Here is a 114854-nt window from a genome sequence, read left to right as displayed (position 1 = left end):
CAGTAATGAACACATCTCACTCTGTCAAAACGCTTATACCGATATGTTGTAATTTTGCCTAATTACCTTATTGTATCTATATAGAATAATTAAATTATCTGTAACTGCTTATCCAGTTCAGGCTTGAGAGCCTACCCAAAATACATTGAATAATGATAAAACATAATATATATATATATATATATATATATATATATATATATATTTAATGAGGACTAAAATGTAAAGGCACCCTTTTAACCTGAATGATTTCATAATGTTTTTTAGCTGAAAAGAAGTTGATTAGCGCTCGTGACTCATTTAGCTAGCACACCCATACTGTTAGCCTCTAACAATACAAACTCCAAACCCTAACACAATTTGCTGAATTAGACAGAAAGAGCAGACAAAGATGGTTTTTCATCTAATAGGCTGAATAAAAGCTCCTGAACCCAGTTTTCAGAGTCTATCGCAGGTCAATTTGCGACACACAGGCCATGCTAGTCCTTTGTTGTGCTAAGTAGCTTTGGGCAGTGCGATTAATTACTAATAGGTGATGAACATGCCGTTATTGTGCTTTTATTTTTCCCTGGCCTTCTTTATATTCTCTGTCTATTGTGCATGTGTTGAATTCATGAAAGAAAAAGGTTCTAGCGGGGCAGAGAAACATGATGAATCTGTGTGTGAATCTGACTGCACTTGTAACATAAAATCTGAACTCTTCAGAGGTCTTTTTTTAATATCAAACTTGCCTTAAGGTTTTAATGGTAAACCACTCTATATTACTTGGATATTCTAACAGAAGATTTACAATAACAATTTATGGTAACTCCTAATTTGATATTTGTAGGATCAATTACTGAACAGTTTTTGTCTTGAATCCAGTTTCTTAAGAAAGTTCAAGTAAAATGTATTATTAGTTAATGCCATAAGTAAACAATAAACTTCTAACATTAAAATTAATAGGCATTATGTTTCAGCATGTAGTTTTTCAGATGATGTTTCTGAGGCAGGCAATTATTACATTACACAAACATTTGGTCTTAAATTATAGGATAATTGAACAGACAAATGTCAATTTAGTTTTCAGATTGTTTTTAAGTCTGGATTTTACAGCAAAATGCCCCGTATGTGAATTGTAAATCATGTTCGACAGGTTTGGTCAGAGAGCGGCTGCTATTCTAATGAGCTCCTCTGTGGAAGATCCTGTACATCTGCCCAGAGAGTACAGTACTGACCAGAGTCAGGAGGTGGAGTTCAGGTCAGTCTCAATCCAGCGTTGCATAAAACTACACTTCAGCCTCTATGGATCTGGTTTTGAATCAAAGAGAAATATATTATAGAGTAAATGCTTACGAAAGAAACATCTACAAGTTGGTCCATCATTCTGGACACATCTATAATTTCACTTTTTGAAACAAAACTTTATTTGAATATTCCAAGAAAATTAAATGTGATTTCAGTCTTAAAAAAATGACTGTAGTTCCTGAAAATGTATTCATTTTTGTGTTTAGATCTGGGAGACATGCTGATGCCATCTTTACAAACAGCTATCGGAAAGTTCTTGGCCAAATATCTGCCAGAAAATTCCTCCAAACAATCATGGGCAAAAGACTAGAGTAAGTGCTACTGGTACAAGTTTATAATCTGAAAGTTTAAAAGAGTATATTTGATGTTCTTTTTTAACTATGAAACTTGTTTTTGTTCAACAACAGGCCTCCATCTGAACAATATGTAAAACGTCAATCTGGAATTTTTGAGGACACATTCAAACAGGACCTGACCTCCATCGAAAGTGAAGAAAGTTACAGAGCAAAGAGGATCACAGAGTCTTAAACAACTACAGATCACTAATACAGCTGTTACGTGTAAGATTTTATTTTTGTGCCATTACATATTTTCCTTCTCCAATGGAAAATTAAATACTACTTATTGTCCTTTAACCCTCCAGTGCATCAGTGTTCTTGTGATATATGTAGAGGGTCAACAAAATAGCAATGGCAATTCATCTGCTGGAAGAATCAATTTGTAGTGCCTGAATGATATAAAAACTGGTCATGGAAGCCTGTATTGATTCTAAAGAACTAAAAACTGATATCCATCAGCACTCTCTGAGTAACCCCCCTGGGTTAATGTAGCAGTCACACTAAGTGTTCCATATGTAATACACTCAACTGCTCCAAACACTGTCAAGGCACTCATAGAACTGAATCGTAATTTCACATGGTCCATAAAATTCCTGACATGGCATATTGGTATGGGACAAGATTTACTGTGTAACACCAGGAATAATTAAATTCTCCCAACTGCCTATGAAAAAAAAAAGTCTGCTGTCAACTGTTGTCTCAAAATGTCCTAAATAATACAAAGCTTGCAGATGGATTTTTATCCTTTATATTCTCTTTCACTTATTTACTACATGTTTAAATTCATACTAAACATTAGTTGTATGCCTCTTAACCATGTTTTAGAGTGTTGAAGTGTTCAATAAGGGAACTTTCAAACGAACATAAACCCCCTTTTAGTATTATGTGCATATCTAGAACAATCCATTTACATATAAAAGGTTATATTAGCAATATCTGAACCTAAACACAATAAATATTGGCAATTTTATCAATTCAATATATCAGCTGGGCTCTACACTAATATATGTATGTGGCCATGCAATGTGAAGTGAATCATTCATAAGATTTACAAGCTTTTTAAATAACCTCAGACCAAACTATACATTTACTGATTATGTTTTAAGACTGGTGTATTGGTTATTGTTTAAATTACTTTAGTGCACCCAGTATAGAAAAAAAAATGGACCAAGAACAGTGGTTTTTGTTTTTAATTAGTTTTCATTACAAAAAGGTCTGCTGATTTGAATGTTCAGTGTGATAGTGTGTAAAACTGGCACAAAATGGGGCGGGGGGGTGTTTAAATCTAATAAAATCAACAAACAAGGGGCATGGCCAACAAATCCCTTATGTCACAAACAACCAACAATCATTTCAAGTTATAAATTTTGTAAAACAACTGAACAAAAACCTTCCTCGCCCCACAAAAAGAAAAAAAAAGTCAAAATATTCTATGAATTTTTACAGCTTTCTGAGAACCCAATAGTAATACACCTGAACAGAATCAGCAATAACCAACCTCCCCAATGTATCAATCTTACAGTGCATTCAGTTTTCCATAAAAAAAAAAAAAAAAAGTAATGAAAATGTCAAACTGCATTCTTGTTTATTTTTCCCCCCCAGATCAGGACACCATATTCCCCACAGAACAGTCTTTTCAAAATGAACTGTCCTGAGCTGCCACTGCCACAGCAGTTAGCTTTCACCAATCGTATGCTTTACTTGCCAGATTTTTACTTAAATAAAGACATGAACAAAAAATGAAGCGCCGATCTTCACAAGATTGTTGTTATGGATCATTTACGCTCATGTCTGAAAGAGAGAAAAAGAAAAAAAAAATTAGAAGTCTCATCTGATGTCATAAAACTGCTATACTAATTCATGATAATGTAAAAATAGGCAAATGTGCTTTAACATTTACCTATAAAACAAATTAGTCAAACAACAATGACTTAAACTTGGTAGCTGCATTTCGTTTTACCAAGCAACAAAGGTTTTTCAGTTGCAAATCATTCATTGTGACACAAAACACCACATGAACCTCAAACTAAATCTTGGTGCCCCAATCAAGGCTCTAAACTACTGCATAGTAACAGGACTCATCAGGAACAAACATAAAATAATGGTAATGTCAAGAACACTGCAACACCACTGATCAATGAGGATGAGTAATATGCTGAAGCTGCAAATGAAAACGTATTGACAAATGCGCATAAATGACATCTTGTGCAGTCAACACGGTGCAAACAGACTGCCATGCATTTACAATGCAATGGTGAAAGGGATGCCGCTCTTTTATGGATGCGGAGGACGCAAAAGCAAGCCTTACTTCAGCCTGGAAGACCGGGCTTTGTTACTATCAAAAGGTCTTTTACCGCAGACTCCTATATTTAGCCAATCTACTACTCTGCTCAGCAGCGATCCTGAAAGAGGAGGAAAAGAGACAGGAGACAAGCAGCAGACAGGAGGGTAAAGAGATTAATTTCCACAGGTGTTCCCCTTCCCCCAAATATAGCAGCAAAGATGACTTGGAGTTTCAAGTTTAAAACTTTAGGTTGGACTGAAGCAAGCTAATAAGTGACAGATGATTGTGGATAAATTTATAACAGCACAAAATAATAGTGGTGACGATACTGTAACACAGATGTTTAGCCAACATTTCATCGTAGTAAAAGAATGTAAATAACGTAATTTTTACATCGAATGAAACTATTAAAACCACTTTAAATTAATAGTATCAATTTAGATTTGAATTACGTAGAGCCCTATTTTTAGGAACTTCTGTCCTCAATCTTTATGTAATCAGGCCCTGATGATGAAAAACACTTCTCTACCTAAACTGACAGAACCATGCTGAAAGTACAGTATGTCTTCATGTCTAAATCTTGACCATTTTTGACCATTTTGAAAAAACAGCTGTGTCAATGTCATAAACCACATAAGCAACTCGATTTAACAACATTATATGCTTTGAGTCAAATTTGTAATGACGTAGAAATACAGGTTAACCAACACTAATTTGGCTTCCATCACTTAGCTATCCAACTTATTTCGAAATGGGGAAGTAATGCTTTCTATTTACGTTCTTGTGTGAGACATCCTGTGAATGCTGCACAGCTACCAGAGCATAGAGGCTCCTCAGCCTCTCCACAAATGTGCGTAATAAGATTAATATAATATTGAGCTTTCGTCATATTATTATAAATGTAATTAGTAAATACACTGTTTATTTTTAATATTGATGATCATTAATGCCTTCTATAGGTTAATATAACTATATTAATACAGATCCATGTGTTCAGATACTTCAGCAGTTTCTTTACATTCAGAGCTTTTAACCATAGCAGGAACAGAGGGCGATTTAAAAACAAAGCATTTTAGCCATTGTCCGGTTACCAATCAGAAACAAAAAAAAAAAAAAAATACATATACATACAAACATATATGAGGTAATTTGCTCTGTAATTTTCTCAAGAAAGTATGGAGAAACATGAATCTGTATGATAGGACCCATGGACATTTTCTTCTGTCTGAATAAACTCACAGACTTGAAAAAGTGAACAGGAAGTTTTTTACAAAAATCTCTCAAGCAGACCGAGCCAGTCAGAGTACAGTCAAATTGTCAAAATAACCTGGATACTGTTAGGAACCGGTACCAATGACCAGAACCTCTGGTTCCATCTCCTCTAGTACATATAATTACATTTGAGGCAAATGGGAAAAACTGTCCACATTGAATATGTTACAGAGCGAAGGAAATAAAGACTGACTGGCTTAAGGCAAGGACAGAAGACAAATGGTTTCCATAAAATCATTCAATTAAGCAAATGATACTAGCAATTATCAGCAACAAAGGTGGCTGGAAAGTAGATTAAAGCATTAAAGTACTCCAAGCGTTTAGCTCCATCAATAAGCCTTCCCTATGGAGGTGTCTGAGGACACTACAAAGTAATAGGGTGAAGGATCACTATCCAAGCCCTTCTCCCTATGGACATGAGCCAAATAGTACAAGAGTACCTCTTTACGAAGCCAGCACATCACAATCCAAGCTGAAAATGAAACATAATAACCTTAAAACGGAATCACCTTCTGTGTTCCACCTAATACAAGTCTAGATATGTACCTTACATCATCTTTGTTCAATCTTTGAAACCTTAAAAATCAGTTGTTGGACAAACAATATGATGGTTGGGCACTAAAATAAAGACCTATCGATTTCTTTGTGAAGGTGAGCTGAATGCACAGGTTACCTTTTAACTGCTTTCTGGGCCAGCATGCGGTTCCCAGCCAGGAACGTAAGGCTGCCAATAATGGCCAGATACTTAAGAGTCTGGAACATGTTCAGGTGTGTCCAATACACATACATCAGGCCCAGCATGGCTAAAATAGACAAACGGGTGGGGGTGGAATATAAGGGTTCATTAACCAACATCTTAACAACACAACCAAGCTATAGAACCCAACATTAAAATTCTAATCTAATTTTGGTTGATTTTCACCTGTCACTGAAATTAAAGTGGTAAAATTTAAGGTGCTGAAAGTAAGAATTTAGCATATTGTCACTGTCCAATTAAAAACATGCATCTACCAAAATTTCAGTCAAAATAAACAGGAGAAGGAAAAAAACCTTTCTAAGTTTCAATTGAAGAGAATGTAAAAAGATTTTATTCCAATTAAATTTAGAGCATTTCTTAAGGCCCATCATCATGAAATTTTCACCCAGTGTGAAGAAACGCTGCTGTGTTAAAATCCATCCATCCATCCATTATCTGTAACCGCTTATCCAATTTAGGGTCGCGGGGGTCCAGAGCCTATCTGGAATCATTGGGCGCAAGGCGGGAATACACCCTGGAGGGGACGCCAGTCCTTCACAGGGCAACACAGACACACACACATTCACTCACACCTACGGACACTTTTTGAGTCGCCAATCCACCTGCAACGTGTGTTTTTGGACTGTGGGAGGAAACCGGAGCACCCGGAGGAAACCCACGCGGACACAGGGAGAACACACCAACTCCTCACAGACAGTCACCCGGAGCGGGAATCGAACCCACAACCTCCAGGCCCCTGGAGCTGTGTGACTGCGACACTACCTGCTGCGCCACCGTGCCGCCCTGTGTTAAAATAATGTAGTAAATAAACAAAAAAAGATTAAATTGGACAGTGACAATATGTCAAACATTACTTGCATAATACAGTGGAACCTCTCTACTTATGAACTTGATCCGTTCCGTGACCCGGTTCGTAAGTGGAAAATTTCATTTCTCGAGTCAATTGTCCCAATTTAAAATAATGGAAAAGCAATTAATGCATTCCAGCCCCCACCCCGAAAGGCAACCTTTTGCAATGATACATGTTTACAACACTCTCAAATTAGTAAAAAAAATACATGTAGCATTACTATAAATAAAAGAGGAATACAATATTAACAGTAATAAAAAAGAAATAAAAGTTTTAAGTGGTTACACATCGCTACCTTGAAGACGTGACGACTGGCTGGAGGAGTAACACAGGCACTGGCTGTATGACGGGAGGTGGGGGGTGGGTGGAATAACGGAGAGTAGGCGGGTGAATGTGGGGAGACGAAGCGTAGATATGGTTGAACTTAGCACGAATTTCGATGTCTGCTATTTACGCTAATGCTAAATTGCTAAAACTACAATTTGCTAATCTTAAAAGCTCACTCAAGTCTGGGCGCGCTGGGAGACTCGCCTATTGGGGTCAGTGGGCATTTCCAGCCGCCGGCTCGGCGGAGGCTCAGGTTTGTTTCTAGAGTCGTGGTTCGTTGGTGGAGGCAAAAAATATTCAAATGCCCAGTTCGTATCTTGGAAAGTTCGTTAGTATAGGCGTTCATTAGTAGAGGTTCCACTGTATATACATATCTTTAATATAAAAATAAAAACAACTCAATTTTATTCTTTCTTTGCATAGGTCACAATTAATACAAGTCACAAGCTGTACGGCATTTAATTCATAACATAACTCAATAACTCACCTGCATGGCCGATGTGGAAGAGCACAGAACTTGGTGAAAAACTGAAGTTTGAAATGTTGGCACCCAGCTTAAACCACTGTACATTAAAAGAGGGGCAGATTAAAACCTAAGTCCTGCTCAGGAGTTAGTCATTTATACACAAACATGCTTTCTAAATATTAACAAATTAATTCAGCAGTGTCAAATCAGAGAACGGCATTTGATGCCAATAATGTGAGGCTCGTACCAGAATGAGCAGCAGGAGAAAAGGGGAGAGAACAAGGGCAGTGAAGGTGTTGGACAGGACGGTGGGTGGCCTCTTCTCAGGTTCACGGAACAGATGCTATAGGCACAGAACAGCTTTATTAATACTGCAGTAATGTCAAAGTTACCTGAATGAATGGGCAATCTGATACCACACAATTAAGATATTGTCAATGTCAGTTAAACATGTTTCCTCAAATTAAATCTATTCTTGGCTATTCTTTCACATATAAATAAATCCCAATACAGAAGTGTAATTACACAATTTAGTGTATCACATAATTAATTTCATACCATATAAATGTACCACATTTATTTTCAAACAGCATTGTCGTGGTTATGATGAGACCACCTACCTGAATCTCTTGTTTGGGAACATATAAATTCTTGGATTGAACAGTTGTTGGAATCTCTTCATCAGGAAACTTGAGAACAACATCCGCCTTTAACGAAAGCCATATTGGAATATTTAATAACAAAATTTCTCATGATAAGTGTCTTAAGACACCCATGGACACTGTACATTAGATATAAAAATGGATACAATAAACATGCAGACATGCAAACTAACACATCTATGAAAGATCTCAGTTCTGGCTCCCCCTATATCCGGTTGGAAGAGATGCGTTTAAAATTAGTTTATACAACGTTATTCATTCATTCATTATCTGTAACCGCTTATCCAATTCAGGGTCGCGGTGGGTCCAGAGCCTACCTGGAATCATTGGGCGCAAGTCAGTACAACGTTACACACAACGGTACACACGTTACATACAACGTTATGCCTCAACCTAAATGCCCTATCATCAACATTACAAAGCCTAGAGGGAGGACCTTTGAGCAAATGCAAGTAGGGTGTATTGGATAGTACTAATAATATAATAATATGCTTCAATCCTTTGAGAACACTGCAGTACTTCCATACCATGTTCCATAAAACTGGATTTTCCAGCGTAGCATCTCCCACCATTAGATAGAGCGCATAGGTGCCAGAGATGGAGTCAAACTCAGTCTTCCTCTCAGCTGTGTCCAGCTCAAATTTGTACAGTTTCTTGTTGTCTGGCTCAGCCACAAACACTACCTCCTGACCAGTCTTCTGGTTATGCAGCCTCACAAAGGTCTGTGAAAAGCAAAGGGTTCAGTTCACTGAAGATGCACAGAGAAGTCTGAAAAAAATGCTCATAGGAAAACTTTAGTCTACATAAATATTTCTCATGATATATACAATAGTTTAGCTCAGGCATCTGGGCTTATTTTCCCCATGTTGTTAAAAGTGATATGCGCATGAAATTTTCATTTAGCAAAAGAAATCAGAATTATTTTTTAAGGTTTATGATCAACACGTCTATGTGTAAATCATTACTACATAACTCTTCCAGTTCCAATAACATTCTAGTTTTTGTAGAACATACTTGATGAGGAGTCAGCTCCTCTCCAGTGGTCTCATCTACAAGCTGGAAGGTCATAGCAAAGTTCTGGTGACTGTCAGCTATGAAGGAGGCCTTGGCCTTGGTGGGGTAATCAACTCTAAGAACAAAAAAAACAAAATATAATAAAACATTTCCTCTTTAAAACAAGACCGTTATTATTTTCATACAATGAATCTCACCTAGTGGTCTTGGTGCCAATGCTTTGGTCCTTGTCCACCACAGACAGGTCCATGTTCTTGATGGAGACTTTAGTGGATACTTTCACCTTGAGCTAAAGACATGGAAAAAGGCAGAAATCTAATTATTTCCAAAACTTCAGGCCATACCTGCAAAACAGCATGTGTTTTACAAGATTAAAGAAATAAGGCCTTGTGTCATGCACTGAAAGACATGACAGCCTTTTGTTCCTGGACAGAGATCTACACAAAAATTAGAGCCTGACCCCTTTGACTGCCGCACACACACTGTTGTCTGACCTCAGAGAAAGCCTTTTTGAGGAAAAGTGACATCCACTTGACCTTACAATTGGACAGTACACAGACAAAATAACTGCCCTTTCAAAGCTGCACTAATTTGACTAAATTAGAGAATGACTCACTAGCCCCTTGAACAATTAAGAGGTGACCTGGGAACAACTTTCTGACCTTAATACAATACTTCGTAGTAGCTTCTGTTATTATTTAGAGCTGTATATTCACATCAAATTTGCACTCGTAAAGCAGGAAAGGAAAAAGGGTTATCATTATGTCTTATGAAATGTCCTCTTACCTCAACTTTGTTGGCGACAAAACGGCTGTCCCCGGAAACAGCTACGGAGAACTGATAGTAACCACTGGCAGGCTTAGGGCTGGTGGCCATGAAGTTCAGCTCAAATATCCCACTAAATGAAGAAATTATTTAAGGCTGGAGTCAGTTTTCCAACAGCAAATGCTATGATTATTAGGACAAAACTAGTACATTTATCCAGTTAAAATGTGTCAGACTGTAAATAAATCTTTATAAGTCATTCCACAGGAGTAGGAGTAGTATAATTTCATAAGCTTTATATTCTTATGTTGTGCAGGTAGGCCAGTCTCAATTTTTATACAATCACCTGACTGCAAGTACTTGAAATATATATTAAAAACCTGCCTTATCATGTCGGCAAAAGTCCTATCATCTGACTAGTGCTATAGCACCTTTAGAGGGCAGCAGTGAGCAATATTTATTTATTTGTGCTTGAGCTGTTTGTATCATCTTTTAGGAGCTCATTTAGGAGGACTGACAGCTAGGTAGTAAGACAGATCTTTAAACCAATCAGGCCATAAACAATATGAAAGGATTATGATCGTTTGCATATATTGTATTTATATTGTCACATTAGAGCAAATCTGAAATTTTACTGTTATTTGGTTATTCAGAATTATTGAGTACTTAACACAAAAATATTACTATTCAAATAGTAGAGGAATACAAACACGTCAAAGAAAGCATTTTAAATGCTATTACATACTCTTTCAGGGTGAATGGTGTCTTGCCGAGAAATTGAGTCTTAGCAACTGTGGTAACAGTTTCCACCTCAACAACAGCTGTGTTCAGGGGCTGGCAGAGAACATCGGTCACCTGGAGCTGTGGAGAAATACCAATGATATATGCTGCTCAACTTAATGATATATATTGGTTATGTTCAAAAAACATATTGATCAACAAACCAAGGTGATCTGCGATTGATCAATTCTAACGCAATGTCAAAGCAGCCTCACAGTTTTTGAGAGACTTAGGCTAAAGATATACTTGCTGTATGGCCTTGCATTCGCGTAGACAACCATCTGCGTCGTGAACATAACTGTTCTTATACTTGCCTGGGTGCTACAATTGTTACTTGAGGCTTCCACAAGAGCAGACCAGAGAAAGGCCCAGAAATTGTGGACTTGGATCTGACACAGACTTATTCAAAACTTTCCACCATTGTGATGCTGTTGATCGCCTGCACTGCCCCCTACTGATCACACGCATATTGCACCTTGCATATCTGTAGCATTTATTTTCTGAGGACATGCACAAATGTCACACCAAACAGACGGAGGATACACAAGGCAGCTATGATAAGTACGTGAACGTGAAGTTAATAGTAAGTATATCGCTACATTTAAGGCGGATGTATACTTTCGTTTTAACTCAACACAGAGCCTGCGCAAGAGCCCTACGCTGCTGTGAGTGTTTATACGTCTGCGTGAATTACACTGCCAAACCACAAGGGTTGAATCTCAAAGATCTTCCTCTAAACTATGGAGTACACACTGTAGTGGTGTATACATCTTTAAAGTGCACTATTTAGCGAGTAGGTCTTTGTTTGGGACAGAGCATAGTTTACATGATTCCAGGAAAGAAACAAATACAAAGCCGGCACATTTTTGCCCTGCGTCGTCCCATATTTCTTTCGGAGATGTCCATATTTTTCCTGTGTTCAACCTAATTATTAATCTCTGACGTCTACACCGTGTATGAGGAAATCTTTCGCCTTGAATTTGCTGCTGTCTGCAGTCTCTGTGTGTGGAGGCGTTCATGTTTCTGCATTTCAGTTCAACGTTCGTCTGACTACTGACCAATCACAATCGTTGCTGTCTGCATCAACACAACACAGTTACATTTCTGGAGAGGTGCGCATCAGGCTATCGCAGAAGTATAGTGCATACCCCAAGGATAGGTTGGCTGTGAGACACAGTTGGAGGGCCCACAGTGCTGACAATGACTGGCTTATGGAAGCGGTTGTTGGCGAGGGCAGCAGCAGCACTGGCCACACTGAAGGCTTCAGACAAGGAATCCCATGATTTCTTACTAAAGATTGAGTTCACAAGCTGGATCACTTGATCCTGTAAGGGCAAGATGACACAAATTCAGGTAGTGTTAACATGAAATGATAGCATCAGTTATAATACAGTAGTCTTGGGCAAATAAACGATTCTCATGTTCAAGACAGCACAAACTATTTTCCATATACAAATCAGATTTTATCTCATACTTCAACTACAATATAGTGCCCATTCTTACTTTCAGTGGGGGCTCTATATCCACATGATCAGATAGAGCATAAGCTGCAGAAACAAAGAGTGCTGTGGCTTCTAGACCATCTTCAAACTGCAGGTATACTCCACCTAGATCATCCAGTCGATTAGCCAGATCCTGAGTTGAAAAAAGCAACAGGGTTTACGTTAATTAACAGCTCAGTAGAGTAACATTTAACTGAAATTTTCCTCAGTTAATCTGCTAATTATTGAGTTGTACAGTGGTAAATTCTAAAATTGTGCCGCAACACCATCTACAGGCTGATTACATTTTCTCACCTCAATATCCTCAAGGATATCTCCCAATTCAGCCTGCTGAGAGAGACGGGAGGCAGTCTGCAAAGCCAGCGTAGTTCTGTACACAAAGGATAGAATGTCACTTGCACTTAAAGGAGTAATCCAACTTTTTCAACATTTTATGTCTACATACTCATTGGCTTGAAATAAATGTATAGTAGAAGGACAGTTGTTGAATTCAGTCATTAAACATTCTACCAAAAAAAATGCTCCTATAAAATACATAAATAAAATAAAACAAATAAGAGATGGTTCTAATGCTTTGTGTTTACCATTTTAAAGTCATACTTTCCGAAAAACGGGATGGAAATTCACAAATAAATAAGTACTTAATTTCACATAAGCCTTTAATTCTGACACTTTAGTTAAAGGGAAGTTGACTTACCCCATGACGCTGTCCTCTTTGGAGATACGTGCTTTCAGAGCACTGACAACTTCCTGTGAGGCCAGGGGGAGTCCGAGAGAGCTGAGGGCACTCACAGCCTGATGGATCTGAGAAACCGTGGAGTCCTCACTTACAGCAGCATGGAGCAAATCTCGCGTTTCATTTGACACATGGATCTGAGGAGGAAAAACTTTAGTAATCCAGTGGGACTGAATAGTCTGCTTAATAAAACAACCTCCAACAGTTATTTTGCATTCATACCTCACAAGAAGATAATGCTTGGCTGGCCTCTGCAGCATAAAAAAGCGATTCAACACTTGAGGGTTCCAGGTTGGCTTTAATAAAACGGCATGCGTCCTAGAGAAAAGTGAACACATTAAAAAAAAATGCATAGCAGACATGTAAAAAAAAAAACAAAAAAAAAAACAAAAAAAAAACTACAAAACACCAAGTAAAATAGGGTTATTGATCAAAAAATATACTTGTCCTTACTTCAGAGTCAGCAACAGACACTCCCAACTTGCTCAGGCCCACAATGGACAAATATGCGGATTTTAAGTCTGTGAAAGGCTGGCTTAAAACAGCTTGAAGTCTGTCTACATCAGAGGACACCAGATGATGGGTTGGTGTCAGTGCTTGTGCCCCAAGAGCTAGCGCAAAGACCAGTATGCTGACCAAACCTGCAAACACATACAAAGGTTAAAAGTGCAAAAACAACAAACTAAAGCTAATTATCCATGCCCTAAACAGTGGGAATATCTATGTTTCCTAATTTAATGGCTAGAGAGTATTGCAATAATATTCATAAAGTTACTTTCCTAATTCTGGGAGATTTTTTCAATGATCATAGTTTATTTCTGCAAAAATTACCTCTACAAAATTTTCATGTAATAAGTTCCTTTAACACCATTGTGTAGAAGGTATTATTATTATTAAAATAATGCACTTTACAACTCAATAATCAGAGGGATGTGATGTTTTTATATGTGACGAATTTATATTTGTTTGCAGCATTTGTAATGTGCTCCTAATTTGTTCTGTGTCCCACAGAAGTCTGTATATAGACATTTTTTTCTTAGTAAATAAGCAAACAAATTCACAAAAGGGTGAATTACAGGTTTAATCCCTGAAAGATGTAGATGACACAAACTCTTCTTTTATTTTTCTTATTTACTTTATTAACGTTACTGAGTAAAGCTGCCATTCAGTGACGTTCAATGAATGAAGCACCATGTACAGCCCAGGAAACATCTCACTTAACCTGTATGGACTTTATACAACATAGGATTATTTTGCAGTAAACAATGCACACATAAATATCTTGATTAAATGCAAGTTATTTAAACTCAGTATGAGGCTGCTATACGATTTAAGGTGGAACGGTGAATTTGAAGTCAATATCAGTTCACTGCAGCTAGCCATTAGCATCGTATAAATAACAAATAACTCTCATTTTAATAAAAATGGGCAAGACAAAAATCCACTTCATTACAAACTATCACATACACTTCCATATGAGGCACAAACGAGCACAAGAAGATTTAATAAATGAATCAAAATCAGAGACAGATGACTTACGGAGCAGCGCCATGTCGCCGAGTGCAGCGTCACCACAAGAGGAAAGGGAGAAACCTTTTCAACAAGGGGGGAATTAAATTTACAGTCTCGACCGAAAATAAACTACCCTCCGAATCTTAAATTATAAACATCACAGTCATACGAATTTAAACGTTCCAATATTGCTTTTCTATTAGTAAGGCACCAAAACTAAACAAGCAACCCACCACATTTCAGTCAAATAATAGAAGTGCCACCCCCACTGACACTGAATGGTATGAACCAACCGCAGCTTAGGAATGAACTAAAAGAAAAATGAAAAGTATCCGTATTAAATAGAAATTATAAATAAGTGCTGAACATGCAACGAATTTTTAAATTATAATTATTATTTCTAAAGGTAAATAAATTGTATCGTGTGAGACATTATAACTGTCTTTTATTAAAAGGGCGGGAGGCGGTTTTGGGGCATTGTGTCTATTTCTCATTGGCTTATTCCCCTCTCTCTGACCAATCAGAGCAATGAGAAAGAATCTGAGGTCACGTCAAGGTTTATGAGGTAAGAAATCCTGGCTCTCTGAATGCACCCATTTGAAACCTCTTTGGAAAGCTAGGGTTCAGGTGGAAATGCTCAGACTATGCTTTTCCTACTCATTTTGCTTATGATATATCTAGCAAATGATATCACATATACATGCTAATAAGGTTAAAAATTTAACTTTCAGCTGTCTAACAATTTAACTTTTTTTAATAAAAATGTAATGATTTAATATTGCATTCAAAATACCTGCATAGTTTAATGATTAAAATAAGCCAATTTTAAATAATTTAATATTTTGATAAATTACTTGTTTAATCAAACTTTTTTTTTTTTACCTGAGATGTTGACAGTGAACATTTTAGATCAGAAATTTTCTTTTTATTTTAATTACTTTTCAATATTACATACAGAGCAACAATCAACCCTTTTAGACATTCAAAGCAGAAAATGGCTTAACCCACATTACAAAGAAATGCACTATGTATAAAAATATATAATTACAAAATTGTGGACAGTCACAATTACCCAGTTTGGAAAATCAGTAAAGACAAATGTCTAACTATTATTCAGATGTTCCTTACTATCAGCTGGTTCTAGCAGATGTTACTGCTTCTATTTTACAATTATTTAAAAAAAATGCATGCAGGAGTTGAAAAAGCCCTGAATGATCTTAATTCTACAGATCTTGTCAAGTGTTAAGGAATGTGGTGCCAAGTTAAAGGCAAAGATACATACTTTTCTTCATTTCTGACAAGTTCGACAAAGTGTTTAAGAAGTTCAATAAATTACAAATACATAGATTCAAACAGAATGTATTTTGAATCTGTGGCACATACTGTGATTAAGTCACAGAAACACAACCTGAGACAAATGACTAATAGCACCATCACTGATTGACCATGACTGTTTGTTAGAAAATTGTAATTATGTTATCTACAACACTTTCACAAGCATTCCTTCTATTAAACATTATTAACAAAACATTACTTAACAACTTAATTTGCAATATGAGACTGCCCCATATTGTAAGAACACAGTAGGATGGAAGAAAGTGGCAGCTGTTCTCAGTAGATTTGGTGCAGCCTCAGGAGAGGATAAGCGCTCGGCTGTGTGTGCTAGTCTTCAGGGATCGAAGATAACGCCTGGCCTTCTCTGTCATGATGAGCTGATCCTTTGTCCGACCACATGCAACTGTTTCCCACGCTGCGGTCATCTAGTGGTAAAACCAAAAGCAAATTGGAGTTATTTGGGATTTAAACTGCCGTTAAAAAAATTAATAAATAAAAACCATTCAATTGTACACACATAAAGCTTGTATAATCTCCCTAGGAATTAATTGACAAATAGAAAGTGACAGTATGACATAGCCTTACATAGCTACACAATGCCATTCATCACTTGGACAGGTATAAAGCTTGCCAGCATTGGACTGTAGAGCAGTCGAGCTGCAGAGACATGTAATACCATCCTATATCTTTAAAGACCCGTGCTTTTCTTTAACTCTGGGCATGAGTTCTATGACTTACAGGAGCAGGTGGGACAACTCTGGAGTTGGTCTGCACTTGTTTGGTGATTATTCCACTTTCATTTGGGCCAAGGATGAAACCTTGGTCAAGGACATTCTCCTCCTTCTTCACAATAGATGAGTTGAGGGAATGTGCCAGTGACCGGTCCAACTGTAAGACAATAACACATTTTACTCACACCCTTCATAGTGGACGATAAAAGCTATGTCTCAGTATTGTTCCGAATGATTTCAAACCTTTCTGTTGGGTTTGAGGGCTGGTTTAGTTTGCTGGCGTCGAGCAGGGCCAGGATCATTACAGTCCAACACATCCAGGGCTAGAGATTTGCGGACTTTCTTCATGGGAGGTCGATGCTAATGAACAAAACAAACACATGGCAATTGGAGGTTTGAAGTTTGCTTTTTCATTTTTATCTATTTATATATATTGTATAAAAACATAGCTAAAACTGTAGCCATACATTAAATAACCATCAGAATTTTGCCTATATTTGGCCATTACTATAGATAACAGTATGCCATAGTGTAAAAACAAACAAGCCTATGTGAGGTTACCTAATATTGTGGGGATTGAGATGTGATTTTATATCATTTACATAAGCTGTCATTGCTTGGAAGTTACATTAGTTTTGCCCTGAAGCTGCATGAGTAAAGAAGCAACATGTCTGGATAAAGAGATATTTGCGCAAATTAGAATTTCAAACTATTTCATTATGCCTTTTTATCTCACCACTTGTTTTTGTCTTCTTTCAGGTGGACTCTCGTCCTTTACAATGAGATCAAGCCCTGCTTCACTGCGCAGGACTGCTTTCAGGTCCTCTTCTAGATTTGGCGTTGGGGGCTGCAGAGAATAAACATATTTATACATGTAGCTATCAATCATTACATGGAGTCAATCTGTAGTATGAACCTTTATGGTTAATAAAGCCCCACTGGAAGCTTTTTTCTTTTGGTTAACTTCCATAATCTTTAGATAAGGTGTGCAAACCATTACATACCAGAGGTCGTATGGGGCCATACTTTTCCAGGGCATTTTTAAATGGGGTTGGAGTGCGAGGAGTGTTGTCCAGATCAGCCTTGTGGTTCGGTGTAATGAATCTAAAAAGGGACACATTTTTCATTTAGAGGTTGTGCATGTCAGTTATATGCTGTAGTTAAGAAAAACAAGCACTAGATCTCAATAAACATACATAGAGTTTTCTTTCTGAGTGAGGGGAGTTTTGTCACGGTGCAGTGGGGTGGTGACAATAGCCTTTTGACTACACACAGGTGTCGATGTGAGAGAGGGATTCTCCAAATCCAGTTGGTCTTGTTTGGTCCATAAATTAAGGAACTAAAGAAAGAACAATATATGGGATTAGTTTAACTAGGATTATGGTCATGTTTCTGTAGCACAGTTCACTGATTTCCCTGCGTATACACATGCACATCTCGATTTCAAAATCTTAAATTTGTCTTATAGTTGCAAGTTTTGAACAAATCACCCCTGTGACAGTCTTATAAATATTCCAGTTACACGTCAGAATTCGATGATTATTACCTGTGAGGGAGAAAAGGGAAGGATTTTAACTGGAGTGCTTTTGGGGGTCATAGAGTCATTGGGGTCTGGAGACAGGGCAATGTGGCGACGAGTTCGGTGGCTCAAGATGGAGGGGGGTGTAGCTCCACCAGGAGAGATAGGTATGAGTTCTCCTTTGCTGCCTTTACTGAGCTCCTGCAGAGCACTGCCCTCCAAGCGGAACTGTAAAACATCTGGACTCTGATTTTCCTCTGGCAGATCAAAATCAGCCAGACTACACCAACCCTCGATGTCCTGGAAGAAGAAAGGAGTAGAGAGAACAGAGAGGATACATTTTAATATATTCTGTATTATACGTTTAACAAACAAATAGAAATGTTCAAATCTTCAAGAAGTGCAATATTTTGTGTTCCCTGAATATGTGTTAACATACTTTCATGAATTAATATATTAAGCAATATTAAACGACACGTGAACTCACCCTATCCATCAACTCCATAACCTCCTTCAGAGCAGGTGCTGCTGAAGGTGAGAGAAATCCTGAGCTGTCCACAACCCAGGCGGAATTCCCTCCACTGTCAGTTTCACTTTTAGGGGTTTCTGGAGCACGAGGACATTTGGGGGATGCAGAGCTTACAGGAGGTGTTTCTGTTTTCTGAGGTGCAGCTTCAAATGACTCCTAGAACCAAAAGAATTCAAGAGATTAATTTTCTCTAAATCATTTAATAACCATGTGAGCTTTTCTTTTTCCACCTTTGAATTTCCCTCTTTCCTTAAGCACAAAGACTAGCTTGTACCTAATCTCCTATTAAACTAAATTATTCCATATATATGGAACATATATACAACAATAATGCTTTAAAAACTTTTTTTTGTCAAGGGAAATTATTTACCTGTGTCTCCATCTTTATAGGTACAGCCTCACCGGTTTCATTATAGCCAAGTTCCTCCTACATAGATATCATGCAATCACATATCAACATTCAGATTGCACAAATATTTTAAGCAAATAAATGTAGTTGATGAGAAAACAAGCAGGTGCCGTGCATATCTTGTAGGGTGTCACAACACATTATAATGTATGAATTGTAATAAAACTCATGAGACTGTATTGTGGTTAATAACTAAGTGCTAGCTCATTATATTAGGGTATTGTATAGCAGAGCTTTTGATTTTGTGTGCTATATAAAGCCCTATTGTGCTATTTGTAGTTAATGATAAATGTTTATATTATATATATTATATTTTATAAACCAGTACACTCATACAATATGTTGAGGACTTATAACCGTACCTGCTGATCCATGTGCTGAACTACAATCTCTTCTGGCTCAGAGTGGTGAATGATATGGAGAGTTGTGCTATTCCCTTCATAATAACCAGTCTCGGCCTTGCGCTTGATGGTGGAGTTCCAGTGATTTTTCACTGCATTGTCCGTCCTAAAAGAAGCACAAGGGTGGAAAAACATTAATAAATTGGCTCCCAGAAGCACTTCTCCCACAACACTATACTGAGTCGAACACAATACGGAAGTCATTTACAAATTATATATTGTAGGAGGCTAACTTGGTTGTGGCAAAATTTGTAGCAAGGGAAAAATTGTGCAGGTTGATATATTTTTTCTCACCTTCCTGGAAGCAGCTTAGCAATCTCTGCCCAGCGGTTGCCAAGCACACAGTGGGCTTTGTAGATGACCAGATCCTCCTCTGCAGTCCAGGAGCATTTCTTCACATCTGGATTTAGATGATTGTGCCAGCGCTCACGACACTGCTTCCCCAGACGACCCTTCAGGTGTTTAGCAACCAAGGCCCATTGCTTGTTACCATATTTATGCACCAACTCTATTACCTAAAAACAAATCAATCAGAATGTTAGCCTGTTGGTTCCAGTACTGATGATACACTTGTGTAAAATATCAAATAAATCTGTGATGCTGAACAGGTTAAACTGTACATTTTAGTATGTTAAATAATCTTATATTTATGACCTGTACTGACTACACTTACCATTTAGAGGTCATTAACACATTTAAAATATGAATATATTAGCAAATAAACCGATAGATACAAAAGGATTTTGTTAATTTTACATGAATACAAATACTTTCTCACCTTTTCATCTTCTTCTCTAGTCCAAGGGCCTTTGACGAGGTCTGGATCCAAAACTTTGTACCAGCGGTGCTGACACTGATGTTCTGTTCGATTCTAATAAATAATACACAAGTTAAATTTCACAACTAGCACAAAAGCACTAGAGTTAAACTTGCTCTATACAATGAATGTAGGATATATCAATTTGATCCTGTTTCATTAATAACTCACAGCTTTCATGCACAACACGAACAATACATACTGGCAAAAGGCTGGCGATAACTTTCCAGTCGTTAGTTCCTAAGTTCTGAACCAGTGTTCGCAGACTATCATCCTGAAAAACAAAGAAAAATTGCATTAAACACAGGCTTCTTTAAACTGAGTTCTGGGAAAGAAAACTATTTGGTTGGCCTTCTCCTTCATACCCGTTTGTTCTAAGTTTACTAGGCAAGGACTTCAACAGCAAGCTTCCAGAAGTGTTTGTTTACCCCTTCTAACCATTGAACCGAGACATGATGGCTCATCTGTGCATGCAGAGCTTTTATAATCTCCAGAGAAAAGTGCAGCAGTGAGTCACATAAGTCACATAAACCCCTCATCATTGGTTACTGGGGTATGGAACTGGATGATAAGAGACTGATGATAAGAGTGCTCCAACCAACACTTGGGTTGGAATGATGTTTATGATGCTAAAAAACCTGAATGCTATTAAATCCTACAAAAATATTCCAAAGACTAAAGAAAGCATTCTGAAAAGAGTAGAGGCTGTTAATGCTGCAACAGGAGGCCGAAGCTCCTGCTGAGACCCTCTTGCTGATATAGAGTCGCTCACCTCTTCCTGTGTCCACTTCACTTTTACTTTGCCATAATCCTTTTGGTCTGCAACATCAGAATCTGTGTCCTGACCATCCGCATCCTCCCTACACACACACATACACACACACACACACACAGTAAATTCTTGTTAGGAGATCAGTGAACATGAGGTCAAACACTGCCATGTGGTCAACATGTAATGGCAGCTATGTGCTGAGCTGTGTACTGACACCATTTGGCTTTGCAGTGTTTTCAGAATCACCACCTCTTTCACACAATGTTAACATCTGTTGATGAGTATTAAGTGGTCAAACTGTAAAAAGGATCAAGACAGATGGTGGTGCGCTAGTCGCTATAGACTGGAGTTATATAAATCTTATATTATTCTCACAATATTGGGGTTTGTCTGTGGTTTTCAAATTAAAATACACCATGCAAATAATTTACATTTTAATAATTAAATGAGCCAGATAAAAGAGACTTCAGCTACAATGACATTACTACAAAGGCCATGGAGTGGGGGTTGGCTTTTTTTGTTTGTGTGGGAGTGTTTCTTGTTTTCTTCCTTGGACTTTTTTAAAAATTATTTTAGCTCACCTCAAACTTTGTTGATTGTTAGGAATTAATAAGACAGTGAAAATACCAGATTCCATATTTCTGTTGACCTAGTTTTCAAATGAAAGCTCCCTGGCAATAACTTATTTTAGACATTTTTTTCCACCAATTTTTTAACTAACAAGTCTAACAGTTATAAACAACAGTCAGTCGTTTATAAGTCTGAAACATTTAAAAGACAGGCTACGTTAATACATTAATGTCAGACATTTGTTTGTTGTTTATTAGAACAACTTGTTGGCTACAGGCTACGTAACTTAGCCATGTCCCTTGAACAAATAAACCCAAAACAAAACAAAAAGAAGCTAAAAACGTTGAAAATAAACAGGACAAACCGCTGAAATATGCATTTCTAGACTCATTAACGTTGCATAGGCGATAACAACACCTTAAACATGTTGGTTTCATAACAAATATATACTGTCCTAGCAATATGAGCTAAACTGGCTATTCTTATTCATTAGGCGGGTCCTTAGTTTAGAAATACACAAAGGTACAAGAGTCTTAATATCAGAGGCAGAGTAATGTATATTTACTTTTTCCACCGCAGCAGAGATTGTCATTATGTGAAACAGACGTTCACAGAAGAATAAATATTAAAAGTGTATATTGTTACTCACCCTCGCGCCCAAGAAAAAGCCATTTCCATATTTACTCGAGTTTATCCGAAGTCTCCGGTCAGAATGAAATACTTTTTGTGCATAAACTACATTAAGACCCGGCCATTTGCATCATGAAATCTACTTTAATTTCACATATATCTACAAAACTCCACCAGCGCTTCTGTCTCTGAACACAGCTGCTGAAATCTGAAAACTGCGCGCTTTTTTCGCAGGGCTTTCCCGGGAGGTACGTCACGCGCATGCGCACTAAACGCCAACTTGTGTTATAATAGAACCCAGGCAAGCCTATTTACACGGTTGGAAGTGACTGCTTGCGTTATCTATCACATTTTAAGCATAGTTTGGATTACACCTAAATGTTGCTTCTATAATAAGTTCAGCGAACACAATGTAAATGAAAAAATCAAGCAGGGAAGATACATCAAAACAGGATTTTTTCAGTTAACCAGATAACCTAGGCCTGTAGTTATTGTCCAATAGGAATGTCCCTCAGCTCTTTTCCTATTGGACAGTCATGAATTACTTTGGGTTTGTTATTTGGCTGAGAGAGAGACTACTTTGTAGTATAGTTTTCTGGTCTATAAATACAAGCTGATGCTAATTAAGCTCAAGTCTAAGAGTCTGGAACCATGGAGGAAGGGACAAACAGAGCTGGTAAATATGACAAGAGTTTTAAATTTTCGTTTTTCTCCCTTCATTTGTAGTGTTGGACCCTAAATTTCTGGCCAACTGGGCTGCTATTATGTGTCTTTTTCTCTACAAATGTAAAGGTAGTGCAAAGATAAATGTTACTCCAGCAAAATCTATGTTTGAAAACAAATTTTATCCTGCAACACTCACACTTGGGAATGATCTAGAATAGTCCACAAAATCCAGCCATTCTACAGGAGCTTCCTGTAGGGTATATTAGGAAGGAAGGTAGATGTACAACTCATGGCAAAACATCAGCCCTGTTATGTAAATGATGGAAAGAATTAAAATAACAATAATTAGAACATTGCATGGATTCTACTTAACCACATTGTGTATTTGCTAATTTGTTGCTCAACGAACGAATTCCTGATGAGTTTAAACACAAGTCCCAGGTGTTAAATGGCATTACTATGGTTGGATCACCCATTTTACTTTCTTTTACTTTTTAGATGATGTCAAGAACTATGAGGCACCTTCTTTGTCAGAATTGGACAGAGGCTTTCTCACAGACTGCAACTGTTCTTCTTTGTCTGCTGAAGGAATCCATTTGAAGCCACCTAAAGGCATTGTTTTGGAGTATTCAGAAACCTATCCTGCCCTACCAGCTTCTTTTAATCGTTCTTATGGAGTTTTGTCACCTATGAATGCCCCAAGTAAGATCTCCTTACTGTCTCCAGGCAGCACCCTGACTACAGGCCTTTCCAGTCTAGTTGAGGGCCAGTCTTCCACACCTTATGAACGAGTTACAATCCAAAAGCCCATTCTGGTTAGCTCACTGGATCTGTCCTGTGTAGATCTGACAACCTCCCATCCTCCATGGGAAATCTCACTCATCAAGCCCTCTGTGGAGAGCCCAAAACAGAGCCTGAACGCTAGCAAGTTGGAGTCCACATGGAGCCCCAGTTATCGCTCAGTTCCAACACTGGCAGAGATCTCCTCACTGATATGGTCAGGGACACCACCAGGTAAATTTACCACGGAGGAGCATCAAAAGTCAAGTCGGAACTCCACCTTCCAAGATTCAAACCTGCAACATGCTGTTTTGGAGCTTACAGAAGAACAACAGAAGAGGCTGGGAAAAAACCTAGCAATATAAGGAAGCAAAGGGTTTTTTTTTTCCCCTAAGGAAGCATCACTTTTGCCTTATTGTGTTCCAACACCTTGGAGAGTGTTTAAATGTGGTTGTATTTTCTGGGTTTCTTAGGAGCCATATGGGAACTAGTCCCAAAATTAAATAAAAATATATTTTGTATGGTGCTTTTGTATTTTGAAATAAAGTGACATTTATGCAATGATCTAGCTGAGACTCATGTGTCAGTATAAAATATTTATTGAATATCAAAATACACACTTATAAACAAACTGCTGTTATGATATACTCCTTGAATACTGGAGAGAATAAGTGTAACTTTTACTCTCTGTACTCATGTGCAGAATATTATATTTAAAAACTGTTTGATTATGCACATATTACAGCTATGTTTGAAAAAAAATATTTAAAATGTCCATGTAGTGAAATTCACTGGTAACCAGGCGTTTACAAAAATCAACTGCCAAAAGCAAAGGTACATTCAGGACTGCCATAACTGTACTTTACAGTGAGCATGGATATAGAATGTCTTTGTTCAAAATTTCTGCATATTTCCATTAAGTCAAGTCATTAGGAGTAAGTTGATGTGAAATGCTCTGTTCCAAATTACCTGTCCAGTCAGAGCAGCTTAATGATTCTAAAAGCTACACCACAAGTAGCTTTCACAATAAAGCCTTAAGAAATTGCTGTAAAAGAGAGACATGTGGTTTTAGTTTAAAACTTTTATAATCCGCAACATTCCTGCCAAACAGTTTTCTCTCCTGTCCACACTGACTACAATTTCATTATTAGTACTCATTTAGACCAAAAATAATGAGTTAATTTTTTTGGGCAGTAAAGTTCATATATATTTTCATTGCAAACATTTACTGTCATCACAATTGGAAATAAATTCTTTTTACAATGAACCATTCCACACCAACCACTCAATGATTGTCTAAACAACATGAAAATTAAGAACTTTTGTCAAAACTGTTTGCTTGTAGCACTTGATTCATGTTATTAAAGAAGTAACAAATCCTAGGTTGACATTCTGACTCCTAAAACTTCAAGATCTGAAGCTAGAGACTGTAGATACATCCATTAAATCTCTTGCACGCAGCCCCCTGTTGTCTGTAGTCCCGTAACCTCTGGGTTCCTTATGGGGAAAATCTTGTCTGTGTTGTGTCAATATCATGCTCCTAAAGGAATGAATAGACAGACATTGATTTTAACAAATATGCTTATATATAGGCTTCTAAACAGTGGGTATTTAAAATAATAAATTGTTGCAGAGGCACCTGGTTCAGCTTTTTGAACTCCACCACCTGAAAGAAGATATGCTCCAGAATGTGTTTGGCATCTCTCTTTTCTTTGTCTAGTTTGCCAGTAACCCCTAAAATGTCTCCACATTTCCGCACGTAAAATTCAAGGTCATCATCTGTGCCTAGAAGAAGACAAACATTTCTACATTGCAGCTACAAAACTATTTTAGTTAAGAATTCATGGAAGTTTATATTCTTATAATTGGCTTAGTGCAAAGTATACATCTCAATAAATTACTGATTAGTTTCTGACCCTGTATCACATACTATTTTCTGTAGAAACTGACAAAAAAAAAATGCAGACAAAATTCAGGCATTACTTGCCAACAGAAGAAGCAAACTTCTGACACCAAACAGGGTACCTGAAGGACTACTTTCAAGGAAAAGTTAAAAAGTCTACATTTGTTTTCCGAGTGTAAGCAGTCATGTCCATTCAGAATGTTGCACCTGAAACTTACATTTGTTTGAGAGTTGAGCTAGTCGTACTTTCTCTGATGAGAATGTTTCATCAAGGTCAAAAAGGTCAAGCATGGGTGGCGGCAGGTCTCTAAAGGCAGGCTGGAAGACCTGAGCAGAAAAGTCAAATGCTGTGTATGTTCATAAATATTTTATATAAATATAAAAAGTAAAGGCTGAATTTTCAAACAATAATATTATGTAAAACAAAATAAAAAAAGAGCCACACTGCAGGAAAATTCATGACAAAAACAGAATGCAGAAAAGTCACTTACAGCTGGCTGCAGAGGTGCCAGTGGTGTTTCAAACTGAGGTGTGATCAACTGAAGAGGTTCATGTTTGACATTCAACTGTTTGTAGGCCCTGGGAATCACAACACCATTTTCAAATAATGTTACAAGGTAAACTTCTCTGATCTCCAAAGGGAAATTCAGCTGTTCTTAACAATGTCTGGTACAGTATTCACACACAATGTGTGCAATGAACCAACAACTAAAATGAGTCGGATAACTTACCTAATAACTGAGGGCAAGGTGTTTGTGGACAGTTTGAACAGAGACATGTCAAAAAGTGAAGTGAAGTCTCGTGGGTTTTCATCCCCCTCCTGAAGGCACACCCTGAGTCTTTCAGACAGACATCCTGTGTCTGGTAACATGGTATAGTCTGTAATCTGGGGAAAAAAAGAACATTATCTTCCGGAGGTCTACTTTATAAGACACTTTACTCTGGTGCCGTTTGAGTACATGATAATTTTATAGAGCATGTGTGAAAGAATGGAAGTATAAGCCCTCACCTCCGGGTCTTCTGCATCTATTTGATTGAGGTGAATATTATCAGTCATAAGCCACTGGAATACAACATCCTGCAACACAGTCAGAACAGCAACAGAACTAAGCACATTCTCTCCAACTTCCTGTAAGTTATTGTAATTAGTAAAAAAGAATAGCACATGTTCACCATTATTTTACTGTTCTCCTCCTTGTCCAGATACTGGTCACTAAACATGTGGCATGAACCAAGCACTGCAAGCTTCCCTGCATTCTTTATTCAAACAGAAAAATGAACATAAATTCTGTCAGAAAGAAAAGTAAAATGTGCTAATCGCTTGAAGATAAATATTTTCTGAATGAAAGAACTTGAAAGTTTACGAACTGCAGTTTGGTAGAAGGCCAGCACAGGCCGGTTGAGAGGGAAACACACAGAGCCAGTTGAGAGCACAGCAACAGCAGGCTTCATGATATTCAGCGTGGCTCCATATGGATACACAAATGTAAGGGCCCTGTTTAAAGTACAGACTTCTATAAGACCACTGGCTTAAATGGAATTCTACTTATTTTTCAAAATCATATCATCATTAATAACATTTCACAGTTGAATCATGCCAAAACAGGACTGGGCTTTCCTCTCTAATACAATGTGCATAAACACAAATTAAATGAGGACTTACTGTGAATTGTTTCCAACACTTTCATCGTCAATGATCCCAGTTACCACTTTCCCAGCCGCACGACTGATCTCCCTGTCAAAGACAATGATTCATTAGCATAACAACTGATTCCTGTTCTGTGGAAAAGTAGTAATAGGTGAGTTACTTCAAACTAATTGTATGACTTTTAAAACTGAATGAAGACCTGTTGAGAACACCATTTGACACAAGTGCTTCTTTGGGATGAAAATATTTATAATACACATTTCGCACCACTGCATCTGAAATAGGAAACAACAGTATCAGATGGGTTCCACCTAATCATGGCACATCTATGGACTTCTGATTCAGTAAATAACTGAACTGCACTTTCAACTGTCCGCATTTAATTTTACTCACCACTGTTGACCATTATTCCAAACTCTTCCAAGAGGAAATTGATGTTGGTATCATATTTAACTTCTCCTCCTTCTCCAAGCATCACAAGAACAGTTCCACCACCATTCAGATACAGCTTCAAAACCTCCAACTATAAAAATCACATTTGAAATATTTCAAAACAAAATATACATTGTAATGCTGGGCTAACTTTATCTCTATACTATCAAAATGCACCTGCACATCTTGATATATATCACGAATTAATTTAAGTGTTTAAGTCACATGAAAAGTTTTTAGAGGCTGTATATTAGACTGCCTAGCCTGGTTGTTATTAGCCTTCAATGACATATCCACCCGATCACTGTCAAAGTTAATAAACAACATTACAAAAGGTTTCATGACTTGACGTGCACTGACTGTGTCAAATGGGTTCAAAACTTTCATGACTTTGTGGCCTCCATCTCCTTTTTGAATCCATTATATTATAACAGTAACCAGGGCCTCACCTCAGCAGCTGTGAACTTCTCTCGAGGACCTGCTGTGATCCATAGTTTCACACCATGCAATTTCTCATTCGTCAGCTCTTCTTTAATGCTAAGGAAGGTCAATGACAGAACAGTTCAGCAGTTAACACCACACAGCTAAAGCTATTGTATAGGGCTATTAAATCTGTCTGTTCTGTCGTTGGGGTAAAAAAGAAGGTGTCTGGCATACTTTGAAAAGACAGGCTGACTTTATGCAACAAGGTTTACCTTTGAATCTTCCATTGTGCCCTCAATCTTTTTTGAAGAGATTTGTACCCATTGTTGGCAGTAAACAGCTCTCTTTTGGAGGAGTTGAAAATAACAGTGTTTCGTTGTTCCTTGTCCATTATTTGAGAGCTGTCTATGCTATCGGAAGACAAATATCTGCGTGGAGAGAAAATGTTCCAGAGAAGCTGATCACAATATACTCAAAAGTCATTGTCACAGTTGTGCTTAGAATCATCCACAACCAAAATAGCACCTGCTCTGTGGCGTTCCTGTAGGGTCCTGATTATTGAAGAGCAGGGCGAAAGATAAAACTGACTATATTCTGTAATTGAACAACTTCAAATTGCACCTATATACAATTGGAGTTAATAAAATTGACCAAAATCATATAAACAATAAGGTGGCTTTAATGTATAAGCAAACATCCATTCATTGTCTGTAACCGCTTATGCATTTCAGGGTCACGGTGGGTCCAGAACACACTCTGGAGGGGGCACCAGTCCTTCGCAGGGCAACACTCACTCACACATATGGACACTTTTGAGAAGCCAATCTACCTACCAACGTGTTTTAGACCGTGGGAGGAAAAAAGGCAGACACGGGGAGACCACTATATGCAAACACGTTGGTTGTTTTAATTTCATACACACACAAAAATAATAAATTTTATATATATATATATATAATGTGTGTGTGTAAATCACTTTGCATATATGCTGTATGGACTGGAAGTAAATAAGTGAATAGTATGTGACCAAAAAAGTTAACCAATAATACGACATGACATATGGATATTTGAACCTCGTTTACTCTACAAAATGTTGTATTATGAATTCAGCGATAGACCCTTTAGTTTATCTAAGAAAATAGCCCATTATAATAATGAAAATGAGAAAAAATACTTTCTTCCGTTGCGCTTTCTGAGGTATGTGACAGCAGAAGCCAGTATTTATTAACAAATATCAGGTTGCTTTTTTATTCGACTTTTTTGTTCCACCTTAAATGCCGTAAATTAGCATTACAATTTAATGTGGAATTCAAAATTCTAATTCAAAAGAGTCCATTCCCTCGTGCTTTCTGGCTTATCGAGAGCAAAATGCTTGAAAAATAAAGAAATATAAGGTAACGTCATCTAGCGCAGCACAATGTAACCGTTAGCTCTTACCTTAGTGAATTAGCTATCGCTAGCTCATACAGATAGCCACAGATTAAAAACAAGGGAACAGTGCGCGAATCATCAAGGTAAGCGGTATCACACATTAAACACGGAACACTGGATATAACATTTGAGTTCTGGATCAGTTATAACAGCACGGTGTGTTTAGCAAGGAAGCAAAATTAATATAATTTTACCTCAAAATTCAGCATTTTCTTTCTGAGCCCTAGTTGCCAGATGCATTGTGGGTAACTGCTGAACACAACAGTAACCAGGGACGCGTCACCAGTAGCAACCAGTATTTAAGCCAGACATTAATAAATTAATATAGCCCTTTGTAAACGTGTATATAAGATATTTATCTCAACTGTTTATCAGATATTAAATGTGTTGCGAAATCCAGTCTTCTGCTATCACACCATGTACCTAACATCTAGGCAGACCAGCCCGTAGTCAAACTTTTCCCCCTTCACTGAAAATCAAGATACTGGCCTTGTAAGCAAGTAATTTATTATTATAAATACGTGTACACCTATCATACATAAACTCAGTGAAAATAATGGCAGAGTAATCAGACAAGTTGTTTATTTCATAAATAACCAGTTGGCTAATTGCAGGACGAAACCTTTGATCTAGAATTGCATATTCCTAGATACTCTCAAGGAAAAATTAGGACTTGCATTTAAACCACTTAAGATTAGTATGGTTCATTTACTTAAACATTCTGGGGCTTTAGTTGATTATTATTTTTTTTTTCCTAGAATACCTTTCAAATGTACATCGGGACATTAAAACTAACAGTAACCGATTGCAACGAGTATTTCCCTTCATTACCTACCTGTTTGGAACAGCAGTAACAGAAGTATTCCATGTTCACTATAAAAAACCCTAAATATATGATACTTGTATTGTTTTAACAGCTAACTCAAACAAAATACACCTTTCATTGACTGTAACCATCCTCTAGTTCATGGTTACAGTGGATCCAAGGTCTACCCAGAATTAGGAAAACAAAACTGAGAATTACTACTTGGTATTCTAGGGCCTGCATGTTTTGGTTTAAAAAAAAAAATAATAATAAAAATAAAAAAAAACACGTGAAAATGGGATATATAAGCAGAACAGTATGTGACACCATTTACTAATACCCAAACAAGCATGGCACGCTCATACAAATGAGAAGTGTATTTGCACCCCTCACATTCATGAGCATTTCCCTAAGATGAACAGCAGGGCAGAAAGACACTTAACAGAACAACTCTACATTAATAAACAATTGAAAACAATGTTTATTTTAACTAAAACATTGCAGAGTACTGACATGGGTTTAAAAATAAAGCTGGACAAACAGTACAAAAGGTTTGTGACTCCTACAGTTTAAGCATCAAAGACACTTCCCCAAAAAAAAAAAAAAAAAAAGTGGTGAAAGGAAGGGGGGAACAATACAAAAACACGTACTGTACAGTGGAAAAGCTCAACTAATTCAATACAAGCCACTTTCCATGTTTTCATTATGAATATATTTTGGCTGTATAAAAGAGCTTATATCAAGACAGATCAGGTTCTCACACTTCAGCCTAAAAATACAAGTCTTCTATTTTACCACTACACATAGGAAAATCTTTCATGTCAAAAACAGCTAAAGCATCAAGTTGGGGGGGGGGTGTTCTGATAATCAATTAAAAAAAAAAAAAAAAAAAAAAAAAAAAAAAAAAAGTGGCGGATGGTGTTCAAGGGGTGCATTTTGTACTCCTGACTTTATAGATCATCCACTACGCATCTTTATTTTGTTACTATTTACAACAAACGCTCTTTGTTCTCATGCACTGCTGAAAACACTTTGAAGCACCCATACAGTGCTTCACTGAATGGCCAAAGCCTCAAAAACAGTGAAGTTACACATCAAAGTAAGCTTGATTTCCTACAAGCTTTTGACCCTCAGTCCTGTGAGGCAGATCTGGAACGTGAGCGGGACTTTGAACGAGACTTTGACCGGGAATGGGAGCGGGACACTGAACGTTTGGCAGGTGATTTGGAACGGTCACGATCCTCCTGCGGAGAAGCAGAGCGCGAGACTGACTTTGGCCGCTCTTCATTTCCATTCTCCATTGGCGAGGCCGAGCGGCTGCGGGATTTCTTGCTCACAGACTTTTCATTGGAGCGACTCCGAGAACCTCGCTCAGATTTGGGCTTAGAGCGACTCTTGGAACGTGATTTGCGGGCATCTGAACGGGAGCGAGATTTGCGGCTTGCAGAGCGACTGCGAGACTTCCGGGAATGAGACCTAGAACGAGATTTCTTAGAGCGCGATTTGGCAGGAGACTTTGAGTGGGACTTTCTCCTGGACCTGGAGTGAGACTTGCGCCCAGACTTTGAGCGAGAGCGGTTCTTGCTGCGAGACCGAGAGCTGTTTGGCAGAGGAGGAAAAAAAAAAAAAAAAAAAAGAAAAGTCAAAGTTATACATGTACACAACAAATAATCTGATTACCTTCAAATAAATATAAAAACAAAAATATTACCGAGAACGAGACCTTGACCGGCTTCTTGAGCTCCTGCTCCTGCTGCGAGAGCGGCGCCTGCTACGAGACCTGTTAAGCAGGATGTTTAACTTGATTAAACATTCAGTTTATAAAAGGCAAACAACTATTATTCATTATGCTCCACAGTCTTAAAGCTGTTAAACTGCATGAAACAAACAGGATTGGCAGAAATTCCATTTACAAAATAGGTTATAAGCTTAAATGGCACAAACCTGGATCTGCTACCAGAATAAGAACGGTTGCGCTTGGGTTTATCCTCAATGAGACGAATTTTTCTGCCGTTGATATCAGTACCATCCAACTTCTCCACTGCTCTCTTCATATCAGAGTAGGAGCGGAACTCAATTACACCCTCGTTTGTCCGTTCTTTATGAGCATCTGCATAAGTCACCTCACCAGCCTGCCGCATAAAGTCCTAAAAACAGAAAACCCATAAGCAAAAACAATGATGCCAGTAATGTACCTGCTCAAGGCTTTACAAAGGCTTTGGTTTACCTTGAGGTCCTGCCAGCTGCAGCGACTGGACAAGTTCTCCACAATCAGTCTATACTCTGTGCGTACAGGCGGTCCATACTTGTCTCTGCCAGAGCGGCTTCTGCTGCTGCTGCTGCTGCTATAACCACTACTGCCTTCAGACAAAAGTGAGAAACAGTCAGACAGGGTCATCCAGAAAATATACTAATGTTGCACTGAGCTCAGGATTACACTATATATATATATATGAATACAAATCTGAGAGTTCTGCTTTATGTTCCATTGAGGCATCCAAAACACTTCGTTGCAGGTTACTTCAGCAGAGTCTGGAGGATCACTTAATGTGACTTTCTTAAAATAAATTTTAAAAATTAAAGACGAAAGCCCTTGGCAATTCCTAAATATGCTCAGCCACACCCATTTAGGTTGGCTCTATTGGTTTTATTCAAAAATCTAACCTAGATTTTCTTTTTGGTATGAAACCCATTAAGTGACCCATGTAACATGCACATACTGATGTTGCACACAATTTACGCATGGTCAATACATGAGCTTATTTAAAGTATATTACGAACAGACTCAACTAAATGAAACATGCCTAAGTAGTGTGCACAGTTTAGGCAAATCTTAAACACTCTTGAGAACTCATGGATCTCTTCCTGGGTTCCACAATCCAAAATACGAGTAGCTTGATTTAAAAAATAAATAAATAATAATAATAAAAAAATTATATTTAAAAAAAAAAAAAAAGAATATAGAAGACAGAAAAAGAAAGAAAAAAGGCACAACTTAGACCACTTTCCAAATAGGCAATAAATAAATAAAAAGAAATGAGATAAAACAATAATAACCAGTACAAAATGTTTAATTCTGGCAAATATTACCTTTCTAATGACAGCACATGACAAAGCAACGGAAGCCCATTGCTCTTTTGTTAAGACTAGATGACCGCTACATCTTTCACATTAACCTCTCCAATATTTCGTTCAACATAAAAACCAATGGGTTTCCTCACCATCACCCTGGTCTATTGGCAAAAGGCTGCTGTCATCATGGCTTCCGGTTAGGTCAGCCAAGGGTCAAAGGGCAAAGGTCACACACACATTGTAAGGCGAAAGCCAAGGCCAAACGGGACAGGCAGTCATCTTAGCCTCAATGGACTCGGACTCAGCCCGCACTGGACTCTTTCAAATTGAAACATCAAGGACTTTTGTTAATGTTGATTTCAGATGTATACACATAGCATGATCACACGTCATTGTTTACATGTTAGTGAGGCTGGAACTAAAAAAAAGTTAAAAGAAAGTCGTTTATGGTACAGCCATCACTTGACATGCAAACACTCAATTTCCCAAGCCAAATTATTCAATATAAGCCTTTTTATACTAACACATCTGCCCTCTGGTACATACTCGTCTTGTGTGATCCAACCCACATGATTTAAAAGGAATCACATTTAAGTTGATTGTAGGAGCCTTATTAGGATAAGAATGCATGTTTGTCAGCACAGTAAACTAAACTGCTGGAGAATCCACGTCATGGACAGAAAATTTAATTCCAGATAAAGGAAACATGGCGCTGTGGTCGGACTGGTCTTCCGTGAACCTGGGGTGGTGGGGGAGAGCGTTAAAGTTGTAGCTTATATTATAAAAGTGAACTTACTGCGCCCACCGCCCCCATAACCCCAGCCATATCCATCCCGGTCCCGTCGAGGTCCTCTGGCATGTTCGACCAAAACTCGTTCGCCACAAAGCTCTTTGCCATTCAGTTCGTACACGGCATCATCTGCATCACGTGTGTCCTCAAATTCCACAAAGCCATAACTGAAAAAGAAACAAAGGAATAATCAAATGCCTGTTGGCAAACACAGTTTGGGTGAATTTAAAACCCACAGTGCTGAGTTACATTTGATTTAGGGCAAACAAGGCACAAAAAGAACCGTTAATATGGTCTTGAAAAATAATCAGACTTCGCTATTTAACACTACTTTAACAATCCAATTAGGACATTAACGTTTACATGTATATTTGCTTAGGCGTACTTTTGATACTCAAAGTATTTTAAAACGCTTAGTTTGATGAGAAGCTGGAAAACACGAAGATGCTCAGGTCAAGGGAAACCTACGTCCAGGCAAAGTAAACACTCGTTCACACCAAGTGCACATTGAGCTACGTGCTCCGTTACCGCTAAAACTAAATATTCAGGCCTAACAGCGAGCTCGTGTAATCGGAGCCTAATACCAAACAAATGTGTGTTTGTAATTTTACGTGTAAAATTTGGGTAGGCGAGTTAATGACGTTAAATTACATACGTCGGAAGATATTAAAATATTAATCACGCGTCCATGTGTACTATCCGCCGCCGTTAGCTTTCTGAAGCCAGCGGTTCTCTTTCACGTCCGCCATTTTGAGCACGCATCCAAATTTAAAAATTTTCAAAAACGGTCAGCAAATTCAGGTAGCTAGGTTTTTTTAACGGAGGCATTGTTGCAATATTAACATTAATATGTTTAACTTATATCTGCGAAGCCGTGTAATACACGAAAGTCATCTCGTGGCTGCCAGTAATGGCTGAACGTGCATGACTGCAGTCAACCTTTTATCCACACTCACCCATTCTTCAAATCAATCTCCAATAGCTTTCCATAGCCGCTGAAAAACCGTTGAATGTCCCTCTCTCTGACATGGTAACTCAGTCTGCCTACGTATACACGCGGCATTTTGCTAAATCTGCCTTCTTTACCTCGCCGATAAACCGATTTATTAACGAAGAATTGCTCCTCTTTCTGATGTTCCCCGCCTTAAACGCATGAGGAGCAGCGTGCGCTAGCGCTTCAACTTATACCAGTGACGACACCAGGCTCTGTGACCTCACAGCCGGTATGTAAATCACATGAAACAGTATTGGAGCTATAGCTACAAATCATTAAGTATGCGCAGAAGTGTTCACAAAAGGCTCATTCAATGCATAATTCAATCTTTAAAACTTTATACTATGCTTCATACTAAAAAAGTCAGAATTTGTTTGCAGTGACTGTGGTTAACATGTGTTTTATGCTTGTAGAAGCTGCATCTCAAAGGTAATAACCTGATGCTTTAAAGGAATGCTACATAATATTTTCAAAGTGGACATTCACTGAAATAATGCAGAGGACACATCAATCCAATATTAAATAATTTATTAATCTACAAAATGTTACACATTGCCTAATTTTCCTATACTGGACAATTATATAAAATGTATTTAATATAAGATTGCTCATATTTCACATCTGTACATGTAGCAAACTTTACCCACCTTCAATCATATCAGTAGATGAAAGACAATGGCAAGTTGATACGCCACAAATATGTTACAGCTGAATTACAGTACAAGAGTGTCAGTGTAATATATAATGGTACAATTATTGATCAAATAAATATTTGTAAATATCAGTGACATGACAGTTAGACAATTTGAGCAATGACCTAATCAATACAGGCACAAAGCATTTCTTGTGAAATATCTTTAAAGACTGAAATTTAAATTCCCAGTGAATGTGCTAAGAACACAATGAGTAGTTTGAGATATTTGAGTGTTTTGTGAATGGTCCATCACAGGCAGCTCTGCAGAGTTTTGTGGCCGTATATATGTAAACGCCTGTTAACACCCATTAATATTTGTATATCATGAATGATTACACCCAAAAAATAAATAAATAAATAAATCAGAAATGGAATTCCAGGAGCCCTGCTAAATTTGTGACTAGATAGATTTTTCCAAACTTATCTACAGATTACTCCGAGCCACTGATTTGACTCTAAGCACTCCTTCTTGTGCACAAGATACTGCAAGAACACCATCCTGCCTCCACAAACGGCCTTGAACCAATCCCCTGCTTCCTCCTGCAAGAGGCATGAAAGACACTTTTTAAGTGGAAAATGTCTGCTGTTTCTGGTGTTCTTTATATTGTTAAAGAATAAAGGCTACACACTAGAAACATCAGCTGAACAATATAGAGCATCCAAGTATTTCAAACTGTCCTTTTCAGTGAAGGCGTACAATCCCCTGCAGATATTTAAAGTTGAAAAATACTGCCACTGACTTGAAACAAAGTTCAATGTCACTGAGCACCACTCATTGTTTTGCTATTATCATATTATTTAGAACTCACAGAAAGAACACACATTTCCAGTATATTTGTATTTTTACATTTTAAATTATTAAAGTTTAAAGAAAACAATTGATGTTTTCTTAGCTGTTGTTGCCGTCCTTGGTGCAGTGTAACTTTAGCTTGTATGTATTTTTAGTGTAAGTCAAGGAACATCTTAGAAGTGAGTTTGTAATGACAGACACTAGCTCCTCAGATGAGCGAAATCAGAGCAAAGCCGGATTAACAGAAAGGGCCACTGTGCTCTCAGTTCACATGTTTTGGGTATTTCTTAGTTTACTAGGTGATTCCCATGGAGTGTTACTTACCTGCCCAAGAGCTCTCACATTCATACAGCATCCACTGGTCTGTCCTGAATGTGCTGTGGAACCACATCGCATGATCAAGAGAGGCTATAAACTTTACCCTATACTTGGGATAAGGCAGCAGTGCAGTGGGGAGGAAAGAGTAGTCTGACACATAAGCAGCCACACAACAGTGGAGTTTCATGTCCTCCTCCCCTGTATAAGAAAAGTATGCACATAAATATATACAAACGTCAACTACAAAACAAGAGCAAATAAGTTTGTTATTATTTAAGCAACTGAACACTGGGGGTAAAACAATACTCATTTACACCAGCACAATATATACTGCACAAAATATTGAAAGATATCACACTTTTATTCAAATTAAAAATTCATTTCTGTACACAAACCTATATGCCCCCTGGCTCGCACCCAGAAAAGTTGTTTGGGTTCCATGACAACACGGCTATGGAAATCAGGTGGATTCACTGGCTTGATCTCGATGGGAACCTCATCTGCTAATATTTTATTCAACCCCTGTTTGGTATTATCAGCCACTTTCGGATCACTGTAACATCAAAGGAAAACTTTCATCAGAACTGTGCAATTTGCCAGTTTCCAACTACCCTGCTTAATAGGTCTATTAGTGTCTAGTAGTTATACCTGAGGTAATTCTGGATAAGCTCCTCTACCGTAAGCAGGGTTTCAGGTGGGGGAACTGTAGGCATGGTGAACTGATGTTCCAGGGGACTGGGCTGCAACATGTGGAAGGATGCCTGACAGATCAGTATTGGCTGACCGTGCTGGATGGCCTTCACCGATCGAACACAGAAACTGCGGCCATCTCGTGTCCTTTCTACCTGGTAAAGTACTGGAACCTTGGGGTCTCCTGTAAGATGAGAGGTTTATGTATACACACTTATTTATGTATCCTCACTAAGTTGATAAGTAGTTGTTAAACTACACACACACGCAAGTTTATACAAGGGATGCCAAATTGTATTTGAAAATGTTTTACCTATAACATATCTAGTGTAATATATTTTCTCAAGCTCAAAAAACATTGCTACAATAATGATCTATTAAAGCCCACTCTCTATCTTTCCCAGTAAACAAGGAACGTCCCTGGACGTTCAAAATAGGTCTAAAAGTAGTCTGTACGTCAAGGACATATTTTAAACGTCAATGGATGTCCAAAATCCATCTTAATAAGTTAGTTAAGTGGTGACCAATCGATAACGTCAGTGGACGTCCAAAATGCGTTTTATACAAGTAATTTATTTCGGAACCAATTAATAACGTCACGGGACGTCCAAAATACGTCTAAAAGTCGTCTTTCCAATGTCTGTGTTTGGACGTCTTCTCAACTTTCATTTTCAACCTTAAGAGAACGTTGATTAGACGGCAGTCATTATTTCAACGTTGAATCAACGGCTAAATGTTTACTGTGTTCCTTTTTCTCCTTGTCGATAGATGCTGACTCATGGTTCACCTGCTCGGACGAAGTAACAGTGTAGTGAATGAGCGTGGAAATGGTCAGTGACAGATTTGGCGGCGGCCACCAGAGCCTGGCCCACGATCTGACCACCGAACAGCCTTTGAGTCCGAGGAACCCAGTGGTGCTTCCCTCTATCAGAAATATTAATAACAAAGATGGGGGGCCGTTCAAATATCAGTCAAATTATAGTTAATAAATAGATCAAGCAGAGCTGCACGAAAACCTACAGCCTGTCGTTACGTAGTATAGGTCTTACCTGTACAAGTCAATGTCAAGTTTCTCCAGGTTTAAAACACTGGTAACTAAAACACTTCTGAGATCCGGATTGTCTGTAAACTTCGCCGCAGCGTCCATCACCTCAAGCTTTAACTCCGCTCTGCATTCAGCCATGTTAGAACTGCCCTCCGTCAAGCCCCACCCACCACGGCGGGGCGGACTTACAGCTGATTTATTTCCCAGAAAGATCGGTAAAAAAGGGGGAAATAGCCTATTTCTGAGGACAAATTCACACAACGTATTCACACATAATTAAAGGATGTGCTTGTGAGAACAGGATCAAATGCTACAGCAACATTGAGCATATAAATGAATGAACGACCAAATGAATGAATGATAATGGGAGATGTGCATAATACAATTAATGTTTATATTAAATATATTGCAGACGTTTTCTTTATGCAAAATTGATTATTTGGCTGTGGGCAGTTGGAACCGAATCGTGAAACCTGTTAATAACAGCGAAAGAAAATATTCCGAGAAGCGTGTAGCCAATCACGACACAGGAGGCGTGACCCAATGACGAAGAACGAGGCGGGGTTTGTTGTAAGAAACGCGGTTATTATCTCTACCGCTAGAGGGCAGCGTCGCTCTGCGCACGTTCCTTCTTTAAACAACAATCTCGCTTTCAGTGTTTAGATCATTTACTTTCACGTTAAATTAAAAATTGTTGCGACATATAAGAAGCATATTTATATAAAAAAAAAAAAAGAACGAACGAAAGAAAAAAAATACACAGTGCATTTACATCTTTCAACCTTCGTGGTGAACGTATCCAATAAATAAACCATGCTCTCTGATGCCTTGAAAACAAATTAACATCAATCAATCACATGAAATGCGGCTGATTTGAGGATGAGTTGGGTGCTCCCATCACGGAACAAGCTTGTGCAGGCGCAAACACATGCGCACGCGCGCGCACACACGCACCCTCGGATTTTCCCCTTCGTCAGAGGCTCTCAGATGCACGAGCCTTGCAGCTGTCAGCCCGGATCGTGTCCACGCTGCTGGACCGCGCGCTGCTGCCCTTTCCATCTTGTATTGTTTCTGCGTTCTCGCGCGCCTGCATGGCGACAGCGACCGGACTAGAGGAGTGCGTGCAGCGGGCGAGATCTCACAGTGACCCGAGCATCCTCACTGAAGCTCGGATAGTCTACAATAACAACAGCGCAGGTAAGAGAGAAGCCCTGTCATCATCCAGCCTCATCCATTCAGCCGAGCTCCAAGATGCTGCAGCGTTCAAATGGCACCATGTTCTGGAGCGCAGTCTCTCTGAAAACGAATATCAGTTGCACTGTAAATTAGAGCCGTTAATATTCAGTGGCCCAAAGGTGGGTGAACTGCACTGATTCCATGTTGCATTGATCTTGGAACCAGGAATTTCATGTAGCCCCAGTTCTGGTATCAACAATTTCTGCGAGGATGGAGGCAGTTAAACAGATTTATTTTAAAAACACAAATGGAACACTTTCAAAAAAGGTCTTTCTCTCTTTTTTTGTCCCATTAAATACATTGCTGGACTTGTGATTTATTCATACATTAAATATATATATATTTTTTAAGTTAATGCTACCTTTTCTGGAGAAATCTAAATGTCTTTCATTATGTCAGCATGTATACATTTCAGGAATTTGCTGTATCCTACAAAATGGTATGACAACCTTCCAACGTTTCTGATACATTTAATCAAACCCTTACAGACTCTACATCTGTTTTGAACTGATGCTGTTATGACGTGGTGGGCTTCCCCATGACTAATGCAGGTCTAGGACTGCACATTTGGTAATACATGCGGCCAAACATTTAGTCAACCCTGCTTTATGAAAACAGACCATGCTGTATCAATAATGTGGCGTTTTGCATGCTAGCACTATCCATTCGAGCTTCCTGTGTTGTTATTTACTGCAGTCATGTTCGTCTTCACTCATATATCTCCCATGCCATGAGCTGCAGATGTGTAGCATTGCACATTTCGTAATGACCCCCCCACCCCAGCCGCTGAACAGAATGTACAAAGCATAGGAATCAGCTGCCCATTTTATTGCCTTACATCACTGCAACCTGTGAGGAGGCGATTGATGGGGAATGCCCCATTAAAGTGCATGATGGTGCACCTGAGGATGTGCATGCCAAAAACGAAAAACTGTCCAATACAAGAGATCATTAAGAACATTTGGGCCTAATCGGTAACAAGAACCCCTCCATCAGGGAAAATGTATAGTGCAGCTGAAGGGGAAGATGATGTTCTTGTGTATTGTGCTGTTGCCATGGCGACAAGGCATAACTGTAAAGCACAAGTTATCAGCCTTGAGGTGTTGAGAGACAGATTTGCCTCAAGTTTTTCAACAAGTGAGGATCCTGGTGTGAATATGTTAGTATAATTTAACATATTAAAGAGGGAAATCCTCTCAATGTCTGTCAAATTCAGTCAGTGAGATGTAAACAAAGTTTGATGTTAAATTTGCTTTAATGTTGTAGGGAAACTACGTTTTATTTTTTAAAGTTGCAGTGACAGGAACAGGGCTCAGAATCGCTGCAGTTGTTTTTATATTGCAACAAGGAACCATTTAATATTTTGTTTGATGTAACCAAATGTGTGATGTCATATATTTAAAATAAATTAGTCACTAAAGCATTTCCTCTGTTTTCTAGGCCGCATTTTGTTTCTTTTTGTGCTACGACTGGACTGCTAAGACTTAAGCAAGTAGTGATACTAAAAGTGCAATGGCTATGGAACTGGATGATAGGGTTTTTCATTGGAAAGGCTCATCTACTGATCATACATGAGTCTACTGTGTTTTTACTTGGAATGTTACTATGGTGAAATGCACATAAATGTAATGAGAAATAAGTTTTCTGTGGAATATTTTGGATTACAATACCTTGCATATACCTTTCTGCCATGAATGACTTTTTAAAATGTATTTTCCCCCTCGGAATGATCATAAAACAATGCTTTAAACATCCAGCAACATATTTATATACGATTTTATAAAATGTCTGGTTCCTATCACCCCTATATTGAACAAATCTGATTTGTTAAGTTTCTTAAGAATTGCAATTTTTATAACACATCACTCTCAGTGACTTTGTTAAGATTCAATTTTTGACATTTTGTTATACAAAAGCAAAATATATTTTTAAAACATCAACTTTGTGGAAGTTCTCTGATTCCTCATAAATTGTAAGAATCTGTAATAAGAAATTGTAGTGTCTAGAACACAGTTGGGGTACCTGCGGCCTGTGGGCCACATGTGGCCCTGGATTATTACTGGCCAAGCATTTCAGTTTTATACAACTGCTATTGGTTGCTATGCCAATAAAATAAGCACCCTTCAAATGATCCAATCAGCTGCAAGAAACTTGATTGCAGTTTCATCCAATAGCTACATCCACAACACCAATAAGGCCTTGTTTGGCAAAGGAAAGTCATATGTTTTAAGAAAAAAATATGTTTGTTTGAAGTGCAAGAAAAGCCAATGTGCTTAACACAAGGAGAAATCCTTGTCATCCTGAGGAAAGCAATACTGAAAGATATCATATCATCAAACACACATTTTTAAAGCCACTCTATGAAGAATGGTATTAGCAGAGATATTTAAGGTGTTCAAGGCGATTTTGACCTGAGAGGAAGCTTCTTTCTAGTGCTCTAAAACAAAGCTCGGCAGCATGACAGAAGCGAGTTTTATGGTGAGTGAAATTATCACAAAAAGACTGAAGGTGAGTTTGTAAAGGAATATTATGTCTATAATAGCTGGCTAATATTTGCCTCAGTTTCCACTGCTCATATCCTGAGGCCATTGAATCAGATTGGAGATGTGTGTGTAGGTGTGTGGGTGTGTGTGTGTGTGTGTGTGTGTCCAATGTGCTGTTTCCAGCCAATAAAAAAGCTGGAGAATTATGGCAGTAACTATTTCACTGATCAAAATCTGTAACCCTTACAGATTGCCTGTGGACACATACCTTATAGACATGATATTCCCCCACAGCCACCTGTGGTCTGCAGCCAGATATCTATGTATATTAATTTGCCTCAGCCCTGGTCTACAATGATGTATAAAGGTGTAGATGATGACTGAAGTCTGTGTAGCATTAAGAATCATGCACAACATGTTTTTTTTTTCTGGCAAATCCTCTATTCAGGTCTGGAAAGCTAAAATGGAATTAGTGATTGAATTCTGTTAAAAGCTCTTTGTTTGTATATGGACAGCTGGTGAATATCCATCTTTGTATTTGCAGCTAATCACTTGATGCTATTCCAATACTGTTGTACCTCTGTGACATCTGTTGACACACTTAGCTACTTGCTCATTTAGGTCTAGGACTTTTAGTAAAAGCTAAACTCTCACACAAACCTCTTCCTCTACCTCTTGCTGTAGTTTGCAGCTGCCTGTGTCATGCTAGCATACGATTACTTGCACATACGTGTTAGCATTGATTTTATAAAATCAACCGATTGTTGCAAACTTACTTTTGGAAAAGTAGAAAGCCTTAGCCAGTGTTCTGTTCACTACAGTTACTCAGTAATTGCAATTCTAATTGCTCCAGTCTGGGTGGTCAAGACATGCCAAGCCAAATTCATGCTACCCTGGTTTTACGGGTTGTTACCTTGACGACAGGGCAGTGGTTTCAGTCTTTGTGTCCTCAGGCTATTTTGAATGCCACCATTTTTTGACACAGCCATTGTTAATAGGTTTGGAACATGGTGGGAGAACAAGTATAAATAAGACTGTGGGATGTCACATTCTTGTGCTCTGTGAAAAGGGGGTTAAATATGTATTAAATATGTATTTCCATGGCATTGTTTTAGAAAGTGTCTTTAGAACTATAAAGGGGTCCACCATGTGTATGTTCTTAACACACAGAAAATAAGTGGCAAAAATAGCGACTGCAACAACATTGAATGAACACTTGGTAATGTAGTGACACAGAGAAGTCTAGTAAATATGGAAAAAATCAGAAAGCCTGACTATGCTAAGTTTACTAGTGTTGATGTTCTATTCATTAGGATATTAAAAACTCAATGTAAATGTTTACTACAAAGGTGGAGAAACATTGCTTTAGAGATTGCCATTCCAATGCTCCACAGGCCAGTGTTGGAGGCCCACGCTTGGCATTGAGCATGATGACATGAAGCTGATTCATAGTATCCAATTTGAGCCCATAATTTGCACCTTAAGTTGATGAACTCACTATTTATCAAGTGTAGTTCTACAAGCCTTTTAACCTGTTTATCTGTAGGCTTCTTACTCAGTCACTGTTTCGTAAGCTCAGTAAGAGTAAAAAACTGAAGTATGAGCCTTTGCAAATTTCAAGGGCTAACATCTTGAGATGTGGAAATTAATGTTAATATTTTCTTTTTTTTCCCTCAGTCCTTAAGAGCACACAAGCCAATACTGTTGATTCAGATTCCGATTACTGCATGGCATTAGCAGATGAGATGCCGCGATGATACACCGTTGGCCAGCCCCTTCTCTCCTCGCTCTCCATTTCTGCTCCAAAACGCAGCCTTTCATCCCTGCAGCACACCCACTGCGGCTTTGATCTTGCCTCTTCAACATGCACTTGAGGAACAGAGCAAAAGCCCTCATTCTGAAAGGAAGGACTAAATAGACTAAGGACTGAAGGAGGAGGGAGAGAGCGAGAGAGATAGAGGGAGAGAGAGAGAGAGTAGGGACAGATCACGAATATCAGAATTGCTAGTGTCAGGAAGCATCATCTGAACAATAGAAGTGACTCAGGATGTATATGTATAAATCTTTCTTTGAAAGAAATAATAATTACAAATGATAGTACTATTGAACTGGGTACATGGTTTTATCAGTCCCTCAATCATTATTTATTGCTATAGCAACTAACACTGAGCTGTCGCTTTTATGTGAAATATCTGGCAGTTTTTTATGATCTGTCAAAGTTTTAGGACATGGGAATAAATTAGTGGTTCTTAATTCGTTCTGCATCTTACGTAGGTAGCTAGCACTTCAGTGCTGTCCCACTTCCTCGCCTGAGCCTCTCCAATCACAGCGCCATATATCACAGTGTAAAGACAAGGTTAAATTTAGCAAAACAAACACAACAGGCACAGAGAATAAGTATACATCCAGCCATACACTAGGCTTCCAAAGATTTGTAGACACCAGTTATTAGTGGAAGTAGCTGCTTTAAGATGTACCCTTTGCTGACACAGCATGGGAGCACTTCACAGGCTCTGGAGCACCTCCCTCACTAATATTTGTGTGGTGGCAAACTAATTCACACAGTGATTTTTCAGCATTTGGTCACTATACACTTCAGACATCTGGGCATCTTTTGTTTGTGTGGCGGACAGGAGGGAGTAGGGCTTAGAACTTAAGTGCAAGCAATGGACTGGAGTCTTAAATTTGTACTTTTTGTAAACCAGCGTCGTAGGTTTTTCTGATGAAATGTGTGTGTAAACACTGGCATCTGTGTAAGATGGCAGAGATTTTAGTAAAACAACTAGGGTTTTCCAAAGTCTATACGATAGTGAAGTGAACATAAAGTGCCACTGACACAAGAAATTCAAGTCATAGCGTCCAAGAAGCTAATAATAACCAACCACTGACATTCAGTCACATATTCTCTCTATCTTAATGTGGAGCGTATCTTTCACAGTCTGGACATTTGTGCCAGTGACAGATCCACACAGTAGGACTCACATTGTTCCAGTGTGCTGCTCGCTGGACTGGAGGAAGCAGTGACTCATGCCTTTCTCTCGTAGGTCAGTGAAGCAGCACCTTCTCTGGACTGAACAGCCAATCTTCCTGACTTTCACATGGCCTCTACGACAGCACATTCAGATGCTAGTCATTATGTTTTAGCATCCGGAATAGTCCTGGTGTTCACCGCTGCTACCTGGTATATTGGTTTTATTCACAATGATTTCTTTATCTTTTTTTAGTATTTTATACAAGACGGGGCACTGTATTTAAGTCGAAGGTAGTTATGACTGCTGTTAGCATACTTGTTCTGTTTCAGCTATAGCCTTTGAAGCTAATTGCTCTCTCAACTAGTAATGATGTTGCTTTTGTATTCACAGATTGCATATTTACGAGTAGCGCCTTACGGTTAGTAATTGCTCCACAAGGGGCGCTATTAGGGGCTGATTTAAACCATTATTGTGCTAAGAATCAGGGACAATTTCTATCAAAGTTATTCATATCAGGGGTTTTAATCCATATATATATATATATATATATATATATATATATATATATATATATATATATATATATATGTGTGTGTGTGTGTTTGTATATATATATATATATATATATATATATATATATACACATTTTCTTGTAGTCCCAAATCCACAGACATTTCAAATAAACAAACTACGAGAGAAAGAGAGATACACAGAAGCTGATATTACAGCCTATGAAGCACACACAGTAGATTCTTCACTGTGCCTAGCATTAGAGACTAGCCATGCTACCGGGGTGGGTGTTGGGAATTTTCCATTTATAAGCTGGTCTGAGAGAGGCTTGGCAGTTTTCTGCATATTGTCAAGCAAAGACATTTGGGGAGCAGAAACTGATCCTAGATCCGTGTAAAAATGAGGCCTCGCAACTTCCAGTTCAGCTCCAGGCGATTCTTTACCCGGATTACTCACTTCCCCATTTTCCAGCTGATCCTATTGAAATAAGCTGATGTGCTCACACATCAAAAGCACCCCCACTTTTCACATTTCAGGCTTTGCTTTCTTATTCAGTGCCTAGGAATCTGACGTACGCTGCTGAAATCAAATACAGGAACCCCGAGCTGGACAATTTCAGCTTAATTATATGACTCACTTAGACCCATATTCTAATAGCTCAGACTTTTTTTTTTCACCAGGCCCCTATATTTAACCATATGAATATTCATTGTGGTGATTAATCCTTAGCATTCTAAGGAGAGCACAGAATAAAGTGAAATAGGGCTTCAAGTCACCTTGCATGAAAAAATCCAGTTATGGCTTCAATGTAAAAGCCTTATTCCCCCACGACCCAGAAAAATATTCTTTTGATTATACAGGTCCTTTTGTGAAGATGGTTAACCTTAAAAAAAGCATGTTTTTTAGGTACTATAATGTAGAAAGTGTTACCTGATGTATTCAGTATCAGTTATATAAGTAATATATGCAGGCTGTGAAGATGGCTTCCTCAAATAGAACTCCAACTCTGTGTCGTTAGTATAAATCAGAGTAAGCATCTCATACATTTATAAAATGATTGCATTTTATTTGTTCTATCAAATTCTTGTATTGTAATTATTTTTCTAACAGGGTCCATATACTACACACGTAAAATGATGGTTCTACAAAGGTTCTTTAGTAAACAAATATGGTTCTAGTACTTTGAACAGGTGAAGAACCTTTTGCATGGGTAAAGGGATCTATGCATTGTGAGAAGGTGCTATAGAACCTTTTAGAGAAGGGTTCTGTATGGCACCAAAAACAGTTCTACTATTGTAGCATGTTGGACATCAAAACAATAGGAGAACCCTTTTTGGTGCCATATAAAATCCTTTTTGGAAAGGTGCTATATAGAACCATAGCACATTCCCAATCAATCTGAAGAACCTCTTCATAAGGCAAAGAACCCTTTAATCATGCAAAATGTTCTTCATGTGTTCAGGGTTCTATATAGAACTGTTTCCTTTAATAAAAGACCCGTTTAGAACCATCATTTTTAAGAGTGTAGTTTTACCCCAAAATAGAGGCCCATTTTTTGAACTCCATTTGAATTGTAGGGCATTTCTGAATCATAACTGCTTATTCAACACCAGTGTGAAACCTCTATAGTTTCTTGTGGCTTAACGTAAGCAAATCTTGATAGATACATTTCAACATCTTGGGTAAAGCCTTCCCTGAAAAATAGAAGCTGTTACTGCAGAAAATGGAGGAATAATGCACTTGATTTCAGAAGAAATGTGGGATGAGTACAAACTTTTGACAAACTAAGAGGCATGTTTGCATATTCAAGAAAACATGAAGTCATTTGCATACTGGAATCACACTTGCCAGATTCTTGCACATGTATTGCAAGCCTTATTAGCTGCAAATACTTGGAGATGTTTGTGGGCTGTGAATCAGAATTTTGTTTTTATTCCACCAGTAAAATTTGGCCAGCCCTAGTGAGATTCCTCCAGTCAAATCAGTAGCCTGAATGCTGTGTGTCAGGGTGTGTGTCTCAGCAGCAAATATCTAGGCCTCGTCATTGCTGATTGCTTCTAATGCATGAGCAGGCATGCTGTCGTAGCTGCCATCATTTCAGAGTCTCTGCGAGGCCCAGAAGCCAATATAAATCAGGTCACGTATACAGTACATTTCATATGCAGCAGCAGTCTCCATTTTACAGTGTTGATTGTGGGAAAATTACCCCTGATCCTAAAAGCCCAGTCATAGTGGGCCAACACTGCTGGTTCAAAAAACGTATTTCAATAATATATAATTTATTAATTCATTCAATATCTGTAAGCACTTAATCATGTTCAGGGCTGTAGTGGGAATCATAGGTGCAAGGTAGGAACAAACCCATTCCATCACAGGGCATCCTACCAACATGTTTTTAGATGGTGCAAGTAAACTGGAGCACCAAGAGGTAACCCACCATGTAGACACAGGCAGAACACATCAAACTCCTCACAGACAGAGACCCAAGGCAGGGTTTGAACCCACAACCCCAGGGCACTGTAGCGGTGTGGCAGCGACACCACCTTTTATGCTACCGTGTTGTATTAAAACTGATTTAATAACAGATAACTCTGTCATATATGATAGTATAAGACCTTTCCATTAAACATTCTCCTAAAGTGCATATCATAGAGATTGTAGCGAAAATACAATAATCAAACGGTATCCAGACTTTCCCAACTGGCTGTCACTGAACAATACACTGTATTACACCATATTGTTTATCCTGACTTAAAGGGAACATCTGTGATTGTAACCACCTTTTGCTATCCCTCCTAGTCTGTTTTTGCACTGGAAATCTGTCTAATGTGTTTACAAAGACCCAGTGTCAATAAAGAAGAAGGAAAAACAAAACAAGTGGCCTGGTCAGACATGCTATGTTTCCTTTCTCTCTGCTCATGGCAGAGAAATGGCAAAGAGACCTCCAAACATTGAAAGCCAAGAAAACGGATAATGCCTATTTTTGCTGTTTTAGATTATTTAGGTAGGAAACCACTCAAAATTAGGAAGGCTGCTAATTGCATGACAGTAAACACAGAGCGTTTGTGCTTCAAAACTAAACAACACAAGAATAAAAATGTACAGAAGATTTACGTTTCAGGCACGCTCAAACATACCATTCAAGCTTAAAAGGCACAGAGCTTCTGAACGTAAATGAACCAGAAAGAACTGTAGTTTTCCACAGTCTCAGACATTAATGTTTCTTCTGTCAAATATTGAACGAAAATCCTAAAAGATCAGGCAGTATCAACACATGTATAAGCAGTATAGTATATAAAGGGTCCTGAGTAGTATCACTTTGTAACTGAGGATACAAGGCTTACAACTGTAAGGTTTGTACAGGATCTGTGCTTCGTCAGGGGACTGACGAATGCTCTGTTCTAAAAAAAAGTCTTGCCCTGAGCTGAAAGCTGGGCCACCTGCCTGCTCCACAGACGACTGGGAAAACAGAGTTAAAGACTGAGGTTAAAAAGCAAGCTCTGCTAAATGTTTCTTTTTTGGGCTTGAAAAATGTCCTTGCAACAGCAAGTAGAGCATAACTAATAGAAACATTGGAATACCTCAGAAAAGTAATGATCCACGTGAAATCTGAGTGAGGGGGAGTTTGCAGTATTGTCATTTAAAGGTAATGGACACCTCTAATTTCACAGTGATTCAGTGATTATTCAGGAAATGATTTAGTGCATCTTCAATATGTTTGAATTCTCACACACTGGGGTTCCCCCACACAGTTTACTGCCATGCCTTTTCTGAGACATGCAGCTAGGCATCTTTTCAAATTGCAAAACTATGTCCCTGGAGCTCAGCACACTTGGAGGAGAACACTAACTGAGTGTAAAAGTGATACAGTTAAATCATCACTTTCAGATCAATGTTTCAAGGAGCATTGCTACACTTTTACTTTACTGATGAAGGTTGTTTGAAACCTGTCATTGTTGACAGGCACTGATGAAAGCTCTCTCAGGCAGCAGCAGTTACCTAGCCACCTGTCTGTCGGCAGCGGGGTGGGAGTGTACCACATTTAGTCATGGCCAAGGTCAACTGCAATACACACAGTCTGTCTTTGTGTCCTTATACTGCATCTACACTTTGGCACCAGGACAGAAACTTCCCAGAATCCGCAAAGAGAGACTTGTGGTCATTTATTATTAGAGCTATTACAAACAGACCTTCAGGCTAATCACATACTTAAACAGATCCTGAAAGAAATCAAAAAGCTACTTGGCTAACAATTGCTGGACCCTTCTGTTCGAAACCAGTTCCATCTGAAAAGCTGATATAATATCGATTATGAGATGCACAAACCAGACATCATCTGGCATCCCTAACAAAATAACAAAAGCCAAATATAATATGACCTAGAGTGAGAGAAATGGGAGTCTGCATAGCTGAGATGTTCTGAGAGGGGTGGGCATTTTGTGAGGGAAACAAAGCTTAGATTTGAGTTGAAAGGAAAGAAAACAACCAAGAGCAATTTAAAAAAAAATCTCCCAAAATAGGTCAAGGCTGTGCAATATTTACTTGAGGAAGACCAGAACTGTTGGATCCAACATGCTTGAATTGTGGCTTTTCATGTAGATTGTCAGAGTTTGGATTGAAAAAGAACTATTTCTGCCTGTGCATTGGGATTAAACTGGGGCAATTTAAAATTCAATTGCTTGCTTTATAGGCTTGGTATTTCAAATTTATGTCAAATATCTGTTGAAGGTTTAACTGTAGGCTGTGTTACAGCTGAACGTTTTGCTATATCTGTTCATGTCCTCATTGCGGTCTCCTCTGTGTGCTGGGTTAACAATGGCACTTTTCTCTGGAATAGCTGTACTTTGTCATGCTGACAAGGCAGTTTGTAGACCTGAGTACGCAGCCTTGTAGTGAGCCTGCAGTCTTTCCCTCTCCCAGTTCCACTTAGAGATGTCCCTGACTTTTCTCTACTTCAGCACCATGGACAGTGACTCTCTAATAATGATGATATTACTGTAGTGCGATCATATCCTAGGAAACTGTAACTCTGCCTATCATTGGATAGATTATACTCTGCTAAAGGCTAGGGTGAGCTATAAGTTTAGAGCTGCCAGTGGCTAGGTTTGTGTTGTTAACAACGTCAAAATCTAGGGAGCTAGCCATAATTTTAGCTCTGCCAGTCACTAGATTTAGCTAAATGTTTTGTCTGCTATTAGCTAGGGGTAGCTAGGTTTGGCACTGCCATTGGCTATAAGGTTAGCTCTGTCACGTAGAATGTAGTTTAGCTAGAGCACCATAATGAATATTGGCTAGGGTTAGTGTCGAGATTAAATCAAGAGTTATATTTCTGCTATTGTTTTGATTTAGGACTAAATTTATAGATATACCATTGTCTAGGATTATTTCTAGAGTTAGCAATTGGTTAGTCTGTGGTATATGATTAACTACAGGTTTTAGGAATTGAGTAGATTTAGCTGTAGGGTTAACTATGGGTTTAGCTTGCCTTTGGCTAGAGTCCTGCCATTGTATAGAGATTGATATATAATTAGGCTTATCTACAATATTACCTTTAGGCTAACTTTGCCACTAAATGTGTTGGCTGGCTGGAAGAGAGATACCACAGACTATGCTTCGGTGCTAATTGACACTGGCTATGAATAGTTAGGGAGGGAGTGAGGCTGACCAGTTTGCAAACCCAGGCTTGAGAGAGCAAGGGGATTACATATTGAAGATGTCACTCAAAGCTGTCCCTAGTTCATTAATTTGCCAGTCTTTGCACATCTCTGGGAGCAGATTAGATGCAAACAGTCTCGAATAAGAGGAGCCCAGGGAATGACACCATGATTTAAGAGGAACTCCGGTTCACAGCATCAACAGTTTAATGAAGCAAGACATGTAATTCTGTTTGTTACAAATAGCCAATATTAGAATAGAGGATGCTAATATTGGAATAGCCTTTTATCCCTCATGAAAAGGGGTTTAATGGCTTTGAAAAAAATTCTCTACATGGTGGATATGATCAGTAAAATGATGCATACACATATTTAAAAAATTCTTTAAAGTGGATAAAAACATGGTAGCCTTCTAATTGAGTTAATATTGATTATATGTATTTACACCAATTTAACATCTTAACATAGTACACCTATGATTCTAGGAGTACAATGTAGATTAAGACCCTCCTGGTTTTTTCTTAACTTTGTTTGGTTCTTTTGAGCAATCTATTTGAAGTTCTTATGTCTTGCACAGGGAGGTAGCAACAGGTAATGTCGCAGTCACAAAGCTTCAGGGTCCTGGAGTTGTGGGTTCGAGTCCCGCTCCGGGTGACCGTCGGTGAGGAGTTTGGTGTATTTTCCGTATGAGTTTCCTCATGGATCTTCCCACAGTCGAAAAACACATGCTAGTAGGTGAATTGGCTGCTCAAAAGTGTCCATAGATGATAATTTGTGAGAGTAATCTGCAATATTGTAAAATAATCTATCCTATTTTCATTTTACACAGTGGCAGGTTTTGCCCCTTGATAATGGAACATGCATTTTGTCTTGTGTCATTCCATTCAGTTTGTTTTCTTCTGCAGTCAAACCTATTGAGAACAGAATTGTTGTAGTGAACCACAAAGAATATGTACTAGGGCTGTAGTCTTACTTACTGTATAAATGTCAAGATAGAATCAATAAAAATTGTGTGTGTGTGTGGCGGGGTGGGGAGCAGGTGGATGGATGACTGCCTACATGCACACACACACACACACACACACACACACACACACATGGCCTACAGAACACTGCACCAAGTAGACATACTTGAATGAGAGCAGGCATTACCCATGCAAACTCTATCCTAGCGTATATTCTCTATGAATGTTTTAGGCTCTGACCTAAATGCTTGCAGAGCTGAAGCACATCAAAACACTGCACATGAGAACACACCCACCTGATCCTCCCTGTTTGTATTTCTTATATTATTTGAAAATTCGCAGTTAGTTTTGAAAAATTCATTACAATTGGAAAATACAAATCCATTACTACTTGAAAAAGAATTGCATAATTACAGTAAATATTACTACATTAGATTCAGTAACAGATCAGGCTTGAAACCTCACCAAATTGCTTGTACCATAAAATAACATGTAGTGAACCTAGTAAGCCACATGATCATTTACCAGAGGTTAAAGCTTCTTTTCAGGCCATAAATATTTTAATGGTAAGGGATAAGACCTCGTGATGATTCTACGACAAAAAACGGAATGGAAAACTATATTTCTTTAGATGCCTGAAACAGCCAATATTCAAATGTTCATTATTGGAATCAAAAAAATTCCCTTATCTCTGATCCAAAGGCAGATTTATTTACAGAAAAGTACAGATTCCGCTTTGAGACATCAACAGATTTGTACTAAGACGTCTGCGGTCACCCGCAGAGAACAAGGTGGAAAGCTAAGAGCTTAAAATGGAGGATTTTTTTTTTTAACAGTGAAGGAAGATGTTCTTCTTCCCTTTTTCCGACTGTAATTAGGCCAGAAGGCTGCCACCCATGCACAGCTGCTTCTGAGCACTGGGTAAAGCTCATTCTAACATGAAAGAGAGTGAGAAAGCAGGAATTGGGAAAGAAAGAAAGTGGGAAATAGGTAAAGAAAGCTAGAGATTTGAACTTAAAGCTCATCCTCAGACACCAATCCCCTGTCTCCTAAGGCACTGAAGAGAAGATTGTCATTCTGTCAGAAAGTATGCTTCCACTTTTAGCAGAATAGATACCTAGACCTTAGACCAGAATGTCATGCACTGATTAATATTAGGGCCTGGGTATGAAAGGCTGAAACTGGATTCTTAATCACCATCTCCTCCATTGAATTCTCAAGGATATTCATATTTATTGATATTTTTTTTTATTTCAGTATGGGATTTGTGAGACATTCACTATGAATCTAATACTGTTTGATTTGATGCTATAAAAATGTAATCTCAGACTGCAGCACATTGTTCAATTGTACTTTTGCTTATTAATTAAGCAGCAGCTTTGGAACAATATCAATATGTATCAGTATATACTTTAATAAAATATAGATCTACATCTATCTGCATTAGAATTGCAGAGAAATGTTACATTTATTTAAGAACCTTCCGCTCTTGTAGGTCACAGTTAATGTTTAAAATGTCATTCAGACATATGTTTCAGGCCACACTCCTATTAAGATTAGATTACACTAGTTATACATCATTTCAGATATGGCCTCTGTCTCTGTCTTAAAACATTATCCTTATTTATGACCCAGCAGTTTGAACACATGCCTGTCATATAGTGCACTTTTTGTAGACTACACTGTAGCGTTTTCTTTATTGGGCTGCAAAAAGGTTGAACTAATCCACAAGTAGAAGACATGAGGTTTCTAACATGCACAGATGTTCTGTCAAGTTAACATCTGGATCTAGCAACACTGGCAAGGACAGGCTTTTTCTTATCAGATTAGATGTCCTGTGTGTGTGTGTTTGTGTGTGTGTGTGTCTGGGAGTGTTTTTAGGATCTGTGGGTATAAAGCCTTGAGACCAGTCTCTAGATCATAAAAATAAAATAATAATATTATATCACACTTTACTAGCCTTCACTGAAAATAAAAATGTAAATTATACGTTGTAAAAAAAGAGTGCATTTTTTAAGTGAAAATGTATTAACTTTGGCTCAGTTAGTTATGTTTTTGGCACACAGCAGATGCCCAGAAACCTGTCTGCATTTGTCAATTGGCACAGTGGAGCCAAAGGAAGTGTCATAGTCACACAGCTCCTGGGGTTGGGGGTTCGAACCCCATTCTGGGGGACTGTCTGTTAGGAGTTTGGTGTATTCTCCCAGTGTCTGTGAGGGTTTCTTGTAGGATACAGACTATGAATGAATGTTCTGCCACAGTAATTTTTGGTCATTTGGTAACAGACTGCCTGCTACTGATGAAGCCTGCTGAGATTTGGATGAAAAACATTGCAGTATTCCTTTAAAGAGCATAGAAAATTATGTTTTTGGCTGTAAATCATGATTTATGATGTAGACAAAAAAAATTGGCATTGTAAACGCTAGTCAGCATGAAAATGTTTGACTTCAAATTACTTTATTGACTAAAGCACCTTGCTTGGAACAAGGTATATTTTGTTACATGAATCAATTCCAATCCTCTGAGGGGATGTAGCTTTGAAGCTGTGCCAGAATACTTCCACAGTGTATGTGTGTGTGTGTGTGTGTGTGTGTGTGTGTCTGCGTGTGTGTGTGTGTGTGTGTGTGTTTGTTTGTGTTAGCTCATGGCTTTGCAGTAGTGCAGCACTGCTTTTTTCAGTTGTCTTCCAGGCTCCAGATTTAATAACTAATGTTATTCTGCTTCTGTGAAAAACAGAGGCTAGTGACTAGCATTGCGTTTACCTCAGGGGAGTACATTAACAGCACAAGACTCAGGCTATGCTAACCGGCTAGCGTACCTTTATACTGATCATGATTAGTTCTCACTTTTATTAGTACCAGTGTCTTTGTGGACATGCTGCAGCATCTCACTTCTTCCACTTTAACCCTCATTGCTCATTAGTAGCTTAATATAAAATCACTTATTTCATGAAGATCTTACTGTAAATTCTGACTGATGTGAATTATTTAAAATAGAATTAAATTAAAATTTTAAAGAAACTTTCATTCTACTGGTTAATAATGTCAAAACGTATTGAGATGTTGGCTGCACGCTCAACCTCTGTGATCAGTTTCACATCATTATCCACATAATTCAAGGGCAAGGTACTTTAAATGCATTATGTGTATGTCTAAAGAACCCAGGACCATCATGTCTATGAGTCAGCAGCACTTTGCTGTTGTTAGGGACTATATGAATATGGATGACTCAACTGATTTAGGAGTGGGTAATGTGATAGAGGACCTGAGGGACCTTAGGGGAATTAGTTTCTGTCTAGATGTTAAGTTGCCATGAAAAGTCTGACCATTTGTGTGTACCCTCTGTAATTTACATGTATGATAATTACACACTGAAAATGGGTTACATGGACGTGACTCAAAGGTTGAGGTCATGTTTTAAAAAGCTACAACGGTTACTCTGCCCATTGTGACAGAGAAATTTCACTATAGTCTGCCATCCTGTTGTGTATGTTACTTTCGCTCTGTCTGTTACTGCTAGGTAGATTCATTCATTTTCTCAAACCGCTTCATCCTGTTCTGATTTGCAGTCTGTCGTTAGCCTACTCAGAATCCCTGGGAGCAAGGCAGCAACACAGTATCACAGGGCATCAAACATATACACAGTCACTCACACTCACACATATGGGCAAATACCACCTACCAAAATGTGTTTTTGAACTCAGGAAGGAAACCAGAGCATTTGGAGGAATCCCATGCAGACACTGAGAGAACACACCAAACACCTCACAGGCCTCACAGTTAATAATTTATACTTTGCAGCTCTGTAGAATCGGGTTTAGCTGAAGTATTTCTTTAAATGTGATTGTCAAGACTTTATTGTGTCTGGCTGGAGACACCTCAGGGATGTAAACAGCAACAGAAAGAAATCCAAAACTCAGCGACCCTAAATATTTAATGCTAAATGTAAACAAGATTGTCTTTGTCCTCTGCGTACTCTTGGCCTATCAATACTTCGCTTCTTATTCAGTTAAGGTTTGCAGGAAAATCAATTGTAAAGCACTTAGCTGGTATAGTTCTGTAACTACAGAGGTCTCTTTGAGGCTTTGATTTGTGCTGCACAGCTGCTAATGTTGTGGCTAGTGCTGCGCTTAACTTGCATTCTCTTGGGGCTGACCTCAGGACTATCCGCTGCCCGGTGTCTTGTCTTCTGTTTAACCGCAATCATTTCACTATATGTGATTATACTCAATGGTGTTATACTGTCTCTCTTCAATCCAGTTCCCCACCACTCTTCTATCCCTAGAGGCATATTCAGCCTTTCAGTTCCTTTTGATGGATCGTATTTGAGGCCTGTCCTCCACTGTCTGTAATGTCTCCCAATGTCTCTCTGTAAAAGCTGTCTAAAAAACCGCAGAGGATTCTATTTCCAGAGGCACATTAATTGCTGTCACAATAAACATTCAGTTAAGGCGCTCTTCAGCTTGAAGAGAAGCCAAGTTAAGGAAGCTCCTGTTACAAAGCACACATTAAGGGAAGCAGTGTGAATGAGATAAAAAATGGAGAGACGTGCAAAGATTGGACCACGACTAATCAATTTTACAACATGGCCTAGTTAGCACTGGCTTCGTTAACAAGCCTGTGAATGCTTGTGTGGAAGTGGAGGCATATGGCGACAAAACAAACCTCTTGACATTTTGCCATGCATCACCAGCCCCTTTGATATCCGTGCTCTTGGTTGTGTTCGGTTGTGGCAATGCTAGCTATATTAGTTAAAGGTCTATAGTGTTTTTTCTATAGTTTTAGTGTTTGTCTATAGTGAGTTAAAATATTGTTCCGAATAAAAAGTATAGTCCACTGTTTTTTGTTTGTTTTTCTAACTATTATCTGATACACATCTGCATCGCACAGATTGTGCAAGTGAGGTTGCTATGGGAATACAAAGATGACAGTGTGTTCCACTTTTTCTTAATGTCTGTTTGATATAAAGTTAAATCAAAAGTATCAGTAGTAGTAGCATTGTTTCTTTGCACATGTGATTAAAGAACTATAAAGGCACCCTATTAGTCTGGGTACAAGAGATGGCCACGGCCCAGTCAGCCTCAGGTTCTGTCCCTTGCTGTTTAGAGTAAATCAGTGACTCATATGACATGTGCCTTGAGCTGCAGTCTCTATGGCGTCACTATGAAGTAAACAAGTGATGCTAGTTAAGAGGCCGGAGGAGTGAAAATCAGGGACTTGATATAATATCAGTAGCACTAATATCACAGGCCTTATGTGTGCTCTTATAATGGACACTCTTTTGTACAGCCCAGATTTGTGATGAATGGCAAACATTATATAAAATGACTAAAATCATTCTCAGTGAAATAAAGGAGACGCTGTAGGCTATTTGCAATTAGGTGGTGGATGAAAAGGAACTAAGCTATTGTATGACTGTACACAGGAGCTTGCGTTGATGTGCTGGAATATTTAGGGACAACTGGGGGCCTTTAAAAAAGGTTGTTATCTAAGTTAGCGTGGGTGTAATAAAAAAGGAACTGTTCAGATTTAAAGAGGCGTTCCAGTCTTAAACTAGATCTAAACCTTTAATTTGTTCTGGTCATGTTGCACTGTTGTTTTTTTAAACAGATCATTGCTTCCTTTAGCATGATTTAACGATGTTCACACTTTACAAATTTCAGTCTGTTTGCATCCACCAGTAGATTACAGCAAAAAAACTACAATTCCCAGCATTCATTGCAAAAATGCCATATGGATATCCTCCAAAAAGAACAATAAAGGAATCCTCTGATTTACAGCTAATGCAGAATGTGATAAACACATGTAAAAATTCAGGTTTGTAGCAGTAATATTTGCAGTAGCCAACAGGACAAATCAGAAACCCAGCTTTATTCATTTCAGCACACATGTAATTTTACAAGTGTTTCCTTTCTTCTAGACACAGCAGAATATCATCAGAAGGATAATGGATGATTGGTCTCTGAATTTTTGAACATTCAAGATGTAGCTATAGATGTTACAGCTAGATTTGTTAAAACATAAACACATTACATTAACAGATACACTGCTGGTGGGCCTCGGGGCTTGAACCCCTTGCACAGTGTCTGGTTATAGCTGACAAGACCCTGGCAAAACCCTGGCAGCTTGGGGGATGGTTTGGCAACAGCAAGGTATCAGTGGAAAGCTGGCATGGAAACTTTTTCAGTCAGTGCTGTGGTCTTGCCATGTTCTAACATGGTCTTCCACAGCAATCAAGAAGAGAACACAGCTGGTGGGCACCCAGTAACCTGCTGATTTTGATGCTTCCATCATTATGAGCTGCTCATCTGCCAGACATGAAGAACTCGTCAAATCAAGATGGAGGTTCAGAGGATTTTATACAAATATGGCATGGCTTCAGTTGACTTGTTTGCCCGAGCAGTCATGACCCTAGCCATCTGTTGAGTCCAATGTACCCACTAGTTAAACTGACTGCTTCATGACATTTTCTGTAATCCTGGAAACACCACTACCAGACTGGCACTCTAGATGATCTCAAAGAATTTTTAAGCAGATTCCTAAAACATCTCAGGCATGTTATTTCAATGACAGTCACCATTACTGTATACAAGGAGTCTACAATTTAAACATAGTCAGAATGTACATATATATACATTATAAATAAGAACATGTTCTTAATGACATACCTGGTTTAAAGGAGTCCCATCCATTTGAGTCTCTGTCTCTACTCCTCTAGTAAAGGATATATCTTCTCCTTTTTGTTTTATGCTTGGCAAACTGCTGTGAAAATGTAATAACATTCAGTCACAGGAACTTTAGTGTGGCTAGTTACTATTTAAAACCATTCAGTTCCCAGTGCTTTAAATTACTTTCACCTTCACTGTCCATTCATATTCACAAATGTAACATCAGTGGGATACAAATGGCCCTGATAGTAAAATCAACCAAAACTTTATCAATAGCTTACAATAAGCCACAGCTCCTGTAGCACAACTTAACAGGGAGCACATGTCTGTAAAAGGACTCACTCATGTGTGCTCACTAGCCCTGCAGCCTTGGAGTAACCCATGTCAGCAGGCGACCTAGCTTTTAAGACAACACGCATGTTGTTTCCTGTGTAGCCAAGCAAGAAATATGCTACTGCAGCATTGAAAAAAAAAAAAAAAATATATATATATATATATATATATATATATATATATAGCTCCGGTTTCCTCCCACAGTCCAGAATCACACATTGTTAGGTGGATTAGCAAGGTGTCCATAGGTGTGAATGAATATGTGTGTGTGCCCGGTGAAGGACTGGCACCCCCTCCAGGGTGTGTTTCTGCATTGCGCTCAGGGTAGGGATGCCAGGTAGGCTTCAGACCCACGGTGATCCCGAACTGGATAAGCGTTACAGACCATGAATGAATGAATGAGTATATAAATATAGCCAAAATACCCATAACTTTCCTATTTAGTAAATTGCTATTCTGTACAATTGCCCACAGCTTGAAAAATAATGAAATGCATTGCCAAAAAAAAAAATGCAAACAGCTGCACATAAGCCAAGGCCACTTAGATCAAGAATCAAGCTCAGGAATCAGCTAGATGAAGTGTCTGAAGTGTTGGAACAAAAGTACTAGTGACTAACATTGATTATTTTTGTACTTCAGGTTAAAGGTACATCCCATTAAATCGTTCACATACCGTATTATATTTCTTAGTGAATATTATTTTTCTTAAATTAATTTTTTTAGATTCCAAATATACAAATTTGCAGATGAACAGTTTTGTCAGAGTTACATGGGTTAAATAGCACTACACTCAATAATGGAATGTGATATTTTTTTTCTGCCTACAGTTTTCGCTTTTTGTTGTCATCTTTGGCCTTGGGGAAACGACAGGGTGTGTGTGTGTGTGTGTGTGTGAGAGAGAGAGAGAGAGAGAGAGAGAGAGAGAGAGACAGAATATGACGGAGAGAGACAGTGAGTGTGAGGGGTGTGTCCAAACATTCAGCGCCTAAAGATGAACTGAGGTAAACGCGGCGGTTAAAGACGGAGGTCAAAGAGCTTTCTGCCGAAAATCAGCTTTTGAAACCTGGCCGTTATCACGTGGAAATGACACGTAAGTGCGTTGTTTTGCGCTGGGTGTGGTTGTGTGTGTTGGGGGTTTTTATGACTGCAGTGACTTCTTCTTTAATGTGAAAATTACATTAAAATAGTTGAAAAAGTCTGAGTTCTTCGCTGGCGCGTGATTACAAATAACCGCCCAAAGATTTAAAGTAACGAACCCACTCTGTCACTGCTTAACCCTTCGTTTTCTGGTGTGGAAGCACATTTCCCGCCATGGAGAGGAGCAAAAAGTACCCGTATATATAATGTATTTACTATAATATATATTTACTATAATATTCACAATAAAAAATAACTTTAAATAATAATAATAACTTTAAACAGCGACCTGATTCATTAACTTAAAATCTGCAGAAAGAGAGTAACCAGCTTTAGATATAAAATCTTTTGATTTCTAGTGTTTAAGATGTTTGTTTATTTTTCTAGAATGCAAGTAAATATTTAGATAATAAGTCAATATTTTGGACGAAGTAGTCATTTTAATATTTGAATAGAAATTAGATGTCGTTATTTCATAACATGTTTTCAAAGAGAATATTTTATAAATACATTTTTAATATCTGCTCAGTAAATATTTTGAAATTAAATCATTATCCTAATATAGTAAATATAAATAAGTGTTGTGAAAAACTGGAAATAATAATAATATATATATATTTTATCTTCTACCTGAATGAAAATGAGCTTCCATAAGAATAAATTTGCCAGGGCAGAATCATTAATTTGATGCAGGCTGAAGAGGTTTAGAGTTGCAGAAGGTTAGTGAATGATATTTAGATTCAGTGCACTGCATTAATAGTACATTGCATCAATAAAAAGGTCAGTGATAAGAGCCTGGAGCATGCATGTGTTAGTTCTGTGCTGTTCTTTTGTATTTGTTGGGCAGAAAAAAAAATTTGATCCTGCTGTGAGCACATGCTGTGCATCATGTCAGGCTCAGAGCACAGATTTGTTGTGCATATGTCTGTTTCTGCTGCCCAAAAATTGTTTGCATTGCATTTTTGGGGGCTATACGCTAAGGCAAATGTACCAAAATCTAATGATTTCATGTCTTCTCCAGCTTTTCCCCAGCGCACTGTGATCAATTTTTCACCACAACATACCCTGGACCACACTCGGATTAAAAATAGAGGGATGCCTGACTTGCATTATGCATTGCTGCCTTCTGATTGGCTGCAGTGGGCTTCCTTGTCACTCTGCATGGCAACAGACTCCCTGTCCGCCCAGCAACCCCCTGTATTTTTTTTTCTTCTCATGCTTTCGTGCTTCTCTGCCTCCAAGGGGCTTTTCTGCAGCATCCAGAGCAGTAACCATAGCAACGGGAGCCTGACCCAGGGTGCGCACACTCTCTGCAGCATCTAAAAGGCTTGACCTGGATTCTGCATTGCTGGTTTAGTCGGGCGGACCAGACTTGAGCCGCTTGACCTGCTTCTCTATGTTTAAGGCCAAACGGGTGCAGCCCCCATTATCCGTCAGAGAAAAGAGAAGCAAAAACCCTACAAACCTCAGCGTGCCCAGGCTCTATAATACGCCACTGTAGACTGCATAGTTTCATAATACCTTTTAAATAGCATGCTGGGTAATATGACTGCATTTGTATTCAAGTGTACTTCATGGGATTTGTGCTCATTACCTCAGTGAGGTGATTAGCAGGGGTGATGCTGTTGATCCTTGCTCAGTGTAGCATGTTATTCTTATTATAGCTAAAGTGTAGACAAACCTGAGCAAGCCAGGATTATTTAACAGTATTAGTAACTGGCTTAACCATTGTCAAACAGATGTGGGGGTCATAGAGAGTAGAGGGAGTAGCATGCTAGCAACGTGAGCACTGCTTCTGCTGCCGTTTCCACTGCCTGTCCTCCAGTGGTTGCATGAGAGTGATGTTACAAGTAGTGCTTAATGATATAGACAACATAATGTCGCAGATATATTGTCACTTGTCACTGCGCTATGCCTCACAAATAAAATAGATTTGTGAACGAATCATGATTTGTAAAGTAGGCTTTTCTGAGCATATTATGGATATCACCAGTAACAAAATATTGGACCGTTGGACAAAAAGTTTCACTGCAGAGACCACAGTGATAAGATAGGGCTGGTTTAGTGGTCTGGATTTAGAGGAGTCCACTCTGAAACTATGGATGAGCATTTTAAATCTAAGTTGGAATTCAAATTTGGATTAAAAAAATGGCACACTGTCAAATTTTAAATTTTATGGAAGCTTGTTTCTGCCACATAAAATAATGCAAAAAAGGCATCATTTTTTATTTTTCATTAATATGCAATTTGCTGACTGAATATTTTGAGATATAATCTCATTATTTTGAGATACTAAGTCAATATATTGTGGTACTATCTCATTATTTTGAGAAAAAAAGTCAATATATTGAGATATACTATCTCAATATATTGACTTATTATCTAAAATAATGAGATACTATCTCAATAGTATTGCATCTGGAAATATTGAGATAGCAACTTTTTTAAACTATGCAGCACTACAGATCTAATATCAGCAAATGTGAGCATGTCAATCATCTTTCATAAAAATATAGGGTCAGATTTCTTTTTTCTGTTGATTTCAGCTCAGTACAGTTACCTGGTCTTGGATAGGTGTCATCAACATCCATTTTAGGTTTGTAAACTCAGAGGATCTTGTTAAGTACATAACTGTGACATAAACATTAGACCAACTGGTTGTTTTTGTCACTAGAAGATTCTCTAATGTGAAGTTTTTTGAGTACAAAACAATTTGGAAAGTGAATTAAGCAGAATACCTGGTGGAATTGCTCTTCAGAAAACGTCCAACACAGTTGTTTAGGTGTCCACTGATTGTCTTCCTACTTTACAATGCCGAGTCAGTCAGCTGGTTTTGACATCGGAACCAAATGGATTAATCTTTAGGAGACATTGAGCATAAATGGTTGATGGAGGAGCATCCTGGGTGTTGATTTGCACATTTCAGCATGTGGGTAATTTCAGGAGTGTCACGCCTTTACGTAAAGTATATGTCACAATTTAAAGATCATATTAAACATTCGGGATTAAAACTGGATTTGTATTATATCATCAGTGGACCAATCATCTGTTGTGCAGCTGTGACTGTAATCTTGCTGCAGATTGACTGCATTGATTCAAAGTGGAATAAACAGAAATCTAAAGTTTGTGAAATAATTGCATACAAACGTAGACACGCTTCATGACACATTGCTTACTTAATACTGCAGAAATAGCTGTGATGAGGTTAAAACAAATGTACATGATCCAAACTGATATGTCGCTATTTATATGGTATGATATGCTTTATCTGTCTTATGTTTTCATCTTCCTATCCATCATCAGGTTTGAGCAGGTGTTGTTTTTTTGAGCCAGTAAGTGTGACATTAATGCAAAGCCAGAGACAGAGATAGAACCCAGTGCTGGCGGCGCAGCCCACGGCTCATCTGTGCCTTCCCTGAAGTGTCAGAGCTCTGTCTCCGTCAGACTGTGTGGGAGAGCCTATTTCTGTCTGTGCTGCCTTCTAGGCCTCCTTGTGCAGCGGTACTCTAGAGCACCAGACACCGTGCTGGGTCCTGTGGTGCCTCAGTCTCAGAAACACCCAAGAGTCAAGAGCTGCCTGTCATTCGATTGTGATCAAGCCAGAGTCTGTCTGTCTTCTAGACTGACACATAAGGCTGCTGTGGATTAGGATGATAATCTCTGGGCGAGGCTTGGGGAGTGATGTATGGGAAGACGTCAGAGCCAAATTACAACGGACTTGTTTTCATGAATAATTTAAAAGTGATGTTTTGAAAGGAAAAATCTTTACTCCACATCTTGTTAATCAATGAAAAACATGTTTGGTGCTGTGCTAACTGCATGTCAATACGCGGACCGTAAAACATGTCTAGTTGCTAAAAGTGCAAACAAGGTCAAGAGAGGTTTGATGTTAAAGAGTTCTTTTTTTTTTGCCTCAAGAAAATCTGCACATATTTTGAGGCTTTTATTAGTAAAGTTAATAACTGTAAAACCGAACACCTACAGGTACCTCTTGAGATATTTCTCAAAATCATTGTAAACAATGTAACAGGTTTAAAACTATGGATTTTTTATATATTTTACTATATATATATTTTTTTGCAGCCTCTCCACATAATACTCATCTTTGTGAGTATTTCTGATTAAAAAAAGTTTTTTAATGAGACATTCCTCATCCAACCCCTCAGTGACAATGCAATTTACTTCTTAATTTTAACTGTACTCTTGCCTTTAAAGTGGCTTAAAAATCCATGACCAGCAAGTTCTGCTTCTTAGGTTTATGAGGTAACAAACCCATGGTTTCTAAATCTGCATATTTAATACTGTCTTTGGAACACTGCGGTTTAAAAGTAGAAAAGATCAACCTTGTGGTTGACACAAGTCTCAACACACAATGCGGCTTCTTGATTTTCCCTTGAGTGGGTCTTTTAAGAAGAAAACGAGAAGTCTAGACTGATGGACTTTGTAGTTGATGGACTGTGGACCCTAAAGTGATTGGTTTGTTTGTACAGATGTGTTGAAGAACTGAGTCTGGATCATTGTGAGGCAGACACAATGTCTTCCTTCTGCATCAGGCAGTGAACGGCACTTTTCTCTGATGGAACGGAGGAAAAAGAGCAATGTTTACTTTTGTGCAATAATGAGCATGCAGGGCTGTGAGAGATAATAAGAGTCATTCACTGCAGCCTAATGCTGATTACACGTTCCTCATGCTCTTCTCTCAGGTTCTTCTTGCACAGCGTGTGTTCCCTGAAGCTTGAAAAGACACTAGATTCTGAATAACTATTTCACTCCAATGGGTTAATTACAACAAAAGCGTAGCCGCAGGGAGATGACCTAGATGTGATTCCTCCTGTGCAAGAGAATCCTGGGGGTAGAGTACTTTTGACTCAAATATCCTGAGATTCAATTAATTACTTTTTTTAATGACTTTTTAATATTTAGTTATTTATTTATTCATTTATTTATTTGGAGGGTACTTGACATTCACTAGCCTGGTGTCACTGTCTTCAAAATGAGAAGAAATCATGGTGCCTTTTTGCTGTTTCTGCCTTTAAGTGAATCCAACTCTGGTTCTCCTTTTGTTTTTTTTGTAGATGTTATGGAGCAGCAGAGAACCCTTCACTCTGGTTGCCTAGTGACAGGGGTTCGCACACCCCCCATCCGCCGCAACAGCAAGCTGGCCAGCCTGGGACGCATCTTCAAGCCCTGGAAGTGGAGAAAAAAGAAAAATGAGAAGTTAAGGCAAGGCTCTACAGGTGAGAGAGCTCCAGACGTACAGACACAAGTGGTGTGCACAGCTGTGGCCTGATGTGTTGGTGAAGTGGGCTTGGGACCTAAAGTTTGCTGATTCTGATCCCACTTGACAGGCAGTAAAAATTGGGGGTGAAGGGAGTGAAGGATCAGTGCTGTCTCCTGCAATATCCACAACTGATTAGCTCTGTGTGTGTGTGTGTGTGTGTGTGTGTGTGTGTGTGTGTGTGTGTGTGTGTGTGTGTGTGTGTGTGTGTGTGTGTGTGTGTGTGTGTGTGTGTGTGTGTGTGTGTGTGTGTGTGTGTGTGTGTGTGTGTGTGTGTGTGTGTGTGTGTGTGTGTGTGTGTGTGTGTGTGTGTGTGTGTGTGTGTGTGTGTGTGTGTGTGTGTGTGTGTGTGTGTGTGTGTGTGTGTGTGTGTGTGTGTTCACTGCCAAGGATTGGTTAAATACAGAGGCAAACATTTGTTGCACTCCAATGCCAGTAAGAGCATATTCCTTTTTTGCGTTTTTTGATTTGACATTAAATATGAAGATAATTGATTATTTATTGATTCTAACATCAACATTAAAATCCCTTAAATGTGAATCCCCAGTCCATTTTCAGCATGTCACTATACATTGAATATATAGTGCACGCAGTGTGCAAGTATTCACCAAGTGAACATTGGGGCTGGACCGAATTTCAGCTTCATTGGCTGTTGTTTATTTGTGCAGAGGGGGGTCCTTATTGAATAGTAAAGTAATCAGATGGATTTCTGGGTGCCAGACATTTTTATAACTTCTTGTGCAGTTTTAGCAACTCCATAAAATGATTTCTCTCAGTCACAAAGAACACACACACACACACACACACACAATGAGTAAATGTAGACTAATAAAAGGAACAAATTCAACTTTTATTGTAAAAGGGTCTGTATTTGCTGAATTTGTTCTCTTTAAACAGAGGTGCAAGGTATGTTTAATCCATGCCTTATTTTTTTAATAGCACTGCAAATAGACCATAAATAATCGGTAACATCCTGCATAGGTGTATCTTTAGTATCTTTATTCATGTAGCAAAAGCTATCGGAGTTGGTGTAGAGCTACATTCTTGCCCAATACACAGAAGCCAGTATATAGTTCTGAAAGAAACGAATGAAGGCCATACACTGTGACAAACCATTGATTGACTGACCACTGTGTGAGACTAGGGGCTCCTCGACTTATGACGTTGATCCGTTCCTACGTCGCGTCGTAAACCGATTTTCGGTGTAAGCCGGAACATGCGTACATACTGTACGTAAATAACATACTGTAAGCACTTATCATACTTAAGTGTATAAGTGGCTAAAATATTATCTGAGCAAGGAGTGTGCTAGTTATGGCTTGCATATATAAGACTCTATTGATCCCAGAGGAAATTACAACATCACAGTACTATATTACACAAGAGCAGAATTGCATCTATAAATACAGTACAGAATAAAAGGCTGGGTGTTACAAGTACAGTTAAAAAAATGTGACGAATGAGATACATATATGAACTGTGTCCATGACATTTAGAAGAGTAGCATCAGTATGTCTTGCACTAATGAAGGTCTGAGGTAGTAAAACTGTCTATAAATTATTACTAAGAGCTAAAGTGGTTGGTCTGGAGAGCAGAAAATGAAAGTGTTATAAGAGTCGCGGGTACTGTAAACATGCAACACTGCAAATGAGTTTATATTAATATACTGTACTCATGGGAGTGTATGGTGTAGTCCAGACAGCAGGATACCATTAGTGTCCCTAAAGAGGCTTCTTGTGGAGTCTTTCTGCAATAGGGAGAAAAGATCTCACAGTGCACTTTTAGCACTGTACAGCTGTACTGTCTTCCACTGAAAGAGCTTCTCTGTTTTTCCACTGTGTTCAGGGGGTGTGATGCATTGTTTGTAATAACGAGCAGCTAATTGAGAGTCCCTTTTTCTGCCACAGCCTCCAGTGTGTTCAGTTTCATTCGTAAAACAGAGACAGACTTCTTTTTCAATTTGTCCAGAGGCACTTTTGTTGATGTTGCCACTGCACACAACAGCACAGAATATAACACTAACAATAACAGGCTGGTAGAATAGTAGAAACACACTTATGTTCTTAAAAAGTCTAGGTTAAATTCAGGTCACAGTGCTGCAGCCCTTTGTTATTTGAATTCACAGTGTGGAGTATTAACTATTAAACTAGTCTAAAGATTCGTACTTGCTTTTTGACTTAAGTCAGAAGGCTAGACATGATTAGTCAAAGGCTAGGCTCTGATTGGTCAGAACCTTGACCCTGATTGGTCTGAAACATGGTCAGCATTGGATCAAGAGTTATAATCATCATGAGATCACATCAGAATAAACCTAGTTATTTGGCAATACCCAGTTTAAGGGGATAAAATAAAACCGTATTGTTTTTAATCATCTAATACTGTGTAATGCCCCCTGCAGGTGTGGAGAGGAAAGTGGTGTTGCGGCAGCCCCATGATGAGCTGGTGAGGAAAGGCCTGGCAGAGACAAGCATAGGTGAGAAAGAGCTACAAAAAAAAAATACAAACTCACTCCTCCTCGCTGAGCTCAGAGAGGCCATTACTTTCAGCTCTACTCACTCTTCTGACTCTAAGCATAAAAGAGCCAGCTCATTTTCACACTCTAAGACCACCAGGGGAGCTGTTAGGCTTTTATGAGGGAGTGATGACAGCAACAGTGTTCAGCTGCCTCCCTCCAGAGAGAATGCAGACAGTGCTTTCTAAATCAGTTGTCAACAACATGTGATGTTGAAGGGTCAGTTTAGAGAATTCATGGTAAAATAGATAGTTAATAGGAGCTATTATAATTAGTCTTTTGGCTTTGTTCGTACTGCATCTCATGCCTAGTTATATTTTTAAAACTACTTTTTTTTCCATATATATATATATATATATATATATATATATAGGACAAACTTTCAATTTAACCCTATTGATTTCAAAACAATTGTCTGCATGAAAAATCCGGGATACACTCCTCTGTTCCTGTGCGCAGGTTCTGGTCTGGCATGTGGTGGAAACTCAGAGGAGCCAGGCACCCCCACACAAGAGTACTCAGACGGGGAGGAGAGGGAGGACGAGCCCATGGCACCGCTAGCCAACGCCTTAGAGGAGCTGGAACCTGATGATGACAATCTTTCTACAGGCAGAACTTTTTTTTTATTAGCCCTTTTTTGTCATATACCTATCATGGCCAAGAAGTCAGTTAATATACCATATGTTTAAAATATCTAAATAAACACTCTCATAATTAAAACCTTATATTACGTTGTATCCATAGCCCCTTTTAAAAAATTGTAATTTAGTTTCTTGCTAAGTTTGCCATATTAGAAAATTGATATATTAAAAAAACTGTTAATATTGTGTGCTGTTTTAAAAACCACCCAATATTTATTTAATTTCCAGTCAAAACAGCCATTAAGTTTTTGATTATACATTAACAAACAAATTATTTTCAAAAGTGACAGGGTTTGAAGTCTGGTTTCTGTTTCTTCAATCATGTATATAATATCTGCTATGATTTCTCCATTTTCATTTAGCAAGGGCTGTGTAAATAATTGTACTCAGTAGAGTTGGCTCTCTCTGGAGTAGAGTACTCATTGAGAGCTGTGATTACTTCTAGTCAGATCCATGTTTCTGTGAGATGCTTTTTCATTTTATGGATTAGTCTGATAATGATTACATTTCTGGAACAGATTTTCTGATGTTTTAGGCACAAATTAATCCCACAGTGTGCTGTTATGAAATGGACCATATTTATGGCTGTTTACATGTGAATATGTATTGCAGTGTAGTGGCCACTAGGTGGTGACAAAGATCACAGAATCCTCCAAAACACTGGTTCTCACTCCTCCTCCTGGAGAATCTCTGCCATGCAGTTTCAAAACATCTCCAATTTTCAGTTTAATTTTTTCTAAATAATTTGAACAGAGGTGTCCTTTGAACTGTAAATCTTCATGGAGAATAAACCAACAGAAGCATAGACATACAGTAGTTTCACTGCTCTAATACACCCTCTTCAGCTCTGCAAAGACTTCTTAATTAGTTTGTTACCACAGGAGGGAGAACATTACTCTTATCTGTCCTTGTCCCTGTGTTTATAGAGCAAGATGCCCCAGAGAACCCTGAGCCCACAGGGGAGACAAGTCACCATGAGGAAGAGCAAAATGAAGAGACGACATTCTCTGACCCCACCAGCAAGGACAGCAGTGCTCCACCTACTGAAGCTGTGGAAAGTCATGAAGAAATAAAGACAGAGCCAACACCACGCAGAGAAACCCACACTCCTCCCCCAAAACTGCCCACAAAGCTATTGCCCAGACTCGGCAGCCTGGACAGTACGTACCAAATCGCTATTAAAAGGATAACTACAGCGGACACTGTCATTTACAAATGTACCCCAAAAGTGCTCCATCAGCAAAGACATGTTTGAAGTTTCTGATATTCCTTTAAAACATTAAATCCTGCACTTTTCTCAACACAGGTTCTCACCCAAATCAGATGTGTCCTGCTCCAGCCACTCTCCCACGGAACTTCACTCTCCCCAAAGATGCTTTGAGGGGTCGCATGTCCACTCCCACAGGCTCTCCACACCTCGGAAACATGCATCCGCCACTGCCTCCCAGCTGCATCATTGAGGAACTGCACCGTGCACTGGCTACCAAGCATCGCCAGGACAGGTGATTAAGAAAATTATACTTAAATTAAAAACCGTGTGCTGTTTGTAAGTCATTTATTTCTGATGAGGCTTGTATCTAATGGATTGTCTGTGTCTCACAAGGACCTTTTGTGGTTCATGTCGCTTATTCGTCTGTCTGTTTGCATGTTTAATTATACCTCCACAGTTTTCATAGTAAAGAGGTCCGTGGGTCCCCTAGAAGGCGCTCTGATGGACGGCTGTCCCGCACCTCAAGCACAGAGGGAGAGAAGCAGAGCGGAGAAGTGGAGGAGAACAAAGAGAACATGCGGCTGGACGAGTATTACAATGACCAGGACAGCTGGAACGAGTCTGTCATCTCTGGTATAGTTCACTGCTACAGTGCTACTGCCTACATTTATAGCACCATGTCATCAGTAAACACTTAAACCTTTTCAGTGTTGTCATTAGTTTAACACAGTTTGGGTCAGGCCATAAAAGCCTAGAATATTTATGATGATGTTTGCTCATGGATTGCAGCTTTCAATCACTCTTGTGTAAATTTCTTTGTATGAGGAACCTCTTACTTGTTCTGAAGAAAGTTTGTGCAGCTCTCTACTGTTAGCTATAATTACATATGGGTTTTGGGTTCTAGAGAAAGAGAGAGAATTATTTCTCTTTAAATAGCTCACCTGATTAGTTTGTTATTCAGTAATTATTCTTTGTCTGTTTATTGTTATCCACAAAAACTAATAGACAGCTTGTTTGTAATATGTTAGAAACTGAAAGCTACTTATTCCCTCTCCATATAATTTACATGCAAAGACAAACCCAGATGAAAGAAAAACCATCATTTCACTCAACAGCTGTTTTATTATTTAATCTAGTCAAGCTAAAGTTAGTAGGAGTAGTTTGGCCAGAGCTTGTTTTTATAGAGAGATATGATACAGGGCAGCCATTCAAAACAGTAATTTACAGCTTGTTAAAGGCATAGTGTGAAGAGAGGTTGGAAAGTGATCATGTAAAATGCATCATGACCATTTACTGCAAAGGACAACACAGATGTCATCTGTGGGCTTGAATACCACTGGAAAAAATAAAGTACAGGGAAAATATAGCTTAGGGGCCCTTAACATTCATGGGTTTCCACTCCTCACTCTTATACGTTTATGATAAATCATTTTGAGATTGTTTCCCTGTTGGTGTTGAATAAGCCTTAGAATGGAGACAAAGAAGCTTAAAGGGCTAATCCACTTAATCAACAGGAGCTGTTTCCATCCACTGCTCTTTAATTTGCAAAATGGAAAATTAGACATTGTTCTATTGTGGGCTATAGGGTTTCTGGTGGTCAGTTATTTGATACCATCAGTGAATGTGTGTCTGTGTGTTGCAGGGACACTGCCGCGCCGTATTAGGAAGGAGCTGCTGGCGGTGAAGCTGCGCAACAGGCCCAGCAAACAGGAGCTGGAGGATAGGAACATCTTCCCGGTCCGCAGTGATCAGGAGCGCCAGGAGATCCGCCAACAGATAGAGATGAAACTGGCAAAGTGAGTGACCCTTATCCATTATTCCATTAATGCCACTTAACCCTGTTTTGGGAAACGCTGGATTAGCCAGTGCACTACTAATCATGAAAATGCTGTTGGTGTCAGAAATTAGGAATTGTGAAAGAATTCCACCCACTAACTAAGTCTCCATCAATCATATTAATGCTGTAAAGCTGGGAGGACTAGGACCAACACCTGAATCCAAGGGTTGTGTAGTTGTTGTAAAGCAAATAACCGCATCATACAGCTCAAAACACTTGGAGGAGAATGCTGACAGGGCAATTCTTTGACTGTTGCTCTGCTGTGGAGCCCAGTATAAATTCTGATGTGTTTAAATCAGGTGTATTTAGTGCCTTTGAGACTAAAGATTGAAGCCTCTGATTAACTTCCAAATCATTGTCACTGCCAAATCATTTGGTCTCTACGTGACGCATATCTAATGGCATCCATATGGTAGTGGCTTGGAATGACACAAGCAGCATGTTGTTGTTTGCTTATTTCTTGAGTTTATTTTATTTTATAGTCTGACTGGTGCCCTCATTAGAATAGTTTCTGTCTGTTAGAGAATATAAATATTTCAGCTGCAGCATCTTGCGCAGTGTGACATGCAGTAGTCTGTATGTAAGAACTTTTATTGCACGTTGTATAACATGCTTTAAGCTAACTGAAATCAGAGAAGAGGTCTGTAATGCATTCCTTAGCATTAAACAAATCCAAGCAACGTTCTGTGCAGTTCTGCTGTAGGTTAAAGCTTAAGTGGGAAACCAGATGTACCTCAAGACTTGTCATACCTAGCTTTCATTGTTTTCTGTGGTTAACTGGCAAATTAACTCTGCCTTCAATATTTAATACAGTGATTACATCTGAAGCTTGAAGACACATTTGCACTTTGCTATGTCATGATATGCCTGATCAGTCAGATAAGCTGTTACTTTAGTTACATTTACGCTATCATGCATGTTGTGGACAGCTGCCCCTCCAACATAGTTTGGATGCTGCTATGCTGCAGTAACAGCTTCTTCTTCTTATGGCATGGTGGCCACTGGCTTTAGTGCAATTTCTCCAGTTTCTGCTTTTCATTTCATAATTTACAGTGTATGTAAACTGTGAGTGTATGTTTGAATACTTCTGTCCACAGTGGGTCCACCTTGAAGAAGCAATATTCTCTGAACTTTCAGACACCTACACAGTGCAGATGTATCTGAAATTTGGTCAGTCAGTGTTTTTTACACTTATCCAGTCGGTCCAATAGAGGTGTAATTGTTGAATCAGTAATTGAAAGTCATACAGAGTGCACTTATATCCCTTTTCAGATAAAAAGGTCTGTGAGTGGAGGTACAAGGGAGAAACTGAAGGCTGTTTGTGTCCCCTCCCTGTTCTCCAGCACTGTTTCTCCTCTCCTACACAGCATCCCTTCAGCTGTGTGTCATCAGGTTCATTATTTCAGCCTCACCACTCGTGCTTAATAATGTCATTTCTGGAGAGCGAGTTTGTGTGGGTGTGACAGCTGACCACACTGGGGACAGATGTATCCCAGCCTTTTTAGAGCATGTGAGAGCGTTCACACATGTGTTTTTTACAGCGACACGACTGCTGTATGGAACAGTGCCAGTCACACACTGTCTGTCTTGTTTGGGTTCAGTAAAGCAGCGCATTCACTGTGCATAATGAGCTTAAGCAACAGTTCAGATTTATATAGCTGTACCATATATATATATATATATATATATATATATATATATATATATATATTCATTCATTCATTATCTGTAAGCGCTTATCCAGTTCAGGGTCGCGGTGGGCCCAGAGCCTACCTGGAATCAGAAAAGGCAGAAGGCAGAAATACACCCTGGAGGGGGTGCCAGTCCTTCACAGGGCAGCACAGACACACACACACACATTCACTCACACCTACGGACACTTTTGCGTCGCCAATCCACCTACCAACGTGTGTTTTTGGACTGTGGGAGGAAACTGGAGCACCCAGAGGAAACCCATGCAGACACAGGGAGAACACACCAACTCCTCACAGTCACCCGGAGGAAACCCACACAGACAAGGGGAGAACACACCAACTCCCCAAGTCACCCAGAGCGGGAATCGAACCCACAACCTACCGTGTGTGTGTGTGTGTGTGTGTGTGTGTGTGTGTGTGTGTGTGTGTGTGTGTGTGTGTGTGTGTGTGTGTGTGTGTGTGTGTGTGTGTGTGTGTGTGTGTGTGTGTGTGTGTGTGTGTGTGTGTGTGTGTGTGTTAGATAAGCAGGAAGTGGAATTGGTAATGACTAAAACTGGAGCGAAAACTAGATAAAAAAAAAATCAATCTTACTTGAGGATAAGGAGGATGTGTGTATAATAAACATACACTGGGATCATTTTCCTCCTCCCTCCTCTCTTACCTAATCCTCCAAGTGCTATTAAAGCAATATTACTTTCTCAAAGGTGTTGTATTTCAATCACTTTTTGATTCTTAAACTGTGGGATGGTGGAGAGAAGAATTAACAACACATCTATTTGGGTTTTGTGATCACCTGGAGTCTGATGCTTTTGCACGGTGTGTTACATGCTGACAGTCTTCAAGCGCTAGGGGGAGCCACACTCTTAAATGTCATTTAAATTTTTTCTTTATCCTACTGACCATAACAAAAGAATTGTAATAATGGAATCCCTAAAAAACACTTTCAAAGTGAAGAAAATATAGCCTGTTACGCCAGCTGGTGTTCTCTGTTAAAGCTGTCTCTAAGGCTGTGGAGGAGTGCCAGTGTTCTCATTAATATTCATGTTGCCCGCGTCCCTTTGCGCCTTTTATATGCGCTGGTTTATTTTCAGACAATACACTCTGGCTTGTTGCATTCAGATGATTGACGCCTGTGGTGTCACATCTCAATCTGGAACAAATTCAGTAACATGCCAGGAAATGTTCACACATTCACATCCTCTAAAGGCTGTTATAAATAATATATCAGTGTAATTCACACCCTCAGGTTCAGCAGTGCCTTGTGTGATATTATAAAATATACTCAACCCAAATCTAGACAAGTCCAATAGTGTCCAGACATTTGTTCTGCTTAGTGTGCAACTATAAGCCTGTAGAAAAGCCCTAGGGTTCGCTGGAGTGCCCAAACATGAGCAGGTCTGCAGCTTTATATTTCTGTAGCATTGACTACAAGGATATAAATCCCCAATTACTGAACAGAAGAAATGCACTCTCTGGAGTGGTGGAGTTTCATTCAATGCATTCAGGATGAAGTCTGAACTAGACACACAACATGACTTCACTTATGCTCTTATGGCTGAGTGCAGGAAAATCCTCACAGCAACTTCTAGCACACAACCATTTCAGAATAAGTGAGACGGTCATTGCAGCAAGGAGAGAAAAACTCTAAATTAAATAGTCTCCAGTCCCACCCAATCACACAGTGTCTTTAGCCTCATGAGGCTGACCTTCTCTTTCTTGTCAAACTGAGGAGAACACAAACTACCCAGATCTGTCACATTAGTTGCAGTGCCTGTTAGGACTTTGAGCAGAGAGTTGGGTGGAGGGGAGGGGCCATCCTACCCAGAGATCACAAAGGTAGATGACAGTACCTGAAATTTATAGGCTCAGACACAAATGATTAAAATCATTAGAAAATAAGTAGGCGATTTGAACGTTTGTGATATATATCCATTATTTTCCTTTCACTGTGGCTTTGTTGGGTCATCATTAATAATTTAATGGGAAATATGATTATATTTACGGCTTATGAGTGCTTATTAATAATTAGCATTCCTGATTTTTCCAGTAAATATCCATTCGTGAGGCTATTAACCCAGCTTACGTCCTCAGTAAACTGACCTCATTCTTTTTCTGCAATATCCTCTTGGTGCTTATAAATTCCCTTTCAATTGTAAGAATGTGCAGCTTAATGCAATATTTAAGAAGTGCGTTGTCAGTAATTTCAGGGGCTGAAATAGCCTCTGATTTCTAACTACGAGTCAGCAGAGAAGAGAGAGAAAATGGGGGTGGGGGAAGGAGGGGCAAAGGGAAGAAAGAAGGAAATACAGAGAGGGAAATAGAGAGGAGTGGAACAGAACACTGTAAGAGAACCTGCCCACCTCTCTGTTAATTTTTAGTGGGTTTTTGTGAAGGCCTTAGATTCCCATGTTAGCTTAACCGTTTAAGCCTGTTGCTAATACAAAGTGTCAAGCTTTACAAGTTCAGGCCAAATCGTCCTCATTAAGCCCACTAAGCCCCTTTATACTCCACTGCTGTTCACTTTTAGCTTCCCCTCAGTTTTTCTGAGCCTCCCAGCAGGTCCTAATTCTAAAAGTGATGAAGTTAGCATTGAGCCTTGTAATTGAGTTTAAAGTCAGCTAGATCAAGAAGATCCTGTAGAGTTGGGGGAAGAGGCGTGGGGAGTAGAGGTGTATATCACTGACCTCACCATTCAGTTCAGTCACATTTCTTTAGAGAGACATTATGTACAATAGCGAATGCTTGGATTTCACCATGATTCAGTACAACCAGCAGTAAAGTAAATACGAATTTGCTTTATTTAAAATGCCAGCCTTAAAGTGTGCCATAGACACAGCGTGGCTTATAGGGCAACCTGCATATAAAGAGCCTGTTTCATTATTTACGTTTTTTTTTTCCTGCTCTGAACCTCCCCATTCCCACAGACTGCCACCACATGTGCAGGTTTAGAATTTGAGAGTTTAGAATCAGATTCTGCAAAGCCACGAGGGATTTTCTGCATCGGCTCCAGGGGCATTTCACACCTTTGTGCCACCTTTGTTGCTAATGAAGTCTGGTGCAATATTTCCACTCATGTGAGTGCTATTGTTGTCTGCTTTAACTGACAGACTCACTTAGCGTGGGCCTCCACGTGCCAGGAAGACGACATTTATAATTAGAGCCTGTGACTTGTCAAAGTCAAACAACTGAGAATCACCCTGGGTTGGGATTTCTTGTTTGTTTTGGTCGGAAATAGACAGCAGTCCCTGCCACGTGAGGTGGGGATTAGGGGAATTTTTCCTTTTACTGGATGCTGGACAAAAGGGAGGCACCACAGAGAATACAACACACCTGGGGTCTCTGAACCAAGTTGAACGTTGTAGTTTTAACTTGGCAGGGAAGCAATAGACTAAGAAACAACACAAGTTTCTGTTTACTCAACCTTTGGCTTCTAGCTTTCTGGGTTCATCGTGCAGAACAAAGGTGTTAGATAAGTAAGAGAATCTAAATAAGCACTCAATAAAAAAAAGAACACATTAGGGCTGAATAATTGTGGGATAAACACTGATTTTTCAGACCACTATTATGATTGTGAATAAAATTGCAATTATATTCCAAAAATTAAGGTCCAGTTCTGTTTGTATATCCAATAAGGCCTTAACTGTCTTTTACATTATGGTCGTTGTCATGTGTACAGCACTGTGTTTGATTGACTTGGAATGGTCAACTCTCTTATAGAAGTTAAATGTCCATTTTCTAAACCATTTTGAAATTGTTCTTGAGAATGTAAGCTAATCTTAAAATGGCTCAAAATCACAGTTTCAATATAATTATCATTAATGTTTCAGCCTTAGATCACATAAACCACATAATACATTACTTGTCTGTTCACTAAGCCCTCTCTTTGTCCCGGTGATGAACCTACACCAACCACTTACACTTACACTTACACTTCCCTCGCAGTTCACATCATGATCATTCCTCTGCTGTTTGGTGGAAAAAAATTAAATATGTTTTCCTTGCAATTTGTTGGGAATCTCAATAGAATTTCCTTATGATGTGAATATTGAATTTTATTATTATTTTGTAGGAATATTAAGGAATAAGAGAATAATTGTTACCCCTGAAATTAAGTTGAAATGTTGACAATATTTTTCCCTTTAGTTTGGTAGGAAATTTGGAAATGTTAACCCTGTAGTTTACAGGAACTATTGGAAAAGCTTTTAGGTTTGGTGAGAAAACTTCAAGTATTTCCCCTGGTAATGGTAAAATATCCTAAACGTATGCCCTAGATTATGTTGCAAATCCCAAAAATGCTTTTACTCTTCAGCTTGTGCTAAATCATAGAAATGGTTTGCTTAAAGTTAGCTGGGAGTTCTGAGAAGCATTGCTTTTTTACGTAGGGTATTGTCAGGGTTTACTGTGTGTCATGTTATCTCAGGTGTAACTGTAGCTCAGGCACTGCGGGGGTCTCGCTGTGGGACCACTTTGAGGAGCTGAAAACTTCCCTTGTGTTTGGACCTGGCCAGAGAGCACAGTCATTAGAAAACTTCATGCAAACAGCTTACGTAAAATGTGCTCTAATGCAGTTTATGCAATCTTGAACAGTAAATCGATCCAGAAGAGAGCAGCGGAGGGCATTTGGGATGGGCTTAATGGGGTGGGTGGACTGGCGCTGTGAGGACAAGCTATTACAGGCCTGAACCGGTCAGCCCCGGGACCTTCTGGCACACACATTATCAAATCAGTCACTATGAAGCTGGATGACAGACCCGTATTATGAACACTACCTTTTTAATATGAAATACCTGTAGACAATCTCAGACAATTCATCTATGTAAGGCTACACCCACTGCTAACATGGAGTATAATTGTTCCGAAGGTATCTGTATAATATTATAATATTCACATAAATGTTTAGCAAGGGCGGCACGGTGGTGCAGCAGGTAGTGTGTGTCTGCGTGCGTTTCCTCCGGGTGACTGACTGTGAGGAGTGTGGTGTGTTCTCCTCGTGTCCACGTGAGTTTCCTCCGGGTGACTGACTGGGAGGAGTGTGGTGTGTTCTCCCCGTGTCCACGTGCGTTTCCTCCGGGTGACTGACTGTGAGGAGTGTGGCGTGTTCTCCCTGTGTCTGCGTGGGTTTCTTCCGGGTGCTCCAGTTTCCTCCCACAGTCCAAAAACACACGTTGGTAGGTGGATTGGCGACTCAAAAGTGTCCGTAGGTGTGAGTGTGTGAGTGAATGTGTGAGCGTGTGTTGCCCTGTGAAGGACTGGCGCACCCTCCAGGGTGTATTCCCGCCTTGCGCTCTGGACGCACCGCGACCCTGAACTGGATAAGGGTTACAGATGAATGAATGTTTAGCATGGGTGCTTAGGGCCAGATGAACCAGAGCTTAAGGGTCTACAGACATTTGGACAGTGTAGAGTTAAACAAGTAGTTTTGTGCCTCTGCACAAGACAACTGTAATTATGGCCCATATTTCCAAAGACAAAGGTCTGTATTACCTGACCCTGAATTAAAAACACATTGTAATTCCTGATTGGTCGAGCTGCTTTGGTGACCATTCTGTATTACCAATACTAGACACTACTACAGTACCACTGTATAATAGATGCAGATATGTAATAGATGTAGTCATGGTCTTACTTTTTTCTTCAATAAACGTAACTATAGTAAATAAAAATAAAAAACAAAAGCTGCTAGAATTTTAGCTCTTCTTCAGTGCATTTGTACATTAGCTTTGGCATCGGGATCCTACCAACACACAAATGGTTAATTTAGACCATGGTGAACAGTGGCTCAAGCTCATGTAAAGGAAAAGGTGCTTAACCCCTTGTTCTGAACAGGGCTGTTTACGTGGGGGGTGGGGGGGGCACTACTGTGGTGTTTGATTCTTGTAGTATTTTGACCAAAGTTTAGTTAAGACCCCAGAACTGTATTAACTTGTGGAAACATAATATTTCCCTTTTAAGCACTGTGCAACTCTGCAGCTGTTGGACTGAAAGTCAGTACTTTTTTCCCCCAAATTACTTCACTGTGATGTATGACTTGCCATAGACTGGATACTAAGATTTTAGAATGTATTCAATTTTCGAGCCCACATTTTTTTTATGTGATTTAGTTCTTAAGAAAGAGATCAATGCTGAAAGTGTGTCGTGTCCGGAGTGGTTATATTCAGAGTTTAGTCATCAGTGAGTCACCAAGCGAGGGGGGAAAGCCCCTAAACTCATCCTGCACAGACACGCTGCTGCTGCTGCAACTAGAATCCCTGCTGACCATGTGTGTGTGCTCGTGCACTACATGCAGTGGATAAATACAGGTGCTTGCTCCACTTAATTTGAGCAGGGTTTAGATACAAACTGTCTTCATTTTCCTGCCAGGCCTGGGGCATGATATTTAAAGTGTCAAAGCATTAAATCAGAAACTACATGGCCAGACTTTTATAGACCCCCTCTTGAGCAATGTTTCTAGTCTACACAACCATGTAGGTTTTTTCATCTCAAATGTTATGGGTCCCCCCTGAGCTCCAGAACCCAGAGCTGGGAGTTTTATAACATTCGAGCCCATGCTTGACTTTGAGCAAGGAGAACATGGGCTCATTTGCAGATTCTTCAAAGCATCCCTTTCTATCGGCAGTGCTTTTATTTGGACTTTTTTTAAGGTTGTCTTGATGTCAGGAAAATAACATCAAAATTTTGCTTTTAAACACAAATATGAAATAGATTAAAAGTATTACATTTCTACATTAGGCAGAATTTCTGCAATATTTAGAAGAATGAAAAATGATATCAGATGAAGCCACACTGCCAACAGATTCCTGTCCTATTTCTTGGTAAATATAAAAAGGACTATTTTTAGCTTCATTATAATTTTGGACACAATATCGATTCCCTGCACGTAGACATGGGGACTGCTGAATAGAGCTGGGTATTTCTGAATGTTCTCTCTGTGTCTTTGTAAAAGCTTTTGAGTGCTGAGGGTCACTGGCCTTGCACCGAGTCTGTTTTTCAGAGTGTTGGAACAGAGCAGCCTTTTACCTTCTGAAATGGGCAGGAACAGAGTGAGCAGACTGACGGCCTGAACACAGAAAGAACACTTCTTTACTGAGGTTTCTTCACCGTTTCAGGGTTAGTCTGGGCTCTACAGAGTGTTCTTTCTGTCATTTCAATATGAAGGGTTCTAAGTTGGTTGCTTTGTAAAGTTAGGTGCATCTGTTGATTTGGTAAATTACTTAAATGTGCAAACACTCCTGGCCAATAAAGACCGATTCTATTGCTAATGTGATGATGTATCCAAATCAGAATGACTGGTTTCAGTTGGTTAGTTTTCTTGCATTATCTATGAAAAGGATTCATACAGTTTGAGCAGCAACGCTGTAATGATGGCTGTTTAGAAATGGTTCATTGCTTCCATGAGGTGCACAAACAATTTGGAACCTTTTTACCTGTGGAATAAAGTAACCAAGAACTTCTCATCACATGTGTGACATCCCCAAAAACCTCTAAAAACTCAGACATATTTATAACCATTTTATATATTACATTTTATTTATTTTGAACTTTGAAATCAATGCACTGAATATCTTTTAGACTTCAACCTCCTAGTACAGTGTATGAAAAATATTGTGGGAATTGAATGCTGTCTAGCTATGTACTGATGAATTATAACAATAACAGTGTAGGGTTACATTGTCTCTCTGCTGGTATGACTTGAATCAGCTGAATCAATATCACTGCAGGTGTCGTGTTTGTATTCCTGCCTGGAACAGTGTGTAGTTGGCATGCAGCACACATTAAAAGCAGTGGTTTCTTTATAGTAGTAGTGTTATGTAACTGTGATGCAGGGCAGTTTTTGCTTTTCCTGCTGCTTAAAATAGTAACAGTGTGTCTCGTCATTTTGAGGCACGATCAATAGCCTCTTCCACTGGACCTGCTTGTTTGCAGCGCCTCATTTGAACAGCATCCAAATGCAGAGTGTTTTGTAACATAAACCCGAGCGTGGAAGGAGATACATGTATAAAGTGATTCTAAAGTGTAAGTCTGTTACAGCTTTGTAGTAAGAGGTTGTAATAATGTTTGAGGAAGACATAGAGTGTATAGTATAAGGAATGTACAGTAAAAAAAACATTAGCACCTATAATTTTAACCTACTCACTTACTTTTCTTCCCACAGAACTGAAAATGTTAAATAAACATGTAGGACTAGCTTTCTGTGTCTAGCTCGTAAGGCAACAATATATTAATACGACAATTCATTACAAAATGCCGTTTAATTATTTTACAAAATACTGCAATCAGCTGCAAATCAAGGTCATGGATAAAAACGAAGTAGATATAAGTCCAGGTTTGTGAACAGCAGCATAAACATAATATACATATGCTGTTGTGTAATGCGCATGTATATATGCTGCACATCAGCGTTTTAATTCTGGCCCATTGCACCAGAGCTCATCGTGGTGGGCTGGGCCAGGAATGGGGGGATCCCTCTCTGCTGCTATTTTTAGATGCTGCGTCGCCGGCGTGAGTTGGAAAAAGCTGCAGCAGGAGCCATGATCAGTCCGCTACGTCACACAGGCTGTTGCTACCCCACAAAGGCAAGAAACAGCACCCCTCCCTCATCTCACACACACACACACATACCCAACCCCTTTCCCTCCTGACCCATTCCTTACTCCACAACAACCAACCCATCGCCTTAGAGCCCCCCCTGGACATGTCTTGGCAGAAAGGATGCGTTTAGAATAAGAAGAGAAACTGTGTAAATGAGGTACCAGATCTCATCGTTAAACAGCAAAATACTTCATAATGCAAAAGACGAGTGTAGGGAAAGGCATATCAACATAAAAATATGGTATTTTGCTGAGAATATGCTGTTTTTTATAACTATGAATTTTTATATTGGTGAACAAATAAAACATTGAATTATTAGCAGTTTTTTTATATTCCATCAGCATTAAAATTGATTTAATAAATAAATTAAATGGTTGAAAAAAGCTTAAAGAAATTTCCTTTTTTCCCCCTATATGCTCAAATACACAATGCAGGTGTAGAGTACATAGATGGCTTTGTATTGTAAGAGTGGGGGAATTAGTCTTTTGAGGATGTACAAATCTAGAAACATGTAGAAAATACATTAGCCACATTGTATAGAAGGTGCTACAGCATTTGTATTCAACAGATGCCTGATTTGCAACAGCCAATTGCCATCTTTGCCTGTCACCTAGCTCTCCAGTGGCTCCTTGAGCTCCTCCTGGGGTGACCTTTCTATATATAGCCACTCGCAAAGAAAAAAAAAACATCAATGCGGAGCCTCAATCCGAGGGAGGCTAAAAATAGCCTGGCAGCTTGATGCATTGTATTAATGCTAAGCCAAGCCGCTACTCCTTCCACCTCCATGAGCGAGATGGTGGCATGACGGAGAGAACTGGCAAAAAGGCAGAAAGAAAAGGGACAGGGGCAGCTGGGTATTTGCATGTGATGGTGTCCGTACTGCTGCTAAAATACCAAGGCGCCCACACGCAGCTGCTCCTCACACACATTCTCTTTCTGTTTCGAACTCTTTAAATCCTCAGGGCTCCACGGTGCAGTTCTCAAAAAAGGATTGTGCTCATTTCTATAGCCTTTATATTAGCTCCATATAATTAAACTGGTTATTGTGTAAGAGAGACGGGTATGGGCTTTAGATAGGTCTAGGTATATGTATCTGGTCTCGTATTATTTTTAAATAGTCAGAGACTAATTAAATTCATTTCCAGTTACAATGGCAGTTAAATAATGAAACTAATAAAATAATAAATGAAAAAATTATTTTTAAAAATGTTGGGTATATGCTGTAATAAGCAAATAATAAAGAAAACCCACCACATTTGGAATTAGACTAATTTAATTTAGACAAATCAAAACAGAATATGAGCAAAAGATGGACATTGATAGACACTGTAACATAATACTACCGTATGTTTTATTAAAGAGGGAGAAAATAGCAACTCCACTGTCCACGGTGCCAGACAGTAAATTCCCAGGTATGACATGCCGACTAAACATTCAGTCTTTACTGTAATTTCCCTCATCCTGGAGTCACACTGGTCCCTCGTGTGAACACCCAGTCAGCTTCTAAATAAAGAAAAGGTCCAGTTAATAGGCAGCATCAGCAGAGCAGGACTCACGACTTTGCCCATTCCCCAATGATGGTGCTCTGCAATCATTACCATCTCTGGCACTTGTTCAGTGGCAGCTGGAGTTGCTAGGCAACAGAGGCAGGTCAATAATGGATAATAGGTTTGTATTTATTTTTTTTTCTCTCTTTCCTTTTCTTTGTACTGGCACTGCAGTGATGTTTCTCTATTACAGCTGCTGTAACATTAATCAAGAACATTCTTGGTGCTGAATTGAGGCGCAGGAATGTATACAGAGCGTGTGAGGGACAAGGCATCAATGAACACCTCATACCCACACGTCGTGACTGATCTGTGCTCATGTATCTCAATGTCCCCTAATTTCTCCCCTCGCCTCACGATTGCCTTTCATATTAACGGAGAGCATTATGCAATAAGGTAAATACCTATTCCCACAGATCATTTCCTTTCAAAGATGTTAACAGAATTCATTTGTTTCATTTGTCTTCTCATTTCCATTTATTTCAATGTCTGCCATGAGGTTTGAATTTGAAGCCAGTCATTTCAGCTTCAAGGCTGTTGATTTTCTCTAATTTTTTTTTTCCAATTACTGGAATTAAAGTGCTCCTGTGAGAACACTTCTTTTGTCTTCTGAGTATTACACGTAGAGAACACATTTGGACAGCCTTTCTCTTATTACTTTTTCATCACTGTGTTCCCTCTTTTGCTCTGAGGATGATCCTGGGGGCCACCGAAGGGCCATCAGCAGATCAGATTCATGTCCTTTAACCCTGTTTTTGTTTTAATAAGCACATATCCTGTATCACAAGCTGGATCTCTCATGTGGTGGCTAGTTTGGACCGGTTACCTCAGCTGAACGGCGACAATGTCGGCTGTGTCCCCGGCTTGTGTTGCCGGCTAAATAAAGCTCAGCATCACAACCAGGCAGCAGCCCAATGCTACTCAGGCTTTTGCCCAGTGCTGCACAGGAAACTGGCAAACAACATGTGTAGCATTGCTAGTGACGCTAGAGCCGGATGTTAGCTCGTCAATTCCAAAAAAGCCCAAAATCTGGAATTACACGTTGTCAGCGCTCCGACTCGCCAGCCCACGTTTACTGTACTATATTTACATTTGAAAGCAGTTGCTAATTATCAGATGCCATGAATTTGCACACGCATTCACATGGGACCCTTGCTCCCACTATGGCGTTTTTGCGTAGCATTATCACATCAGTGTTGCGCACAAGAAGATTGCCCCGAAAATAAATCCTTGTCCCCTTTGATTGTCATAAACGTCACACAGAAAAGAGGGTGAACATAAACTGTAGAGTGGGATGGGGAAATAATACACGCATGTAATTAATATGTCCAAACAGTGAAGCAGCTAAAGTGATCCCCCACCAAAGCTGACAATACAAACTGGCCATTCATTGGAAAATTGGTGCCTGGAAAGGACAGAGTTGCTATGTAGGGCACTAATGGACATTGGCTTTTGATGGCAGGCACTTTATAACAAGCAGGATTATCAATTTGTATTTGTTCTCTTTTCAAGGCACACAGGAAGAGGACTCTATTTATAGAAAAGCACCGGCCTGGTCAACAAGTCAAAAGGTTAAAAGATCAGCAGCAACAGCTGGATAAATTCAGAGCTCCACAACTGGGATTCATTAAGCATATTCCATGTGAAAATATGCTTTGTGTCTAAAAAAAAAAAAGAAAAATATTGTAAAATGCAAATGGCTGTTATCAGAATCTATCTGAACTGCTTGAATCTATCATTGTTATGCATCTCTGTGGTATTTAGAAACAGACCCAGCGGCTGGGGTCGTGTACCACATTTTGGATGTGACCACAGCTTTGGAGGCGTTTGAAGCTAGACTCACGTCGCCATCTCTGTGGGTGACATGGAGACACTCAGAGGTTCCCAATACTTGATAGCTTTAGTGTCTCTGTGTAGTAAAGGGCAGGCCTGGGGTCAGCCAGACATTTTGATGAATAATTTAGGTCCAGCTCTAGAATAGGGCAGCTTTCATGGTTTGGCTTTTGAATAAGTTGTTTATACTATCCAGCAGGCACTGTGGGTGCAGTAGAGGAAAAAGTGTGTTTACAGTGGAATGAAATATGAGAGACAATCCCCTGTGATAATATCATTTATATTTAAATTAAAGGTACCTAATTAGCTATTGTCGCAGCAGGTAATGTCGTTGTCACACAGCTCCTGGGGTTGGGGGTTCGAGTCCCACTCCGGGTGACTGTCTGTGAGGAGTTCGGTGTGTTCTCCCTGTGTTCGCGTGGGTTTCTGCCAGGTGCTCCAGTTTCCTCCCCTGGTCCAAAAACACATGTTGGTAGGTGGATTGGTGACTCAAAAGTATCCATTGGTGTGAATATGTGTGTGTACGTGTGTCTCCCTGCGAAGGACTGGCGCCCCCTCCAGGGTGTGTTCCCCCCTTGCGCCCCGTGATTCCAGGTAGGCTCCAGAACCACTGCAATGGGTGAATAATTAGGTCTTGGTTTGTACATCTGATACATTTAAATATCTTTTAAAAATTACATTTTGTGTTTGATCGTAGCAACGCCTGTTATTTGTGACCAGGAGTCCAACTCAGCATAATTTTCTTTGTTCATTCTGGTGGGCTGATGATCCTCCTTCCCCTTCATCACTCAGTGTGATGCCCGCCAACATTGGTTTCTCCTAGCTGATGTAACAGTGTCAGTATTAAGTTTTCTCCTCCAAGTGTGTTAAGCTGTGTAATGACATTGTGCTTGTGGTCATTTAAGGTTGCACATGCGTATACTTAGCTTTCCAGCTAACCCTAACCCTAGCACCGTGAAAGTGGCTAACTTCTAGCTAGCAGTTTGGAATTGACCATAACTAATGATAAATAAAACCAAAATGTAGCTTATTACACTTCTGTGCCCCTGTCAGACATGCTTTGTTATTTTCTCTCTTCCAACAGTCAGTGTCCAACTGATCAGCTAATTAATAATCCTCTCCATGCTGGTCCTGAAAACATGTAAATGCAGTTACAATTATCCCTCAGTTCAGCACCCAGGATAAAATGTTAAATAAAAAAAAAACACTTCCCAACCTTTCTTCGTTGTTGCAGGATGTTGAATACATTCTCAAACCATGCCACTTTTACAGTGAATATGGATATTTATTAACTGTATGTCATGCCTTCAACCCTCCATGCCTCTTGGCTGCACTTGCAGCCCCTCCTTTTAGATCTAGGCTTTCCCTGGGACTTCCTGACCACCTCAGTCCCCTTAGATGGGAGGAAGCTTGGGCATTAAGCCACAGCTCAGTGGGCAATGGCTGTGTAAGTGCCAGTGTTCCTGATTCACGTTCATGCTCTGACACTCCCTTTAAAGGCTACTTCCCTCAGTCGTCTTATCGCTCTGACAAGTTGCCCGGCTGCCTGATACATCAGTCTTAATGTTTGATAAGTGAGGAACATCGAGGCCAGTCGTAAAGGACCTGGGTCAAAGTGTGTCTGGCGGAGGATGGCCATAGACGGGCATAGAGGAAGCACCGGCAAGAATGTTTTACCAAGGAAATAAGAGAATGCAGATGTTTCGGTTTTGAAGCTTGTTTGAAAGTAGAGTGTTAATTCTGTCCTCTTTAAATCGCTATATCTCTGATCTGAACCATTTGATTTAATTCAATTACAGTGTATCAAGTAATTTTACCACTTTATTATATTGTTTCATATTTTTTTTAATATTTAATGCAATTTTACAAACATAATTTATTTATGAAGCACACTTTGAGATGTCATAGGACACTGCACTTTTATTTTGTGATGCGTGCTCTCAATTACGGCACTTGATCAGACCACACTGAAAGATGTGGCTTATACACTTGCACATATACCTCCTCATCAGTTTATTTTAAGCATGTGCAGTCCAGTTAAACTGATCAGTCTATTGCCATTCAGATGCAGGAAACACTTTCTTTTGTTTGCAAACAAGATTTTAAAATGCTGGCAAGTGCAGCGTATTCAGTGAATCTGATAGTTCTTATTTTGTGGTTAGAACATAGACCTTATCTCTTACCTTTATTTAAAGTAAGTTTTTCAAGTGAAAATATCTATTGGAAGGTAATTTTGTTCATTGCAGAACATATATCCACTCTATTTACAATTTAATAATGTTACCAGCTGAATATAAGTATGGAATGCATCCAAAATTCTTCCTTTTTAATATCTCATCACATTTAAAGCCTATTTTTGGCTCCGATGACCAGTCCTCAGTAAGCTGCTAACCTCATGGCCATGCTTTTTTTATTTATTTTTTTTAATCAGGCTCCCAGGTGTCCCTCCACACACCTGTTTCCAGGACTTGGGCCAATCAAGATCCAAATATAGCCTCTGCTTGTTCAGAACTGTATTTTGTTGTTGCTGTTGTTAATGATGATAATCAGCTTGTGTAGATTTTTTTTTTTAATATAAGCAGGTTGTCTGTGTGAATCACTGCCATCATATCCTTGTCACGGTCTGGCATCTTTTATCAATCAAATAGGGAGAACACAGCGTTCGTTACAGACACTGATGGCTGGCTCGAGAGCTTTAATTAGGATCTGCCACTGGGGAGAAGTGTTAAATAGTGCAGGGTCTGATATTGACTGTCTGTTCTCGGAGATGGATGAATGTTTTTTTTAGGGGCGTTGGACGGAGGAACGTTGTCAATGTAGCACTGTAAATTAGACATAAAACAGCATAGTATTGAAGAATTGACTTATATTTATTCTGCCGATGTCTTTCTCTTTCTCAGGAACCTTCTTTAGTGTTTTAAATGTTGTAAAAAGGTCTGTAAACACATTTTCAGTTGGGAATTTCATTTTAAATAATGTGCAAATGTAACAGATCACCTTTTATTTAATGATATTTCTAACCAAACTTGGCCATTAATAATTTTACATTATTTACTGATCAATGTTCTGTCTCTACAATATTTGTAGCTGTCAGTCTTTTACTCAGAAATGTAAAGATATGAGCAATATCAAACAAAGATGCTGTTGGTATTGAATCTTTAGAGGAATTTAGTCTTTAATAAATATAACAGGATTATTGTTTGTATGTGATATTAGATTATACATTGGTTATTATTTGTGAGCCTGTTTTATTCTCCACTGTGTGGCTTGCCCTCTGAGACATTAAACTGAATGTTGATGAAGGATCTGCTGTGCTTTAAGATGCCCATCACGTCTTGCATCGTGTCAGGAAGGATGATGTATGGGGGGTTGGAGAACAAACAATATGGAAAATGGAGAGAATTCTCAGTCCTCAACTGAATTTTTTTGCCTTGGGAATATTTTCAAATAGTCACTTGCAAACAATTGTTGTGTGATTAGGCACTTGTGTGTGTGTGTATGTGTGTATATTTATATATATATTAATTTTCTCAAAATATTGACTTGGTACATCTTAAAGTCATCAATTAAACCCCTAAAAATTAATAAGTTCATTAAAATGACTTTTTCAATAAGAACAATTTTTTGATCACCCCAAAATCACCTAATTTTCAAGTGGTTTAGAGATGCTCTGCCTACAATCGTCTACATTCAGTAAGCTTTATGAATATGTAATTAACACCCACCTCCACCCAGCCCTCCATCTCTTGCCTGCAGTTTGACCTTACCTTGAAAACCCTGCCCTGCAATTTGAGATTGGTTCCTTGGGTTCATGATGTAAGAAACCTTAGCTGCCTGAATCCACCCATTAGAGAGTGCACCCTCACTCGAAATCTTGAGAAAACATCATCTGGGGAAAATACATCATTATTTTGAGGTGTGAAGTCAACATGTTGAAGATTACATACTTTTTTAATATGTCAAAATATAAAGATAACGTTTTTTTCAGGTATTATTTTGAGATGCTGAAAATATATTATGTGGTAAATTAGGCTTAGCAAGTCCGTGATGGGCGCCGTGTTTAAATACCATGTTAGACAATTCATTTAAATTGAAGTCAGAAACAGCACGAGGAAATTGAGCATTTGGAACGAGGAATTCCCTCGTTTCTGGCAGGCATTCGTTTATATATATATATAAGCGTGTACATTTAACGTATTTTGGCTTTGGAACTGGTTTAATACCTGCAAACCAGACCCAGTCGCTCTGTGTTAAAGTGAGAGGCTTTTCCTAAACCCGGTTCTAATCGCAACTAGTGGCTCCGGCTTTGTAAAAAAAGAATCGATTCTGAGAGCATCGGCTCAGATGAATCATTTGTATCCCCGCCCCTTGCTGACGGAGGAAGAGAAAAGCGGCGGTGGAGTGAGCGCCTCTCACTCAGAGCATCAGCGAGCTCAGGACAACAATCCCACCACTTTATACTCCTTTATACGCTTTATACGTACTTTATACCACCTTTTTTATTCGACTGAAAGCGTTTTGTACAGTATGTCTGCGCGGGGTTCGCTCACACTGTGGAGAGTGGAGAGCGGTTGTTCTCTCTGAGGGAATCCCGAGCTCAGTCACTGAGAGAGTCTCCCCTCAGCTCCTCATGTGGAAATCCTGCAGATTTAACCAGCCTCTGCGGTGTCTGGACTCGAGATGGAGCTGGAGATACTCTCCTAGGATGTTCCGACGGTCACACAGACTACAAGGACTGTGAAAGTAGAGAGAACTAAGGGGTGGAAAATGGTGCAAAACGTGATTTTGGTGTTTTTCCGCAGGAGGCTCAGCCAGAGACCTGCAGTGGAGGAGCTGGAGAGCAGAAACATCCTCAAACGTGAGTGAGAAACTCCACACAAACATTTCACCCACATTTACCTTAAGACCTACCAATACCTTCCAATGTAATGAAGTATATTCATATTCCATTTCATTTAGGAACTTTCCCTGGAGGTTTTGTAAAAATATATATATATTTTGAGAAGCTGTTTACTGTAATTACATGACAATGTGGATTTTAAAATCATAATAAAAATGGTTTTTCTATCATAAGAACCCTTAAAAATAATTTAATGCTGTAGGAAAATAATTTTACACGGCAGCATAAATTAGAAAACTTTTTTATATACAGCTCATTAATATGAGTTAGCCACAGGAAGCTTACATCTGTTTTTATTTATTTTTTAAAAAACACACGCACCATATAGTGTTTATCAGTATTAACCTGAAAATACAGAGGTACAGATTCTTATTTTAGATCATATTTGGTTTACCACATGTTTACTTCCTCTGTAATTTGTCTGACAGCTTTTTTTTTTTTTTTTTTTTTTTTTTGCTGTCGCACCACCACCCTCCCTACTTTTTTGTTGATTTAGCCAACTTTTATTCATAGCTGTGTCCTGCTTCAGGGCACCTGTTCCTTGGGTCACTCAGCTGTTGCCCCGGCCCCCTTTTTTTTTTTAACCCCCCTTAACCAAGCTAAAGCCAATACAAGGTCTATACGAGCTAAATACAAGTCCACAGTGGAATGAAATAACATTCCTTCATTAGCAATTACAACATACTTGACATTCCCATTAAATGTATCGTGTTTGTACATTTCTCACCATTTTATTCAAATAAATATCTCACAAAAAAATCAGCCCCTTACTGACCTTGTTTGTCTGATTGGAGTGAAGTATTATCCTCGTACCATGGCTCATGCCAGAATGGCGAGACTACAGATAATCCAAAATCACTCTGTGTTGGAAAGGGGAAAGTAGGTGAGCAGAAGGAGATATGAAGGAGATATGTTAAAGAGAGCGAGCTTGTATTGTTTATTAAGGACATATTGCATCCCTCAGGGGGACCTTCTGCTTTCCACTACAGGTTAGGTGTCAGCACTGATGTTTCTGCAGCACAAGCTCAGCTTGGTCAGTGGATCCTGTGCTAATTGGCAATTACCACATATTTTAGATAATATATAAAAATTGTAAACAGTTTTGGTTAGTTCAGTGGTCAATTATCATTCAGAAAATACCAGAATACAAATATAAGCATCATCTCATTTTCATGTGATAAGAACCATCTCTGTGTTTTATACCATCACTGTTCATTGGGGCTGCGTTTTACGGAGCTTTTTTGTTTGAATGTTAATTTTACACTAATGTGGATTTTTTTTCTTCCCCATTTGTGTCTTGCAGAGAGGAATGACCAGACAGAGCAGGAGGAGAGGAGAGAAATTAAGCAGAGGCTGAACAGAAAGGTATGAGCCTGCAGGTCACCGCCTCCAAGAATATTATCAGTCGTAATCTCTCCACCTCCAATCTCACTCTAAATCCTGAACAAACCATAAACAGACAGATAGACTCAGTCAGACACAGGCTGAATCTGCAGAATGGAAAAGGAGTGGCTGCATGATTATTTCAGTAATGTAATTCATTCACTCCTCACAGCTGCTCTGGTCCAGCAGCAGGCCCCACGATGACTTTCTCATCCTTAGAATCATCTAAGAGCAGTAATACAGCGAGAATCATTGTTTAGAGTCTTGTTCAGAAGATTGCAGTAAGTCCTCTAAGATGGTGATAATAATATGACCATAAAAGTCAGAGCTGTTGTCAGGAAACAACTCATAAACACTGAACAAGACCAGTGCTGTACTGAACGCCCAATTCTAGATCGTTTGAAAACCACAGGAAATGCACTGTGTGTGTATAAGCAACATAGCAATGCCCTGACAGGGTAGTTGGAAAAATACATATTGCGACTGTGTTTTGGGAGAATGCCTTTAAACAGGAATATTAATATATTTTCATATGGCTTCCCATCTCTTATTATGGGCTGATCTGCTTGAATAAAAGCTGAATATCATTCTCTCTCCCTCTCTGTAGCTGAACCAGCGCCCCACAGTAGATGAGCTCCGCGAACGAAAGATCCTCATCCGCTTCAGCGACTATGTCGAAGTGGCCAAAGCTCAGGACTATGATAGAAGAGCAGACAAGCCCTGGACGAGACTGTCTGCTGCAGACAAGGTATGTCTCCCCCTGCAGGACCCCGTTCTCTATTACACTCCGATGTTTTAGCTTAATTTCCTGACACTCCGGCCAATCAAATTCACTTATTCGTGCTTAGTTATGTATTCACTGTCATTTGATTGTTATTAATTATGATTATACAGTGTATTTCATTTACATTCATTTCATTGTTCTGCATCTGTATGTTCAAACTGGCAAAAAAAACAACAAAAAAAACACAAATACAAAATACAGTAAACTACTGTAAAAATGAGAAAATATATTTTCAAAACGATTTCATGCAGATATCTTTGTGTTTATTTCTCCTGCATCACAACTGTTGTATTTCCTTTCTTTCAGGCAGCAATACGTAAAGAGCTGAACGAGTTCAAGAGCAATGAGATGGAGGTTCACGCATCAAGCAAACATCTCACCAGGTCAGTGAGCCAGACATTTGGGTGGGTGTTTGTCACGTCTCGTGAGCTGTGTTTTTCTGTCATTTTTCTGAGCAGTGTTTTTCTGGACGGTTGCTATAAAAATAGTGATCAAATAATTTTTATTTAATTCATTTATTTTTTATACCAAGCTCCTCAATTAATATTTAGTCAGCAATAAAAATACAGATTATTTAAGTCTCAGGAGAAAACACAAAACACAGTAAACACCAAATGACAAAGAAGCCCCAGCAGTATAGGTCAGACATGACAGGATTTGTGTCTTCATCTTTTGACTTTATTACTGCTTTTATTATATGTTCAGTAAAGTTTTTCTTCATGAAACCTGTATTTTTATATATCTGTTATGAATTACAAATTAAACCGTTAAAATACGATTAAATATTTACATATATACTTTTTATATAGGTATCCCTTAAGTCTAAACTAGTTTATTAAAACAGTTTTTTCACTTGATTTACTTAATCTTTCCCTTCAGTTTCCTGATTAATTACAAATGACTATTTAAACTGGAAATTTTATAGAAAAAATACTTTTTTTTTTTTTGTCTGTGCTTTATAATTGAGAATTTGTGACAGCAATAAACCACTGCAAGGGTCATTGTTTACATAAGGGGCCGCAGCATTGTTGAGCTTGACCTTCCCTTCCAATGCTGATAAAGCTTTGTATACGTCTGTATGGGGGTCAGTCTAAATATAGCTGGGGCTCGCTTTCTGAAAATGCAAAGTGTGTGGAATCTGCAGGCAGTAGCACAGCCTGCCATGGATAACAAATACCCCCTATGTTTCGCTTACGTTAGTCCCCATTTCTGCAGGCAAGGATAGCTATTAGTAGCTAAGCAAGTCCCAGTATTTTTTATTTATTTATTTTTTCTTTTAATATTCCCCTCCCCCATCTCCCTCAATGATACACCTGTGCTTTATGAAGACATCTCTTGTAGATGCAGATGCAGTGTATACTTACACGTCTAATATCTCTCTCTCAACAGGTTCCACCGGCCATAGCAAGGTATCTTCTGTGAAGAATATGCTGGACATCAAAAGGAAATCCTCAGGAGGATCCTTCCTGTACCCTGGCCCATTAGGTGGTCCCTGGAGGGCCCTGCTGTTTTTTGGGCATTAGTTGATCCTTGGAGGCTATGTCTCTTGAGCTTCAGCCTGGAGAAGCAAAAGCTCGTGCAACTCCAAAACTCCACTCAGCCAAGCTTTGTCTCTGTAGATTTCTGTACCTGGTTTGTTTTTTATTTGTCTTGTTTTTTCTTCTTCTTCTTTTTATCTCCGGGAGAAGCTTGATGAAAGATGGAACAATTGTAAAAAGAAAAGAAACAAAACAAACCAACCCAGGCTCTTTTTTAATGGACTCTTTTTTTAAGTTTGCCTTTCAATGCCAATAGGGAGGGATGTTTGTGGGAAGGGTCTTGCATGTGACTCAAAACCTTTTTCCCTCACCAGTGCTGGTACTGTAGTCACACCCTGAGAGTTTGTGGGCTCCCACTAAAAACTTGAGTTTCATATCAGCTGTATAAATGTCAGTCTGAGGGGAAAAAAGGAATTCTTGTCTTACCTTTGTAAGCACTATTTATTGTCTGCACAGTACAAGTTTTGGATTTTTGAGAAACAAATGTGTCTGTCGTTTTTATGGATGTATGGATGGATGTGTAATGAACTAAAGAACGTGATCAACTTTGTGCAACAAAGTGCATTTAGGCCTTTAGTAATTCAGGCTACTGAGGATTTTTCTGTTTTGTTACTGTGTTTGTTCAGGGTCGAGTTTGACCACTGTTTTGTTTTAAGATCATATGGACAAACTTTGATGCGGAAGGTTGGTCTACAACAATCTGTACATTTCATAAGGATCTTGGTAGAAATAATCTGTTTAGATTTCTATCCTGTCCATTTTGCACTAATCTCTCAGATACAGTCATTTTATTTATTTTTTTTGAGTGACATCCCAAAAAGCTCCAGATTAACCAACGTGTCTTAAAGTAGTAGAAAAGCTTGCATGTGCTTCATAGCGACAGAATTACATAAGCAATCAGTATGAGAGCCTCCCTGGCCCTCAGGAAAATAAGAATTAATCCTTTGACCTCACATAATGCCTTAGTACGTTCAAAAGAATGTGTGCCAGGCTGTAGATGTGGTTTAAACGCTGGAAGTTGCACATTTAATCCAACACTTGCCGTTTAGAAAAAGTTTGGGTGGAGTTCTGGTGATTTGCCAACAGACTGGTGATTATCACCTCCTTGAAAACCAAAAATAAACATAGGACAAAAGAAGTAACCTGGGAAGCAGCTTAAGTATGACAAGGGCATTTTACAAGTGACATCCCTTCGTAAGTAATATCCCTTCCTTTCCACATTTATAAGAATAGACGCTGATTAGTTTCAGATACAGCAACCGGCCTTTGACTTCTGAGAAAAAGTAAACATCTGAAATGATTACTGATGGTACTCAATCACATGATACAGTTGACAGATGGAGAACGGATTGAAAAATTCAAATCTACCATCAAAACTCCCCATTCATGTTCATATTGGTGGTGCCCTCATTTTAGGCCTAAGTGACTCTGCTCTACTGAGAAACCCTGCTTTGTGAATTACTCCCAGATACTAAAACTAGCAGTTGCATTCCAGCCAATCGTGAAATAATAAAGGTACCCTGAGTGACGCTGTTGTTTTACAGACCTGGATTGTCGCACAGCTTAAGGCTGAAGGACAGGATAGAGCTGCAGATGCAAGTTACTTCCTGAATAAACATGTTGTAAAACCTTTTTTTACTGATTATATTATCAATGTCTGTAAACAACCAAATGCAAATGCCGTCAGCTCCATCCTTTAAGCTCGAAGATGCACGTAACAGGATTTGTCCACGAGATTAAATGCATACAATTCAGCTGAACTTAACAAAACAGCTTTACAAAATCTCAGTATGGTCTTAAAGCATTAGCAACTAGCTTATGTTTAGACTAATCTACACTGTCCATGATTAGACCGTGTTTGTCTTACACAGAGCTGGTGTAAATGCAGTGTCCTATAAATTACAAAATACATATGAATCATAACAATCATAACAACAAATAAAGTTGATGCTCTGGAGGACATTCGTGTGAATCTATAGTGAACACGCCCAATACAGAGAGAAAGGGGAGAAAGGGCATACATACTTAGCATTGGGTTGAGAAGCACTGGAAGTAGTGGTGTTTGTGATGCAAAACTAAGCATCACAAATGGTCATGGACCTGACCTCACTAATGCTCATGTGTGCAATCAAATACAGGACATTCAGATCCCTAGAGTGTCACGGATTGGTTGAGATTGGAAAACCAAGACCAAAATATGCAGCAATGTGCACAAGCTCCAGTCTATGGACATAAACAAGGTGGAGACATAAGGAAGGGTTTCTAATAAACTGGTCTGTCGTAGTTTATGTATGGTTTGTAAAAATGTATCATTTATATTCAATGATTACACTGTACAAATGTGTAAATACAAATGTAAATCCAGGCAAAAACATTTCTTACAAAAATATACTGACACTGAACAAAAAGAACTGGATAAACACAAAAGTGTGATGTAGACAAATTGGTGCATCAAAAGCTTGTGATTTTTTTTATTATTATTTTTTTGTGGGTAAGGGGGTGTCCTCTTGTTTGATGAGAAATATTGAATCCTTATATAACCATGAGCTGTGAAGGACTGGGAGGGAACCCAAAAAATGCCTGTGTGTTGGAGAATGGAGCACAGGAAGAACGGGGGAGCAGCTATATATCGTCATATTCATTTCTCCCTGAGGGAATGCTAATGTCCTTTTCCATAAACCTCAGAACACCTACACACTCTCTCTCTCTCCTCTCACTCACACAAACCCACATTTCCTTTACTCAGTGATGGGACCTCATTTTGGGAATGTGTTACTATATTAATGAAATAGCTTCACAATAGCAAAGCCATCAATTAGCTTTGCACTGGAGCTCAATGCTACAGAAGCTAACAAGTCATGTGAAGCATACGAATAGAGGTTAGCATAATGTGAACATGCTACGAATTTACACTGTAAGTACAAATGTATCTCAGCACCCCTTCAAATTTATATTGTGTAGTCATTTCATTTTGACAGATTGTGGAAGGAAATCAGTGCAGTCAGAAGAGAAAATCTCCTCAGACGCTAACCTGAGGTGAGGATCTAACCCTGGACCCTGTGATCCTAGAGCTGTGTGGCAACAACACTGTCTGTAGATCTGGAACAGAAGCACAAGCTAAAGTTCACCATGCTCAGTGTCAAATGTGGGAGAGATTAGTGTAAAATCCCCTTGGTACTGTGTTGTGCAACAGTGAAACTAACCTTCCAACGTCGATTCCTAGACAACTCAATATTCTTGTGTCTGATAACAACCAAAGGAATAGAAAAATGCAACAAAGGGGGGCACTCCCCATTCGCCTCTAAAGTATTTAAGCTAAGGCAATCTTTGATACCAAACTTTATACAATACCAAGCATACAATATCCTATGAGTATCTTATTAACTGTGAAAACAAGGCACAGGGGAACTTTCTGGGAGTGTGATCTGTTGCTCTGAGATGTCTCAGTGTAGCAGTGCCAGCAGTTCACTCTAAAAGAAGCTGTAAAACTGCTGTGCCACTCTGTTGGTTACATAACAACCCCAGGGCTGCATTTTCTCAGTGCATCATTTTATCACACCTACTCCTGGGACACTGATATACAGCCTGCTGATGGAGCCCAAACAGCCCAGTGAGAGAGATGGAGTGGGATTGAGAGGGCTGTCCACACACAAGAAAGGTGCGAATGCAATAAAATGGTTTCCCAGTGTCCGGGTGGGTTTCCTCCGGGTGCTCCAGTTCCCTCCCACGGTCCAAAAACACACGTTAGGTGGATTGGTGACTCAAAAGTGTCTGTAGGTGTGAGTGTGTGTCACCCTGTGAAGGACTGGTGCCACCTCCAGGGTGTGTCCCTGCCTTGCACCCAGTGATTCCAGGTGGGCTCCGGACCCACTGTGACCCTGAACTGGATAAGCGCTTACAGACAATGAACGAATGAATGAAAGATATAATTCCGATATCGACAAAAACAACATAAAAGCCACAGAAAAACTGCCCTGAACAAACAAGAAACATGACATCACGGTCTGACATAAACCTCTTGGCTTTGACAATTTTAGTATTTTAAAATTGAGGGCAGTGAGCTGGATCCCAATCATATTCAATGATTGGGTGTAGCCAGTCCATGGTTCTGAGCACATCAGCATGTTCCTGATAGCTCTACTATATACAAAAACTGGGTCAGAGCACTGTGTTTTCAATTGTCTCCTTGAGGACATCCAGTATTTACAGTTACCAACCAATGACTGGTTTAACTGATGAATCTTTACATGGAGGCGGCACAGTGGCGCAGCAGGTAGGGACCTGGAGGTTATGGGTTTGATTCCCGCTCCGGGTGACTGTCTGTGAGGAGTTGGTGTGTTATCCCCGTGTCCGCGTGGGTTTCCTCCGGGTGCTCCGGTTTCCTCCCACAGTCCAAAAACACATGTTGGTAGGTGGATTGGTGACTCAAAAAGTGACCGTAGGTGTGAGTGAATGTGTGAGTGTGTGTTGCCCTGTCAAGGACTGGCGCCCCCTCCAGGGTGTATTCCCACCTTGCGCCCAATGATTCCAGGTAGGCTCTGGACCCACCGTGACCCTGAATTGGATAAGCGGTTACAAATAATGGATGGATGGATGGATCTTTACATGGATGTCTTATCGATTGTTCCAGGTCTTGTCCTCCAATTCAGGAATTCAGGTCTGACTTTTTCTTATCTTTTCTTTAAAGAAGTGAAATGAAGGCAAACAGTGACTAACCATATCTATTGGCCCACCAAGGAGTCACAGACGGTCTGGTGTAAGTCTGAGGCAATGTTCTGTTAGAGCTACAGTTGTCTCATTTAGTCATGTTTTTTTGTGGGCTGTGCATCTGTCTTGTCACGGCACGTGTATCTGCTAGCTTCTAATTTTCAAGCCCACAATTACCAAAGGTCTGGTCAACAACATACCACACAAGGCTTGTTTACTGTTTTTTAAAGGCTTCAAATGTACAGTGCGCCCTTTGTTCTCTCAAATCTAGTCCATTTTCTTAGAACAGATATACCCCCAGTTAGCTCTGCAGAATCCTCAGTGATTAACATTAACAAAGGCATTTAAAACTCATACATAAAGAATGGCATTGTGTGTCTAGATCGTTTCATACTTTTTAAATGGGTCATCTTATTTAAATGTGGGTGTATGTACTGAAGGTAAGGGGCCAGTAAATGGCTTCTTGTGATCACACTGTGCCGCAACAACTTGTTTATTCTTTTTAACCTACTACTGAACAATTGCTACTATGTACCGAACAAAGATCCAATTACATCCTCCTCTTCCTTTTCTTTCTTCCTTTACTTTCTTTTCAATCACACATTTTTCAGTTGGAATCTCCTTGACCTGGTCTCCTTCACAACAACAAACCTTCCCCGACTTAACCAGGTCAGAATACATTGGTTTTTGTGTGGAAATGACCTGCAGAGCTGAGAGTCGTGACTCATCCGTGCAAGGAAAAATGGACCGAGTGGAGGATGGTGAGACAGAAGTCACTGGCACAATTTGAGGTGAAGTCGTATTGTCTCAGTGGTGGGTGGGAGATATGGTAAACATGTTCCATCAGAACATTTTCACATCATTTGATGTGCATCACAATCTTTTATTTCCCTGGCAATAAGTATAACTTAGAGGGTTAAAATCATATACCACTACATCACATGGGAGATGGTGTTACATCCCTTTCTAATGAAACATGACATTCTTTAAATGCCCACAACATCCACAGCATGTTCAAGAAAGCATATCAGCCAAAAGTGTGTTGACATGTAAGTTATTAATGGTGAATTTGCTCTTTTGTGCTAAAGTAATAGACTCTTTTCTTCGAGAAAGTCTTTAACTGTTTTTAAATCCAAGCTCAAAACTTATTTCCATCACCTAGGTTTCAGCAGTTAATGTTGAGAGGTGAATTGAAAGATTAATGTCTGTGTTACTGCAGGTTTGTGTTGTGTAAGTGGTGAGAATTCAACTGCCAACCACGAGAAAATAAATGAGGTCAGGTACTGGAGTCGGATGGATGGTTAGTTTTGGATTACCAAAGCCAGTCCAAGTCATACCAAAAGTACTGGTGGTGCTACATCACTCAAGAGGACACAATTCCACTGCTCCACAACAAATACTGGAAGGGTTTTATACGCCTCTAGCCAAGGCTTGGAATGGGGCATTGTGACCTGAAAGTCATGAGCAGCGTTTCCCAAGTGTCCAGTTTCATTTTATGTTTTTATATAGAGATTATGCAGTACAAAATAAAGTTCGATATTACTTAACACCCCTATAGTCCAGTTATTGCTTATTTAGATGCATGCGAAATAAGCACATAAGCAGCATAGGAAGGATGAAATATGCCCAGGCCACCTCTCTGCACAAGCTGGGTTAAACTAATTAACACATTCTCTTTGTATAACCTTTCAGACAAAAACCCCAGGAATTACTGAGGCAACAGCAAAAGCTGCACTAAAAACAGCACAGCAGGTTGAGTTCTGCTGATCTTGCTATATATTTTTTTTACTTGTATTTCCATATATTCTTCTAGTTCAGGGACACTCAGGTGAAGAAACAGAGGCTTTGCATAATTCTGCAATTCTCTAAAGTCTCTCAAAGTCCTTGCAGGGGTTACAGCAACTCCCTGAAGAGCATAATCTAATTATAGAAAGGACAGTAAAGACAATTGTAGCCACAACTGAAAATTTCATCTTGGGTGGAATTTGTCTACATCGCAAAACCAAACCTGAAATGAGTTCAAAATTCCATCACAACCTTAACATACATCATAACAGAGTGTAACTACTGTAAGAGGTGAGTAAGTGTTTACCACAGTATCTATAGTATAATTTATAATTTTGTCCAATGTACCCCTTTTATTGTCATTACAAATCTTTCATCGAGTGTGTCCAAACCTAGAACTGGAGCATGGCAGCACTAGATACATTATTCACTTAAAATTCAGAGAAAATAACATAGAAATCCAAGGGCATAACCGAATGAACAGCACTTGGGCTAAATTAGGGACAATTACAGTAAGTTTTATTCACACAAATCATTACTACTCTCTTTTGAAAAGCTAGCCCTTACGTGACCCCCTTTGTCATTGGTCAAAGCTAACGGCTAAGCTTGTTTTTGTAATGCAGAGCATACTTCACGTTGAGTATCTTGTGGCTTTGTGGCAGGGCCAAACACTGATGGGCTTCTGCCTCGGATGCCTTTTTCAAAAGGCCACCAAATGGATGAATTAAGTTTCAGTAGGAGAAAGGTCAAGAATATGCAAGGGACCCAGAACTTTCCTAATTACACCATGCATCTAAAACTTCTTCATTCCATTTTTCTTTAGAAATCATGGGCCTTATTAAGGTGTTTGTCCCCATGGATGCAGTAACAGCATCCATTTTGTGGGGAAGGTGTCGGAACACTGATGTGAGAATTTGAATTGCATTCAGCTACAAGAAAATAAGTAAGTACTGGTAATGATGTTGAATGTACTGGATGGTGCTCCATTACTATGGAAAGCACAATTACTGTTTCACAGCCTAGTGTTGGCAGATTTTATATCCTCAATGGTCGCACTGGGCACGGCAAACTTGGGCTCATGTGTGGCACCTTAATGTAGATAAGTTGAAGAGCTATGCCAATAGTTTTGGATATACAGTGCATACATAAAGCCATCAATGAAACAGACACAATGATTTAAAGTGAATTTTCGCAAAATAATTCTAGTTGTTCTTTCAGGTGTTAATACAATGAATCTCCACGTAAGTGTTTTGTTTTTTTTTTATATGTTCTGTCATGTTTTTGTACATCCAGATTAACGTGGCTCAAAACTGTTCATTCAAAGACATTGGGTGAGTTTATTTTAAAATCAAATCCCGTCTATTTCTTTCAGCTCCATTTTGATTCTGTGTTGATCTGCTGGGGTGTTACTCAGAGTAAGTAGAGTGTAGCGCACTCCAGACAGACAGTCATAAAACTGGGTCAACAGGCAGGCGAGTGACAAGAGAACAAATTCCAACAGTGAGCTTTCAGAGAGCAGAGATATGACGAATGCTATCAGCCTGTGGAGCATTTCGATTGGGTCAGAGTGGGTCTGAAGGGATCAAAATACATGAGGTTCAGATTGTTTGCAAATACAAACGCATACCAACTGCGCAGTATCCAGACTGAGAAAAACCATCTTTATTTAATTTCCAGACAAGCCACATAACATTGGTGAAAAAAATAAACCAGGGAACTAGAGGCCAAAACTAGAGACCTGGTAGACGACAAAGTTTTTTTATGAGGAGAAAATCAAACTTGTTGCAGATCTGACAAAGCCTTTCTGTCCATGTTTCCACTCTCAGAAGGTAACCCAGTGTTGTGGGTCTGAAACCATGTGGAAATATCAAGACGCACACACAAAAAACAAAGAACAAAAAAAAAAAAAAAAACAATAACCTGTACAATTTTGGAAAGAAAAAAGTAAATGAAGAGGGGTTGCTGACTTTTCATGGTACTGTACAAACAAAATGAATTACTGTAATTAGTATGCCTATTAATACAGATCTAAAATAATGTAGAAATGGGACTAAACAGGGCGGCACGGTGGTGCAGCAGGTAGTGTTGCAGTCACACAGCTCCAGGGGCCTGGAGGTTGTGGGTTCGATTCCCGCTCCGGGTGACTGTCTGTGAGGAGTTGGTGTGTTCTCCCTGTGTCTGTGTGGGTTCCCTCCGGGTGCTCCAGTTTCCTCCCACAGTCCAAAAACACACGGTGGATTGGCGACTCAAAAGTGTCCATAGGTGTGAATGTGTCGCCCTTTGAAGGACTGGCGCCCCCTCCAGGGTGTATTCCTGCCTTGCGCCCAATGATTCCAGGTAGGCTCTGGACCCACCGTGACCCTGAACTGGATAAGTGCTTACAGATAATGGATGGATGGGACTAAACATTTTAGCATTAAAAAGAAATGTATCATATAATAATAAATGTACAAAAATATTAATACCCAAATTGTCATCATTATAGATTGTTTTATTAATGAGCTTTAGAAACCCTGAATGAATATTTTTAGATGGTCAGAAGAGACTTATGGGCGCTAGGATTTTTATTGAAAAAATATGTGTTTATGGCTGAATGTATGGAATTTATGGCGCCTCCTTCTGTCGTGTCAGGTGAAGTGCACCATGCTGTCTTCACACTCCTTGGGCACAGTCAGTTTGTAAGTGTGGCAGGCCAGTTTGTAATTTTTCCCATCATTGTTGTCCCAGTATTCTGTTCCAAGAGTTTGGAAGCGGACAGCGAACTGCAGCATTGCTCCAGGCTTCAGGATAAAAGGTGGGACAGGTAAACGGAAGCGGAAAACATCAGAATCCAACTCTGCTTCATTCCTGTGGATGGTGGAAACCCAACATGCTTTGCAGTCTGCAGCACTCTTCCAGTCTGTGAATGAGTAACGCACTGTGATGTCTTTCTCAAAAGCCAAGTTAAGTACTTGCACTGTACCAATGATGCCCATCTCAGAGCAGTGTATCTGCTCCAAACAAACACGCTGATGGCTCAGACGCTGGAGGAAATCATCCTGAGCGGCCATGTTCTCTGGAAAAAATGGCTGAAAGTAGGGTAAAGAAAGCTCCAGGCTCTTCCCATGGGCCAACTCAGAGCTAGCCAGTAACCTACAGATGACATGTATTGGAACAGTAGGATCTTCACTGGCTTTGAAGAACTTTACACGCTCCAGCTCCAGGCCAAGAGAGTCCACAAAGCGGACCTGCGAGCCCCTGCGGTTTTTCTGGTCAGTGATAGAGGAGACGGACCTGGACCTTTTGCGCATGATGGCCCTGGGCTCCGGCTCACATCTCAGGTTTTGATGTGTTACCCACTCTTTGGGAGGTGGCAAATTGGTGGGAGGTCGTATTGCAACAGGCTTTTTCTGAGGAATTGGCTGAGGGTCGAAGATGTGTCTGAGGCGAATGGTTCTGAAAGGCCGTGACCCTTGACTGAACCCATCGGAAGACTGCATGGTTGAATGCAACTGCCCAGGAGAAAGTGGACTGGACGCTGACATTTTTGGCCACAGCTTTAAGATATGCAAAATAACTCATTAGGCATTTTAAACCAAAATGAATCACATCATATAATTAGCTTGTCATTCACTCACAAACTTACTCATTCACTCATAGCTATGCACTGAACCACAAGGGGTACTATATATAACATACTCACTCACATTTAGGAACTGATCCACTAGAGGGGGCTATTGTGGTCCACTCTCTAAGGTTTATTCATACATTCATTAATTGTCTGAAACCTACCACTTATGTTTTTGGACCATGGGAGGAAACCCACGCTGACACAGGAAGAGCAAACCAAACTCCTCACAGACAGTCACACGGAGGGGGAGTTGAAACCACTACTAGGTCCTGGAACTGTGTGACAGCAGGTTTATTCAATAACATAACATTTGTATATTTAATTTATTTGTTGCTAAAAACGAATTAATCTAAAATTAACAGAGAATGTGCTGTTTTTGTGAGTTGGGTTCCTTACGTGGACTATACGAAACTTAAATGAAGATAGTTATTATATTTATGATATGGGTCTATAATGCTTAATTAAAGACATAAATAAAAGGGCTGGGAAGTGAAACAGTAGCTACATTAAACCCAAAACACACTGAAAATATCACTCACTCCCGATGCAGATATTATCAATAAAAAGCGTTTTCTTTATACTATTAGAAGTCAAACTAAAACAAATGCATTACACTACATATAATCAGTCTACCATCACACAGTTTGTAAACTTACCTAAAGAGGGCTAACGTGTACACTGAGCCCAGCTGTGGGAGTCGACACACCTCTTTCGAAGACATGCACGTTCTCACGTCGTGCCTGCGTGTTTACCAACAGTGGCCAGCTTTGCCCACTACCATCACACACTAACTGCATTTACTCTGTAAAACTGCACTGATATTTACACCGTCGTAACGGTAGTAATCTTGTGTATGCGTCTGTAAACCCCTCTGACATTTAGTTTCCCTCAGGGAGGTACTGTTGTAGAAGTATATTATTAGAGCTGAGGGCACATGCGCCGCTGCAGCCGGCTCTAAAAATAACACAACCCTTCACCCGACTGCAGGACACACTTTGGTCAGTGTGACTCTGTGACGTTTAATTATAATGAGTTAAACAGCTCAAATTTTACCGAGCACTGGCCTCCACAATATTTCCCGCGCAGCTTCACGCTTTATCCCTTCATGCCCACTGAAGAATCAATTCACTGATTCGATTCTTTCGAAATAAGCGTGAATAAAAATTATGGCTCCATTTGACATTCCAGAGTAGGGCGCTATATATATATATTTTTTTTTTTAATGAAAACAAACTCACAAAGACCACACTTAACATTAGTTAGCAAACAGTGAGGAGCATGGACACGCGACCTTTCAATTCCAAGACCCTCTAGTTTTATATTATGTCTATGTCCAGGTGGTGTTTTTCAATATGCAATAAGACGTCATGTGGTTGAGCATTTCAGCTTTGAAACTGCAATATGTCATAAACCTAAGGAACCAGTGAAGGGCTAGAGGGTTTTTAGGAGTTTAATATGACCAGGGTGTATTTTAAAACGGTAATATCAAAATAAAATTTGGCCTACTATAATACACTTAAAAAATGCATATTTTCATTTAAACATGGTGGCATCAGATCTGAAACACACGAACTCTTGTTTTGAAACGCGTCTTCTTAATAAAATAATTCTTGTGAATCGATTCTCATGACTCATTTGAAAGAGTCGATCAAAAGAGTGATTCTCGCCCTCGCGTCGCCCATCACTGATGCCCAACAGCTGTATTTACAGTGTGAAAATTAACCCTTTGATTCCTGAGTGCTCATGAGATGAGTGGTGGTCGTTAACGGTCCGGTTTGAAAAAGGAAATTTCTCAGACTGATTAATTAGGTTTTGAGCGTCTCATTACGGACAGACGATCTGCTTAGCGATGAATTATTCAGCGGCATCAAACAGGATCCTGTCGACGGTGAAGATGAACGGATTAGAGGGGCTGATGATGGAGAGTACGGATTAATGGCGGGGTTTTCGGCTCGACAGAAGAAGCCCTGCTCGACCGTAAAGGCAGTGGTGAAGAGCGTCAGTTATGGGGACAGTGCTGCAGGAAAGGCCCATGCACAATAACCACAGTCCGCCCACATCTTCCCAAAAATCAGCCAAGGCCAAAGTTCCAGGACATGCCGTCAGGTAAGAGACGGACACGCAGCTTTACTTTAACTATAACAAACCCCTCCTTTTAATATTAATTTCTTCATTCACCTCTAAACATCCCATCTCCCATTTCACTACCGCCCACACTGTTACAATCACTGTGAATATTTTTGCATTTTAGAGTATAGTACGGCAGTATGAGCTTTTGCGTCTGTCAGTTAAGATTTTTATAATAATGACAAACTTATTCCACATGTAAATGATGTGCTGCTAGGCCTGCTGGCTTACATAGTTTACTGAGATTATTCATTCATTCTCTGTAAGTGCTTATCCAGTTCAGGGTCGCGGTGGGTCCAGAGCCTACCTGGAATCATTGGGCGCAAGGCAGGAATACACCCTGGAGGGGGCGCCAGTCCTTCACAGGGCAACACACACACACACACACACATACATTCACTCACACCTACGAACACTTTTGAGTTGCCAATCCACCTACCAACGTGTGTTTTTGGACTGTGGGAGGAAACCGGAGCACCCGGAGGAAACCCACGCGGACACAGGGAGAACACACCACACTCCTCACAGACAGTCACCCAGAGCGGGAATCGAGCCCACAACCTCCAGGCCCCTGGAGCTGTGTGACTGCGACACTACCTGCTGCACCACCGCGCCGCCCTTTACTGAGATTAACCTACTTGGAAAAAAACAAACATAATCTGTAATAAATTCCATAACTCACAGGCCAGAATTTATGTTTTAAATACAATTTTAAAATCAGCAAATAGCACAAAAAAAACAAAACAAAAGCATTAAAAAAAATCCATAATTAAAATTTATATTAACCATAGTCCACTCACAAGAACATATAAAAACCTTTTAAAAAAACATGCCTGGAAATAAAATATTTCTAATAGTAAACATGTATTTCCCCAGCAGCCGGAGAAGCACCACCACAGCTGTGCGGTCTACTAGCACAGACAAGGAAGACCATATCGAGAACGTAAGTGCAGTTGCATAAATCTTGAAGTGCATGTTTTTTCACAAAGAGATTTATTTGTAATTTTAAGTCTTTGAAATGTCAACAATGAAAAAATAATCTAAGGGATATGATAAAATACAAATATGGCTGTTTTACACGGATTTGTCTATTATCATATAATAAATGGTCCCTGTTACTGTAAGATTCCTGTAGGAATTTGATTACTTTAAGTTCACTGAAGGGCAGAATACAGCATTCTACATATAACCATTCATGACATCTGTCATACATCTACACTAACATTTATAGTGGCTTATTCCAGCAATTTTCAGTTGTTATAACAACACGTACATATAGTATTGCTAAAGCTCTTTTAAAAAAAGAGAGTGCTCCTCAGAAACAGAAATGTTCATATTTTTATGTATTTGCTGTGAGTCAAGAGTTGTTAATTTCTGCTTTCTTTCTCTAGGGACTGCAGATAAGAGGAAGGAGAACTAGATCCGACAGAGCCCCAAATATGGTTACCGCTACTGCTCTGTGAGAGCTTAAATTCTGTTAAAATCTTGCTTTTATATTGTTTGTTGGAACAGTGTGTGTCTGTATGTCATTGTGTATTTTAACTCTTACGTCAGTGATGAAAATTTTACTAACAACTACTTATAGCCATTAGATAACAATTATGCAAATTGTGCTTAAATATAACACGCATCTCAAATCATATTAAATAGTTAAGTGATTTTAAAACAACTTGCTTCTGTGGTTTTGCGTAGTGTGGCATTGTGTGATGTATATAATTGGCCATGTCTAAAACAAGGACAGAAGGTTGCGCTGGTGTGAAGCATAATACTCTCTCCTGGTGGAGCAGTCCATTAGTGTGAGTACTGGAGAAATAGCTGCACTTGTGGTGCAATTCCTAAATGTGATTGAGCGACCAAATGAGTGAGATGAGAGTGAGTTACTTTAAAGTAAGCCTGTAAGCTTCTATTAACTTAAAGTAAACTTCAGACACCAAACAGATCTTGGCTGGTTGTTTACAGCTGGAGCAACGATGAAATTGTGTCAACTTGAATTAGACTGTACTGTTGTTTTTAACATTAAATCTTTTCTTCTAGGAAACCAGGAGAGATCACTGTCAAGCCAAAGTCCCACCCATCTTCCACAAATGGACCCAGAGAAAGACGTCACAGACGGAATACTCGGCGCAGCATTGAAAAAGACCGTTTTGGACAACTACCCTGCTCTCTGCCACTTTCCCTAACTTCAGCTCCTGCACCAAGGCAAGAATTAACAAAGCATGGAATCCAAAGTGATTCTGCAAAGTTGCCATATGAATCCAAAGCTGAGGACACGGACAGTGGCAGTGACCTTTCTGACACAGAGAAACTCCCAGGACCTCCCTCTTTAAATTCCCCTCCACAGCTTCACCTGCGTGCTGAAGTAATTGACCCCCATGACCTCAGATTCTCGCGGCCTTTGCCTCGCACCCGTTCCAGCGATAGCTACCCTGATTTTCTTCCTCCACCATTTAATTCCTGGAGCCTCCGACAGCTGGCTGTGTACTTGAATACAGATGGCAAGGGTATACCCCGCCCCAGGCCTGTGGGCCAGCTTGAGAGGTACCTTGAGCGGCTGCTGCAGTTAGAATGGTACCAGATCCAGACAGTCAACGAGGAGAGCAGCAAGGCCGGTCCATCTTCATGGAGCAGCTGCCACAGACCCCACACCAGCCCTCATTCCAACCTCAGTGCCCCAAAATGCATTCTCCAATGCCAGCGGGCCTTTCCTCTGGCCCTTCTGTCTTCTCTAGCCAGCGCACCCCCTCTCCAGCCTCCCAGCTGCAATTGCCCGACTTGCCGCAAAAGTTACCCCATTTGCAATGGAGCATGCCGCTTATACTCTCACCATCATCATTCCCATTTAAGTCCACTTCCTGAAAAAAGAGCAAAGGCTCGAGGACTGCCCAGAAGGAGCAGCAGCGAGAGCCGAGCACAGCAGGTCCAGCAAGGGCTTACACCTCGTAGCCATAGACTTAGTGACCCACTGGAAAGCACCAGTCACTTAAAGCGCATGCAGGCCATTGGTAATATACGAAACCCAGCAGGTTGTCCATGCCGCCCTCAGGGTGTCTCAACTAATATGAACATGGAGGTAAGGCTGTACAATATAGCATTTTTAGCATTCTATATTAAAATGGTTAACTTAAAAAATATTAGGAACATTTGGTATTTCATGAGTTGTATTTTGTGAGTCCTGAGAATTTCAATTTTTAAGGTATTTCATTACAGTATTAATTTAAAATGTTACATAAAGGGATAATCAATCAAAGTATTTCAAATGTATTGTTTATGTAATAATTCCACAACTATGATACGGTAAACTCCTTTACTTTTTCATTCTTATCATGCAGCCCAACATGGAGGCCGGTGCTTTAAGGAAAAAAGGCCCAGGGGAAAGGAGCCGGTCCTGCGGGGATGTGACAGATGACATCTACAGAAGAGCAAGGCCTGAGCACAGGACCACAATACAGCAAATAAAACATGACTCAAAGTCATCAGGTGCTAACTGTTTAGATGACTTCCACAGCTCCAAAGACTTAGTCACAGCTAGGCCTGCTGGGAAACAAAAGCGTGTTGAGTTTAACACACACCAGGAATGTTCATATACATACCATAAATAAATCCTGCTTTTCTGTTTTCAAAATATTCTCTTTATATTTTCTGCTTGTTTTTTTGCTTAGGGAATAGTCAGAGCATGTTTATCCTTCTTTATCATTCTTAATGTGTTGAATATTGCTGCAAAATAAGTTTTCTGTTATTTATTTCCCTCTACTTATTTTTAAGAATGTCTTGTGTTTTCCCATGAAGGTAGGATGGAGTGCAACAGCCAAATGTCGCTTAGAAACACATTATTTTTGGCAATACTTATTTCTTTTCCTCTGTAAAACTGTTGGCCTAAGACTGCCGTGATCCCGAAATGGAATCGAAGCATCAGGAATTTTACAACATTCAAATATTTTATGGGATATCCCTCACAACAACAAATAGCATCACCTTACAGCACAACAATGAATGTAAATATGTTTCATTTTTGTAATTATTGTACTGATCATTTTCAGTAAAAGAAAAAGACAGTGACATTTGTTTTTTTTTATTGATGTGTTTTGTGAAAGATTTTGTAAAATATTTTTTATAGGTATTTCTAACAAAGCTAGTCAGTCTAGTTATTTAAATGCTTTTGTAGGTTAATGAGCTCTAGTCCCTCGCTGCCGTTGTATGCTTAGCTGAACCTATGTGTGCTTTCAGGTTCTTTACACCTTTATTTGCTACGCAAAACATGGGAATTAATTTTTTATTTCATCCGAGAACTTATATTTACGTTTCGGCATAGCTGCTCGAGATGAGGATCCGTACATGAGCTTTGCCTGATGTAAACAAGGACTACTGACGTGCAGACTGACCAATTAAATGGTTATAGAGAAGGTTATCGACCAATAACGGTAGCGCTACAGTCAGACCGTCCAATCAGAAGATTTTAGGCTACTTCACCTCGTCCCCTTCTCACTCAAGCGAACCAATCGGAGTAGGGGAGGGCGGGACTAGTTTGTGAACGAAACTTCTCGAAGTTCTATGTAAGCTCTAGAAAAACAAAATCCCGGACGTTTTTTAAATCTAAAAGGAGGACATGGTAAAAGAGGACGTCTGGTCACCCTCTTTTACAAATCTGAAAATCTGACCAAAAGGCATAAAAGTAGTGAACAGAAAAATTAGTATTGGCTTTTCATTCCACATTACAAAATGTGAAGTCAAAAGTGTTCTTCTGGATCTTCTGGTAATTTTCACATCAACTAGTAGGCTACAGCCTGCATTGTTAACAGCTCACAGCTCCAGGGACCTGGAGGTTGTGGGTTCGAGTCCTGTCTGTGAGGAGTTAGTGTGTTCTCCCCGTGTTCGCGTGGGTTTCCTCCGGGTGCTCCGGTTTCCTCCCACAGTCCACAAACACACGTTGGTAGGTTGATTGGCGATTCAAAACGTGTCCATAGGTGTGAGTGTTGTCCTGTGAAGGACTGTAATTCCCGCCTTGCGCCCAGGTAGGCTCTGGACCCACCGCGACCCTGAACCGGATAAGCGCTCACAGATAATGAATGTTATTGGGGATACAGCATGTTTTGCAGAACTAAATTTCAGTAAAGTAGTTTCTACCTGCTCTAACTCTAGCCTGCAATAACCTGACAGCGCTCTAGTGCCTGGCGGAACCAACGTTCACTGCGCCCTTGTTTCCATAGACCGGCGGACCTTTATTTATTTATTTGGATGTCTGGAGTCAAAGTGTGCTGCTGTCAGCACGATGGACTCTTCCAGGGTGATGGAATATCTGGTGGAGGTGGAAGTAGCAGCTGAAGATGTTCTCGCTGATAAACAACAGGTGAAACAACCGTAATCAACAGAGTCGTTTACATCAACACAGCGGATTTGTTGTCAGGCTCTTGTTGCCTGGGTTGATTGCTATAGAACCGAGTTACCGAACCTCGGCTTCAACCAATCAGTTGAAACCGTCATCAGACCTCATTACTTTTAAAAATACATAACGACCGTTGCTGTGTTGTCATAAAGGTAACTTGACTGTTGGTGAGCTGTTAGCGGCGATGCTAAGTATTTTTTTCTAAGATCATTTGATACCTTCCCATAAAGGAAGCTGGCTAAGGAGAAAGAGTATGTTGAGCACCTAATGGAACTGGCTTTTAAAGGAATGCTTCACAAGGAGTGATACTTCCGTGCTTTCTACCACTAACACTTGGTCTCCTTATTAACAAACAAGACGTTAAATAGGTTATTCAGCAATGTAAAAGAGCCGACACTGCATAAAAGCTAATGAATCGCCTATCAGTTTTAAAGATGTAGCTCTGATTATTACATGCAAGCGTATACGTTATATATATATATATATATAATTTTTTTTTGATTGCCAATGAAATGTTAGTTAACCCAACTCTCCAATTCAGATTATAGATCTTGATGGAAGAAGGAACAGAAATCGTGAAGCCATGAATGCTCTCCGAAACAGTGATTCTCATAATGGTAAGGAACTCCTGTACTGCAGATGCTCAACAAAAACTAAGAGATGTTTTAAAAATGTAAATAGCTGATTAAAATTTCTCTCTCTCTCTCACTCTCTCTCACACACACACACACATCCTCCCTGCCAGTGCAGTATTGCATTGGTATTAATTAATCATATCTATTCTGGGATCACAAACATCAACTACTGATGCCAAAATGTAGTGCTCATGAGATAATGTTATTCCATTGTTCCACAACATACTGCTAGAGAGCATTGTATGTAATTGTACTTGTGCTCCTCTACAGCTATCCTAAATAGTTTTTATTGGCAGTGCATTTTGTGCAGACTGTACAATCTATGTATGTGAAACCAGGGCACCATTTAAAGTAGTTGTATTTATTTCTAATTACATTAGCTGACTGGGTGTTTTAAGACATATAGCCTAGCTTAGCATTAAAAATTCTTCCTCTTTTCCACAATGTCAATATTTTCATTCCTGTTTATCCACAGATAAAGTCAGAGTCTGCTTTGGAAACATGTTCATTAAATTTCCCAAGGAGAATGCAGAGTCCATGATTCACCAAGGTAATCAAACATAACATGATTTGCCCTCTGCAGTCAGGCTTTATGCTTAGTGTTTGTGAAACTTCTCTTCAACAGATCAAAAACAGCTTGACCAGGAAATAAATGAAATTCGCAAACACCTCAAAGCAAAAGTGAACCATCTCAATGACCTACAAGGTACTCTTCTACCTGGATCTCTGATTACTTATTTTATTTGAGCATATGTGCAAGATGCAGGCTCTAGAAATTTTCTTGCAGAATATTTTATATATTTGTGACTATTTATTAGTACCCAGTAAACATTTTGCCGTTGATTCAACGTTGAAATAACGTAATGACTGCCGTCTAATCAACGTTCTCTTAAGGTTGAAAATGAAAGTTGAAAAGACGTCCAAACAAAGACATTGAAAAGACGACTTTTAGACCTATTTTGGACGTCCATTGACGTTATTAATTGGTCCCGAAATAAATTATTTGTTTGAAACCCATTTTGGACGTCCACTGACGTTATCAATTGGTCACAATTTTTAAGATGGATTTTGGACGTCCGTTGACGTTTAAAATATGTCCTTGACGGACAGACTACTTTTAGACCTATTTTGAACGTCCAGGCACGTTCCTTGTTTACTGGGTATGCTTTTCGGTAACCCCAGTGAGAACACACCCCAATCGCAACATTTCATATCTTATTACAGATTGACCTAAAGTGAGAAATGGAAAATAATAATTAAGAGCAGTGTTTTATTAAGTAGTTAAACTCTTTACTGACTTTTTTTCTGTTGCAGGGAAACCTGAAATCAGGGGATACAATCTGTCTCCACTCAGCAATGATGAACTGAAAGCAGTTAATAGTATTCTCAAGAGATGATGCATCACCTTTAGCCTGAAAAGAGATAATGAGCCAAGCAAGAGACTTGCAGAAAATTGTGTTGAGAAGGTGATTTCTTAAAAACAGGTTGTCATGTCAGCGTATGACATTAATTTATTTCAAATATGAATTGTAAGGGAAGTAACTGCAGCATCTCCTTATTGTTGTTCAAAATACTCAAGGAAACTAAGAGTACAGACAAACTACAGAACCGATTAAGAGTTGTTTGGTTGCTGTCAGTTTAAAAATGTGTATCTGCATTTTTGTCTGTTTTTAGTTTACTACATCATTTGAACACAGCAGCTGTCCTTCACATTGTGTGACAATGTCATGATGAATGAACCAATAGAAATGCTCCAAAATTGTGTTTTGTTTTGTTTTTTTCTCCCCCGCTCCCTTCTGTGAAGTTACTATTTTGGGGCGATTCATATTTTCTCCTTATTGTAACTGTATATTAAATATTTTACTTTATATATACACTTTCATCTCTCAGTATTTTCCTCCGCAATGAATGCTAGACTCCACAGCCTCGCATTCATCCACCAGAGAGCAGTGTTTGTTCATTAGTTGTGGCTATGCTCATATTTTGTAACTGCAATTATTATGTGGGATTTTTTTTGATCATGTTGTATTGGTGTTTATAGTTGCACTGTCTTCAAACATTGCAGGTATTGATTTTGTGTTCCTTAGTTCAGTTTTAATTTAAAGCTCTCTATCCCCTTAAATTATTATTATTATTTTAACTACTGTGAACATTTTTAATC

The 114854-nt window shown here is 39.3% G+C and overlaps 10 protein-coding genes across 16 annotated transcripts; 4 read left to right on the top strand and 6 right to left on the bottom strand.

Annotated features, from left to right (window-relative positions):
- Positions 1-2804: 2804 nt before the first annotated feature.
- On the bottom strand, positions 2805-14736 carry rpn2 (ribophorin II). 2 transcript variants are annotated; one of them, XM_066672775.1, is made up of 18 exons: positions 14580-14736; positions 13494-13681; positions 13263-13358; positions 13002-13177; positions 12599-12674; positions 12306-12437; positions 11951-12127; positions 10768-10883; positions 10044-10155; positions 9455-9546; positions 9258-9372; positions 8771-8965; positions 8202-8288; positions 7829-7924; positions 7603-7678; positions 5855-5984; positions 3934-4027; positions 2805-3416 (listed from the first exon to the last, which is right to left on the bottom strand). In XM_066672775.1, exons 1-17 carry the CDS (start codon positions 14590-14592, stop codon positions 3976-3978), a joined length of 1929 nt encoding a protein of 642 aa, XP_066528872.1. In that variant the 5' UTR covers positions 14593-14736; the 3' UTR covers positions 2805-3416; positions 3934-3975. The 2 variants fall into 2 exon arrangements, with proteins under 2 accessions (XP_066528872.1, XP_066528873.1); XM_066672776.1 differs by lacking the exon at positions 3934-4027 and having other exon boundaries at positions 14580-14734.
- Positions 14737-15514: 778 nt separating this feature from the next.
- On the bottom strand, positions 15515-22652 carry mybl2b (v-myb avian myeloblastosis viral oncogene homolog-like 2b). Its single transcript, XM_066670280.1, has 15 exons — positions 22285-22652; positions 21066-21153; positions 20496-20567; positions 20255-20347; positions 19771-19991; positions 19438-19582; positions 19037-19093; positions 18625-18822; positions 18165-18437; positions 17815-17957; positions 17623-17722; positions 17355-17465; positions 16862-16978; positions 16626-16775; positions 15515-16312 (listed from the first exon to the last, which is right to left on the bottom strand). The coding sequence occupies exons 1-15, from the start codon at positions 22311-22313 to the stop codon at positions 16184-16186; spliced, it is 1926 nt and encodes a 641-aa protein (XP_066526377.1). The 5' UTR covers positions 22314-22652; the 3' UTR covers positions 15515-16183.
- A 103-nt stretch (positions 22653-22755) lies between these two features.
- On the top strand, positions 22756-24259 carry si:ch73-303b9.1 (uncharacterized). The gene is made up of 2 exons (XM_066670285.1): positions 22756-22941; positions 23430-24259. Exons 1-2 carry the CDS (start codon positions 22917-22919, stop codon positions 24074-24076), a joined length of 672 nt encoding a protein of 223 aa, XP_066526382.1. The 5' UTR covers positions 22756-22916; the 3' UTR covers positions 24077-24259.
- Positions 24260-24412: 153 nt separating this feature from the next.
- Positions 24413-30478, bottom strand: ift52 (intraflagellar transport 52 homolog (Chlamydomonas)). Of its 3 annotated transcripts, none has more exons than XM_066670283.1 (14): positions 30384-30478; positions 28390-28545; positions 28144-28231; positions 27656-27785; positions 27462-27537; positions 27278-27349; positions 26983-27109; positions 26788-26871; positions 26624-26692; positions 26346-26500; positions 26106-26193; positions 25833-25941; positions 25351-25496; positions 24413-25251 (listed from the first exon to the last, which is right to left on the bottom strand). In XM_066670283.1, exons 2-14 carry the CDS (start codon positions 28506-28508, stop codon positions 25210-25212), a joined length of 1305 nt encoding a protein of 434 aa, XP_066526380.1. In that variant the 5' UTR covers positions 28509-28545; positions 30384-30478; the 3' UTR covers positions 24413-25209. The 3 variants fall into 3 exon arrangements, with proteins under 3 accessions (XP_066526380.1, XP_066526378.1, XP_066526379.1); XM_066670281.1 differs by lacking the exon at positions 30384-30478 and adding an exon at positions 29743-29812; XM_066670282.1 differs by lacking the exon at positions 30384-30478 and adding an exon at positions 29555-29648.
- Positions 30479-31254: 776 nt separating this feature from the next.
- On the bottom strand, positions 31255-35390 carry srsf6b (serine and arginine rich splicing factor 6b). The gene is made up of 6 exons (XM_066670284.1): positions 35172-35390; positions 34222-34382; positions 32581-32714; positions 32298-32500; positions 32065-32133; positions 31255-31952 (listed from the first exon to the last, which is right to left on the bottom strand). The coding sequence occupies exons 1-6, from the start codon at positions 35276-35278 to the stop codon at positions 31484-31486; spliced, it is 1143 nt and encodes a 380-aa protein (XP_066526381.1). The 5' UTR covers positions 35279-35390; the 3' UTR covers positions 31255-31483.
- Positions 35391-35766: 376 nt separating this feature from the next.
- acot8 (acyl-CoA thioesterase 8) lies at positions 35767-38902 on the bottom strand. The gene is made up of 6 exons (XM_066672621.1): positions 38751-38902; positions 38489-38625; positions 37660-37885; positions 37407-37564; positions 37018-37209; positions 35767-36443 (listed from the first exon to the last, which is right to left on the bottom strand). Exons 1-6 carry the CDS (start codon positions 38882-38884, stop codon positions 36328-36330), a joined length of 963 nt encoding a protein of 320 aa, XP_066528718.1. The 5' UTR covers positions 38885-38902; the 3' UTR covers positions 35767-36327.
- Positions 38903-39779: 877 nt separating this feature from the next.
- On the top strand, positions 39780-96369 carry phactr3b (phosphatase and actin regulator 3b). Of its 2 annotated transcripts, none has more exons than XM_066672667.1 (13): positions 39780-39943; positions 65779-65940; positions 68380-68454; positions 68953-69102; positions 70061-70294; positions 70441-70636; positions 70802-70977; positions 71987-72140; positions 90647-90702; positions 92048-92109; positions 92735-92875; positions 93218-93294; positions 94301-96369. In XM_066672667.1, the coding sequence occupies exons 1-13, from the start codon at positions 39838-39840 to the stop codon at positions 94314-94316; spliced, it is 1605 nt and encodes a 534-aa protein (XP_066528764.1). In that variant the 5' UTR covers positions 39780-39837; the 3' UTR covers positions 94317-96369. The 2 variants fall into 2 exon arrangements, with proteins under 2 accessions (XP_066528764.1, XP_066528765.1); XM_066672668.1 differs by lacking the exon at positions 39780-39943 and adding an exon at positions 60535-60656.
- Positions 96370-102626: 6257 nt separating this feature from the next.
- Positions 102627-105651, bottom strand: ppp1r3db (protein phosphatase 1, regulatory subunit 3Db). The gene is made up of 3 exons (XM_066672514.1): positions 105208-105651; positions 104713-104826; positions 102627-104477 (listed from the first exon to the last, which is right to left on the bottom strand). Exon 3 carries the CDS (start codon positions 104463-104465, stop codon positions 103569-103571), a length of 897 nt encoding a protein of 298 aa, XP_066528611.1. The 5' UTR covers positions 104466-104477; positions 104713-104826; positions 105208-105651; the 3' UTR covers positions 102627-103568.
- Positions 105652-106213: 562 nt separating this feature from the next.
- fam217bb (family with sequence similarity 217 member Bb) lies at positions 106214-110651 on the top strand. 2 transcript variants are annotated; one of them, XM_066672737.1, is made up of 5 exons: positions 106214-106657; positions 107558-107621; positions 108070-108137; positions 108713-109748; positions 110008-110651. In XM_066672737.1, the coding sequence occupies exons 1-5, from the start codon at positions 106557-106559 to the stop codon at positions 110275-110277; spliced, it is 1539 nt and encodes a 512-aa protein (XP_066528834.1). In that variant the 5' UTR covers positions 106214-106556; the 3' UTR covers positions 110278-110651. The 2 variants fall into 2 exon arrangements, with proteins under 2 accessions (XP_066528834.1, XP_066528833.1); XM_066672736.1 differs by having other exon boundaries at positions 107555-107621.
- A 658-nt stretch (positions 110652-111309) lies between these two features.
- pdrg1 (p53 and DNA-damage regulated 1) lies at positions 111310-114558 on the top strand. Of its 2 annotated transcripts, XM_066672566.1 has the most exons (6): positions 111310-111428; positions 111883-112022; positions 112600-112675; positions 113169-113243; positions 113319-113399; positions 114008-114558. In XM_066672566.1, exons 2-6 carry the CDS (start codon positions 111945-111947, stop codon positions 114088-114090), a joined length of 393 nt encoding a protein of 130 aa, XP_066528663.1. In that variant the 5' UTR covers positions 111310-111428; positions 111883-111944; the 3' UTR covers positions 114091-114558. The 2 variants fall into 2 exon arrangements, with proteins under 2 accessions (XP_066528663.1, XP_066528662.1); XM_066672565.1 differs by lacking the exon at positions 111310-111428 and having other exon boundaries at positions 111583-112022.
- Positions 114559-114854: the final 296 nt, after the last annotated feature.

This window comes from Hoplias malabaricus, chromosome 5 (genome assembly GCF_029633855.1).
Source record: "Hoplias malabaricus isolate fHopMal1 chromosome 5, fHopMal1.hap1, whole genome shotgun sequence".
NCBI classification, from domain to species: domain Eukaryota; kingdom Metazoa; phylum Chordata; class Actinopteri; order Characiformes; family Erythrinidae; genus Hoplias; species Hoplias malabaricus.
This window is presented reverse-complemented; position numbering and strand designations above follow the sequence as displayed.

What these genes read in the sequence shown, in the direction of transcription:
- rpn2 (XM_066672775.1), bottom strand. An exon ending in ACACCATTCACCCTGAAAGA is followed by an intron (nt 10,156 to 10,767) that starts GTATGTAATAGC and finishes TTCTTCATTTAG; the next exon opens with TGGGATATTTGAGCTGAACT. An exon ending in ATTGGCACCAAGACCACTAG is followed by an intron (nt 9,373 to 9,454) that starts GTGAGATTCATT and finishes TTTTGTTCTTAG; the next exon opens with AGTTGATTACCCCACCAAGG.
- srsf6b (XM_066670284.1), bottom strand. Translation starts at nt 35,278, where the DNA reads ATGCCGCGTGTATACGTAGGCAGACTGAGTTACCATGTCAGAGAGAGG. An exon ending in TATTCTGGTAGCAGATCCAG is followed by an intron (nt 32,134 to 32,297) that starts GTTTGTGCCATT and finishes CCTGCTTAACAG; the next exon opens with GTCTCGTAGCAGGCGCCGCT. An exon ending in CGGTCAAGGTCTCGTTCTCG is followed by an intron (nt 31,953 to 32,064) that starts GTAATATTTTTG and finishes TCTGCCAAACAG; the next exon opens with CTCTCGGTCTCGCAGCAAGA.
- mybl2b (XM_066670280.1), bottom strand. Translation starts at nt 22,313, where the DNA reads ATGGAAATGGCTTTTTCTTGGGCGCGAGG. An exon ending in TGAAGTGGACACAGGAAGAG is followed by an intron (nt 20,568 to 21,065) that starts GTGAGCGACTCT and finishes TTTGTTTTTCAG; the next exon opens with GATGATAGTCTGCGAACACT. An exon ending in GCTAAGCTGCTTCCAGGAAG is followed by an intron (nt 19,583 to 19,770) that starts GTGAGAAAAAAT and finishes TGCTTCTTTTAG; the next exon opens with GACGGACAATGCAGTGAAAA.
- si:ch73-303b9.1 (XM_066670285.1), top strand. Translation starts at nt 22,917, where the DNA reads ATGGAGGAAGGGACAAACAGAGCTG. An exon ending in GGAAGGGACAAACAGAGCTG is followed by an intron (nt 22,942 to 23,429) that starts GTAAATATGACA and finishes TTTACTTTTTAG; the next exon opens with ATGATGTCAAGAACTATGAG.
- ift52 (XM_066670283.1), bottom strand. Translation starts at nt 28,508, where the DNA reads ATGGACAAGGAACAACGAAACACTGTTATTTTCAACTCCTCCAAAAGA. An exon ending in TGGCCTTCTACCAAACTGCA is followed by an intron (nt 26,872 to 26,982) that starts GTTCGTAAACTT and finishes GTTTGAATAAAG; the next exon opens with AATGCAGGGAAGCTTGCAGT. An exon ending in AGGAGAACAGTAAAATAATG is followed by an intron (nt 26,693 to 26,787) that starts GTGAACATGTGC and finishes ACTGTGTTGCAG; the next exon opens with GATGTTGTATTCCAGTGGCT.
- phactr3b (XM_066672667.1), top strand. Translation starts at nt 39,838, where the DNA reads ATGGCGACAGCGACCGGACTAGAGGAGTGCGTGCAGCGGGCGAGATCT. An exon ending in ATAGAGATGAAACTGGCAAA is followed by an intron (nt 72,141 to 90,646) that starts GTGAGTGACCCT and finishes GTTTTTCCGCAG; the next exon opens with GAGGCTCAGCCAGAGACCTG. An exon ending in AGCAGAGGCTGAACAGAAAG is followed by an intron (nt 92,110 to 92,734) that starts GTATGAGCCTGC and finishes CCCTCTCTGTAG; the next exon opens with CTGAACCAGCGCCCCACAGT.
- pdrg1 (XM_066672566.1), top strand. Translation starts at nt 111,945, where the DNA reads ATGGACTCTTCCAGGGTGATGGAATATCTGGTGGAGGTGGAAGTAGCA. An exon ending in AAACAGTGATTCTCATAATG is followed by an intron (nt 112,676 to 113,168) that starts GTAAGGAACTCC and finishes GTTTATCCACAG; the next exon opens with ATAAAGTCAGAGTCTGCTTT. An exon ending in AGAGTCCATGATTCACCAAG is followed by an intron (nt 113,244 to 113,318) that starts GTAATCAAACAT and finishes TCTCTTCAACAG; the next exon opens with ATCAAAAACAGCTTGACCAG.
- acot8 (XM_066672621.1), bottom strand. Translation starts at nt 38,884, where the DNA reads ATGGCTGAATGCAGAGCGGAGTTAAAGCTTGAGGTGATGGACGCTGCG. An exon ending in CTTATCCAGAATTACCTCAG is followed by an intron (nt 37,565 to 37,659) that starts GTATAACTACTA and finishes TTGATGTTACAG; the next exon opens with TGATCCGAAAGTGGCTGATA. An exon ending in ATGTGAGAGCTCTTGGGCAG is followed by an intron (nt 36,444 to 37,017) that starts GTAAGTAACACT and finishes TGCCTCTTGCAG; the next exon opens with GAGGAAGCAGGGGATTGGTT.
- fam217bb (XM_066672736.1), top strand. Translation starts at nt 106,557, where the DNA reads ATGGGGACAGTGCTGCAGGAAAGGCCCATGCACAATAACCACAGTCCG. An exon ending in ATGGTTACCGCTACTGCTCT is followed by an intron (nt 108,138 to 108,712) that starts GTGAGAGCTTAA and finishes CTTTTCTTCTAG; the next exon opens with GAAACCAGGAGAGATCACTG. An exon ending in CAACTAATATGAACATGGAG is followed by an intron (nt 109,749 to 110,007) that starts GTAAGGCTGTAC and finishes CTTATCATGCAG; the next exon opens with CCCAACATGGAGGCCGGTGC.
- ppp1r3db (XM_066672514.1), bottom strand. Translation starts at nt 104,465, where the DNA reads ATGTCAGCGTCCAGTCCACTTTCTCCTGGGCAGTTGCATTCAACCATG.